The sequence below is a fragment of the Bufo gargarizans genome, chromosome 6, assembly GCF_014858855.1.
Source record: "Bufo gargarizans isolate SCDJY-AF-19 chromosome 6, ASM1485885v1, whole genome shotgun sequence".
Classification (NCBI taxonomy): Eukaryota; Metazoa; Chordata; class Amphibia; order Anura; family Bufonidae; genus Bufo; species Bufo gargarizans.
The window spans coordinates 319,631,175-319,775,353 of record NC_058085.1 but is presented as its reverse complement, the minus strand read 5'-3'; the positions used below and the strand labels follow the sequence as shown (position 1 = coordinate 319,775,353).

At 44.0% G+C, this 144,179-nt stretch overlaps 1 protein-coding gene across 1 annotated transcript; it reads left to right on the top strand.

The window, feature by feature from the left end:
- Positions 1–46,466: 46,466 nt before the first annotated feature.
- Positions 46,467–92,911, top strand: PMEPA1 (prostate transmembrane protein, androgen induced 1). The gene is made up of 4 exons (XM_044296782.1): positions 46,467–46,877; positions 87,029–87,183; positions 90,871–90,924; positions 91,263–92,911. The coding sequence occupies exons 1-4, from the start codon at positions 46,775–46,777 to the stop codon at positions 91,800–91,802; spliced, it is 852 nt and encodes a 283-aa protein (XP_044152717.1). The 5' UTR covers positions 46,467–46,774; the 3' UTR covers positions 91,803–92,911.
- Positions 92,912–144,179: the final 51,268 nt, after the last annotated feature.

The following is a 144,179-nucleotide window of genomic DNA, read 5'->3' as shown; positions in this document are numbered from 1 at the left end:
TTCCTATGCACTGACAGCAAGCAGAGATCTCGAAAATGTGGAGGGACTGAAATAGAGTATGAGGGGAGGTCACAATAGTTATTGACTTCTGCCACGGGTGTGATGCTGTATAGGGCATAGTGGGGGCGCCAAAGCTCACACAGATGGAAAAACATGGCCCCTGATTTATCATGCCTTTATTCCAGAATTCTGGCTTCAGAAAGTCAAATTTTTTATGTTTTTAGACATTTAGCATTTTTAGACCACTCACTCCAGTTTTCAAACATGGGTGGGTAAGCGGTCATGGTTAGCTATGTTAATGAGCTTCACTCCAAATTTATCACTGAAACTTTTTTTAAACGTTGCAAAAAAAAAAAAAAAAAAGTCCTAATCTCACTCCAGTAGGCAGATGGAGTAGGAAAACTGGAGTAGCTTTTTTAGACCAAAGTGTTAGGTTTAAAGGGTTAATCCAAAAGTAATAAAGACCTTGCACGGTGGCCGACCCACGGTGGTGACCATACTTACCTGGTCTCCGCTAATGAGTCTGGCGTCTGTTGCTCCCAGGCCAGCTCTTCCTCTCCCTGCAGTGCTGAAAACAACATCCGACATCCAGTCGACAGGGGGGAATGGCACGTGACTGCTGCAGCCAATCAAAGGCTGCAACAGTGACCTGCTTCCCTTGCAACTGGTCACATAAGGCTGGTTTCACACGGCATTGCGGAAAAAGATGCGGGTGCGTTGCGGGAACATGCGCGATTTTTCAGCGCGAGTGCAAAACTCAATTTGTAATGCGTTTTGCACGCGCGTGAGAAAAATCGGCATGTTTGGTGCCCAGACCCGAACCCGGACTTCTTCACAGAAGTTCGAGTTTGGGTTAGGTGTTGTGTAGATTGTATTATTTTCCCTTATAACATGGTTATAAGGTAAAATAATAGCATTCTTAATACAGAATGCATAGTACAATAGGGCTGGAGGGGTTAAAAAAAATAAAAATAATTTAACTCACCTTAATCCACTTGTTCGCGCAGCCCGTCTTCTCTTCTGTCTTCATCTTTGCTGTGCACAGGAAAAGGACCTATGGTGATGTCACTGCGCTCATCACATGGTCCGTCACATGATCCGTCACCATGGTAAAATATCATGTGATGGACCATGTGATGAGTGCAGTGATGTCATCAAAGGTCCTATTCCTCAAAGAAGAAGACAGAAGAGAAGTCAGGCTGCGCGAACAAGTGGATTAAGGTGAGTTAATTTTTTTTTTCTTTTTTTTAACCCTTCCAGCCCTATTGTACTATGCATTCTGTATTAAGAATGCTATTATTTTCCCTTATAACCATGTTAAGGGAAAATAATAATGATCGGGTCTACATCCCGATCGTCTCCTAGCAACCGCACGTGAAAATCGCACCGCATCCGCAATTGCTTGCGGATGCTTGCAATTTTCACGCAGCCCCATTCACTTCTATGGGGCCTGTGTTGCGTGAAAAACGCACAAAATTGAGCATACTGCCATTTTCACGCAACGCACAAGTGATGCGTGAAGTGAATGGGTCCGGATTCAGTGCGAGTGCAATGCGGTCACCTCATAGAAGTAAAAAGGTGTGCATGAAAATCGCAAGCATCCGCAAGCAAGTGTGAATGCGGTGCGATTTTCACGCACGGTTGCTAGGAGACGATCGGGATGGAGTGCGGAACGGGCGGCCCATTGTAGAAATGCCTATTCTTGTCCGTAAAAAGGACAAGAATAGGACATGCTATATTTTTTTTTTGCAGGGCCACGGAGTGCTGTCCGCATCTTTTACGGCCCCATTGAAGTGAATGGGTCCGCACCTGAGCCGCAAACACTGTGGCTCGGATGCGGACCCGAAAAACGGTCGTGTGCATGAGGCCTAAGGGTGAGAAAATTTCACAGACCAGGTGTGACATTTGATAAATGTGGCGTTAAGTACGGCAAAACTGACTTCAAATATTTCCCTCATAAATTCCCCCCATATTGTTCACAACGTTCATCAAAACCGATTGTTCATACTTAGAAATTTGTAAACACTTCCTCCAATAAATGGATGTTTTCTGCATAGTATACATTCATTTGGCCTTTGCTCTTTTATTCAAGCGGTATGCAAATGGCATGGAAATTAACCTCTGCCCTTCCCCCGCGGTGCGCTCCGCACATCTTTTCTTGCCTCCATCTATAGGTGAAGGGATGTAAAGTCTACTGGACATATTCAGCCTTCAGACAAGATCGCAGAGGCTGCACAAAACTAGAAAACACCATGAACCCAGCCTTCATTTTGTTCCGACTTCGACAATGCTTTTACTTCTAAAATAACCGCAGAGTAGAAATGTACAACTTGTACTTTTGTTTAGTAGTTCGGTTTGTCAGCTGGTATTAAAAACGAAGACAACAGCGTGGGCGGGAATCCTAGGGTTTTTTTTTTTATGCACAAACATGTGCTGTGTGGAACCGAGTGATTGCTTTCCAAAAAAAAAAAAAAAAACCTGTGCAGCCTCCAGACGTATGAAATGAGCAGAGCTGCTACCTGTGGCTGCTGCAATCACTAAGGGAACAAGCGTACTCTATGAAGCTATTGTGCCAGCCATCGCTGCTGGGTCCCAACATCTGGGAGTAAATAACAGACACAGCAAAATGTTCTGTGTACAGACTACAACAAAATGGCGGCTGACCACCCACCACTAGGGACATGGCAGAAAGTGATTTTTTTTTCCCCTGTAGAATAGCTTTCCTTTAAACTGAGGTTTCCGTATGATGTACTATTAAAGCTCAACTCATATACAGTAAAGGCCTGTAGAAATGCCAATCAGGGAGCCTGAAGGAGTAAGTCCAGGGGACTTTTTAGTCAAGAAGGTCTTTCCATTTCTTAGACCTGGACTAGGTGGTGCAAAATTCACCAGAGATATGGGATACACAAAGGTGGCATATGTTTTGGTGTCAAAATGGAGAACACGGAAAGGTCATATGACAAGGGGTGTAGATATAGGGGAAGCAGCTGCTTTGGGGCACGAACTCAGAAGGGGCCTGTCCAGGAGGAGGACTAATAGATTTTATTGTCAGGGCCTCCTCAATACTATTATATAATGACGCATTGACAGGCCTCACCTGAGAGAGTGATCTTGATTAGCCGCAGGAGTGGGGGGTTGCACAGAAAGAGGGGGTTGTGAAAAAGTTATTGGGCGGGGGGCTCGTTCAAAAATGTTCTCAGGGGTCTAGTCACTTCTAGTTACGCCACTGCTCATAACATAATGTCAACATGTGACTCAACCAAAGGATGACACAGAAGTGTATAACATGACCCATGTAGGCCCTGCTGAATAGCTGAGAGTTAACGGGAGAGTTACAATTACATTCGAGAAATGGAGATTAAAATGGCCGCGGCCTACTTTATTAAATGTAAAATTTTACATGAGAAGAACCAAAAGCTATTAAAACCAAGGGCGTTGCTAGGTTAAAACATTCAGTGCCTGGGCCCCTGATGTTTTGTACCAGGCCCCAAATGTCCTGCCTGCCAGCTAGATAGAACTGTATTCCAGTCCTCAGGACGGCAATACAATTGAATCTAATGCACTGGAAGGGCTGAAGGACCTGATGACATCACAGGTTATGTGACCAGTAAAACAGGCAGTGGTTGAGAAGGACCTGCGATGATGTCACCATCATGTGACCAGTGCAGGAGAGGATGGCAGTGAAGAGAAGAATAAGCTGTGGGAATGTCTGCTACATGAGGAGAGGTAAGTGAAGGGAGAGGCAGAGCAATGCTGGGAGTAGTAGTTATTTAAAGGGGTTATCCAATGTCTCCAACAGCCCTCCATGTGCCGGGCCCCTCACAGTGAATATACTTACCCTGCTCCCTGCGCTGCTCCTGTTCCCCGCATCCCTGCACAGATGAAAACATCCGATGTCGGTGGGGGAGCCGCCAATGGCAGACAGGGACAAGCCTCCCCCCCTCCCCCCACTCCCGACACTGGATGTCTTCATCAGTGTACAGGGAAAAGCAGCAGCGGCGGTGCGGGGACCAGGAGCAGCGCAGGGAGCGGGGTAAGTATATTACCTGTGAGGGGCCCAGCACATGGGGGGGGGCTGTTGGAGACATTGGATAACCCTTTTAACTGGGACTATATGTTAGGGCTGAAGGGAGGGATGTTATTTACATGGAACTGTGTGTTGGACGTGGCTGGGGAGGGGATGATGTTATTTACATGGGACTGTATGTTGATGGTGGATGTAGGAGGGAGTGATGGTATTTACATGGGACTGTATGTTGGAGGGGGCTGGGGCAGGGTGATGTTATTCACATGGGACTGTATGTCTGAGGGGTGGAGTGATGTTATTTACATGGGACTAAATGTTGAGGGGGCAATGTTTTTTACATGGGACTGTATGTTGATGGGGCTGTAGGAGGAAGTGATGCTATTTACATGGAACTGTATGTTGGAGGGGGCTGGGGAGGGAGTGATGTTATTTACATGGGACTGTATCTTGGAGAGGGCTGTGGCAGGGTGATGTTATTTACATGGGACTGTATGTTGAAGGCAGCTGTGAGAGGGGATTATGTTATTTACATGGGACTGTATGTTGATGGTGGCTGTGGGAGGGAGGGATGTTATTTACATGGGACTGTATGTTGAAGGTGGCTGGTGGGTGGAATGAGGTTATTTACATGGGACTGAATGTTAAGAGGGTGATGTTTACATGGGATTGCATGTTGGAGACGGCTGGGGAGGAGGTGATATTATTTACTCTGGGCTGTATGTTGAAGGCGGCTGGGCAGGAGATTATGTTATTTACATGGGACTGTATTTTGGAGGGGGCTGTAGATAGAGAGGGATGTTATTTACATGGGACTGCATATTGGAGGGGGCTGGAGAGATGGTATGATGTTATTTACATGGGACTCTATAACGGAGGGAGGGAAATAGTGTTATTTACATGGGACTATATATTGGAGGGGAGTGATGTTATTTATATGGGACTGTATGTTATAGAAGAGTAAGGAAGAGATGTTATTTACATAGGACTGTATTTTGGAGGGGGCAGGAGAGATGGTGTGATGTTATTAACATAGGACTGTATGATGGAGAGAGGAATATAACTACAGGGGGCATAAATACTGCGGGCACTGTAGGGGTATTATGAATCCAGGGTACATTATATGCATTCTTATTACTACTGGGGGCTCTATAGGAGGGACTTATAGATCCATCTTATTTCTACTAAGAGCACTATGGGGCCTTATTACTACTGAGGGGTCGTGTCACTGTGGGGAGTGGGGGAAACTCCCCACCGTATAACTTGGGTAAACGGGAAAACAAATATGCCTGAACAGCAGGAAAGGGAGCAGGTCACCTCCTAATGCCACCCTAATCCTAGCCGTGACTCCTAACTGTATGAGCGAACCCAGAGGGCTCATACACAGAAACCTAGGACCCTGAGTCGCCCTGAAGATCTCTTAGAGACGACCTGTTAATCCAAGATACGGGTGAACAGGAGTCTCCACCGGCTTAGATGCAAGGAAAGGGGAAGACCGTGAACATCAACTGGATCAGCAGGTAAGACCCCAGTCATACAACACACCAGAACAACTAGCACTTACCTGCTGTAGCAACAGAATGGAACACCGACACCAATAATTACCTGGACCCCCATGTGGACAGGATGCATGAAGGCACCAGGCAGAGCTGCTCACTGACTTGTGGTCCCCCCCCCCCCCCCCTCCGGGGAATCCAGGAGCCCTCTCACCGAAGGCACAGACAGGGGAAATGTCTAGCAAACATGCTGAACTACAAACACCAACAGACCAGACATGTGACAACAACTAGACATACAACCAAACCCCCAACAAAACCCACACCATACAAAGAGACATGTAAGGAAGGGAAGAGGACATAACAACAACGGGAAGACATTGGAGAGACATTGATGTCAAACTAGGTGGCCCTCACACTGGACAGATGGAATCTCCAGCACAGGAGCATAACTGCAGAAGGAGTACAACTCAACTCCTGCTACCAGCCACAGGCAATATAAGCACCTAGTGACCACACCCAGCCAGGTAGTTAACCCCACACACACCAGACAGGGAAGGGAAACCAACCATAAAGGGGAAGAGTACACACATGCTGCAAACAACACGTTGCCCCTGGCAACCAGCATGCACGGCAGAGTGTCACAGCAAACAACAACATGACCAAGACACAGCCGTGACAGGTCGGTAGATAGCTTTATTACCACTGGGGGGACAATAGGGGGGCTTTATTGAGGGGATTATTAATACTGGAGGGCTCTTCTACTAATGGGGGCACTCTTGGGGATCGTTAGTTGGAGGCACTATAGGGGGCTGTGTTACTAATGGGAACATTCTAGGGGAGTATTATCACTGTTGGGGACACTGTAGGGGCAGTATTACTAATGGGACATTCTTATGGAGTATTATCACTGTTGGGGGCACTGTAGGGGACAGTATTACTAATGGGGCAATCTAGAAGGGAATTACTATTGGTGGGACTTGGAGGAGCGCTATTACTATGGGGGGCACTGATATTTCTTCAGGATAGTATTTGAGGGTATTGGGGAGCACAGCGAGCAGTAGGATAACACTGTGGGGACTCCAGGTTGGGAGATGATGATAGAAAAGTGGAGAAGCTAAGACGTCTGTGTGTCACACTCTGTAGAGATGAGGCGGTTGAAAGAAGTTGTCTGGACCAAATGGAGAAGATGATTACAGAGAAGATCTACATCAGAGGAGACATCACCTGGAGGCCCTAGATGTGACAGGTATGTGCTGCTGTATAGCAAGTACAGTAAAATGGGGTGTGTGGGTGGGTGTGGGTGGGGGGGGGGGCGACTTAGAGAACTAGGCCATAATCATTGGGGCTTGGGCCCCGGATCTTTTGATACCCTAGCAACGCCCCTTATTAAAACTATTAATAACATTGATAAATCCATCCCAACCTAGAATGAATAGACCGCACACAAAAAAAGACAACCAAATAAAACTGGGAGGGTGGGTGCAACAAAAACTGCCCCACAGACTGTTGAACAAAAAGGTAACCTAGCCTGTGGCGCTGCTCTAATATAGCCCCAACCGCCAACACATGTTAACCCTCACCACCAATGACCTCTTGTTACCGAGGTCAGTCATAATCTGCCTCAATTCCAAGGTCACCATTGGTCCTTAACATAACTAATCTGGCCATATTACCAGGCAGATAAAAAATCTGCCTAATGAAAAAGAAGCTAAGAGCGGGAACATTTCCCGCCAAAACCATGAATGTCAATAATACCATGAGGATCCCTCCCGAATATCCAATATCCCACATACTCTAGTCCGATGTTATAAGGCCATTTGCTCCATGTGTCACCCTGAAGACGACCTATGCTGTTGGCTGAGGCAACTTTTATAGGGAGATCTCCGTGTTTAACGTTACCAGTATAACCCCACTTTATAGAGTGGGTATGGCTAGGTAATATCTTCTTTTTGGAATCATATTATTAAATATATTTTGAAAGTCATGTGCATTTTTTATCAACTTTATTTATATAAAAAAATAATAATAGAGAACACCATGAAGGGCTGTATGTTGAGAATATGTGAACAAAATGGCAGCTGTCACTCAGAGCAGAAGCCTGCCTTATGTAACATAGGCTAAAAAAAAGCCTGTTGTCCTGCAAAGTTAATCCAGAGGAAGCAAAAAAACACTCATGAAGTAGAAGCCAATTTTCCTCATTTTAAGGGGAAAAACATCCTTCCCGACTCCAAATAGACAATCAGAATGAGGCTACATGCACACGAACTTATTTTGTTTCCGTGTCCGTTTCAGGTTTTCTTTGCGGCTAGGATGCGGACCCATTCATTTCAATGGGTCCGCAAAAAATGCGGGCAGCACACCGTGTGCTGTCCGCATCAATATGTCTGTTCCGTAGCCCCTCAAAATAAATAGAACAGGTCCTATTCTTGCCCATTTTGTGGACAAGGATAGGCATTGTTACAATCTAGTAACTATAATCTGTAATATTACTACACTCCAGAAATACATCTAGGCCCCTCTTGAACTCTTTTAGTAAATTCACCATCACCACCTCCTCAGGCAGAGAGTTCCATAGTCTCACTGCTCTTACTGCTCTTACCGTCAAGAATCATTTTCTGTTTGCGTAAAAACCTTCTTTCCCCTAGATGTGGAGGATGTCCCCTCATCACAAGTCCTAGGTATAAATAGATGATGGTAGAGATGGCAACTTTCACTGGCTAAAGGTTGAGATAAACGGTGACTTCTATAGTTCAGGCACAGATTGCGTCCCATCCGTCCCTTCCCTGGATAAACCTATGTCTAGTCACCTCTTTAGCATTAACCTCTGTACATAGGAGTCTCATACAGTACAGTTCACCTATCCCTTTTTTTTTTTTTTTTTACTTTCTTTATTAAATTTCCAATAATAACAGACAAATTATTTTTTAAACATATATAGAAGTGTGAATCTATATATGTAGATTCACACTGAAGGCATTAAAACTATGAATTAACACATATGAAATTATATACATAACAAAAAAGTGTGAAACAATTGAAAATATGTCATATTCTAGGTTCTTCAAAGTAGCCACCTTTTGCTTTGATTACTGCTTTGCACACTCTTGGCATTCTCTTGATGAGCTTCAAGAGGTAGTCACCTGAAATGGTTTTCACTTCACAGGTGTGCCCTGTCAGGTTTAATAAGTGGGATTTCTTGCCTTATAAATGGGGTTGGGACCATCAGTTGCGTTGTGGAGAAGTCAGGTGGATACACAGCTGATAGTCCTACTAAATAGACTGTTACAATTTGTATTATGGCAAGAAAAAAGCAGCTAAGTAAAGAAAAACGAGAGGCCATCATTACTTTAAGAAATAAAGGTCAGTCAGTCCGAATAATTGGGAAAACTTTGAAAGTGTCCCCAAGTGCAGTCACAAAAACCATCAAGCGCTACAAAGAAACTGGCTCACATGCGGATCTCTCCAGGAAAGGAAGACCAAGAGTCACCTCTGCTGCGGAGGATAAGTTCATCCGAGTCACCAGCCTCAGAAATCGCAGGTTAACAGCAGCTCAGATTAGAGACCAGGTCAATGCCACACAGAGTTCTAGCAGCAGACACATCTCTAGAACAACTGTTAAGAGGAGACTGTGTGAATCAGGCCTTCATAGTAGAATATCTGCTAGGAAACCACTGCTAAGTACAGGAAACGAGAAGAAGAGACTTGTTTGGGCTAAAGAACACAAGGAATGGACATTAGACCAGTGGAAATCTGTGCTTTGGTCTGATGAGTCCAAATTTGAGATCTTTGGTTCCAACCACCGTGTCTTTGTGCAACACAAAAAAGGTGAACGGATGGACTCTACATGCCTGGTTCCCACTGTGAAGCATGGAGGAGGAGGTGTGATGGTGTGGGGGAGCTTTGCTGGTGACACTGTTGGGGATTTATTCAAAATTGAAGGCATACTGAACCAGCCTGGCTACCACAGCATCTTGCAGCGGCATGCTATTCCATCCGGTTTGCGTTTAGTTGGACCATCATTTATTTTTCAACAGGACAATGACCCCAAACACACCTCCAGGCTGTGTAAGGGCTATTTGACCATGAAGGAGAGTGATGGGGTGCTGCGCCAGATGACCTGGCCTCCACAGTCACCGGACCTGAACCCAATCAAGATGGTTTGGGGTGAGCTGGATCGCAGAGTGAAGGCAAAAGGGCCAACAAGTACTAAGCATCTCTGGGAACTCCTTCAAGACTGTTGGAAGGCCATTTCAGGTGACTACCTCTTGAAGCTCATCAAGAGAATGCCAAGAAAGTGCAAAGCAGTAATCAAAGCAAAAGGTGGCTACTTTGAAGAACCTAGAATATGACATATTTTCTGTTGTTTCACACTTTTTTGTTATGTATATAATTCAACATGTGTTAATTCATAGTTTTGATGCCTTCAGTGTGAATCTACAATTTTCATAGTCATGAAAAAAAAGAAAACTCTTTGAATGAGAAGGTGTGTCCAAACTTTTGGTCTGTACTGTATATATATATATATATATATATAAAAAAGGAATGTGGGCAGCACCACTGTCTGTGTAGTATACTCGGAGTGCCAGCGGCTGAGTAGGCGATCCACCTCCAACGATATAAAATAAAAGAATTCCGCAGCACATCCACGTAGTAAAGAAAATGAAAAAAACTTTATTCACCAAGCATGCGACGTTTCAATCCTCTCAATGGGATTTTCCTCAAGTCACTGCTTGAGGAAAATCCCATTGAGAGGATTGAAACGTCGCATGCTTGGTGAATAAAGTTTTTTCATTTTCTTTACTACGTGGATGTGCTGCGGAATTCTTTTATTTTATATATATATATATATATATATATATATATATATATATTGTGACAAATAGGAATAAGGCGGCTCAACTGCTCATTAGAATGGTTGAGGTGCTGAGCTGCTGGTTTTGACTCACCCAGTCAAAAAGAAGAGAATTTAAAATGAGAAGATAGCAGGCACACTCATAGATGGGATATAATATGGTAGTTTTTATTTGATTAAAATACTAGATTGAATAAAATTGGGTGCCAGATAGGGGGTGGCTGGTACCAGGTATTTTTAGAGTGGATCCGTGGAGAATAAGAGGGAAATAATGGGTGGTGTTTAGTCCATTGAGGTAGGTGGTATATAGTGTGGTGGGAAAAAAAGTGGAGAGGTTGAGTCTTTTCTGATAGGCTCAAGTGAATGGGATATCCTTTCCCAGCAATTTGTGAATAAATATATAAATAACGTTAAAAAGAATGGATTGGGCTAAAAGGAAAAAAGAAAAAAGAAAAATGTGCAGTCCTATACAATAAAATTATGCATCAGATGATCCCATAGGTAGCGCTAAAATGAAAATTGCAAAAGATAGGAAAAAGGCACTATACAATAAAATTATGCATCATATGGTCCCATAGGTAGCGCTTAAAAAGAAAAATGCAGAAGATAGAAAAAGGCACTGTCCTGTGTATTGTAGGCCTTATACTTGTGGAAAAAATATATGACTCCTGTGGGGTAATTGGTGCTCTGAGCCTCGGTACGGTGTCCTGTACTGTCTTAGGTACAGAGATCACTTACCCGCCACGCAGTGATGTCTTCCGTCAGTGCTCCAACCAGTTGTTGCTTGCAGTTCTGTTCTCCGGCTGTCGGCGTCCCTCGTGGTATCTAGGCACGCTCGCTTGTTGTTAGGCATATCATGTACACGTGACCTGGTGTTGGTCACGTGATCGGGATCTGCCGGGCCGGTTTTTGGAGTAGCAATAAAGCTGGGGGAGCACTTCTACTTCTTCTACTTCTTTATCTGTTGCTCTGTTGGCAATGTTCCTCCGTAGGAAGGAACATTGCCAACAGAGCAATAGCAACAGATAAAGAAGTACTCCTTCCACTAGCCACGTGATTTTAATTAGCCTAGTATTCTGTAGTAGGGGTTAAATTAGCCTATCATGCTCTCAGTTGGAGTTCCTGTGAGCTTCAGAGCAGGTGAGCTTTGACAACCGTTCACATGGTGCGGTGCTGCATGTGGGCCACTGTGCTGTTTTTCTGGCTGGTTGGTGGGGCCCAGAGCTAGGTTTGGCATGGTCAGACAGCAGGGGTGCTGTTTGGCCACTGGGTCCTGCCGCCGGCCGGGATGGCGCCACAGCGCTGGTGGTCGCCGTGCAGCGCCGTGCCAATTTTAGGTTAGGACCCACTCATTGAGGCGACTTTGGCGTGGTGAGTGGGCTTATGCCTATTGATAAAAATGTACACTAATGCCTTATTTAGCAAGTAGCATGGAGGTGCTACACATGCGCTATTTAGTGCTGTCTCCTGCAGATATGCAGGGACAAGATCATAGCATTTGCAGTGGATGTGCGATTCATTTCTTCTTTTCTCCATTTGTTCATAAATAAACTTTTATACAGTTGAAAAATCTTCATCCTTTGCCCCAAATTCTCTATCAACTCATTAAATTGTGTAAAAGCGTGAATTTCAAGCCTATTTTTTTCTTTAATATTTAATAGTGCCGACCTTAACTGTTAAAGGTACCGGAACCGTGATAGTTTGTGTACATTTTGTCTTTGTGATAATACCGTGAATGAAACTATATCCCCATTTCCTACTACCTGTGTCAAATACTAAATATTACCCTTTTGCCAATATAAATCTCTATTTAATTCAGCTAAATTTTGAAAATGCTTATTATGCCAGAACGGAGTACATCCAATTGAGCCTTTCACTCCATACTAAAGTCTGATCGAATACCATGACTTCATAAAGAGGTTCCTGGCGGATTTAAATTCTCTATCGGAGTTGGTCAATTGACCAGATTCCAATAGTGTGAAAAAGTTGTCATAAGGAGATCTATTGACTAAATACTTAGAGTTGGCTATCAGTCCACTCACGAAAAAAACAGAACTGTGCAGCTAAAAAGTAACCCCTGAAGCAGGGGAGATTGACTCCTCCTCTCTCCAAGGGCTTATACCAATGCTCTAGTTTAAGTCTTACGCGTTTCCACCCCCAGAGTAGATCCCTAATCATTCTTTCTATTATTTTAAAAAATCTATCCCCAATCCAAACTGGAGAGTTCTTAAAGAGATATAATATTTAGGGGGGGACCACCATCTTAATTAAGGATACTCTGTCAGCCTTCGACAAAGGTAAGCGAAGCCAAGTTGTTATTTTAGATCTTAGCTTGTTGAGCGGGATAAAATCTTCCACCCTTGGAGAGATTATAATTCCTAAATACTCAAAGGAATCAGCAATTTTTTAAGTATTAATCGTGGCTTCAATTTGGAATAACGGGTTATCTAAAGGCATATTCCTATTGTCCAAGGGCATGAGAGTAGTTTTTTCCCAGTTTACATCCAGACCTGAAACCTCTCCAAACTGATGTATCGTTTGAATAATGCTCAACAGCGTGAATTGTGTCTGCTGCGCATAAAACAAAATATCATCTGTGTAGAGAGAAATTCGGTCTTCGATTCCCAATATCCTGAACCCCAAGATCCTAGGGTCCTGTCAATATAAATATCAAATAAAAGAGGAGAGAGCGGGCATCACTGGCGAGTGCCTCTAATTAAAGCAAAACTTCTTGTCAGATGACCATTTATATTCAATCTTGCAGTAGGAGATCTGTACAGAAGTTTTATCATATTAGTAAACCTAGGGCCAAAGCCCATCTTATGAAGTACTCTCCACAGGAACCTCCATTCCACTCTATTGAAAGCATTAGAGGCGTCAATAGAAAAAATGGATCGTGTATCCCCTCCGGACGTCTGCATATTAGTAAAGAGACGATGTAGATTATAATGGGTCCCTTTCCTAGGGATAAAACCTGTTTGGTCTGGGTGTATAATTGATGTCATAACAGTAGATAACCTCCTGGCCAAAATCTTAGAAAAAAGTTTAACATCTGTATTAAGAAGAGAAATAGGTCTATATAACCCCAAATCCTTAGGGTCTTTACCCTTCTTTAATGCCAGTATAACAGCCTCTGTCATTGTCTCTGGATGGGATTCCTCCACAGATAAGGAAGAACCGTCTCCCTATATTTACGATAAAACCCATACGGGAGTCCATCCGATCCAGAAGAGGAATTCCCTGAGCCGCCCATAATTACATCATCTATCTCTTGAAGGCTTAGGTCTATCTCAAGATGTTCTTTTTGACTCTCTGTAAGAACTGGAAGAAAAATTTAATCCAAGTACGAGTCAATCACATTATCTGGAAGAACACTCTCTGATTCATATAGTTCGGCAAAATACTTTATAAATGTTTTCATAATTCCCTCCTGATCTTCAATAATGGTCTCGTCCATGGCCCGAATGCTATGAATCTCTTTCTTTGGGTTCTGGCTAGCTATTACCCTGGCCAACATCTTTCCTGGATGCCCTGCCTCAGAAAAAAAATGTTGTCCTCTAAAGAACAACCTCTGTTGGGCTTTTTCCAAAAGAAAATCAGAGAAAGCCTGCTCCTTCCTCTAATTCTTTCTCCTTCCTAGCATATCGTTTAGTTACATTGGCAATTGTACTAATAAAGATCCCTCTCATAACCGCTTTAAACACATCCCAAAGAAATTGGGGTTTGGCTGAAGCAGTATTTTTTTCCCAAAAGGAAGTGATCTCATTTTCGATCTGGTTATGATCATCAATTATTAATAGCCAGTGGGGATCCAATCTAAATGGTGGTCTATAGCCAAGGTTATTCCTAAGCATACACAACTCAATTACAAAAGGAACATGGTCTGAGACGGATCTGGTCTTATATTTCATCCGTTTGATACAATTTAAATACCCTTTGTTTATCAAGGGTAGATCAATCCTAGACATAGATCTTCCAGATTTACTCATGCATGAGTAGGCCCTTTTTTCTTTGAATAGATATTCCCAAACATCCACAAGGCCAACCTCCTGGCAAAACCGCGCCAAGGGGGACCCCTGGGTCGGGGAATAAATATTCCCTCCCATGGTAATCCTATCCCTCTCTGGATTAAACACACAGTTAAAATCTCCCTTAACCATAACCAGACATTCCGGCCATTGGTCCACAAACGCCATCAGACAGGTCAGTATTTGTATGGAAAAAGGTGGAGGGATATAGATGAAGGACAGAATACATAACTTCCCATCTAGCCTACCATGGAGAAAAACATATCTCCCCTGTCTATCAATAGATGATGCCAAACATACAAAATGAATCAGATTATGAATTAAAACTGTGACTCCTCAAGAGTAAGTGGTATATGTAGAATTATACACCTGTGTAGCCCACCTCCCCCCAAGTCGAACAATCGTATCCTGTGAAAAATGGGTTTCTATCAGGCAAACAATAGCTGGTAAATGTCTTCATATCAAATCTAAGACCGCCTGCCTTTTTATCTTCTCCCCAAGGCCCCGAACATTCCACGTAAGTATTCTAGTCGCCATTATTTAACCCTAGAGTATCCAAATGATAAACTCCCCAGACTTCGCTCCACTTTCCTCCACAATAGAGACACATCATAACCCACCGCCCCGCTAAGCCCCCCAACCAAAAAAAAAACATCTCCCCCTTGCTCCATCACTAAGGTGACAGACCTCTTAACTAGGACCATCCCTCCCCCACCCCCTCAACCAGACCTCCAAAAAGAAGAAAAACTGATTTTAAACATTGCTCCGATCTAGCCAGTCAGTGGCCACTTCTGGAGTGTCAAAAAAAAAGGACATTATCATTAAATACAATCCTTAACTTGACAGGATATATAAAGGAGTACTTAATGTGTTTGCTCTGAAGGCGTTTTTTAACATCCAAAAATGTACGTCTCTTATCTTAAACCTCTTTTGAAAAATCAGGGAAAAGGGAAAGTTTACATCCATTATACATAATCGGGGGGAATCCCTTGCTCGCCTCAAAATCATATCTCTATCGAAAGCAGCTAGCATCTTAACTATTACCGTCCTTGGCCACCGTCCAGAAATCGGTTTACCACCAGGTATTCGATGGGCCCTTTCTATTAGAAACAGAGATGAAAAATGTTCCTTCCCGTAATTGTCAAAAATAATGGATTGTATTATTCCAGCTAGGTTTTTTTCATCAGAGGATTCTATTAAACCTATAATTCGGAAGTTACATCTTCTTCAGCGATCTTCTAGATTCACCGTTTTTTTTTTCTCCAGATAATTATAATCTGTTTTTACTATATTATTCTCTGCTTTTAATGCTTTCACTTCTTGCTCCAGGTTAGCCACTGTGTTTTCTAATTCTTTAGTTGTATCCCGGATCTTTGTCAAATCATCTCTTATAATAAGGAGATCCGTCTGTACTGACCCCTTTTGAACGGCAATATTTTGTATCGTTTTCCCATTGTTTTTAACAATGGATAACATTTCCTCTAATGGGGAGGAGTTGTCCATAGGTGTCTCCCCATCTCCAATATGATAGTCTCCTTCAAGTGCCTCCTCCGCCTTGACCTCTAAAGGATTTTTTCTTATATTAGTATCCAGCTTCCCCTTTAGTCCTGACCTGGTACTAAAATTTGGAGATCTCAAAAATTGATCAATTTTAGAGGACTCTGTTTGTTTCTGTCCCACCTTAACGGTGTTTAAATCCTTTGAGAGTCTGTTCTGTTTAGGGGCCATTTTATTTTATTTTTTTCCTTGTTCTCTTCTTCTTATCCTCTCCTCTCCTGTCCCGTCCCACCCCTTTTTTCTTTTTTCTTTTCCTTCTCCTCAAACTCTCCTCACCTCCCCCCCCCCCTTTTTTTTCCCCCTAACCTAATAAAGCTTTCGTTTCTCCTTTTTTTTTTTTTCTCGCCCCCACTTCAATATAGGAGGTTAACAAATAATTGAACAATACTGGGGGAATAAGGGTTAGCCTGGTATATTCTGAGACTTCAAGTTCCATACCATGTACATACAGTGCTGCCAATAATTATTCATACCCCTGGCAAATTTTGACTTAAAGTTACTTTTATTCAACTAGCAAGTCATTTTTTGATGGGAAATTACATAGGTGTCTCCCAAAAGATAATAAGACAATGTACAAGAGGCATTATTGTGGGAAAAAAACATTTCTCAGCTCTTATTTACATTTGAGCAAAAAGTGTCCAGTCCAAAATTATTCATACCCTTCTCAATAATCAATAGAAAAGCCTTTATTGGCTATTACAGCTATCAAACTCTTCCTATAATTGCAGACCAGCTTTTTCCATGTCTCCACAGGTATTTCTGCCCATTTATCTTTAGCAATGAGCTTCAAATCTTTCAGGTTGGAGGGTCTTCTTGCCATCACCCTGATCTTTAGCTCCCTCCACAGATTCTCAATTGGATTCAAGTCTGGACTCTGGCTGGACCACTCCGAAACGTTAATGTTGTCTGCTAACCATTTCTTCACCACTTTTGCTGTGTGTTTTGGGTCGTTGTCATGCTGAAATATCCACTGGTGCCCAAGGCCAAGTTTCTCTGCAGACTGCCTGATGTTGTCATTGAGAATCCTCATGTATTGCTCTTTTCTCATGGTGCCGTTTACTGTGATTAGGTTCCCTGGTCCATTGGCTGAAAAACACCTCCAAAGCATAGGTTCCCACCACCATGTTTGACAGTGGGGATGGTGTTCTTTGAGTTGAAGGCTTCTCCTTTTTTACACCAAATGAAGGAAACATCATTGTGACCAAACAATGCAATTTTTGTTTCATCTGACCATAACACAGAAGACCAGAAGTCTTGTTCTTTGTCCAGATGAGCTTTTGCAAAGGCCAAGCGAGCTTTTGTGTGCCTGGTCTGCATCCGTGGAACCCAGCAGTGTGCAGTGTCCGTTGGATTGTCAGCCTTGAGACATTGCCACCAGCAGAGCCCAGATTCACCAGGATGGCCTTGGTGGTGATCCTTGGATTCTTTTTCCCCTCTCTAACTATCCTCCTGGCCAGCACAGGTGTCACTTATGGCTTCTGACCACATCCTCTGAGATTTTTCACAGTGCGGAACATCTTGTATTTTTTGCTCAAATGTAAACAAAAGCTGAGAAATGGTTTTTTTTTTCCACAATAATGCCTCTTGTACATCGTCTTATTATCTTTTGGCAGACACCTATGTCATTTCCCGTCAGACAATTACTTGCTGGTTGAATAAAAGTAACTTTAAGTCAAAATTTGCCAGGGGTATGAATAATTATGGGCGGCACTGTACTGGTTATTCAACCGATAACTGGCACTCGTACCCATCTACGCTGATAAACCCATCATTTGTAACCAATAGAAATATGTCAGTTGTCCAAATAAATATAATTAATGGCGTCCAGCGCAACCCTGCACCACAGACACAATAAGGGGGTCCGAGGGCAGGAAGATGTCTCACAAGCCATGGTGGGAGTTGTGAGGAATATGGATTAATATTTACTGTCAGCCATGTACTCACACCCACCCTTTGCTGAAAGATGGCAGAGGAAATCAAGCTCCACAGGGGCCCTGCTTCAAAGCCGTAGCCAGATAGCAGAAAACTCCTAGCAGGCCACATGTAGTTACATTTCACATCTCCATTCAGACAGCACGGATCCTGCAGGAAAACCTCCCTGCAGGGGGTCTACGCCATTCCCCAGTTCAATCGAATCTAGCAGACAGCATGGAACTGGTGATTTATAAGGAATTATGAATCGCCCGGCCATCGCAGGCGCAAAACCACATTTGTGTCCCGATGGTGGGATGCCAGAGAAGGGAGATATAAATATCTCCCCATAGAAACCAACTAACGGTACCATATTTGGACTCTACTTGTATCCGGAACCCAGGCGGATCCGTTGGTCCCAGAACCATCTTCCTGTGACCTTCTGGCCTAGAGCTATGAACCCTAAAGGGTTTTGTGGCTCATTTGCAGCCAGTCCAGCAGAGGGGGGGTGAACCCCTCCCAAAGAATGGGAGGGTAGGGGCCGGCTACAGGTTAAAAGGCTTGTGCCAACAAGCAGGCGTGTCTTACTCTGAAGAAGGGTCACATCGTGTAATGTGTTTAGGGGGACCCAGGAACCAGCTGACCTCACTGCCCTTCATGTGACTACAGCAAAGAACACCTCACAACCCAAAGAATCTTTCATCTTACCCGGTAACTGACTCTTGCTCTGCTTAACCCTGTTATACCGATATCACCTGTATCTGTACCCTCAGACCACGGTATATACAGGTCCTTCTCAAAAAATTAGCATATTGTAATAAAGTTCATTATTTTCTGTAATGTACTGATAAACATTAGACTTTCATATATTTTAGATTCATTACACACAACTGAAGTAGTTCAAGCCTTTTATTGTTTTAATATTGATGATTTTGGCATACAGCTCATGAAAACCCAAAATTCCTATCTAAAAAAATTAGCATATCATGAAAAGGTTCTCTAAACGAGCTATTAACCTAATCATCTGAATCAACTAATTAACTCTAAACACCTGCAAAAGATTCCTGAGGCTTTTAAAAACTCCCAGCCTGGTTCATTACTCAAAACCGCAATCATGGGTAAGACTGCCGATCTGACTGCTGTCCAGAAGGCCATCATTGACACCCTCAAGCAAGAGGGTAAGACACAGAAAGAAATTTCTGAACGAATAGGCTGTTCCCAGAGTGCTGTATCAAGGCACCTCAGTGGGAAGTCTGTGGGAAGGAAAAAGTGTGGCAGAAAACGCTGCACAACGAGAAGAGGTGACCGGACCCTGAGGAAGATTGTGGAGAAGGACCGATTCCAGACCTTGGGGGACCTGCGGAAGCAGTGGACTGAGTCTGGAGTAGAAACATCCAGAGCCACCGTGTACAGGAGTGTGCAGGAAATGGGCTACAGGTGCCGCATTCTCCAGGTCAAGCCACTTTTGAACCAGAAACAGCGGCAGAAGCGCCTGACCTGGGCTACAGAGAAGCAGCACTGGACTGTTGCTCAGTGGTCCAAAGTACTTTTTTCGGATGAAAGCAAATTTTGCATGTCATTCGGAAATCAAGGAGCCAGAGTCTGGAGGAAGACTGGGGAGAGGGAAATGCCAAAATGCCTGAAGTCCAGTGTCAAGTACCCACAGTCAATGATGGTCTGGGGTGCCATGTCAGCTGCTGGTGTTGGTCCACTGTGTTTTATCAAGGGCAGGGTCAATGCAGCTAGCTATCAGGAGATTTTGGAGCACTTCATGCTTCCATCTGCTGAAAAGCTTTATGGAGATGAAGATTTCATTTTTCAGCACGACCTGTCACCTGTTCACAGTGCCAAAACCACTGGTAAATGGTTTACTGACCATGGTATTACTGTGCTCAATTGGCCTGCCAACTCTCCTGACCTGAACCCCATAGAGAATCTGTGGGATATTGGGAAGAGAAAGTTGAGAGACGCAAGACCCAACACTCTGGATGAGCTTAAGGCCGCTATCGAAGCATCCTGGGCCTCCATAACACCTCAGCAGTGCCACAGGCTGATTGCCTCCATGCCACGCCGCATTGAAGCAGTCATTTCTGCAAAAGGATTCCCGACCAAGTATTGAGTGCATAACTGAACATAATTATTTGAAGGTTGACTTTTTTTGTATTAAAAACACTTTTCTTTTATTGGTCGGATGAAATATGCTAATTTTTTGAGATAGGAAATTTGGGTTTTCATGAGCTGTATGCCAAAATCATCAATATTAAAACAATAAAAGGCTTGAACTACTTCAGTTGTGTGTAATGAATCTAAAATATATGAAAGTCTAATGTTTATCAGTACATTACAGAAAATAATGAACTTTATCACAATATGCAAATTTTTTTAGAAGGACCTGTATTCTCTGTGTATAGAGTTATATCTAGTGTGCCCTTAAGGCAATTAAATATATCATTTAATCTTGTGCTATCTTGTATCTCGATCACGAATCCCCACGTCCGTGTTTCGGCCTAGTTATAAGCTACTGCGGGTTGGTTTTTCACCCTATATAATCCCGTTAGCGGACCAGGCTTATATCAAACGAGTTACTCTGGCTGAGACAGCGCTGTTTTCACTGCGGCAGTAAAAAGGTTCTGTCAGCTTGTTGCCTCTCTGTGCCCACGTGGACAGGAGGTGTCTGTGTAAACTGTACAAAGCTGACCTTACCTGCTCCTCTGGAGGGCGTAATGTCACGCTTTGGTAACCCGTGACCATACCGCGTCTCATGAGCTCGATGTAGGTGATATCAAGAGGGCACGAGGTGTGGTATTTATCACAGGAGTTATTTCTTCAAGTGAACATGTTCATTCTAAGAACAGATCACAGGGTGACCTCAACCATACATAAGAGTACAGTTGTGTGACCCAAAATCAAGTCCTGCACCACACGAGGCCACCTCAATATTCATATTAGGGTCCATTCTCACGTCCGTAGTGTATTGTGGATCCGCAATACACCCAGCTGCAAGCCCCATAGAACTGCCTATTCTTGTCTGCATATGCGGACAAGAATCGGGGGCGTGCTCCGGAAATGCAGATCGGGGGCGTGCTCCGGAAATGCAGATGCGGACAGCACACTGTGTGCTGTCCGCATCCATTCCTGCCCCATAGAGAATGAATGGGTCCGCACCCATTCCTCAATTTGCGGAACTGATGCGGACCTATTCTGCGGACGTGTGAATGGACCCTATGGCCTCTTTCATACGACCGTATTTTTTGTTTTTCCATTTATGGGCCATTTTTTGCTTCAATGAGTCCGCAAAAAAATGGAACACATACGGAAATGCATCCGTATGTCTTCCGTATCCGTTCCATTTTTGCGGAACCATCTATTGAAAATTTTATGCCCAGCCCAATTTTATATATGTAATTACTGTATACTGTATATGCCATACGGAAAAACGGAATAGAAACGGAAACACAACAGAAACAAAAAACGGAACAATGGATCCATGAAAAACGGACCGCAAAACACTGAAAAAGCCAAAGAGGCCTTAGGCTCCATTCACACGTCCGCAATTTTCCTTCCGCATCTGTTCCGCAATTTTGCGGAACAGGTGCAGTTCCATTCATTTCAATGGGGGAGTAATTGCTGTCCGCATCAGCACTTCCGTGATGCGGTTCCGCCAAAAAAATGAAGCATGTCCTACTTTTGGCCGCAAATGCGGTCCGCGGACCCATTGTACTCAATGGGTCCGCAAAAAAAAGCGGATGACATGCGGAAAGACACCAAATGTCATCCGCTTATCATCCGCATTACCCTAGCAGCATGTATTTCTCCTTCCTTTTTTATTTCTGCGGAAACACGGAATGGATGTGGCTGCACTTTTGTAAAAAACTGAAGGTTTTTACGGAAACACGGATCTGCAAAATAACGGACCCTAAGGAATATTGCGGACGTGTGAATGGAGCCTTAGTCTTTCACACGACCGTACGGCTTTTTCAGTGTTTTGCGGTCCATTTTTCATGGATTCATTGTTCCGTTTTTTGTTTCTGTTGTGTTTCCGTTTCAGTTCCGTTCTTCCATATGGCATATACAGTATACAGTAATTACATTGGGCTGGGCATAACATTTTCAATAAATGGTTCCGCAAAAACGGAATGGATACGGAAGACATACGGATGCATTTCCGTAAGTGTTCTGTTTTTTTTGCGGACTCGTTGACTTGAATGGAACCACGGAATGTGCTTTGCGGGCAATAATAGGACATGTTCTATCTTTGAAGGGAATGTAAAAACTGAAATACGGAAACGGAATCAGTAAAGGCGTACATTCCGTTTTTTTGCGGAACCATTGAATGAATGGTTCCGTATACGGAACGCAAAAAACTGCCCATAAACAGAAAAAGAAAAAAAAGGTTGTGTGAAAGAGGCCTTACTGTGAGCCAAGGACAAAAAGTGAAACTGGCAGGAGCCATCTTATCATGTGTAAGCTGGAAGGAAGCTGCAGAGACCTGACATTCTCTAGATTTATTATTCAGTCGTTCAATTTAAAGGGGTTTTCCAACTTTTATAGGCCTCATGCACACGACCATGCCTGTATTGCAGCCTGCAAACAGCTGGTCCGCATTATATGGGCCCCTGGCTGTATGCACACTTGAATGGGTTCGCAATCTGGAAAGTGCTTCCATGGGGTTTCTCTCCGTACCTCCGTATCACAAAAAAAAATAGAACTTGTTCTATTTTTGTGGTGCAGACGGATCACATACCCATTCAAGTTGAGTGGGTCTGGATCCATCTGTGGCAGCCACACGGATGGTGCCTATGCATTGGGAACCGCAAATTGATCATCAGTATCTGATCCCCAGGACCCCTGCCGATCAGCTGTTCGAGTAGGCTGTGGTGCTCCTGTGAGTGCAGCGGCCTTCTCGCAGCTTACCCTAGGCCAGTACTAGTGTTGAGTGAATCAAGCTAAATATTGGGACATCGACACAATTCTAACATTTTTGGCTCTATACACCATCACAATGGATTTGAAAAAAAAAAGAGCAAGATGTGCTTTAACTGCAGACTGTCAGCTTTAATTTGAGGGTATTTACATCCAAATCAGGTGAACGGTGTAGGGATTACAACAGTTTGCATATGTGGCCCCCACTTGTTAAGGGACCAAAAGTATTGGGACAATTGGCTTCTCAGCTGTTCCATGGCCAGGTGTGTGTTGTTCCCTCATTATCCCAATTACAATGAGCAGATAAAAGGTCCAGAGTTTATTTCAAGTGTGCTATTTGCATTTGGAATCTGTTGCTGTCAACTCTCAAGATGAGATCCAAAGAGCTGTCACTATCAGTGAAGCAAGCCATCATTAGGCAGAAAAAACAAAACAAACCCATCAGAGAGATAGCAAAAACATTAGGCGTGGCCAAAACAACTGTTTGGAACATTCTTAAAAAAAAGGAACACACGGGTGAGCTCAGCAACACCAAAAGACCCGGAAGACTACGGAAAACAGCTGTGGTGAATGACCGAAGAATTGCTTCCCTGGTGAAGAAAAAACCCTTCACAAAAGGTTGGCCAGTTCAAGAACACTCTCCAGGAGGTAGGTGTATGTGGGTCAAAGTCAACAATCAAGAGAAGACTTCACCAGATTGAATACAAAGGGTTCACCACAAGAAGTAAACCATTGGTGAGCCTCAAAAACAGGAAGGCCAGATTAGAGTTTTCCAAACGACATCTAAGACAAGCCTTCACGGTTCTGGAACAACATCCTATTGTCACGGAAGGTGTACAGGAAACAAGACAACACAAAATGAACATACGACTCACTGGATCCAAAACTAAGGAACAAAAAGGGAGAGCCCTGCATCAGACCTGGCTCTCTCCCTTACTGCTCAGCCTATGCGAAAATCCCAATGGTAGATGATCGCATATCCTCGTACCTCGACTGTATAACACCTGAACACCCTATAATAGTGAGGGGACACGACCACCGGCTCCCTACACTAGATACGGAGGGAGTCAGGGTCACCTGGGATCCAGCAAACAGAAAATCACAAATGAATGCACAACACTTATCTTGTAGAAGACTGGGAAGTAGGATCAGCATGCACACACACTCCAGGAAGAACTATGGAATTTAAAGGGATGCAATCAGTACAACTACATGACAGCTGAGAGAGGCTAACGAGATGAGGAACTGAAAGCAAAACAAAGGAAGCTCAAGGAGGAGGTTCTGAAAGGCATCTGTCAGAGCTTATCAGATGTCTGGTGGTGACAGTACCCCTCCTTCTACGAGTGGACTCCGGACACTCAGGGCCCACCTTCTCAGGATGAGACCTATGGAAAGCCCTGATGAGACGAGTGGCCTTAATGTCCGTCACTGGGACCCACATCCTCTCCTCAGGACCATAACCCTCCCAATGAACGAAGTACTGGAGAGAACCGCGGACAACACGAGAATCCACAATCCTAGAGACCTGAAATTCAAGATTACCATCAACCATAATCGGAGGAGGAGGCAAAGACGAGGGTACAATGGGTTGGACATAAGGTTTTAATAAGGACTTATGAAAAACATTATGGATCTTCCAAGTCTAAGGAAGATCAAGACGGTAGGCAACCGGATTGATGACAGACAAGATTTTGTAAGGCCCAATAAACTTAGGACCCAACTTCCAGGAGGGAACCTTCAATTTGATATTCTTAGTAGACAACCACACCAGATCACCAACATTCAGGTCCGGACCAGGCACACGTCTCTTATCCGCCACACGCTTATATCTCTCACTCATGCTCTTTAGATTATCCTGAATCTTTTGCCAAATAGATGACAAAGACGAGGAGAATCTGTCCTCATCAGGTAAACCAGAAGACCCCTCTCCCAAGAATGTCCCAAACTGCAGATGAAACCCATATGCACCAAAAAATGGTGACTTATCAGAGGACTCCTGACGACGGTTATTTAAAGCAAACTCAGCAAGGGACAAAAAAGAACACCAATCCTCCTGATTCTCCGCCACAAAACAGCGCAGATATGTCTCCAGATTCTGATTGATGCGCTCTGTCTGGCCATTCGACTGCGGGTGGAAAGCAGAAGAGAATGACCACCGAACCCCCAAGTGAGAACAGAAAGGCTTCCAGAATCTGGAAACAAACTGCGTGCCCCTATCAGAGACTATGTCTGAAGGAATACCATGCAATTTGACAATGTGATCAATAAATGCCTGCGCCAGCGTCTTAGCATTGGGCAAGCCAGGAAAAGGGATGAAATGCACTATTTTGCTATAACGGTCCACCACCACCAGAATCACAGTCTTCCCCAAGGAACGAGGCAGGTCCGTTATGAAGTCCATGGACAGATGTGTCCAAGGACGGGAAGGAATGGGTAAGGGAAGGAGAGGACCTGATGGCCGTGAATGAGGGACTTTGGCACGAGCGCAGGTCTCGCAGGCTGCCACAAAACCCTCAACCGACTTACGAAGCGCAGGCCACCAGAATCTCCGAGCGATGAGATCCACTGTGGCTCTTGCCCCCGGGTGCCCAGCAAGGACCGTATCGTGGTGTTCCTTAAAAATCTTGTGTCTTAAAGCGAGAGGCACAAACAACCTCCCAGGAGGACAAAGATCAGGAGCCTCTGACTGGGCTACCTGCACCTCTGCCTCCAATTCAGGATAAAGAGCAGAGACCACCACACCTTCAGCCAAAATGGGACCCGGGTCTTCAAAATTCCCACCTCCCGGAAAACAACGTGACAGGGCATCTGCCTTCACATTCTTAACCCCAGGGCGGAACGTGACAACAAAATTAAACCTTGAAAAGAACAAAGACCATCTGGCCTGTCTCGGGTTCAGACGCTTGGCTGACTCCAAGTAGGCTAGATTTTTATGGTCAGTAAACACGGTAATAGGGTGTCTGGCTCCCTCTAACCAATGGCGCCATTCCTCAAAAGCCAACTTGATGGCCAACAACTCCCTATCTCCCACATCGTAATTTCTCTCTGCGGAGGAGAGTTTCTTCGAGAAAAAGGCACACGGTCGCCATTTGGCAGGAGAGGAACCCTGAGACAATACCGCACCCACACCCACCTCAGAAGCATCAACCTCAACTATGAAGGATAGAGAAATATCAGGTTGTACCAAGATGGGAGCGGAAGCAAAACTCTCCTTGATATTAGAAGAGGCCTTACGCGCCTCTACCGACCAGGAAGAAAAATCTACCCCCTTTCTGGTCATATCAGTGAGTGGTTTAACAACAGAGGAATAATTCAAAATAAACTTCCTGTAATAATTGGCAAAGCCCAAAAAACGCATCAGCGCCTTCTGATTCTCAGGAAGCTCCCATTCAAGCACAGCGCGGACCTTCTCGGGGTCCATGCGAAAACCAGAAGCAGAGAGAAGAAACCCCAGAAATTGAATTTCTGGAACCGCAAACACACATTTTTCCAGTTTCGCGTACAATTTATTCTCTCGCAGGATGAGCAAGACCTGACGTAAGTGTTCCTTATGAGTTTTGAAATCAGGAGAAAAAATCAAAATGTCATCCAAATACACTAATACAAATTTCCCCATTAAATGATAAAAAATGCTGTTCACAAAATGCTGAAAAACGGCTGGAGCATTCATCAAACCAAAAGGCTTAACCAAATTCTCAAAATGGCCCTCAGGGGTATTGAAGGCCGTCTTCCATTTGTCTCCTTCTCTGACCCTGACCAGGTTGTATGCCCCTCTTAGATCTCATTTGGAAAAAACTTTAGCCCCAACAATCTGGTTAAACAGGTCCGAGATCAGAGGAAGCGGATAAGGGTCACGAAATCCAGACAAGGTCTTAAAGAACCATCTTTTTTCTTAACAAAGAAAAAACCAGCGGCAACAGGTGACTTCGAGGGTCGTATGTGTCCTTTTCTCAGACTCTCAGAAATATAAGCACGCATAGCGACCCTTTCAGGTTGGGAGAGATTGTATAAACGAGATTTAGGCAGCTTCTCTCTGCAAAAGTCACTCCAACCATTTATTTGCCTCGCTTGCCAATCAAAGGTGGGGTTATGTTTAGTGAGCCAGGGTAGCCCCAACAGTAGAGGAGTAGGCAATCCGCTAAGGACGAAACATGACACATCCTCATCATGAGCATCACTCACAATTAAACGGATATTGTGAACTATGCCCTTTAGTGATTTCTGAGAAAGTGGAGCGGAATCAATAGCAAAAACAGGAATATCCTTTCTCAAAGTGCATACCTGGAAACCATGAGTTATCGCAAATTGATTATCAATGAGATTGACAGCTGCTCCACTATCTACAAAAATCTCACAAAAAATGTTCTTGCTCTCTAGCCCACCCTTGCAGGCAGGACAAAACAGGAACTACAAGCAAACGGTAAACCTTCAATTTCCGCCTCAACCCTGCCAATGGTAACAGATGGAACATTTTTAAAGGATTTTTTCCTTTTTGTTTCTTTATTACTCCCAAAAAACTGCCTGAATCTCCTAGAGGGTCAAACAATTGCCAAATGATTTATACCTCCACAACAAAAACAAACCTTCCCCTGCGGGCTAAATCTTCTATTGTCAGAGGCAATCAACCCCAGCTGCATGGGCTCCTGCTCAGAAGGGGTTGACAGCGACTGAGACCCCTGCGCACAGAAAGAGACCGCTGCACTGTCCTGGGATTGAGTATGACAGGAAGGAGTGATCTCTCCTCTCTCTCTAAGACGCCTGTCAATACGAACGGCCCGAGACATAGCCGCGTCCAAGGAAGTAGGCCTCTCATGAAAGGCAAATGCATCTTTCAATCCCTCTGAAAGACCATGGCAAAATTGACTTCGGAGTGCAGCATCATTCCAACCAGTATCAGCTGCCCATCTCCGAAATTCTGAGCAGTATATCTCTGCGGATTGTTTTCCCTGGCATAACAGACGTAGTCTAGACTCAGCCAAAGCAATACGATCCGGATCATCATATATCTGACCCAGGGCTAAAAAGAATTCATCCACTGAATGGAGGGGCCGTGCCCCCACCGGCAGCGAAAAGGCCCACGACTGAGCATTACCCCTAAGCAGCGATATAATGATCCCCACCCTCCGTTCCTCATCACCAGAGGAATGGGGAAGAAGGCGAAAATGGAGTTTGCAAGCCTCTCTAAAACGCACAAAATTCTCACTACCCCCGGAGAACGTATCCGGGAGCGAGATCTTAGGCTCAGAACAAACTCCATGAACGCAAGCTGAACCGGTCACTTGAAACTGAGAAAGAGTCTTACGGAGATCTGCTACCTCCAATGAAAGACCCTGGAAGCGTTCAGTCAAAAGTGAAACCGGATACATGCTTGAGACGGTTTTGGCGGTTTATAATGTCACGGAAGGTGTACAGGAAACAAGACAACACAAAATGAATATACGACTCACTGGATCCAAAACTAAGGAACAAAAAGGGAGAGCCCTGCATCAGACCTGGCTCTCTCCCTTACTGCTCAGCCTATGCGAAAATCCAAATGGTAGATGATCGCATATCCTCGTACCTTGACTGTATAACACCTGAACACCCTATAATAGTGAGGGGACACGACCACCGGCTCCCTACACTAGATACGGAGGGAGTCAGGGTCACCTGGGATCCAGCAAACAGAAAATCACAAATGAATGCACAACACTTATCTTGTAGAAGACTGGGAAGTAGGATCAGCATGCACACACACTCCAGGAAGAACTATAAGGCCCCTTTCACACGGGCGAGATTTCCGCGCGGGTGCGATGCGTGAGTTGAACGCATTGCACCCGCACTGAATCCTGACCCATTCATTTCTATGGGGCTGTTCACATGAGCGGTGATTTTCACGCATCACTTATGCGTTGCGTGAAAATCGCAGCATGTTCTATATTCAGCGTTTTTCACGTAACGCAGGCCCCATAGAAATGAATGGGGTTGCGTGAAAATCGCAAGCATCCGCAAGCAAGTGCGGATGCGGTGCGATTTCCACGCATGGGTTCTAGGTGACAGTCTATTCACTGTATTATTTTCCCTTATAACATGGTTATAAGGGAAAATAATAGCATTCTGACTACAGAATGCTTAGTATAATAGTGCTGGGAGGGTTAAAAAAAATTAAAAAAAATAAAAAAGTTAACTCACCTTATCCCCATGATCGCCTAGTTCCCGGTCGGTCTGTTCTTTAGCTGTGGCTAAAGGACCTGTGGTGACGTCAGATCACATGCTCCATCACCATGGTGATGGACCATGTGATTGGAGCATGTGATCTGACATCACCAAAGGTCATTCAGCCCACAGCTAAAGAACAGACCGGGATCTACACGATCATGGGGATAAGGTGAGTTAACTTTTTTATTTTTTTTAACCCTTCCAGCGCTATTATACTAAGCATTCTGTATTCAGAATGCTATTATTTTCCCTTATAACCATGTTATAAGGGAAAATAATACAATCTTCAGAACATCAATCCCAAGCCCGAACTTCTGTGAAGAAGTTTGGGTTTGGGTACCAAACATGCGCGATTTTTCTCACGCGAGTGCAAAACGCATTACAATGTTTTGCACTCGCGCGGAAAAATCGCGGGTGTTTCCGCAACGCACCCGCACATTTTTCCGCAACGCCCGTGTGAAACCAGCCTAAACCGCACACTGATGCACTATGGGGAGGAATTTAAAGGGATGCAATCAGTACAACTACATGACAGCTGAAAGGGGCTAACGAGATGAGGAACTGAAAGCAAAACAAAGGAAGCTCAAGGAGGAGGTTCTGTAAGGCATCTGTCAGAGCTTCTCAGATGTCTGGTGGTGACACCTATGGACAGATGAGACCAAGATCAACTTGTACCAGGGTGATGGGAAGAGAAGAGTATGGAGATGTAAAGGAACTGCTCATGATCCTAAGCATACCACCTCATCAGTGAAGCATAGTGGTGGTAGTGTCATGGCGTGGGCATGTATGGCTGCCAATGGAACTGGTTCTCTTGTATTTATTGATGATGTGACTGCTGACAAAAGTACCAGGATGAATTCTGAAGTGTTTCGGGCAATATTATCTGCTCATATTCAGACAAATGCTTCAGAACTCATTGGACGGTGCTTCACAGAGCAGACGGACAATGACGCAAAGCATACTGCAAAAGCAACCAAAGAGTTTTTTAAGGAAAAGAAGGGGAATGGCCAAGTCAATCACCTGACCTGAATCCGATTGAGTATGCATTTCAATTGCTGGAGACAAAACTGAAGGGAAAATGCCCCAAGAACAAGCAGGAACTAAAGGCAGTTGCAGTAGAGGCCTGGCAGAGCATCACTAGGGATGAAACCCAGCGTCTGGTAATGTCTATGCGTTCCAGACTTCAGGCTGTAATTGAGTGCAAAGGATTTGCAACCAAGTATTAAAAAGTGAAGGTTTGATTTATGATTATTATTCTGTCCCATTACTTTTGGTTCCTTAACAAGTGGGAGGCACATATGCAAACTGTTGTAATTCCTACACCGTTCACCTGATTTGGATGTAAATACCCTTGAATTAAAGCCGACAGTCTGCAGTTAAAGCAGATCTTGTTTGTTTCATTTCAAATCCATTGTGGTGGTGTATAGAGCCAAAAATGCTAGAATTGTGTCAACACCCGAGACCGCAGGGCTCAGGTGAGTGCCGCTGCCTCCTCACAGCTTACCAATCACAGCCCCATTCACTGAGATGCGCCTAGGCCATGTGACCGATGAACGTGACATCACTGGTAGGCTTGAGCGAATCGAGCTTCGGATCATAGATCTGAAGTCAATGTGTTCAAACGCTTCGTTTTAATGCTGTCCACAGACCTGTTTCCATACAGCATTAATATGTATTGCTTCCGCGAAAAATTCATTTTAGCGCAAGACTTTGTTGACTGAATTAGGCAATCACTTCTGCGTCTTTAAAAACAAGTTTGGGCACCGATGTACCAAGCCCAACTTCGGATTCCGGCACTTCATACGTTTCAAAGCCTTTTATCGACAATTACATAACATTTATGCAAAAAGTCAGTATTTGCAGTGCTGGCCCTCTGCAATTCGACGGGGCATGCTCTCAATCAACTTCTGGGCCAATTCCTGACTGATAGCAACCCATTCTTTCATAATCAGTTCTTGGAGTTTGTCAGAATTAGGCTACTTTCACGCTTGCGGCAGGACGGATCCGACAGGCTGTTCACCCTGTTGGATCTGTCATTCCGCTGTTTCGCCGTGCCGCCGCTCCGTCCCCATTGACTATAATGGGGACAGGGGCGGCTCTCCGGCGCAGTACGGCAGTGCACGACGAAAGGCCGCCAGACTAAAAGTCCTGCTTGTTCGACTTTTTAGTCCGGCGGCCTCTGACCGCAAACTGCCGTACTGCGTCGGAGCGCCGCCCCGTCCCCATTATAGTTAATGGGGACGGAGCGGCGGTCCGGCAGCATGGCGAAACAGCCGCAAGTGTGAAAGTACCCTTAGTGGGTTTTTGTTTGTCCACCTGCCTCTTTAGGATTGACCACAAGTTCTCAATGGGATTAAGACCTGGGGAGTTTCCAGGCCATGGACCCAAAATGTCAACGTTTTGATCCCCGAGCCACTTAGTTATCACTTTTGCCTTATGGCACGGAGCTCCATCATGCTGGAAAATGCATTGTTCTTCACCAAACTGTTGTTGGATTGTTGGAAGAAGTTGCTGTTGGAGGGTGTTTTGGTACCATTCTTTATTCATGGCTGTGTTTTTGGGCAAAATTGTGAGTGAGCCCACTCCCTTGGATGAGAAGCAACCCCACACATGAATGGTGTCAGGATGCTTTACTGTTGGCATGACACAGGACTGATGGTAGCGCTCACCTTTTCTTCTCCGGACAAGCCTTTTTCCTGATGCCCCAAACAATCGGAAAGAGGTATCATCAGAGAATATGACTTTTCCCCAGTCCTCAGCAGTCCATTCACCATATTTTCTGCAGAAGATCAATCTGTCCCTGATGTTTTTTTTGGAGAGAATTAGCTTCTTTGCTGCCCTTCTTGACACCAGGCCATCTTCCAAAAGTTATCACCTCACTGTGCGTGCAGATGCGCTCACACCTGCCTGCTGCCATTCCTGAGCAAGCTCTGCACTGGTGGCACTCCGATCCCGCAGCTGAATCCTCTTTAGGAGATGATCCTGTTGCTTGCTGGACTTTCTTGGACGCCCTGAAGCCTTCTTAACAAGAATTGAACCTCTTTCCTTGAAGTTCTTGATGATCCTATAAATTGTTAATTGAGGTGCAATCATAGTAGCCACAATATCCTTGCCTGTGAAGCCATTTTTATGCAACGCAATGATGGCTGCACGCGTTTCTTTGCAGGTCACCATGGTTAACAATGGAAGAACAATGATTTCAAGCATCACCCTCCTTTTAACAGGTTCAGCAGGTCCTTTAATGACAGCAATGAAATGCAGTGGAAAGGTTTTTTTGGGATTAAGTTAATTTTCATGGCAAAGAAGGACTATGCAATTCATCTGATCACTCTTCATAACATTCTGGAGTATATGCAAATTTCTATTATAAAAACTTAAGCAGCAACTTTTCCAATTTCCAATATTTATGTAATTCTCAAAACTTTTGGCCACGACTGTAGACTGACTCTAACTAGTCCCGAAGGGTTGCATTCTCTCTAAATGTAGATCTGCCATGCTTGCTGACACCTTCTGGTGAACCAGGTACATTACCTTATAACATAACAGTTGCAAAATAGGAAATGCACATTGTGAAGGACCTGCAATAAATACACAGATGACATGATTGTTCTGCCCAGCAGGGTTTGAATGTAATTTTATTTCACGTCAGCTAGGGTTTACTGTAGTTATCAGTTTGGTAATAGCACCATCTAGCGGTCTTAAAAATGTACTACACTTTGTTATTCTGTTAATAAAGATTATTGTATTGCGGGAGGTGCAAAGCATTGTGGCACTGTAATACATCCTGGGAAAGAGAAGCCCAGCCTTCAGTCTCCATGTTACAGGACATCAGCAGTGCTGTCTCCTGCATATCTCTCTTTCAAACCCCACAATCCTTGTACAAGCATATCTGGCAAGGCATCTACCTTTGTTTTAGGGACATTATGTATGCAGCGCTGTTTAGCTAGGTATAAGTGTTACTTAGGGAACGAGGTTGTAACTGTTAGATGCTAGACATGCAATCCATGTATAGGCAGCCATTTTGGACACATGCCCAGTGTTAAAAGGGTTCTGCACTTTGTTTAAACTGATGATCTATCCTCTGGACACCCGGGACCCCCGCTAATCAGCTGTTTAAGAAGGCAGCGGCGCTCCAGCAGCGCCGCGGCCTTCTCACTGTTTACCGCCGACCCAGTGACATCACGACTAGTATTAACTTGCCTGGGCGGGGCTAAACCCCATTCAAGTGAACAGAGCTTAGCCCCACCTAGGCCAGTTGATACTAGTCGTGACGTCATTGGGCCAGCGGTAAACAGTGAGAAGGCCGCGGCGCTGCTGGAGTGCCGCTGCCTTCTCAAACAGCTGATCGGCCGGGATCCCAGGTGTCCAGAGGATAGATCATCAGTTTAAACAAAGTGCAGAACCCCTTTAATGTAATGTTATAATACATGATGTTCTATGCTTTCTGCTGATACAAGTTCTTGTATTATCACACAAATGATCAATCACATCAAATACTCCTGTTTTGCCAATAAACAAGTTAGATCACAAAGAACAGTCCTCTTATTTGGCAGGGTGCAGTAGTGGTAATGCCACTCTGGGGCATTACACTGATCACATACTGATGACCTATCGTGAGGATCAGTGTAGTGGTGCTAGCATAGAATGAAGGGAGTCGCAGCGACAGCAACCCCAGAATCGCAAAAAAAAATAAAAAAATCCTGCAGTGTTTGATTTGCACACATGCGAGTCGTACCCAGGGCCGTTTCTTGGACCGGGCGGCAGCCCGGGGCGCTATCAGAAGGGGGGCGCCGGCAGGGCACAGCAGGAGATGAGCACTGCGCTTCCATTGTGGAAGCGCTCATCTCCAAAGTCATCTCATCTGTATTGCCATCCTCAGGACGGCGATACAAATGTCTGTGCTGCGGCAGGGCAGGGAGAGGTGTGTCCCTGTTCCTCTGATAGGCTGCCAGCACTAGGCCGGCAGCCTATCAGAAGCCGGTGCAAGCGGTTGACGTCATCGCGCCGCCTGAGCCAGCGAGGGACACAGGCCGGAAGAGGCCTGCATCGCATCCTGGAGGAGGTAAGTATAAGTTTATTTTTATTTTTTTATATGTAAAAATTACAATACTGGCACAGACAGAAGGGGGGCTGCTGGCACATAAGGGGGGCTACTGGCACATAAGGGGGGCTACTTGCACATAAGGGGGGCTGCTGGCACATAAGGGGGGCTGGTGGCACAGACATAAGGGGGGCTGGTGGCACATAAGGGGGGCTACTGGCACAAACATAAGGGGGGCTGCTGGCACAAACATAAGTGGGGCTGCTGGCACAGACATAAGGGGGGCTACTGGCACATAAGGGATAATGGGGCTACTGGCACAGACATAAGGGGGGCTGCTGTCACAGACATAAGGGGGGCTGGTGACACATAAGGTGGGCTACTGGCACATAAGGGGGGGCTACTGGCACATGATAGGGGGGCACTCTGGCTACTGGCACATGATGGTGGGGGGCTCTTATTACTGGCACATGATTGGGGGGCATCTATTGGGGCACTTATTACTGGCACATTATTGGGTGTCGGATCCGTCCTTCCGCTATTTCGCCGGACCGCCGTTCTGTCCCCATTGACTATAATGGGGACGGGGCCGGAGCTCCGGCGCAGCACGGCGAAAGGCCGCCGGACTAAAAGTCCTGCATGTCCGACTTTTTAGTCCGGCGGCTTTCGCCGTGCACTGCCGTGCTGCGTCGGAGCTCTGCCCCCATCCCCATTATAGTCAATGGGGACGGAGCGGCGGCATGGCGAAATAGCGGAAGGACAGATCCGACTGGGTGAACAGCCTGTCTTATCTGTCCTGCCGCAAGTGTGAGGTCCCTTTCACACGAGCGTGATTTCCGCGCGGGTGCAGTGCGTGACGTGAACGCATAGCACCCGCACTGAATCCTGACCCATTCATTTCAATGGGTCTGTGCACTTGAGTGTTGTTTTTCACGCATCAGTTCTGCGTTGCGTAAAAATTGCAGCATGTTCTATATTCTGCGTTTTTCACGCAGCCCTGGCCCCATAGAAGTGAATGGGGCTGCGTGAAAAACGCATTGCATCCGCAAGCAAGTGCGGGTACGATGCGTTTTTCACTGATGGTTGCTAAGAGATGTTGTTTGTAAACATTCTGTTTTTTATCACGCCCGTGAAAAACGCATCAAAACGCATTGCACCCGCGCGGAAAAAACTGAACAACTAAACGCAATCGCAGACAAAACTGACTGAACTTGCTTGCAAAATAATGCGAGTTTCACTGAACGCATCCGGAGCCAATCCGCAATGCCCGTGTGAAACCAGCCTGAAAGTAGCCTTAGTTATTAAAGGGAACCTGTCACCAGTTTTATGGTGTCCTAACTAAGGGCAACATAAATAAGTGACTGATTCTCTTAGCAAAATGCTGGGTCACTTTCTTTAATTGACCCGGTCAATCTGCCAACATCCTGTATTAAAAAGCTCCAGCTGATAATGATGAGTCCTGAATATTCATGAGCTCCTGACTCTCCCCGCCCACTTGCTGCTGAATGACAGTTTGTTTCCATAGGAATCAGCAGCAGGTGGGCAGGGGAGTGGCTATAGCTCTGAATTAAATATACACTGGACTCGATGACATCACGCTGGACTCCAATCAGCTCATTAGCATGCGGCATGCGGCATCTTTGTGTGTATATTATGAGGTAACCATCTGTCACACCAGTAAGTGAATACATCTAAGGCACTTTTTAGTAGTTAATGATTGTATATAATTAGTTAGATTATAATCAAATATCCACATGACAGGTTCCCTTTAAATGCTAACATGACAGTTTTTTGGTTTTGCACATTATTGATGATAGTATTACTACTCTTCTAAGGGTATTGCTTTCCTTTATACTGCAGTTCTCCTGTACCACTCTGCCTGCGACTTTTAGCAGTAATATATGATTTTCTTTTGCTCTCAATAAATCTTGTGTTAAAGGGAACCTGTCACTGGGATTTTGGGTATAGAGCTCAGGACATGGGTTGTTAGATGGCCGCTAGCACATCCGCAATACCCAGTCCCCATAGCTCTGTGTGCTTTTATTGTGTAAAATAAAACTATTTGATACATATGCAAATTAACCTGAGATGAGTCCTGTATGTGGGATGAGTCAGGAACAGGACTCATCTCAGGTAATTTGCATATGTATCAAATCGTGTTTTTTTACACAATAAAAGCACACAGAGCTATGGGGACTGGGTATTGCGGATGTGCTAGCGGCCATCTAGCAACCCATGTCCTCAGCTCTATACCCAAAATCCCGGTGACAGGTTCCCTTTAAGCATAAAAAAATTCAATAAAAATATATGGTGAGAAGGTTGCAAGTACTCTTCTGATATCATTTCATCGAGCAGTTTTGACGGGGAGGGGGGAGTTTTTTTGACACTCGCCCTGAGAGAAATTTTACCTAGAAACTGCACTGGTCGTACCGTGACCCCACTCACTGCTACACGGCAGTCTTTGGACACGACTAAGAAGTTCTAACCCTCAGACTCCCCACTGTGACATATCAAAAGTTTTTCGAAGTGTTGTTAACCTTTAAGGTCAGAAGTATAAAAAAACTAAATGTGGAAATACATAATGCATAAAAAAAATCTTAAAATCACAAAACCGTAGGTAAAAACCTAAAATGTCTTCTGAACAGGAAAAAACCAAATCACCAGCACAGGCAGATGCAGCGTTGGTTGCACATTTTTCAATAGAAATAAAAATAGGGGATTGTGAGCCTGTCTCTTTAAGGGCAAAATTAGCCATGTCCTTAGGGGGTTAAACGCAAAGGGTCAGTACTGTGACATGTAGCTCCACTGCCCGTGACAGGCACAGAGCGCGCTCTGCCCTCGGCATGGACGGCTGGATGTTATCCTGACGCACAAAGGGTTACAGCTGACTGACGGACACAGAGGTCGCAGTCATGTCACACAGCTCCGACATTCCACTGCGCGCCCGGCCCAGCCAACCACGTGTATTTATCCCGGCATGTGTCCACTGGCCACGCCCGCCGCCTCTCATTCGTCAGGTTTGCACTTTGGTCCGGCCCCTTTACCGGCTTTACTTTTCATTGGCCGGAAGGGCTGTCCATCACTTTCCAGACGGCTTGGTGACGTCACTGTCTGGAAACGCCTCTCCTTGTCCTAAGGGAACATTTAAAGAGACAGAAGGCATTTAATTATCCCTGGCTGGGATGTGAGGTTGTAGACTGCGTTTTTGACCTGCCGGCTGTGCTCTGTCACAGGGCGATCCCCGAGCTGCAGGAGGGAGACAGGTCCCTCATAATGACAACAACCATCATCATTACCATCATCTTTAGTAGTAGTAGTAAGGTGTATATTTCCTTGGTAACTTTAAAGGGGAATTCTCATCTCAGGCAATGGAGGCACGTTTTAATACGTTTCATCTGTAAATAAATACAATTCCAGTAAAATGCCAGTATTTTTTATGTGTTTTTAAAAAGTGACATGTAAACCCTGCCTGAAGGTCAAATTGTGCTTCTCCTCTCCTGAATCCACACCTGGTTTTGCATCCTCTAAAAACTTAAAACCAGGGCAGCCTTAGGCCCAGTTCACATGGAGTCTGTTGCCGGTTGAATTTGGCACAAATAATGAGTCAAAAAGACGGAATCTGCAGTTTTTAGCCGTGACAACGCCAAGAAAGGCGTCCTGGCGCGGTGTCTGGAGAAACGCCACTGGAAAACCCGGTTTAGCTGTATTCAGTGGGGTTACACCACAAGTAGGACCATGGCGTTGCCACTAATAAACCGTATACGTGGAGGGGTTTGCAAAATGTGTTTCACCTCTGCAGGGATTTTTGTCAGGGGGTATGTCTGAATACTGGAAGGAAAAAAAACTTGCAGCACAACGAGTACATTCACTGTAATTGGGCTAATGGAGTTTTTTTTTTTTTTTTGCTGAACAGGATAGCTATCCTCAGGAGGCTTCTGTACAGGTCTCATCAAGGCAGCGGAACCACAAGTCCCAGCAAGTCCTGCCTGCAGAACAAATGACAGACATTGTCATTTTATTGTCCATCATAGAGTCTGTAGAGTCGTGTGATGCCCTCCATGCTGGGATGTGTAGTTCTCAGACAGCGCAGCTACTCTTTGTGTGGATCTCCTGGCATCAGTGTCTGTGGGCGCAGTAGGTGCAGAAGAGCTGGGCACAGGATAACACTGCAGCACTGGCTCCTGCTGCCTCTGTCTGCTACATGATTTGTATTTGGGAGAATATGACTTATGAATACGAAATGATAATAAAAATAACCCAGATAGAATGTAAGATATTATTCTGTCACTGGTGAGGGAGAGAATCTGCAAACTCAGGTCTGCAGTGCTGATGCCACCTGAGAGACGATGGATGGATAGATAGATAGATAGATAGAGAGAGAGAGATATAAAAGATATAAGATACATATACCAATATATACATAGAGATAGATAAATAGAAAGATAATGACATAGAAGCAGTGAAAGTACCCAGTCTATCCTATCTATCTATTATCTATCATCAATTTTCTAACTATCTATCTATCTATCTTTCTTATATCTAGCTATCTAATCTGATCTATATATATATATATATATATATATATATATATATATCTATCACAAATGGCATAGATAGATATACAGATACATAAATATAGATAAATTGATAATATACGGTATATTAGGTAGACAGATATGAGATAGAGTCCTAGCCGCAGCAGTATATATATATATATATATAAAAGTGTGTAAATTAGCATAGAGTTAAATCCATAAAACTGGATGAGACAATTACCGTATTCTCTCCCAAATACAGATATAGTACAGTTGAGTTTGTCATCCGGCATGATGAACCATAATATCACAATCTGTGGTTTAAAGCGTTTTTCCGGGTTCAGAGCTGAACCTAGACATACCCATATTTTCACCCAGCTTGCCCCCCTGAGGCTAGCATCGGAGCATTTCATGCTCCGATGCGCTCCCTTACCTTGCGCTGGATAGCGCAGGGCACGGGCTCTTTTGTTTACAATAACACACTGCCAGGCAAAAGCTTCCGCCCGGCAGTGTGTTCGGTGACGTCACCGGCTCTGATGGGCAGGCTTTAGCGCTGCCCTAGCCGTTTTACTGGCTAGGGCAGCGCTAAAGCCCGCCCATCATCGCCGGTGACGTCATCAGGCTTCCTGGCAGCCCCGTGGAGAGCCCGGTCCGTCACTGGATCTCCTGAAAATGCCTTTGCCCGATTTAGCGCAGGACAAAGGAGAGCATCGGAATATGAACTGCTCTGCTGCTCATATCAGGGGGGCTGCTGGGGTGAAAATGGAGGTATGTCCGGGTTCAGCTCTGAACCCAGCGAACCCCCTTTAACCATAAGAACCCCCCCCCCCCCCCAGCTTCCTACCTTCCCATAATGTTCACAGTTACCACAATGCCATGATCAGTTCAGCTCTGCTACATATATAGGTAAATTCCGTATAATCCATCCTGCAGGGCTACATTTGCCCAGGCCGTGCCATCATCATAGATAATAACAGCAGCCTTAAAGGGAAGGTCTGTCCCCAGCAGCGATTGGCACCAGCTCTTTGCCGCAGTTCCAGAAAGAAAAAAAAAATATCAAAAAGTTGAGAAGTGAAGTCGCCTTTTATCTGCATTGAATCCTTTGTGTCCTTGCAGTCATCCCAGTCTGGGTGCAGGGTCCTTTGATGGAGCTGCCAGGCAGTGAAGGTGTTAAGTGATGCAGGGGGAGGGGGGACGTCTAGCATTGAAATCCTAATAGATATGTCTAGACAGGCTCTTGGAAATTCCTGTGACTGCGGGATGGGAACAGATCTACCAAAATAGACATTCTACCCACCTAGGCACACGCTCCTCAGTGCCATCTTCTGCAGGAAAGGGGCAGCCAGTCTGCATTGCCATAACTTTATTTCTAGTTGTAGCTACCTGCCTCCCCCTCCCGCAGACTGATCTGCAGATGCCCACCCCCGTGATGCCACCATGCCCTGGCATCTCTCACCTGATCTAATCCCCTCCAAGGATGCCGCATTCCTTGCCCTGATATAAAGTCTCGTCTAACCTGGCTAATTTTAACACTATCCCCTCTCTTGCACAGTTGTAGAAGTATTGAGAACCGTAGTGCCGATCATCCAGCTTTCCCAGACTCCAGAATGACAAGTCTGTCTGGACGCGCCGCCTAGTGTAGGAGGTAACCCCACATCGCTGGCCATCTTGTCAGAAATGTAGAAAAGTTGGGTTAAAGAAATATGTGAGAATTGTACTTGTGGGCATATCTGGTTGTGCTCCAGCTTTCCCAGTATTCAGCATGGCACATCTAGTAAGTATGTAGTGTATGGCATAAAATGTGCCATCCAGGACCCTGGGAAAGTTGGCTATTTTGTCCCCCAGCCTTGGCAGACTCCTGAAAGGCACGTCTGTCCATCTGATAATACTAGGTAGATTATCCTTTCAGGATTCGGGGACAGCTGGGTTTGTCGCAATATTGGTTCTCCGGAACTGCAAATCTGCTTAGTCACACAGTGATATGGAAGCCATTTGCCATTCAGGACTCTGGGAAAGCTGGGTTAGTAGAAATTACGTGTGACGTTTTCCCAGACCTGGGTAATCTAAGCATTAGGGTGCATTCACACGAACGCGTGATGGCTGCGCCCGGGTTGTGGACTGCAAATGTGATTTATGGCCGTGTGCACCCCGCATCAGCTGACCTCAATGGGTCTGCAATCCTCAAGATGCGGAGAAATGCAGGACATGTTCTATCTTTTTCGGCATTGAGGCACGGACCCGAAAGCACATGGAAACCCTTGTTATGTCCCCTCTTTCGCCACATCTTGCGGATCGCAGACCCATTGAAGTCAGTGGGTCCGCACCGCGATGCGGGGTGCACGCAGTCGATGGCCTTGAATGGCAGATCCACAGTTTGCGGCCTGCAACACGGGCACGGTCGTCTGAATGCATCCTTATTCAGACTCCTGGTCAAGCCCAGGATGATGTTGAGACTACCTGGATGGTGGGAGTTAGACTGGACGAGGTCATGCACGTATAACGCTAGCCATACGCGTTAGTCTTTTGTTGGGTTCGGCTGACGGTGTATGGGGAGCTCCCGACTCTCTCGGGAGACAAGGATCAGATTAAACGAATATTTTTCGCCCAACCCTTTTGTCTGGCAGCGGCTTTCTCCGCTCTCCTTATAGAATCCACGTTCGGCCGAGGGACTCGGGAGAGAGAGCTGTCGGCCTAACAGTCCATCAGCCGACAGCTCTTGAATGGGCAGCTTAACACTTTCCTGGGTATACAGAGAGCTGGTGTACACAGACGCCAAGATGGCAGCAGGGGGCACCCAGGGCTTGACAGTGCAGCCTCCTGTGTCCTAATTAGCTCCCACTGGAGACAGACAGCGCCGATTACCTAGTTATTTTATCATAAAGGGTAAGCAGTGACTGACAAAACAGGGGGAATCTACATGTCTCTGTCACCCAGCTTTCCCAGGCTCCTGCATTCAGACAGCCGTATGCTGTCCGCAAAAATGCTGATCCGTTTTTTTGCGGATTAGATGCTGTCCTATTCACTTCTATGGGGCCCTTTTGTTCCATTGCACGGCTCAGTAAGGCTCCATTCACACATCCGCAATTCCGTTCCGCATTTTGCGGAATGGAATTGCGGACTCATTCATTTCTATGGGGCTGCACAATGGGCGGCTCGGATCCGGAAATGCGGACCCGCACTTCCGGGTCCGCAGTTCCGATCCCGAAAAAAAAAGAACATGTCCTATTCTTGTCCGCAATTGCGGGCCAAGAATAGGCATTTTCTGTCAAGTGCCGGCGATGTGCGGTCCGCAAAATGCGGAACGCACATTGCCGGTGTCCGTGTTTTGTGGATCCGTGGAGCCGCAAAACACACACGGATGTGTGAATGGACCCTAAAACAAATGAAACATGTCCTATACTTGTTAGTGAAAATCAGGACATGGCCTCATTGAAGTCTATGGGTCAGCCAAAAAACGGAATGCAATCCCTTTTATTGCTGAACTGTCCGCAAAAAAACGGATCCACATTTTTGTGGACAGCAAACGGCCGTGTGAATGAGCCCTTATGCAGTAATGTGAGAGTATACTGGGAATACTGGGAAACCGTGCTGGAGTCGTTACTTGGTGGTCACACAGCTTTCCCGAAGGTCTGCCTCTATTTAGTTATAAAGCAATATATCAGCGAAGGCTATAACACTGCAAAAACGAGTCTGGAGTCTGGGAAAGCTGAGTTCTAACCTCCAGTGGAGCGGTAATGGCGGCCATATTAGTTGTCACTGAGGGATTTTTAACAACTTGACAACAGAAAGCGACTTCGTGCTGCTCGCCGCGCATCGGCTACAACTGTTACCACCCTGGACGGGAAGAAGTCACCGGGGGCTAATTATAAAGCATTATTTTGGGTGCAGATTCCCTGTTAGTCTATGGGCGAGTGATTCAGTAGTATAAATCAAGGTGCTTTATCCAAGGATTAAAAGGGGGCATTTATCGTGGCCTTTACACCTATTTTTGGTATAAAAAATTCACACGTCTCCGTTGTGCAACCTAAAAAAAAAAAAGGGTTGTCCCAAGAAAAATATTTAACATTTTTCAGACCAGCACCTGGATCTGGATACTTTTGTAATATAGCATGTGATTCAAAATTTTGCATAGCATTGAGTTCTTCAATGAAATCTATCTGTACAGCGCCACCTGCTGTTTGCTCTTTTTCTAACTTCTCTGTCCTGCTCACTGAGACGGAAGCACATGTTCAGTTCCATCCTCCAACTGTTACCAGCTGCAGCAGAAAGGACATGCCCCCCCCCCCCCCCCCCCCCCCCGCTTCTTGAGAAAGTGCACACTCCCCTAAGCTGCCAGCTGGAAATAAATCTAGCAGAGCCATTGGAGCAATGAATGGAGAGACCTCTGGATCCATGTGAGGTACAGGACATGTACTGTATGATACTGGTTTTTAATTTTGCACAATGTTTTTAATCTGTCCTCTCCACTAGGGGATGGTGGGGTGGGATGGCAGTGTAGTGGGGGGCAAAGCTCATCAACATTTATGCCTGGCGTAATTGAGATTGAAATCTACGCCAGTCTGGGACTGTAATTGATTTCATTCAAGGCGCATAGACTGCCGAAGGATGCGCCTAATTTATGACGAGGTGTATGCCTCATCGTAGATTACCGCTCTTCCTCCAGCAGGGCAGAGGGTGTCAAAAACAGGCGTAAAACGGTACAACACCCGGGACCCCCACCAACCAGCTGTTTGAGAAGGCAGCGGCACTCCAGGAGCGCCGCGGCCTTCTCACTGTTTACCGCAGGCCGAATGACGTCACAACTTGTATCAACTGGCCTGGGAGGGGCTAAGCTCCATTCAAGGGAACAGAGCTTAGCTGCGCCCAGGCCAGTGATACTAGTCGTGACGTCACTGGGCCTGCGGTAAACAGTGAGAAGGACTGGTGCGCCGCTATCTTCTCAAACAGCCAATCGGACGCCCGCCGATCAGATGCTGATGATCTATCCAGAGGATAGATCATCAGTTTAAACAAAGTGCAGAACCCCTTTAACTAGGATTAGCAGTCCTTGTTTTTCAAGGTACCGAACAATGAGAAGCTTACAGTGATTAAACATGTGACAACATTTTCGGAATGGCTTACAGGCAACTTTCTGGCATTGAGGGCTGTGTGGGCTTTAGTGTATAAATTATATATATGTTAAATAACTCTTTTCTAAATGTCATGAAAGATCATAAAATGAGCATAAAAGGAGTCAGGGCCCTGTAGTAAAATCATAATAGTGTGTTCTCCCAATTGGTGATATTGCAAAAACCAGCATAGGTTTGATGTCCCCTACCCTGCTCCACCATTCATGGTCACGGCATGACTTTTTACAAGTATACCTTGGAATATATATTGATTACAAAATGTTCTTGGGATTGTGAATCACTCATGGGTGGATCTACTGACCTTAGGTTGCACAGTTCAATGGAGAATAATGTTTTTTTTTTTTTTTTTATATGAGCAGGGCTGTTGGGGTACAGGCATCTGGAGGACCCATTCTAGTGCCCATGGCAGTGCCAACTATATGTACACAAATGCCGTAGTGCTGTTGCTCCCTGTGCTAAACCACTATCATCAGCCATATCCCTTACCATTATAGTTATTTGAATCATAATGTGGACAAGTATATTATTTTGAAAATTAAAAAACTCCCACAAGAGAGGTGTTGAGATATAAGTAGGATGGGGGCCAATTGTGGTACCCATGGCAGTGCCAACTGTATACCTACAAAGACCTTAGTGTGGTTGCTTTTTTTTTTTTTTGCCCCATCTATACTGATTTGAGTTATAATAAGGACAAGTGCAGAATTTTGAGGGTTAAAATTCTTCCATGAGAGAGATGTTGGGGTATAAGCATGATAGTGGCCCGTTGTAGTGTCCGTGGCAGTGCCAACTATATATGCAGTAGGGCTTAGTGCTGTTGGTTTCTTTGTAGCCCCATTATGATCAGCCATGTCACTTGCCATCTGTAGTGATTTGGATCGTATGTGGACACACGCAGGATTGGGTGGGTTAAAGGTTTTCACACGAGCAGAGTCTCACCCTGAACCCCCTGACGTTATATGGATAACATCACATACCTGCCACCTCCGCTGCTCCTCCCAGTGCTTTATAACTGCCATAGACTGGTCTGACCAGTCATGACCTGAGGATGCATCAAATTTATTTAGGTCTCAGTTTGGTCCAACTCCATGGACCCTTGCCCTCTAGCTACCTCAGCCTCTTCTACTATACCAGCCACAGTGCCCTCATGGCAATGATTGAAACATTATACCCCAAAGTGCCTTCTTACAGTGCTCCAGTAATGCCGCTCTACATGGTAACACAGGTCACATAATTCCTCAATAAGACCACACACTTCATTATTGATAAAAATAGGCCGTGTTGCTTTATTCGAGGTTACCTATATTATATAAATAAATATTTCATAAATAATCAGTAAATAACCATCAATAAATAATTGAACCAATAACCAATAAAATATCGACCAATAAGTCCACGCAGCATAGCTGGGCGACAAATATCCCCCTAATAAGAGCAACACGACTGTATGAAGGGAGGGAGGGCAGGGCGCTGGTCCAGGTCTTCTTACAACTGCAGGTAGCTAATGGCGATGTCCTTTCTTTTAAACCCACAGGTTTCCCGCCGCAGAAGGCTTCATCCAATCAGATGATGAACATCTTCCTGCTGCTGAACAACTGGACCAATGGACAGCTGACCTAAGAGAAGCTGTCACCAGGCAGAAACAGAAACTGGACCAGCTGAAACCGGATTTACCTCAGGTAAGCCCTGTAGAAAAACATGAGGGGGGAACACTACCACACAGCACCACATACAACCAAAACAATAAAACCACCCATAAAGGATAATCCTAACCAAGTTACCGTGTCACCATGCGTCCCCCAAGCTATACGCTCTCGGGGGCCCTCTCATTACACTCCCCGGTGTCCCTAACAATGCTTGACACAGTACTCACCACCATGCCAGCCATAATGCCTTCAAACAATGCCCCAGTAATTGCGCCTTACAGTACCAGCCACAGTGCCCCCCCCCCCCAGCATAGGTCATCAATATCAGATTGGCGGGGGTACGACTACTGGCAGCCCTGCCAATCAGCTGTTTAAAGGGCTAGTGGCGCTGCTTCCGCCTATTCTCCCTTGTAGAGTCCGCGCAGTGAAATGACAACTACCCCGTCCCCTTAAAGTGAATGGGACGACCTGTTGAAATGACACTGTGTCGCCGCTGCAAAGACCGTGCACAGGTAATATAGTAGCGGAAGCAGCGCTCGCACGAGCGTCAATACCCCTTCAAACAGCGGATCAGTGGGGAGTCGCAACCCCTTCAATCTGATATTGATGACCTATCCTGAGGATACCCCTGGTCCAGGAAGATACCACTGGAAACCATGGAAGGTGTCAGGTTCAGTTCCATTCAGTGGGGCTGAACTGTGAGCAAAAGAGCACTGCGTTATCAGCGGTGGAAAACCCTGCGCATTTCCCTCCTTCATATTCCCCCCTTCTCTTTGGATCCACTTCTGGTTTTTGCCACAAAAACTACAGCTTTTATTTTCCCCCAAAAAAGCCATGTGTGAAACCTCCTTTCAAGTTCCACATTTGAGGAGGATTTCAGGATAAATTCAACAAAAAATACTGCACCGGCAAATGACTTTTCATAGTCTAGCTTTACTTTACAACAAGCCTCCCTCTGTTGGGCAGTCTACTTTTTTTTTCTGACAGGCAGCTGCGCCTTTAAGAGCTGCACCCGCCCACTTGCTGCTGCGGATTGGCCGCCGCTCCTGCCAATCACTCGACCCCCCCCCTCCCTCTCCCCTTGCAGTGGAAGGGCAGTCCCAGTCTGGCGCTGACGTCACGGCCCGTCTGGCTGCCTGGGGTTGGATCCGGCTGCAAGGCAATCTCCTTGGACTTGAGGAGGGGGAAGGAAGGACTGGAAGTCACTGAGTGCAGACCCAGGCTGGGAGTGGAGCTGTGGACTTGTCCTCTGAGGCTGGGGCTCACACTCTCCTCCAGTCCCAGTGTAGATGACAGAACCTGGGACTGCTACAAAGTAACTCTGCTACCCCCCCCATCCCAGCCCTGACTGCAATGTTCCAGCAAGAGCAGCACCCTGAGCCCTGTGGCACCCAGTGACCCTGTGCCTCTTCTTCAAGGAGTTGCTCTCCTTTAATGTATGACTTGATGGGTTTGAACAGCACCAGCTCTGCCATCCAGTCCAATGTCTCCTGCTCCTGCAACTGCAAGAGGTCCTTGTTCCAAAGCATGGAGATCAGTGAGTACCCCTGTCTGTGGGTGTGCGGGCGGGTCTGTGGAGGCAGTTGGCAGCTTCTTGGCACTTGTGCTGGCTCTACAGAAACTTTTCCTGGAGTTGGCTGTACATTGTGTAGTATAGGAGGAAGGGGAGGGGGAGTCTGCTCCATTCTGCAGGCTCAGCTCTCCTCTGCCTCTCTAGTACTACTAGTAGTGTTACTTTTTAGGGTTTTCTTGATACATTGTTGCTCCTATATTGTGATTGTTAGGAGCAGTAATGGCTAGAGAAGGACCCCCATCTTTCTCTCGCCCAGAAGCGATCCTTCTCGGCAGATTCGAGTCCAGACGCGTCCCTTTAAGCCGCCACCTTTTATTTCTGTGTATTTGGATGTAAATGCCCTGATTGTTCCCAGTGTACTTGGCACTTTCCAGTTTGACTATTTCAGGGAGGGGACGTGTCAATGTCATCCTTGTTGAGTTTTGACCCTGGTTGGGGGCTTATTAACTCTTTCTTGCCTGGGTCTGATGCATTTATCTGGTTTGGAGGTTTATTACCCCCCTTATGTGATTAAACTCCTCCTTTTTTTTGTTTTGTTTTTTTGTTTAAAGAGTTGTGTACATCGCTGTATAAGTGCCCCCCCCCCCCCCCCCCCCTCAGAGCCCTACTCCTTTTCAGAACATCCTCACGTCACCCGGTCTCTTTTCAGAACCCCCCCCCCTTCGTTTTGCCACCGTCTTGTAGACCCCAATCACATCCCTGTGGACCCTATCTTCAGCCCTGTAGACCTCATTTTCTGCCCCTCCGGAGCCCCCCCTCATCTTCATAGATCCCTGTTTGCAGTGCTGTAGACCACCCTCCAGACCCCTGAATCTTTGTAGACCTCCTCCATGTCGTTGTACACCCCCCGTTTAAAGTCCTCTACATGCTTTGCAGACCCCTGCAAAGCCCTTGAACCCATCGGACCCCCATCACACCCCTGTAGACCCCCCTCCGGAGCACTGCAGCGTTATAGACCCCACCGCAGCCCCATAAGACCCTCTTTATAAACTTCAAAAGGTCCCACTCCTTCCCGCTTGCTGGCCCTTTTTGTCCATATTGCTGTATCTCCCCCAGATTTTTTTATTTCCACCCCTTCCCAGTGACCTCAGCCGCCAGAGTCTGCGACACTGAGACAACGTCTCCAAAACTTTTTTTTTTCTTTCTTTCTTTCTTTTTTTTTTTTTTTTTTGCGCACAGAAACTCTTACATAAAGCAGGATTAATCACCTTTTCCATAGTCTGGAATGCAGTGGAAGGATTGCTGCACCCCAGGGGTGACTCTCACTGACTCTGCTGCACTAGCCTCCGTTGCATAGGAAAACTTCAAATAAAATGGGGGCTCGCAAAATATTTTTGTTAGTTCTCCCAGGAAGCAGAGAATTGACTGCGTAAGTTTTAATAGCGTGGGGCGAGACGTTTCCTATAGCTGCAGCCTGGGTTTAATGTCCCTGCACTGAAGTCTAAGAGGGATTATGGTGACTGCACCAAAATATTTGGGAGATGGGAGGAAGCGGGGGCACCCTGTGGCTCGCGGTGTCTACCGCAACAATGCTTTGTCCTCCACAGCAGCACAGTGTATTTAAGGAGGCAGGATAGAATCCCATTATTCTCACTCTTTAGGGGGATTAGTTTGATTCTGTGTCGACCACAACACTTTTGACTCTTTGTTGCACTTTCCGTTATCAGCATCGGGCTGGAAATCCGTTATTTTAACTAGTTAAATACCCGAGTGTTGCTGGACTAATGGATGAGACCTATGAAAGCGAGACAGAGCTGAGGATTTTTGGGGTCATCAGGGGGTTATGGCAGGTGGAGGCTGGAGCACCTCGATATGCAGTGATTATTGACCTGCGGTTATGAATATTGACTTGTTGTTCCACTATGTAGTGGATGATAGGGGTTGACGTCTTTATAGATGTTGGAATCCTGAAGACGTAGCGGAAAGAGTAAAAATCTAATGCTGAAAGAATCAGTGGGTTAGTGCCAGCTCATTGGCTTTACTCATGTCATACAATATCTACAAGCACACCTGTACCAGTATACGAATATGTGTGCGTGTTATAGATGTGTGTATGTCTGTGAAAACGTATATATGTACATGTATGTAGATGGATGTATATGTGTCCTTGTCTATCTGTATATGTAGGTATGTGTATATAGGAGGATGTATCTGTATAGATGGATGTGTATATGTGTTTATCTGTGTGTGTATGTATATGTGTCCTTGTCTGTCTATATATGTATGTAGATATACATATGCATACATAGGAGTGTATATATATATATCTGTAGATGGATGTGTATATGCGTCTGTTTGTGTAGATGGATGTGTATATGCGTCTGTATATGGATGTGTGTGTATATGTGTGTACATGTGTCTGTCTGTGTAGATGGATGTGTGTACATGTGTCTGTCTGTGTAGATGGATGTGTGTACATGCGTCTGTCTGTGTAGATGGATGTGTGTACATGCGTCTGTCTGTGTAGATGGATGTGTGTACATGCGTCTGTCTGTGTAGATGGATGTGTGTACATGCGTCTGTCTGTGTAGATGGATGTGTGTACATGCGTCTGTCTGTGTAGATGGATGTGTGTACATGCGTCTGTCTGTGTAGGTGGATGTGTGTACATGCGTCTGTCTGTGTAGGTGGATGTGTGTACATGCGTCTGTCTGTGTAGATGGATGTGTGTACATGCGTCTGTGTAGATGGATGTGTGTACATGCGTCTGTCTGTGTAGATGGATGTGTGTACATGCGTCTGTCTGTGTAGATGGATGTGTGTACATGCGTCTGTCTGTGTAGATGGATGTGTGTACATGCGTCTGTCTGTGTAGATGGATGTGTGTACATGCGTCTGTCTGTGTAGATGGATGTGTGTATATGTGTCTGTGTAGATGGATGTGTGTATATGTGTCTGTGTAGATGGATGTGTGTATATGTGTCTGTGTAGATGGATGTGTGTATATGTGTCTGTGTAGATGGATGTGTGTATATGTGTCTGTGTAGATGGATGTGTGTATATGTGTCTGTAGATGGATGTGTGTATATGCGTCTGTAGATGGATGTGTGTATATGCGTCTGTAGATGGATGTGTGTATATGCGTCTGTAGATGGATGTGTGTATATGCGTCTGTAGATGGATGTGTGTATATGCGTCTGTAGATGGATGTGTGTATATGCGTCTGTAGATGGATGTGTGTATATGCGTCTGTAGATGGATGTGTGTATATGCGTCTGTAGATGGATGTGTGTATATGCGTCTGTAGATGGATGTGTGTATATGCGTCTGTAGATGGATGTGTGTATATGCGTCTGTCTGCGTAGATGGATGTGTGTATATGCGTCTGTCTGCGTAGATGGATGTGTGTATATGCGCCTGTCTGCGTAGATGGGTGTGTATATGCGCCTGTCTGCGTAGATGGATGTGTATATGCGCCTGTCTGCGTAGATGGATGTGTATATGCGCCTGTCTGCGTAGATGGATGTGTATATGCGCCTGTCTGCGTAGATGGATGTGTATATGCGCCTGTCTGCGTAGATGGATGTGTATATGCGCCTGTCTGCGTAGATGGATGTGTATATGCGCCTGTCTGCGTAGATGGATGTGTATATGCGCCTGTCTGCGTAGATGGATGTGTATATGCGCCTGTCTGCGTAGATGGATGTGTATATGCGCCTGTCTGCGTAGATGGATGTGTATATGCGCCTGTCTGCGTAGATGGATGTGTATATGCGCCTGTCTGCGTAGATGGATGTGTATATGCGCCTGTCTGCGTAGATGGATGTGTATATGCGCCTGTCTGTCCGTGTCCTTGTGTGTGTGCAGATCTCTGTATATAACATTCCAGTTGGGTTTTTCATTGGCGGATCATGCAGCGCGCCGTCCCTGTCATGGTCTGATGTCCGTTGACTCAGAGATGACTGGAGGACAGAGCCCAGGAATATATGAGTCAGTATACGGAGGGCAATTACTTGCGGCAGACGCTCTGTAAGCAGAAGATGCCATTGGTTTTCCCCCAGGTGAAGTGCTAGAGTCCTCAGCGCCCGCAGTCCCAGCTTTATGGCGTCTTTCAGGGACAGATTTCGCTTTGGAGTGTATTTCCTAGTGTTTTTTTAGGATATGGGTATTAATGTCGCTGCGCTGCATCCTCAGTGGTTCTGTCACTGTGTGTGACTAGTCTGTATGATGGTCACACATACCTGTATCACATTGTCTATAACGATGTAGCAGAGCGGAGTTTGTCCTTGGATACCAGTCACTTTGATAGCATAACACGTTGTTTGGGGTTTTACATAGGACTTCACAAAAGGACAAGATTAGTCACAAATGCAGCTCTGCTGGATCTGTATATTGAACAATACCACGTATACCAATTTATCATTTCCGCCATCAAAGTATAATGTCACTATAACATCCGGCGTTTATTTCATAAGCGGACCACTTTCAAGGATAATATACGCTATGAAATATGTTGACTTATACCATGCAGTGTCATTGGGAAAACAACGGTAAATTATCAGCCTCAGACCAAGATCCCAGTTTTTCTGGCTCTCCTTGTAAGATCGGTTCCAGGACTGCTGTGTCGATTTACAATACTGACGCAGCTGGGCTGAGTTTGTCCTCTGGCACAACTCCCTCTAACACCATGCTGTGTCATCTGCAATGTTCCATACCACTGTAGCTAAACCTGCTGCATTATAGAGGTAATGCAATGTCCAGAGACTAAAATGACAAACTCAGCTCTGCTACATCTATGCCTTAACAGTGCTGTAAGGGGTTAACCTTCATCTGCTGTTTGCTTAGGCATTCATTCCTATTCAATTTGTCACCCATGCTGCTGTATTAGGGCATTGCATAAGTTCTCCACCCCCTCTCCATCCCTGCGAAGGTCATTAAGACAAGAAAATTGTCAAAAGTCATCAACTCTAGCCATCAGAGAATCGTGGCGTCGTCAGCTTGTATATAGAAAGCCGCGTACGCGATCCTAGCACAGCCGTACCGGTATCCCCAGCCACCTGTCAGTCTGATACCTGCACCAGAGACGTGGTTACCGTGTCCTAAAGCCATGGAAGACGCTTCCTAAGAAGTTACATTCAGTGTCAGTGACCCCCTGGGCAATTATAGGATTCAGTTTGAGTCTTGGCAAAAAAACATCTTTAGAGGAATTTCTCCTTCCCTAATCTTCCTTTCAGCCTCTGCTCTCAAGAACGAGCGTGAAATCGCGGTTTGCGGTGAATTTATTTCACGGACGTTTAATAAATACATGCGTGGGATTGAAGACCCGTCGCTGGCCATGGCCCTGGACAGTAGATTAAGCTATGAGGATACATAAGGGACGGTAGGGCTTTTCGGTCCACATGTATGTAACTACAGTCATGGCGCAAAAGTGGACAGATCCGATATCATAAGACATTATGATGTATGATAATTGGCTGAGCAAGGTTGCGCAAAACATGATTGATCTAAAGGGATGTGCACTGGGGGGGGCGGGCTAAATTTTGTTTTATTATGGCAGCCTAATATGCCAGGCAGGTTAGGCTCTTCTCTAAAACCTGTCCGTTGTTTTTTTTAAAGGGAGAAAACATATTTATAAGGAAAAACAATGGAAAACTTTTTTTTTATATTTTGTTTTTCTTTAGATATAAAAGAATAAACTGAATAATAAACAGGAAAATATAGCAAGTGCAATGCCCGGATGAGGTGCAGTGCCAATGCCAGTCTGTGGTACAGATAAGTTTGCTCCAGACGCTACCCTTCGCTGTCACAATGCATGTAGGTTATGCGTTAGCTCATCGCGACGTCTCGATCTCACAGGACAGCAGCATCTTGCAGACGTCTGTCTTTTTTTTTTTTTTTTTTTTTCTCCCGTCTGGGGGCAAATAACCAGACATTGCGTGAGCTCGTTTATAAACAGTCTGCAAAACCGCCGGGCTGAGCTGCCAATGAGCGCCCTGTCTGCAGCTGCTGCAGAACCTCTTGGATAACAGAAAGATGCACTGTTGCAAAGCAGAACAACAGGGTAATGTTATTGGCAAATTATAAATTTCTTTTTTCTGTCCGGCCCTTCACCAGTCTTTCCCATAGATTCACCAATCCTAGACCAATGGTGAACGATGGATAATGGAGGCTTCTATAGCAAAAAAAACATCATTTCAGGCCAGTGGTGCTAGGTTGTTGGGTGAAGATTTACACCCCATGTGCACAACCGTATCCGTCTTGCGGTCCGCAAATCGTGGATCTGCAAAATACAAATGTGGTGTGTGTGTGTGTGCACTGTCCACATTTAAATAAAAAATTTTTTGCAGACCCATTGACTTACGGAACTATCTTTTGGCAGATGATCCGTGTGCTTTCCACATGCGTATGTCTGTTCCACAAAATGCGGACCCATTGAAGTCAACGAGTATGCAAAAAATGCGGATGCAACACGGACAGTACCCGTACTTTGCGTGTGCATGAGTCTTTTTTTTTTTTTTTTGAGGTTTTTTGTGTGCCCACTATGTATCTGTATCTGACCCCATGTGCTGAGTAGTGTGTAATGTAACCCGTTGCTCCCTGTTATCTGCCATTTCAGGCCAGGAGAGGTGACCACAATCTGTTGATCCCTTCTATCAGCAATTTCAGGCTGGGGAGAGGCTGACTAGTGTTCTTCAATGGGATGAGTAGATGTGGTAGGGCCTGCCCACCATGATCTCCAGTCCTGAAAAGCTCTAGAGACTTTTTGTGTCCATATGTATTGTGATTAGCTGCAGGTTTAAGTGCACTGTATGGCACTACTACCTTCCTGCGCGGCTGATACGTTGATTGTGCTCTATGTAAGAGCTCAGGCTGCAGATTAAGGCGACTTTCACACTCGCGTTTTAGCTTTCCGTTTGTGAGATCCGTTCAGGGCTCTCACAAGCGGTCCAAAACGGATCAGTTTGCGTTCTAATCGATTCTGAATGGAAAAGGATCCGCTCAGAATGCATCAGTTCCGTCTCCATTCCGCTTTAGAGACGGACACCAGCGTTTTTGTGTCCGTCTGATGAAACTGAGCCAAACGGATGTGGCACAATAGAAAACTGATCCGTCCTCCATTGACTTTCAATGGGGTTGAAGACGGATCCGACTTGGCTATGTTAAAGATAATACAAACGGATCCGTTCTGAACGAATGCAGACGGTAGTATTATCTGAACGGATCCATCCATGACGGATCCGCACTAAACGCGATTGTGAAAGTAGCCTTAGCTGGGTTTGTTGCCTGGTTTCTTGCGCAAGCAGCGAGTCCTGGCAAGCCTCAACTCTCATCCTTGTGTCCTCTTGGATGCTGAGATCTGGTGTCTGTTCTGCAAATCTAATTTTAACAGGAAAAGAACAGAATTTGGAACATCATGAGAGAGAAGGGAAAAAAAAAAAACACTCACAGGCCCAGATCTGAGATCTGCACATATGTTCCCAAACCCACGGCAGCTTGTGGTGTTATGTCACCTGTAGTTACCACATCCTGCTAACCTGCTCCTTGCTGGACGCTGCCAGGAAGGAAACAGACGTGCCATCCACACCCGCCTTCCGTGACCTCGCTTAGAGCTGCGGCACTATGAGCCAGGTGTAAAGGGACATTGGGGGGGATTTATCAAAAGTGGTGAGAAGGAAAACTGGCCTAGTTGCCCATAGCAACCAGTCAGATTCAACCTTTCATTTTTGGAAAATTAAAGTGGAAATCTGATTGGTTGCTATGGGAAACTAAGCCACTTTTTTTTTCTTTTCAGCTCTTTTGATAAACCTTCCCTATGCTCTGCAGAAAAGCTTTCCCCTAAAAAATGTGATCTCAGTCCCTCCAAGGTTTGCTGTGTGTCCAGAGAGGTCCCTGCCAGTCATGGCGCTCTCTACAGCCATACCTGTATTATTGGCTTTCTATTCACACAGCAGAAAGGAGGATTTGCCAAACTGCCACAGTAAAGGCTGGAATTGGCAACCAATAACCCTCGTCTACGTAAAATGGGGTATTTAAGGCTTGTAGCCATTGCCAGACCCCCATTTTGACATCATATGTCTATGAATGCCTTTCTACATAGAAGTCTGGGCTCCATGTCAGACCATTCATGAAGTTCTGCCAGTTCAGGCTGTGGAGCACTGCAGTATTTTACAAAAGGGTAGTGCGGGAACCTCCCTGCGCCGCCCTGGCGTCCATGCGTTTGACTGATGTCCACTGCTCCTCTTAAAATGCTCTGGCACAAGCTATCAGTCCTTCAAATCATTTGTTTTATACGTGAAGATATATTTTGTGGTCACCTCATAGTCTGCTGTGGTTTATTGACTGTATTTAAAATGCTATAGATCTGAGCTCCGGTTATGGTCAAAATGTGTCCGCAAGGTTTTCCTTTAAATACATTTTTTAAATACAGTTTTAACTTATGTTGCAAAAACAGCGATGTAGTCCTTTTGTAATAGGTGCATTCCCTGTGTTGTATGTTGTAGCGATTTACATTGTAAGCTCTGTTGTCCAATGAGATATGCATGGAAGATCTGTGTAGCAGAATAGGATAGTGCCATAATATATATTTACAAACCAATACAAGATGATCACCGTAATGACAGAAACATGCATAAATAGCAATCTTAAAAACTATTCCTGTAAACATCACATCATAAGGCTACTTTCACACTTGCTCTTGATCGGATCCGTTCTGAACGGATCCGATCATATTAATGCAGACGGAGGCTCCGTTCAGTACGGATCCGTCTGCATTAATAACTTGTAGCCTGAGCGGATCCGTTCAGACTTTCAATGTAAAGTCAATGGGGGACGGATCCGCTTGAAGATTAAGCCATATGGTGTCATCTTCAAGCGGATCCGTTCCCATTGACTTACATTGTAAGTCTGCACGGATCCGCTCGCCTCCGCACGGCCAGGCGGACAGCTGAACGCTGCAAGCAGCGTTCAGCTGTCCGCCTGGCCGTGCGGAGGCGAGCGGAGCGGAGGCTGAACGCCGCCAGACTGATGCAGTCTGAGCGGATCCGCTCCATTCAGACTGCATCAGGGCTGGACGAAGGCGTTCGGGTCCGCTCGTGAGCTCCTTCAAACGGAGCTCACGAGCGGACCGACGAACGCTAGTGTGAAAGTAGCCTTAAATGGATAAAATATTGTCCCCTATGTACAACAATATAACTACTATAATACTGCCTCCTGTGTACAAAACATAGGTACTATAATACTGTCCCTATGTACAAGAATATGACTACTATAATACTGTCCCTATGTACAAGAATATGACTACTATAATACTGCCTCCTGTGTACAGTATTATAACGGCTATAATACTCCTATCTATGTTCATGAATATAACTACTATAGTACTGCTCCCTGCGTAAAGGAATATAACTAGTATCCCCATAATACTGCCCACTATGTACAAGAATATAACTACTATAATACTGCCTCCTATGTATAAGAATATAACTACTATAATACTGCCTCCTATGTACAAGAATATAACTACTATAATACTGCCTCCTATGTACAAGAATATAACTACTATAATACTGACCCTATGTACAAGAGTATAACTACTATAATCCTGCCCCATGTATAAGAATATAACTGCTATAATACTGTACCCTATGTACAATATTATAGCACCCTGTGCACTACCATTGTACATATAAGTATTTAGCTTTTACATTAGCTATATGGATAGTTATTTAACCACTGGTTTCTCAAGGACAGATAAACACATAGAAACACTGGAATAATTCATAGGAGTAACAGAATTCACGTTGATCTTGTAAATGCCGCAATCTATCGAACAGTTAGTATTCTATTCTTTGTCTAATTGTCTTAAATGCAGCACAGGAAAAAGGAGAATCATCACTGGTTTAATTTTGTGGGTTTTAGCTCCGTTCGGAAAGGCGCTTTCCACAGCGGCAAGCTGAGCTAACATTACAGTCGTATAGTTAACGAAAAAACAACATAATCATTTCTCGGCCATGAAATGAACCATTTATTATTCCCTTGATCACAGCTGGAACAATATCGCTACCTGGCAATCGCTTTGTGTAACAATACCTGAATAGTGGCAATGGAAAGGTGAACTGAATTGGCATCCTCTAATCCCCATCATTCCTATATACTGATGTTGTAGACTGGCAGAGAATAACTTATTTCTAATCCAAAAAGTTGTAGAGTGCTTTGGGAATGTTAGGTGTGAGGTCTTACTGTTAGGAACCCCCTTGGTCTCCTGGCTCAAATTGCAGTCCATCTGGACTAATAATTGTACTGAATGTGGAGCAGTGCCAAACAGGGACGGAAATGCCCCAAAAGAAAAATATACCTTAGTAGACTATTTGAAACGGATGGGGGTACTTGAAGTCTCTTGTGGATGTGGACTTTATCCACTACTACATACTACTCTACAACTATGGTGGTATGATTGCATCACTAGAAGTTGCCTCTGTGTAATCTTTATTTTCAGTTAAAAAAATTTTTTTGAATTTTTGATGCTTCTTCGAACTTTAGTTTCCAAAAAACATAACCCCCCCCACCCCCCATGGTGCCAGATGGACTTGTGTGTGATTTAGCTCAATGTCCTACTAAAAAAAAGATCAAAGTCCGGTCACATGTGAAGGTTAGGGGCAATGTGCTACCCTTTATAGAACAGGTCACCCACCCGAAAAAACCCAAACAAAGTATCTCCAGCTTTCCATTCTCTGATTCAATAGGATATGTTATGGAAGAGGTTGCCCCTGTCAATGCTCACTGGGTTTGGGGGCTTCTTAAACTTGGCTTGACCCTCTGAGGAACTAGATACGGTTCCCAAGGGAGGAATTATCTGGCAATCACTGCTAAAGGATTCCAATATTTCTTTCCACCATCAAAGGAAATGTAGTATCTTATCCAGGATCATCTCTAGAGTTATATAGGACATTTTTTAACATTTTTGGTAAATTGTTTTGTTTTCAGTAACTTAGCTGGTGGTCTTTTTGAAGTTTTTGGCCTTGAAATGCTTCTTTTTGTAGAGTCCCCCTCTAAAAATGATCTGAGGTCAATCCTGTGTCTTGTTTTATTAGGGAATTTTTGTATCTGGTCTTTATGGTGTCTCCTGCCAAACTAGTGAAAGCCCCAGCTGTTAACATCCATGTCGCCTCCACATACCGTGACTCTAAGGACAAGGATCAGATCTGTGGGAAAGGTCTTTGTGAAGGTTATTAGTGAAGTTTAAAGGTCACTTATCTTATAAACATCACAAAGGAACTGAGGATCGAGTCTTGTCCTCCAAGTATAATTGCTGGAAATCCTCAAAGGCAGCTTGACCCTCCCCTTTTTTAATTGTGTTTTTATATTGTTTTTGATGCTCTGGCAAATAAGTATTTTTCCAAAACTCTTAACAACCAAATATAATAAGTAGCAACAACTCAGTACTGGGGGATGTAACTAGAGAATTTTTCACTTCCAATGATCTAGTTCTACAAAGGGTCTTAGTGACCTCCATATTTGATAAAATCGTAACCTTTATCTTCCCCTTTCAGTACAAAATAATGTGGTCCATCACATCTGCTCTTTCATTTTGAGATTATGTATGCCAAAGGGTTCTGGTGTCTTTGGGTAAAGGGAGAGACAGAGAGAGCCTACCCTTTAAGGCGTGACCAGGATCCAGAATTGTTTGAAAAGATTACCATTGGTATCACCACGATGAAGCTAAATCTGAAGCAGGATGTAAAGTTGTTTTTTCAGTCGGCCCCATCATTTCTTCCTTTTGAGGTTTTGTATATTATAGCTTCCAGCCAGGTACTCATTTAATGGTGGACATATTAGGAAGCTCAACTTGAAACCCCTGGACCACCCTACAACAGTGCCCCCCCCCCCCCCAATAACCTCTTTTATGAAAACAGTACTACACCTGACCATGTGTTGTATGTGGTCTTGCAGTTCAGTCCAATTGGCTTTAGTAGACAGTTAAACCCATGGACAGGTGTGGCATATTATTTTTTTTTCTAATCCTGAACTACCCCTTTAAGCCTGTAATAGTTACCCAGCTATCTCATACACGAATTGACAGAAAATAGCATTTTTAGGATATTATTTTTATTTTTTATTATGTGGATAAATTTGAAGGATCTGGAAGACTACAAGTTGCAGACTGGTCCTCAGCCCTCTGTCTGCATCATGCCCTCCCGCCACTGGCTGGATATAAGACTGGATAGTGTCGTGCTCATATTAATTTTGCATCCTGATGAATCCATTTTTACATGAATTTGTACAAACATGTCTGGCGCTCTTTGTTCCTTCAGCTTCGCTCTCTAATTGATGTCTGTAAAAGCCCAAAGGTTTATTCTTGCGGAAAGCATGATTCATTTATCGGTGTCTACACCAGTCGCGCAGATCTTACTTATATTCCAAACCAGTCATACAAGCCAAAAGTGATTCACAGGCAGCAACTTGCACAAGATGGATGGTCAGCTCTGCAGCCTGGATCCCTCTGTTGGTGACTTGGTGGGTGCAGAAAAAGATTAGATGAAATGAAACAGTTAAAGGGGTTTTCTCATCTCAGACAATAGGGGCATATCACTAGGATATGCCCCCATTGTCTTATAGGTGAGAACAGAGCCCCGAAAGTGAAGGCGAGCGCACTGCGCTGCCGGCCGCCAAACTGGCTCGGCTATTGCCGTCTGCCCCATAGAAGTGAATGGGAGCATGGGCCGCGCATGCGCGGAACGCTCCCAATCACTTCTATGGGAGACGCAGGGATTAGCGCTTTGTGGTGGACTGACCCCGGGAAATCTGGGATCCTCCAGCCACAGCGCTCCCCACTCCTTTCTCAATATAGGTGCAGGTCCCACCTGCACCTATAATCAGACAATGGGGGCATATCCTAGCGATATGCCCCCATTGTCCAAGATGGGAATACCCCTTTTCGTTGGCCATGCACATTAGATGGTTGGCAGGCTAGGGTATCATTCATCTGATGTGTGGGGATGACCTGACTCTCCACCAGCAGTGTATGTTGGAAAAAAGAGATGTTGAATTCCGACATGGTAGATGAGACCTCTTCAGCAGTGGTCCGTTTCCTATTGACAACACATGTACACTTGGCTTGAATGTGAATGAGATGTTCAGAAGGAATGGCTGCCAGCCAAATAAGAGTTTGACATCATGGCCACCACTAGAAAAATATGGTTGCTTTCTTTCCAAAACAGTGGCTGCAGAGCTCCCGTGAGCACAGAGGCTTCCTCGCAGCTTGCCAAGCACAGCTCCGTACATTGTATAGTGGCTGTGCTTGGTGTTGCAGCTCAGACCTATTCAGACTTGTGACAGATGACTGTGATATCGCATGGTCTAGGAAGAGGCCTAGGTGCTCACAGAGAGCAGGGACCTCCTTGTACAGCTGATCGGCGGTGGTCCTGGAAGTCGTTCACCAGACGATCTCATATTGATTACCTATTCCGAGGATAGGTAATCAGTATATAAATCCTGGAGAACACCTTTAAAGTAAATCACCCCCCTAAGGTTAGAGGGGTAGGGGAACACTTGCTCCATATAGGCAGCTCCATACATGGCAACTTTTAGGAGAAAATGTTTGGGAGATGGAAGATTGTGGTGCAAATTTTTTTTATATAATTTTTTTTATATAATTTTTTTTGCATAGATGTGCCCCCATTTACGTACAGCACCGCCACATCTTCATTGTCTGTTTGGGCCACAAACAGGGACGTTTCTGCAGGCATCAGGGAGATTTGCCAACTCATCCAAGAGTCTGGAAGACGTTCCCTGGGGTCTCTTGCACTTTTTCAGGAGGGTCGCCAAGTATCTGTTCCTGGGAAAGTTGGCTGACAACCTGTATGGCCATCAATGCAACCTTCAATAGTAGTTTTCACCAGCTACCACAGAGCTGCATAATGGTGCCCTTCAGGAGCCTGGAAAAATATTGGTTCCCATGGAATTATAATGGAGGGCGTATTGGTTGTCACCTAGTGAACATGCCAATTATGAATTATGGTAGAAGGGAGTAGATGTCCTGCCAGGAGGCAAGCCTGTGGGTAGCAGCAGTAACCCAGCTTTCCCAGGAACAGATGATTGAAAAGAACTTGAGAGCTAATATTTATTTGGGAATTCTTTGGATTTTAATGCAGTCTGGCTGATCATCTTGGAAATTTTTGGAAACTTCCCCTACCTTGTCAGAATAATAGCTGCATGTGTTCAGAGCCAGACAAGATCTGAAGATAAATTTTTTGCCTTTTGTGATGAAAATGAATGTGAAGTTATGTTGCGGGATATCACAAAGCATGCATTGTCTGGAGAAGAGAGAGACTTTTTGACACTTTGTTGGGGAACAGATTTAAATTTTAATTCATTTAAAGGGAATTTCACTTTAAAAGAATAAGAATCGCCTTATAAGGGTTCATGCAGATGCCTGTATTATGTGCATTAGAGGATGTTTCATAATATCCATGGCCCGTACTGTACCGAAGTTCGTGTTTTATCAGATGGTGTAATACAGGGGGATTCTTGGTATTGTACAGTGGCAGTATATGGCACCACATAGTGGGAGTCATTTACTAATTCCAGCCTTTTACGCCGTCTTAGGCCTGTATAACACTTGCGTTGTTGTTTTCCGGTATTGAAATCCTTAAACGTTTCCACAAGCCCCACCCATTTTCAGCTCGAAACAGCCTAGATTATGCACAATCCCTGAAAATTCGGGACTGTTGCCAACTATTCTATCAGGAGTGTAGGTAAGCGGAGTAATCGCCGATGGGAGTGGCATTTTGATCACTATCTAGAATGCTTTATAAATTAGTTTTATTAGGCCTGCATCGGATGGGGAGGGGTTCCTTCGCAAAGGTAAAAATTAAGGTCCTTTTCACTACCGTACTTGCAGGAGAGAGGGTGCATTAAATCATAGGCACTATTCTGCTCATTGCTTGTCCCAGTGGACCATATGGGTCAGAACTTCTACCATTTGATCTTCCTGACATATATTGGGGGGCATGAGCTGTGGCTCTTCTTAGTACATTTGGGGCACTTGTAGTGCCTCTTGGCAAGTAAAGGGTGACCAGAGCTAAACGTATCCTTCCCTGGTGGATCATGGGGACCGTGTGGCTTTATTGGTTGATCCTACAGACCTTTTAAAGAGGTTATCCAATCCCTATAATGAACCCCAGAATGCCCGAGCCTCTCTTCTAGAGCATATTACCTGCTCCCTGCCTGTGTCCGCCCGGATCCTTGCACAGCGCTGTTGCATCACCCGCAATGATGCTAGGGAGGCTGGTCACCATTGCGACCTGCCATTGGCTGCAGCAGTGGCCGTGTAGGGATCCGGAGGGACGCGGGCGCCAGGGAGCAGGAAATGATGCTCTAGAGGAGAGGCCCGGGCATTATAGGGATTGGATAACTCCTTCAAAAGGGTTTTCCATCCCTGATATGATCGGTAGGGATCCGACACCCGGGACCCCCGGCGATCAGCTGTTTCAAAAGACACTGGCGCTCCTGTGGCCTTCGCGCCGCTTACTAAACATAGTGCCGTACATTCAGGGGTGCACCCTGAATTTCGCCGTTTTAGGCGAAAACTAAAACGTCTCCCCCCCCACGCCAATTTCTTAACTTAACCCCTTTGCCGCTGCCCCCCCCCCTCTTGCCTCACCTGGCCTCATTGGTGGTGCACCCCTGTGTGCATTGTTTAGCGGCTGTGCTTGGTATCACGCTCAACCCCATTCACTTCTATGCTGCTGAGCTGCTCCTAGGCCACGTGACTGGTGAACGTGACATCACTAGGCCTAGGAGAAGCTGAGAGAAGGCTGCGGGATTACTGCAAGCGCCGCTGCCTTCTCCAGTCTGATACTGACCTATCCAGACCTTTCCTACGGGTTTACGTACCCTATTGCACCCTCAAATCTATGTGTATAGCTCTCATACATATGCCACTCATTTTCCTTTGGTTGTGTCTGGGTTAAACAGTCTGCAGATTCCCGGTTTTTCAGTCCTCTGCTGTCTGTGCTTCAGAAAATATTCTAGCGCTTTGAAATACGTGAACATTTTAGAGGAACACAGAGCCATCTGTTTAACGCATCATCTCTCCAGAATCCTAAATTATAGCTGAGTCAAGAGCCAAAAATTCTGCCATCCTCTGTTCACCTCGCCTGGGCCGCACCCCCCTCCCCCGTCCTTCAGTCTGGATGTGTTTCCATGTCTGATGAGCACGACCGCATTCTACAGACTCGATGAATGTGTGGTCATTGAAGATTCAGCTTTTGTGGCATGCGCTCAAGAAACTTTGCTCAGTTCAAATGATGCCCGCTAGGGGCTTTTGTATGAGCCTTTCTTCCAACAGCAGGCCGGAAAGTCATCGTCTATTACTGGCCTATCCCTAGGGATCCGATTGGCCTTTGTGACCCTCATGGGTACAGTTGCCCATATAAATATTTGGGCAGCGGATTATGAGCCTGACGTAATATTGACCGTGGACGAGCGCGACAACCTGGCTGAGAGAACCAGATAAGAGGCGAATGGCATCATCCATTTTGTGTACCCGTCCACTATCTGTTCTAGTAAATACTTGTTTTCTGTATGACGCTATAGTTCCGGAATGTCTTTCCTTAGATGTTTGTTGTGGTGTCCCTCCGTTATTCCACTTGGAAATGTACGAGTAAATTGACAACTGGACGTTACCATTCCCCTTATTTTTGCACAATTTGACACAGTCCAATCAATGCTGGCCAAGTGGAAGACCACAAGCTGTTTACTGGGGCAATAGTAACACTCTGTTGCCAAATTATTTCCTGTAGGAATAATAGAGGAATGACATGTCAAATCTAAGAAAAGATGCAATGGAGTACTTATTCAAGTCTTTACTAAGGCTACTTTCACATCTCAAGTGAAAATATCTTCCAGAACATCCTGCTGGAGTTCACCGGATGCAGCATTACCGGCCTCCACAGTTTACGGCTAGATCCCCACTGACAATCATGGGATACGGCCACCAAACCAAGCCCAATTTTGTACCACTTTTCAGAAGTAGCGTAAAACAGCAAAAAAAAAAGGCTTACGAGGTTGATACGCGAACCCCCTGACCCCCCCCCCCTGTGTTTGTGCTGCAGCAGGATCAGATCTTGACTTAGGGGGGCAGTTTGCTGCATTTGTTGAAGGTTGTGACGTGGCCATTGTCTGTGGGCACTCTGGTGGAACTGGGGTAGCGTTGCCCCCTGTTCCTGAATTTCTCAGCTGAAAGTCCCACCACCTTGTCCCCCCTCACATCATGTCACTGCTGTCTCACCATGTGTTGGTCTTGATCCTCTAAAACTTGTGCGACACTCCTTTCTCTAAAGTGGGGCGTCATCCCCTTAAGATATCACATTTTCGTTGGGTCCCCCCTCCCCCACCCTGTTTACTTCTGACTCACGCAGTGTGGAGATCATGAGATCTTGAAGTGTTTTCACATTGTCTACTGCCGTTACTCTGGAGAGCAGCCGACCGCACATCTGAAGTCATGCAATACACATAGGACACTGCTGAATGCTGCGCCCTGCAGTTAGAGCAGCCTTCTGTGTAAAGCTACTTTCACACTAGCGTTAAAGTTTTCCGGTATTGAGTTCTGTCATAGGAGAAAAAAGATAAATATCTGATCCGTTTTTCCGGATGACATCGGAGAGACTGATCCAGAATTGCAATGCATTTGTCAGACGGATCCGGAAACAAATGATTTTCGTTTGCATACGGCAGGCAGTTTCGGCAACGGATTCTTCTAACGCTAGTGTGAAAGTACCCCAAGACTGATATCTTGAGAACTAATGCAGAACATGTCACTACTTCAACCAGGTCCTTACTTCATATTTCGGAGATTGGGGGCTATAGATAGTGTACCGTAATAGCTGATTTAGAATTGTCGCTCCCTCACACTTCTGCTTGAGTTCCAGGTTTGTGGCATGGATTGGCCTTCAAGCAGCAGAGCCTAACGCCCACCAAGACTGACGGCTATCACTCCCGATCCCTCCATATACATGCATGCTCGGCTCCAAGTGTTCTAGGAAGAGGGGGAGGAAGCGGTCTATCTATTATGTATGGGGGCCTCCTCGCTCTCCCCTGCTATACACAGCAGGCTGTCTAATGTGTATAGCCAGCTTAATATAGTAGGTCTCCAGGTGCTTATCTCGGTGTCCTCCCTGATGTCTCTCTCATGTCACTACTTTGACGAGGGTCCTACTTTATATTCCAGGAAAGCCTCTATAGATTTTTAGACATTTATGTTACAGCTTCACTTTTTATGCACGACAAAACTTCCCTGTCAAGAGCAGTAGCCAAAGATCTGCTTATGCTGATGTTTTTGCTTCATAAATAGAATACGGGAACTATAGTGAAGACTGACACATGGACAATCGGAACTGCAAAAGAGAGGAAATGTTCTTGTTGTGACACGTCTGCTCTCGCCTGATCCTTTGTCACCCCAATTCTTGTGTTTCCTCAGCTTGTTTATTTTTTTCTGTACAGCGTTTTCATGGGACGGTGTCTTCTTTCAGTGCCCGGTTCCTCCTGCGGTTTTGTTTTTACAAGGTCTATATTGTTCCTAAAGGAGGAAGCGGTCTGCTAATCTCTTCCAAGTCCATGACGTTACAAAGAGCTTCAAGGAACCTAGCCCCAGACGATTGGAAGGAGGAGATAAGACCGTTTATAGATCAGAGTCTTTGATGTCTGGGCTCCACGTTACACAGCGGCAAAGCACGAGTGCTCACACAGCAGGTGTTATCCTGCTCTGGCACAGGCTTTGGGCCTAAGAGTTGAGACCCTGTGGACTCCCTAATGGACATTTACCTCATTGCAACCCAAAGACACCTCAGTACAAGCCCTTAATTGAACTGGCTTTGATCTCATGAGGGTTATTTGTTTTTGTTTTTCGCCTTCTTCTGGATCAGCTTTGCAGGATAACAGGCGGAACTGGATCGACAGTATTTTTTTTTTCCAGTCATAAACTATGTTACTATGAGTTGTCCTCTTCTGTCAGGATATTGCAAATTCATAATTTGGCCATTTCCTAGTTATAGTTGTCTCTGCTGGAGTGGAGGGGACACCAATATAGCCTCCGTTACAGTTTCCTGTCATGTAATGAGGTGGATGCAAGTTTTAGGAACAAGTCCTTCATCCCTTTATGTGACTAAAGGTCCGTTTACAAGGGACATTTTAGAAGGCGAGCTCCTCCACAGTATGGGGAGGAGTGATCACTAATGCCATTTCTTATCCCCACACAGACTCGTTGGTTTCCGGCAGCAGAGGCTGTTTAGACGCCATGATTTGTTGCCGGCAAACGATGATTTAGGTGCCTGCACAAACAGGCATATTACCCGGTTGATCAGGTAATGGGTGGCACCTTTACACCGCCAGATAATAGCTAAGGAGCCTTTCTATGATTGCTCGTTAGCCGTTAACTGGTGTATTTTTGGCCTATGTTTAAAAAAAACTCCACCAAGACTTTATCTTCTGACTCATGAGCTAAGACCTTCATCTGCTTTAGGTTTAGACCTACCTCTCGAAAGCTCCGAAGGAGCAGAACTTAATTGAATGTACACAAAATGGGCGCTTCTGTGCGCCTTTCTTATGGAGCAGGGTTTAATCTGTTCCACAATTTGGGATTGACACGCTGGGAGTTGTAGTTTAGGTATCCCACAGCACCGTTGGCTACTTGCTTATTGGAATGGGCATGGACCCAGCCTCACAACCGCAGTGTTATCAGTAGCATCCATCAACCATAAGATCCCATGTTAAAGAACAGTATACCACGTGGTTCTGTTTGGGGTATACTGCCATGTACAAGTCTGGCGGAGTTCTCCGTCAAAGATACTAGCGATCGATATACTTAGCTAGCATGCTGGAGGTTTCTCTCTGCATGCACACTTAGGTAATGTGAATACAGCCTAAAAATGCCCATGTATCTTCAATAGCTGTGGGCCAAACACTCAGCCAACAGCTACGCCTCCTTACCTCTCCATACACATACATGGGGGAGAGGAGAAGCGCTCAGCTAGACACCTCTGGCAGGGACTTATCTCCCTGGAGAACAAAAGTATTCAACACCAGAGGAAAGCCGGAAGGTCCCCAAACACAACAGATTGTCAGTTTGCACCACTAAAAACTACTGTTTCGGCCCCCATTTCCACTTCCTGTTTTGTAATTCTGTATGTGGTTACTTTTTGTGTTTCTAGCCACATTCTTTTAGCAACAACTAGAGAGCCGCAGGTTACGGAACCAGTTACTCCTTGTTCTCGTCCGGTGCCATGCAAGTCCATAGTGCTGTTGGCCCTTTTGACATGCACATACCCCAACTATAGATTCCAGAATTCGTCCTACAGGGAGTCCTGGGACTTGTAGTTCTCCAAGAGGCTACCTCCCTATAGGCTGCGTGTATGGATTCTTTTTTTTTTTTTTTTTTGTGTGCAAACTCCATGAATTGTTTGTTCCCTCGGGTGTCGTGGGGAGTGTATGAGAATCTGTACATAATGGTTCATGTGTCTCAATAAAGGGGTTCATTTCCATCTGGGAGACTGAACCAGGCTTTTGTCCAGACGCTGGGACATATTGATTGCACGCTGCACTATTTTGCAGATCCCGGCCGTGCTGCTTAATGCATTCCTCCCAATGTTCTTGGATACAAAAGAAGAGGTATTAAAAATAACTGTGTTATTACTCACCGCCTCAGAGACTCTGTAATAACCCGCAGAAGCCGCTTCACTCACACTCAACCCACCTCTGAATTTTGTTGTTCTTCTCTGGGAATGCGTCAGTGATTTTGAAAAGCTTCCCCGCTGTCTGTCGGCCCCATCCTCTGTCCCCCGCTCCGCAGTCTCCTCTACTCTCAGAGTAACTCCTTCATGGCAGCCACTCGCCTCCTATGGAAATCGTATACCTGCAGCTTTGAGAAAGCTGGGTGACAGCTCAACTGGCCATAGAGGAGGTCATGTTCTCCAGAGGCCCGAGTGGTAAATCTGCCTTCTAACTGCAGACACAGGCGCAGGGGATGTATAAACCAGGCTGATGCTCAGAACACTGGGTTAAAAACTGGTAGGGCCTTCCCCACAGGAGTGGTCAACCAGTTTGCCCAGAATCTTGAGTGGTAAATCTTCTTTGTAATGTGGTGATACCAGAGTAAGGGATGCTCAGGCTGAGGTAATGCTCGGGATTCTAGGAAAGCTGGGAGACTGATATGGCTTCAGACAACCATCCTTTACGAAGGTGGTCCACCTGTTGGGAAAGGCAGGTGTCACCCAGCTTCTCTATGCTCTTGAGCTGCAGGAGTGATGGTGAACCAGCTTCTCCAGAGTCCTGAATGGTAAAGTTGCTTAGTAATGCAGCCATGTACTCGGGAATCTGGGAAGCTGAATGATTAATGTAATGGCAACCATGTTTTGGACCCAGTTTAAAAAAAATGGATATATACCCAATATTTGTAATGACGTCATAGAAGAGGACTTTATATTTATTGGGGCTCCGAGTCCTGAGTCTTCCCCTCATCCTATTCTATTTAGGTCACTGCAGTTCTGTGACAGAGGGGCATCTGCCCACCAAAGCCCTGGTGCCCCTCTAGTTAAACTACTGTATGGAATAGCTTGGGCCATATTGGGGAAATGCCAACCCGACCTGTGTGACTGATATCTGCCACTCTTCTGCTGCATTGTTATAAGTGACGTTCTATGGGATGACTGGACATTTCAGAATGTTCATGGTTCGATTGCCCAACTCTATGGTGACCTGTGATGGTTCCTATATGCAACCCCCTGAGTTCTTTGCCGTTCGTTGTGAGATGTGGTGCTATGAGTGGGCAGCCCTTGTTGTGTTGAGGTAATGGTATCCGATGATCATTATGATGGTGGCGGTGGTGGCTTTTCCAGACTGTGACAGGGCACTGAACACATCCTTTGATGCTTCTTAAAAGTGATTAATTAGAAATTGCCTCATCTGTCTGGTCAGTCAGGAGCTGAAATCTGAGCGCTGAGAACACTGAGGGCCTGTGTGTGGATGTGGGCCCCTTGTCAGACGACTCGTCAAACCCTTCCTCCATCCTGAAATGACTTGACTTCTGTTCATAAGCTTTCTTGTGGGAACATGCGCCTGATCCTAGATTTATAGGTTTTGTAGCATTTATTTTTTTCCTATTTACAACGAACGTTAGGACAAAGAGAGAAAAAAAAAATGTAAAAATCCAAGCGTGGGAGCTAAAAAATTTCTGACCAGATTTCCATCGAGGGAGTCTGTCAGCTTGTTGCAGCATAATAAGTTAAGCAGAGTGCCATGTAAGGCTTGCTGAGACAATTACAGTAAAACATTACTTCTGCTTTTGAAATCCGTAGCTGCATTTAGCAAAAAGCAAAAGCACTTTTTAGAAAAAATAAATAAATACAAATAAGATGTTCGGAGCACCGTGGGCGGCCCTAGCCCCTGGGTGCACCAGAGTTCCATCTCTGCTCTCACTTGGCCCCAAGATTTCTGCCCGTTCTGCTCAGTGTATGCTTAATATAGCATTTGAACTACTTGTACTGTGCATACGCCTAAAATCTGTTGCAGGGGCAAGATTACTGGGCCAGGGAACAATGTACAGATATCTAGCTCTGTCCATAAAAAAAAAAAAAAAAAGCTTACTGAGAAGAGGGATGGAACTTTGGTGCACTGAGGGGCTAGGGCCTCAGTGCACCGAACATCTAATTTGCATATTTCGAAAGTTATTTTTCTGCTACTGTAAATGCAGCTACAGATTCAGAAGCAAAGGTAGTGTTTTAACTGTCTATGCAAGCCCTACATGGCACTCTGCTTAGTTCAATATGCTACAAGAAGTGGACACGCTCTCTTCAACAATAGCTTAAGTGTGCCAGTCATTACGGTAGTAGCATGTTACTGGCCATATTATATTTCTAAAGGAATAAAGAGCATCCCCTAATTTCCTTCCTCTGTATCAGTATCTGATAGGTGGGGGTCCGAGACCCAGCACCCCCGCCGATCAGCTGTTGGAGGAGACATCAGCGCTCTGAAGAGCGGCGCTGCCTACTCACAGCTCGCCAAGCACAGCTCTGTACACTGTATAGTGGCTGTGTTTGGTATTGCAACTCAGCCCCAATCACTTGAATGCAACTGAGCTGCTCCTAGGCAACGTGAACGATGAACGTGACGTCACTGGCCTAGGAAAAGCTGAAAAGCCCAGGAAAGCCGCTGCCTTCTCAAACAGCTGTTCAGCTGGTGTCTGACCGCCACCGATCAGATACTGGTGACCTATCCCAAGGAAAGGTCATCTGTATCAAAATCTCGGAAAACCTCTTTAAATTTGTGAGAATGTAATGATAGATGTAAGTGATTATAGTATTAGAGCGAAAGGATAGGGGAAAGTTGTATAATTGAAAGGAGGCTCTAGTACCCTGTTGGGCAGCCTCTAGCTTGGATACCAGATGAGATATAGTTGGGCATTGAGGCACAGGTTCTGTATAATCTCATGTAGTATATTTGTTTTCAGATGTTACAGCTGGGCCTATAGATCCTGGACACTTGTAGGTTGGTGTCCCAGCTGGTCCCATAAAAGAATAATTGGCGATAAATCTGTAGACCGGGCAGGCCAAGTAAGTGTTGTTATCTGGAGAAGAAATTCCTGGGAAACCCATACTGTGTGTGGAGGAGCATTACCGTATTGAAAAATACCAGCTGGAAGCCCTGCCATGAGAGGCTACACGCATGGCCACCGGATGTCCTGCATATATCTCTGAGCTGTTAGTGTCCCTCATATCACTTCTATGGGTGACCTAGCTCCCCAGATCACCCCCCCCCCCCCCTCCTGGTTGAGGCAGTGTGTCGCTCCACAGACGGGATTGAAGCCCTCACCACTAGGCCTCCATGCTGGAACCCCACTGTCATCGGATCCCAAACAGAACCTTGATAAGTCACCAAAGACTGTACGGTTCCAGTGCGTAGTCCAGGTTTCTCATTCATAACACAACTGAAAATGAAGGTGACAGTAGCTGGCTGTCAATGGCAGGCCATGTAAAAACCCCTTCTGCTAAGCTCCGGAAAATGGTCCTGGCAGATACAAGGGTATGTAATGAAGGTGCTAACTGTGTCTGTATGGTGGACAACAAAACTGTGGGAGCTGTTCATGCTTACTGGTGGTCTGTGTGGGCCATCTGGAGCCTGTTCGCTGTGTTTGCGTGCCCTCATGTGACCCCTGCTCCCAACACCTCCTAACAACTAGGTCAGAACGGCCTAGATGGCGGGCATTTTATTGAAATGACCATCCTGCTTCATTCAGTCCAGTGATGCACCCCCTTTCAAAGTCTGTTAACTAGGCAAAATGTCTTCAAGTGTGGTGTATAGCGGCATGTCTAACAGTCAATGATATCTCACCAAGAGGTATGCCACCCAAAAGTAGCCTCTGAGAGACTTTATAGGCGCAGCGGGGGGAAGCATTTTACACCCTCTTGTGACAAGACCCTGTGTCTACTCAGACCATCCTGTAATCCTTTACGTATCTTCTTGAGGCATGCTGAGTTTTGCAGCAATTTTTTTTGTCAATGAGTGTATTTGTAGTCTAATGCCATTTCGAACTCTAAATAGAATGAAAAACTTCCAGAATGTGCTTTTAGTATACCATCAGGACCGGCAAAGTGCCAACATGGACGCCAGATGTTGTCACAGCTGGTATTAGAATGCTTTCTGTCACTGTACAATATTATAGTGAATATGAAGGAGACATTTCTGAGAAATGTATCCAAGTTGGAAAAAAAAATTCCTTCAGCATAAACTGCTTGAAGAAAGGAGAAATGATTTTATTGAAATATGTAATTTGATTTAATTTTTTTTTTGTGTGTATTTTATACGTTCACTTTGTGCAGCATTTTCTTTTTCATTTTTTTTTTTTTTTTTTTTCTCTTAACACCGTGACACAAAGTGATAGCTAAAATCATTTTCATTTTAACTTCGTCTGACAAACCGATCCGGAGAGACCGAGCTCTAGCCGCATCCTTAAATGACTACTATCGCTCTATGTCTCCTGCGCAGCCTCAAATGGCCTTTGTTATCTGGTGTCTAGACACAGCGCAGCCAGAATATTTGGGTTGATGGGAGAACAGGGAGATTTATTTTATTTATTTATTTATTTGGTGTGGATTTTTTTTTTTTTTCTTCTTCGGTTATTCTTAAATCCTTTTAAAAATAGAATTTCATATTTCCTAATAAACTGGTATCTCTTTGTACATTGTCTTTAAGCTTCTTATGTGAACAGTAAAAAGGAGGTTTATGGAGAGGCAGTGGGCTGTTCATTCAGTTGTATGATCGTTGTGTCTAGACAGCGTGCAGATGTGATTGTAGCAAGGGAATAGTCTCTTTTTTTTTTTTTGCCCATGTGATCTTTTAAATGCTTCTTAGATGTACTTATGAATGAGATCTGGAGTGAGGATTGAAATGTACAAATCTGAGATGTGGTTCATGAGAAATTTTTTTTAAATTATATATTATATTTTTTTTTACTTCGTATCCGTATTTATTTTTACAATAATCCTGTTCACATGCCTTTTAAAAGATAAATATTATTTCCATTTTTGAATAGATTTTTCAACTTTTTTATTTTGTGTGTGTGTGTGTGTGTGTGTGTATGTATATATATATATATATATATATATATATATATATATATATATATATATATATATAATACAGTCTCCTATTGCCATTGGTGGTTCGTTAACCCTCCCCCCACCCTTCACTGACCTCCCAGTCAACATGATGCATCCATAAGACATGACCTGTGTGGGACGATATGAATAATTGACCGCAAAATTTAAACATCACACTATTTATTTGGTTATGCAGATTCTCTTTGCCAGTTACCATGGTAAGGCTTGTTACTAAGCGGACTTTCATGATGCGACTCCCACACCAGGCCAGAGGACATCTATATGATCTGTCACGGATGACAAATGATGAGGGCGTCCTGCCCAGTTTACCATTACAACATTAATTACTGGTGAAATGAAAACCTATATGGAAAATGTTGCCAAAATGAAATTTAGAGTTTTTTTGGAAAAAATCTCTTGGACAATTTAAAAAACACAGCTTAAGGGCTCTTTCACACTTGCGTTGTCCGGATCCGGTGTGTACTCCATTTCCCAGAATTACACGCCGGATCCGGAAAAACGCAAGTGAACTGAAAGCATTTGAAGACGGATCTTCAAAATGCGTTCAGTGTTACTATGGCACCCAGGAGGCTATTAAAGTCCTGGTTGCCATAGTAGTAGTGGGGAGCGGCATACTTACAGTCTGTGCGGCTCCCGGGGCGCTCCAGAATGACGTCAGAGCGCCCCATGCGCATGGATGACGTGCCATGCGATCACGTCATCCATGTGCGTGGGGCGCCCTGACGTCACTCTGGAGCGCCCCAGGAGCCGCACGGACGGTAAGTATACTGCTCCCCCGCTCCCCACTACACTTTACCATGGCTGCCAGGACTTTAGCGTCCCGGCAGCCATGGTAACCATTCAGAAAAATCTAAACGTCGGATCCGGCAATGCGCCGAAATGACGTTTAGCTTAAGGCCGGATCCGGATTAATGCCTTTCAATGGGCATTAATTCCGGATCCGGCCTTGCGGCAAGTGTTCTGGATTTCTGGCCGGAGCAAAAAGCGCAGCATGCTGCTGTATTTTCTCCGGCCAAAAAAACGTTCCGGTCCGGAACTGAAGACATCCTGATGCATCCTGAACGGATTTCTCTCCATTCAGAATGCATTGGGATAATCCTGATCAGGATTCTTCCGGCATAGAGCCCCGACGACGGAACTCTATGCCGGAACAAAAGAACGCAAGTGTGAAAGAGCCTTAAGCTGGGTTGACATCCATTGTTTGTTTTACATTTAACGCCGCACAGTATAGAGTTCAAACGTAAGAAGAAAAAAAAAGTATACATTTTTTTTGCTGGACTCTGGAGGATGGAAAAATGGAAGTTACTCCATGTGCATTCTGTTTCTGTATGTCCGTTCCACAAAAAAAAATAGAACTTGACCTATTATTGTCCTCATTACAGACAAGGATAGGACTGTTGTATTAGGGGCCAGCTGTTCTGTTCAACAAAATACGGAATGCACACTGACGTCAATCGTATTTTTTGCGGATCCGTCTTTTGCAGACCACAAAATACATACGATAGTGTGCATGAGCCCTTATCCAATGATTTCATTTTCGTTACCAGGGAAAATCTTGGACCATGGTTTGATACTATAGGGTTTTTTAACATATATTTTTATTTTAATTTTTTTACATTTTTATCATTGTAATATATTATTTGGTTCATGATATTGTGTGTGCATGTTGTATCAGTATGGCGGTGGTAACTCCGGTTACTATTGATGTTTTTGAGCGTTACATCTGCGATAGAAGCCATGATGTCAGTAGTACGGCACAAGACTGCCATGGTCACTGATTGGCTGTAGCGGCCATGTTCAGGGTGCTTGTAAACAAAGACAGGGGGACCACCACTGGTTTGACGGGGAAATTAGTATATCCTATATTTATTTTATTGCATTTGCTACTTTTTTTTTTTTTTTTTTTAAAAGGTCCGACAACCGCTTTAATTTTTATAGGGGCCTTGTAATTATCATTCCTGACATGCAGCTCTGAACTGTAGCGTCCATTCCGAGCAATGTGTGATGTTAATGGGGGTTTGGACATCCCAACAATGTTGGTGTTTGGTTTCTTTTCAGGTGTTAAAATTTCTCTCCCACAGTCAGCAGACATTCTATACTGGGAGGTCAATGGCTGCTGCCGACTTATACTGGTATAATGATTCTGGTGCAGGAAATAAGTTTGTAAAATTACCATTAATAAAATTGAACAGTCTGACAGATTTTTATTTTTGGAAACATACATAGAATTTTGCTTGGGCTCGAGGACATGCGGGTTGACTTTTTTTTCTTGTATTTGTCAGTAAAGCTACATCTGTTTTGCCTCATCTTCTAGACAATAATTTCTTCATGGTTACCTAGTCACTAGGTGGCAGCATTATATTGCAGAATGCACAATTTAGAAATATTTTTTGGACAGCACTCCAAGTCGGGGCACGGCCGTTGTTATAGTCTGCATCCAATCCGCATTTTTTGCGGGTTGGATGCGGACTCCTTCACTTTAATGGGGCTACAAAAGATGCAGACAGCCCACCGTGTGCTGGACCGCAAAAACTGCTACGGTCATGTGAAAATGCACTAATACTGTTGGATGGGTTGAAAAAGGCTTTGCAAGCCGAAACATTGCATCTGGAATATAACGGTACAGTTGTTTATCACATGCACTGAAGTGCTGCCTCCATATTCTTTTGGTTATGTCTCCTACAAGGCCATGGAGAGGTCAGAGGGTATAGTGTGGTCAAGCTGGGGGATGAGGGGGCAACAATAGTCAGCTTGATGTGCATGACTCTAACTCACTGACCATTGTCTAGAGTGAAAGACGTCAATCCATCATTATTTTATGTGAGGAGTAAAAAGAGCGACAGATGTGGGTCATTAAGCCAAAGTCATTCCCAACACCATGGTTTTTTGTTTTTTTATAATTTTTATTGTTTTACCATTTTGAAGACTTTTACTCAGAGTTGACATAGTCCAGCACTTTGTCGATTCTAAGTTTGTAACACTATATAATATATACCACGTGGCCTTTGGATATTAGTACAAGTAAAGACTGTAGGTAGCCAGGTAAATATCGGACTAAATCTGAAAATTGGTGATAAATATAACTTGTACAAATTTAAATACCAAATCACTAATAAATCCCTAAGTTTGGTTATACAATGTACCGTCACTGACAAAGAATGACAAAACGTGGAGGCAGCCATTCATGTGTGAGAAAAATTCACTATTCAAAATAACGTGGCCTTCATTAAAGGGTTTATCCATCCCCTATAATGACCCCCCTCATGCCCGGGCCCCTCAAATAGGTTATACTTACCCCGCTCTCTGGCACCCGCGTCGATTCTGATCCTCGCACAGCTGCCGCTGCATGGGTGATGCTAGGGAGGCTCGTCCCCATTGCGGCCTGCTTTTGGCGCTCTCCTGTCGCCGGATGTTTTGATCCTTGTGACAGGGAGATGCAGCGGCGGCCGTGCGGGGATCAGAAGCGACGCGGGTGCTGGGAAGCGGGGTAAGTATAACCTATATGGCATTATGGGGGTCATTATAGGGGTTGGATAATGGCAGCCATTTTGTTTGCAGAGTTAAAGCTTGCTTTCTGGTAATGTCACCAGTTACTCTTCAGTGGATCAGCTGCTTTCTTATGCCTTTAACACTCGCATAAAAAAAAAAAATCAGTCTAACAGGCTCGTGTCATCTAAAATGGTGGCTTTTAACCCCTGTCGGGGAGCAGCTCTGTAGATATTTTGCAGTGTCATGAACTGAATGGTGATGGAGCAGGTCAAAGAGGGTGAGTGACACAGTGCAGAACCTACTCTAGCCTCATCTTCTTCCTAGACTGTTAATCAACATCAGATGTCTGGCAGGACGGAACATATGACCTGTCAGTCCGTTGTGCAGCCTCCCCCTCTATAGCAGAGATACAAAGGATTTGTTTGTTGTCCTCTTCCCCTCCTCCACCGATTTTTTTTTTTTTCATTTTTTATTTTTTTTACACTTTTTCCCTTTTAAAAAAAAAAAAAAAGTTCTACTTTTTTTTCCGGTTCCAGACGGATAGATGAAATACTTGCATATTTGCATTTTGTCTGGAATTTAAAATCTAGTCTGTCTGATAGCGAAGTCTCCGAATGTTCTGTCCTTTCGGAGAAGAATAACAGTGTTACAGCAGAAAACAATGCTCGCTATCTCTGTGTGCTGCAAAATACAGGACACTTAAAGGGAACGGGGTCAATTTCAAAGGTTTGTTTTTTTAAATTTTTGGTTGATTTGCATGTTGGTATTCCAGATATAACCATTTATAACATTCAGTGCATGCATTGACAGTGGCAAAATCATCATAAGAAATGAGAAACTTTCTCTTTAATTTTTTTTTGGGTCGCTGGTAGAGATGAGCGAATTTCATATTTTGAAATTCGTTCACACTTCGTTTACTGGTAAAAGGTGAATTGCGTTATAGATTCCGTTACCATGGATCATAACGCAATTCTACCACTGAATGCCTTTAGAGGAATTCTGTTATTCATTCCGTCATAATAGAAGTCTATGGGCTGCAAAACAGATCCGTCCTGCATAATGCTGTTATGCATTCCGTCATAGAATTGCGTTATGGTCCGTGGTAACCATTATTTTTTTTCTCTTCTTCTGACGGATCAGAAGAACGGAAATCTAAACTGTGATGTGAACTCAGCCTTGTAGAGCTTTTCATATCTAGCAGATTCTAACAAATTATTATAATTTTTTTTTTGCACTTTTAAAATTTTGTTCATATTTTTTTAAGGCTAAACTTTGCTACAAAAAGTACTTTTTTTTTTTAAAATCGCCTCTTCAGTTTTGCACTGCTACAGTTTTAATATGATGACTTCCTCAATAAACTTTTTGTGGAGCCAAAAAGAGAATTTGGGGGGAAAAAATGTCTGGCTGTAAATTTACCATAAAAGGGATTGTCCCATTAAAACAATTTATGAATGGAGTATTCAACTCCTTGGGTCTGCTGGAGATGGCAGAGTACAAACTCCCTGCTATCTTCAGCACCCCTGCAGAGCCGACCACTGTGGCAGTGTCTGCTGCTCCCTTCAAACAGGGACCCCAGCGGGTGGATCCCCACAGACACTTATGGGATAAGTTGGTGTAATGGGACAACCCCTTTTGAATGTACCATATTTTAAAACTTCGTATGTAAGACCTCGTCATGGATCTTGCATAGATCAAGCAGATACATGTTGAACTCTAAAAAAAAAAAATATATATATTTTTCCTGTCACAATTTAAATTGACTGAAATTCCGTGTGTTGAACTGATTTCAAATTCCCTTTAGGCTCTGGACCAGCTCTATATCCTCTAATTGGGGTCACGGAGCTTTCATGTATGGCCAGAAATCTGCAGTCACTTCAGATATCGAGGTTCATTACCGACAGACCTGCTGGACAGGAACCTTTATTAATGAGTGACCTAGATAGGATTTTTTTTTTTTTTTAAAGGGACAGTAAACAAAATAAAATGGGATGCTTCTATGGTAGAAAATCCACAATTTAGTTTAATATATATATATATATATATATATATATATATATATATATATATATATATATATATATATATATATATATATTCATTAAAGAACAGTTCCCTTAAAATAGGTAAATCTAAGTCCTCTTCTGCCTAGTCGCTAAAAAGTCTCTACCTCGAGCCATTCACAGAGAGTTAAAAAAAAAAGCACCATGATGCCAGCCATTTTATTTGCAGAATCTTGATTATGTCTGGTTCAGGTAAAGCTCTGCGACAGCAACCAACATGGCCGCCGTTACTGGTATCACCAGTGTCTCTTATTTTTTTTGCTTAGGAACGGAGTATTTTTTATGCTGTACGGTATTTCCTTGTTCCATCTTTCTGTATAACTAGACTTTATTTTCTGCAGTGCCATGTGGGAGTTGTAATGGCAGCCATATACTGGATGCCACTCAGTCTGGCATTGGCTGATGAGGACCAGGGTAAAAATTGTATGCATTGTGTTTAGTTTTTTTTTGTTTGTTTTTTTTAGCGTGGAAATGGATCTTTGATAGATAGATATAGATATATCTCTATCTATGTACAGTTTCCCATTCTATCTTTGGGGATTTTCGGCAGCCGTATAATTAGACGTGAGCTTTTGGCTGCCCCCGTTACTGATCTCATCCTCTTTCTGTTTCCCTTTGTTGAGCATTAATCATATATTGTCTGGTGAAAGCGGAGAGCCCGCCACGCAGGAATCTTGTATGGCAGCATTATAAGCTGGCACCTCCTGCGTGGTGGCAGGTTCTCTGAACGAGGACAGGTGAAGGGCAGTGTCACCGCCGTCTAGCTGGATATTCCTCTTCTGTGGTATTAGACTGTAGGAATCCGCAAGGTCAGCGCAGGTCAATTGCTTTGTGTCAAGGAAATGCGGAAAGCGCTGCCTACATACATGTCTGTGTGTTGTCTGGGAGGGTGTCCTTATAGAAACCTATGAGTCAGGCCGTCTATGTCATTATTCATAATTAAAACCTGTTGCGACAATAGGGCAATGGATATATCTGTGGTAGCCTTCCAGGTAGCTGCAAAAAATAAAATGTTAAAAAATTTTGAGAAATAAAAATTGTAAAAAGTAAGGTTTTAGGTTTCATGCACACGGGTGTGTCCATATTTTGAGCCGCAAAATACGGATACCTTCCGTGTGCACTTTTATCAATGAAAAGAGCTATTCTCATGCGCAATACACACCAGAATAGGACATGTTCTAGAATTTCCGAAATGGTCACATGGATCTGCCATAAAATACGGATGTGTGCATGGCTCCATAGAACTCTAGACTTAAATGGGTCAGTATGCTTTCTTAAAAGAACAAAAAAAATGTTGATAGCACACTGATAAAAAAAAAAAAAACTTTATGTCCATGAGGCCTTATAATAGTCTGTTATTCAACTAGATGCATTATTTTTATTTTTATTTTTTAAGCATCCAGATCCATTCATGGCGATAACCTGAGTATTGCAGCTCTACCGCATTTGCCTAAGGACTCTTCCCATTGATGAGAGTACTGGGGCCCTTTTATTGCATAGCCCGATGGAAGCCAAATTATCTGCCCAGAGAGTACTTAGGGGGTAGTACACTAACAGCACGAGAATAAAATACTTTACTTGGTTTGGAAATTCTGGTGGCACATAATTTGTGTTGCAAACCCTTCTAGAACGTGATAGATACGTACAGGTGAGTAGAATTCCACTGGTTTAGCCGATTGGCAGTGGGCCCTTTTGCTTAAAATAAAAAAAAATGTATAAATGGCCAAACTAGCTAATCAGGAACATAGTTAAAAACAAATAATTCTAGTGTAAAGTGGCATTGAATCAGCAGTTTTATTTTGTAATCTCTGTTTTTACGCCGCATTCAACACATAGGAGTGGCGGGGGCTGCGACTCCGCCCCCGACAAATGTACTAATTTTACGCCAGAGAAAAGGGGTGAAAGTTGCCAAAAACCGGGACTGGTATAGATTTTCTGGCATGCACACAGACTACCAGAGATGCACCTAATTTATGACGAGGCACGCATAGGCGCATCTTCCGGCAGCAACGCGGGCTTAAAAGAAACTAAAAAGACCGTCCAAAAAAATGGCGGTCTTAATAAACGACCCCCTAAACAATCATTTTTAGGGGTTTCCCACGTTCAGCCATTTTAGAAGTTAGAATCTTGTATTTGGAATTTTTCATTTTTCTTTCTGTTGTATGTTGTAACAGATGATTCCATTGTCTCATTTCTGACCTGGAAATTTTGTTGCTTTCCGAATAAATTGTTCTGCTTCTCCCACCTCCCTTCTTTTCTCTCCCTTTAGGACTCGTGCTGTGCGTTTTGAACAAATGAATACATTAAAAAATTAGATAAAATGTATGACATGGTCATGACTTTGTCCTTGAGGTCGTTCATATTTTTTTTTCTTGGCAACGTGAAAAGCTTTTGTTTAATGTTTTTGCTGCCCGCATCGTTCTCACCTGGCGGGCAGCATCTACAGGTGCCTGGGAGATGTGTGTTGAAACTGGTTTTCTCCAGGCAGCAGCTGTTACGCTGGTCTAGACATTATGCAAATAACTGCTCTCCCGTTTGTCTGGAAGTGGCTGGGGCCTGCCCCGTGCTTGGCTGCTGGAGTCACACTTCAACTTGTGTTACCGGGGAATATAAATATAGCTGTGACTCTGCACACCCTGAACTTGCCCCTCTTACAGCCGGGCAAAGGGGGAGCTTGTATGCTTCTGGTTGCTTTTGCAATTATTCTTAACAACATTTATCCCCCCCCCCCCCCCCCAAGTTTAACCATTCCTGTTCAAATTTTTGAATTAAAAAAATGGACAAAAAACTGCGCCATTGATTCCATAGCACTGTACATATGAAAAGGGGTATACATACATAATACAGACAATTGCATGAAGCATGAACCAGTTTGTAACTCGTCTTGTACAGGAGGGGAGAGGGCCCTGCCCGTGAGGGCTTACAATCTACATGGTAACTGTATGATGTATACATTTTTTTTAATTCAGCATTTTGATATATTTGTTAAATCTTTGCGCATACGATTTTTCAATTTTAGCTTAAAACAAGTACCAAAAATTGCAAAGAAAGGTAAATAAAAAAAAATGGGTATGGGTCTAAATATACTGATTATTCATACATAATGCTAATCTTTTTGTGCTCAGATCTTGTTCTGGTGTGGGGCGGAATTTTGGAAAGAGGCGAGAGAGGGAGTCTAAATCTTTTAGAGGCAGAGATAAGTAGTATGACAGGAGTTGAAAGTCAGTGGCAGAGCGCTGGCGGACCAGAATCCCAATGAATTCCAAGCGTCTCCCTTCACAGACAGCCGCAACTAACGAGATTAGATTTTTATACATTTCAGACTCTCTGATCCCCATGCTTGAGTGAGTGCCGAAATTCCAGTGTTTACACTTTGCTGCCGCAGGGCTGCGGGGCGGCATGAGATGGCATATTTTATGAAGCATCTTTCTATCCATCTGACCGTCTGTCTGTTTATCATTAATAGGAGGCTGTTTGTAATTCCGTTCGCCTTAGGCGGCGCAGCATCCGAGAAGATGTCTGTGAAGTGGTGTTGGGATCCACTGTAGCATCTTGATGGTTGTATCTGCCCCGTTAAAGCGACCCTGCGAAATGGTAAAAAAATGACACGGTGCATGTACTCTGACCCTGCACGGCACTTGCGGCTATGTCTGAGTAGGAAATCTTTGTACCGGATGAGGCCTCAGCAAAGCAAGAGCAACATCTAATCTTTACATCTAGGTTTCCTCGGAATCAAATGGTTGTTAAAGGGAGTCTGGTTCCAGGAAATTCACTGTTACGCCATGCCCAATGCCTTGTAGGGCTGGCTCAACTTAATGTCATGATGCCTTTCAGTTAGCAATTTGTTGCATCATTCTGGAGAAAAGTACTTTTAATCACTATGTAAATGAGCAGTAAAGTGCACCCTTGCTTCCACTGACAACCCCTCTGTCTGCTTGATTTGACAAGGCCATGTTCCTGTATAATCAAGAAAGATGGAGGGGTTGGCCAAAGAAGTAGATAAAGCAAGGGTGCAAAGTGTGGCTCAGGCCCGCCCTCAGTGCACTTAAGTGCTGATTTGCATATGGATTAACTGTACCTTTTCTCCAGAAAGAAACAACAGATCGCTAAAGGTCCCTTTAGGCTAGTTTCACACTAGCGGCAGGGGAGTCCGGCAAGCTTTTCCGGTGGGTGAACAGCCTGTCGGATCCATCCTGCCGCTAGTGAACATGTGCCCCCGGACTGCTGCTCCGTCCCCATTGACTATAATAGGGGCAGGAGCAGAATTCTGACGGCAGCTGACTAAAACTACGACATGCAGTACCTTTAATCTAGCTGCCTCTCGCCGTGCGCTGCCGCCAGAACTCTGCTTCCGCTCCCATTATAGTCAATGGGGCGGCGCAGCAGTCCGGGGGCACACATAAACTAGCGGCAGAACGGATCCGACAGGCTGTTCACCCGCCAGAAGAGCCTGCCGGACTCCCCTGCCGCTAATGTGAAAGTACCCTTACACGGGACGATGTACAAGCAGATTCTCGGGACGGAAGCGTCCCTTTCCGACAGTCTGCTGATCACTAGTGTGCACCGATCTCCTTCAGAGTATGGGGAGGATCGCTAATGGATGGTTGGATGGGGTTTTACTCCACCCTACAGTCTACTTCAATGGAACAAGCAATTATTAGTAGCTCTATATGGCACCATTTGGGTCAGGATTAGTTTTCAGTATTAAAGGGGTTGTCCCACGTGAGCAAATTGCATTTATCACATAGACAAAGTCAATCCAAGGCACTTACTTATGTATTGTGAGTGTCCAATTTTCTGTATTGCCTATAAGTCTCCTCACGCCGATTTTATGGCGCTGTCTTTCCAAGGAGATATAGTATCCCCAAAATCCTGACTTGGGCCTCTCACACAGTTAAGCCAGTTCTCTCTGCTCTGCATTGATGAGGGACAATCACCCCAAAACAGCTGTCTGCAGATAAGGTGCTGGCTTAGTTATTATCCAAGTCATGTCTCAGGGCCTGTTTAAAGGGTCGAAAATTGACTTATAGTTTAGCTGCCAGATCTTGTGGCATTAGAGGCAGAGCTTGTTAAGGGCTCACTTGCATCCCTTTCTTTCCATCACCTTATACACAGCTCGTTTCCAGGAGTTAAGACCACCCTGCAATCCATCAGCAGTGGTTGTGCTTACAAACTATAGGAAAATGTGCCGGCCTCTCTGGTGGCCTGGACTGTTAGGAGCGCACATAAGCATGCATGCCGTCTTGGCCACCTCGTATCTGCGCTGCAGTGGTGGCTGTAACCCCTGGAAATGAGCAGTGTATAATGTGATGGAAAAATGAATCAAGCCAGCAAAGGAGGCAATATGGATAATCACAATACATTAGTAAGTGCCTTGTATTAATTTTCCGTACATGATAAATGCTATTTGCTGAAGTGAGACAACCCATTTAACTAATGGCTTCTTGATTTCATAGTCCATGCACTCAGTTCAGAACAACTAATCTTATGAAACTGGTAAATACCATTGATATAGGAATTCAAAAATATTGCCCCCCTTTATTTTATTAGTATATAATCGTTTAAAAAAATAATAAAATTGAGCAAAAGTGAGGAGTTGTCCAGTAGTGTAAAAGGATTAAACTATTAAATGACGAGCGATAATTGTTTAATTTTTTTGTTTATTTGATCGCTAATGTAGACAGGTATCCATTACATGATTGCACTCACAAATTTTTACACGATACTCCGTGCCTCTAAAGGGTTAATGTTCCAACATTAAAGACTCTAATAACTCATTTGTCGGTCGATTGAATTAATTATCTGCTTGTGTAAGGGTGCGTTCACATCTCCGTTTAGCTTTCCTTCCTTCTGTAGTGGCCGGATCTCTGCCGATTCTCTTTATAGTCAATGAGGCTGGCGGACACTGCGGTAACCTCTGGCTATGCCTGATCCAGAGAGCTCCAGTAGAGAACAGTCTGCCGGAGAGCAGGCCAAGTGTGAAACTAGCCTTACCTGATAACAGGAGAACCACACCTACTCGTGCTGGATAGAATAGTTCTTGAGCTATAAAAAGAAATAACAGCTCCATGATCCTTTACTAAGCCAAACACTTACCTTATGTGACCTCAGCCAAGCTGGCAGATACTGTGTTCTAAAAACTGACTTTGTTGGATTTTTCTTTGTAAAACAAAAAATGATGTGTGCCTTTACGGTAAGAATGTACAGTCTTGTGATAAATGGGCATCTTAACTGCTTGGTAACGCCATACATTGTAATGTTTTGGTTTTATATTTGGTAAGGACCTAGATAAGAGATTCATAAGGTGACTCCTTCATGGGTTGCATTACAGTATGTGGGATTCCCCAGACTATGATTGATTAGAATGGTTCTCTTTTGGACATTGTGGCACACCAATTTGCAGGGTGCCCCCATAGCCTCTGCTCTGGTTAATTATGTGAAAAAACAGTATAAAGTTCCAGAAAAATCCAATACCACCAAGCAACCATCCAAGCTCGAGTGGCCTGATGGTGCCATAGATATCAGCACAGTTCCCTATTCCTGCTAGATGATTTGACAATCTTCTCATGACTGTGGGTGTCTGGTTTAAGAATTGGCCAAGACTTGTAGTCCAAAATGTGCCTAACCTTGTAGTAAAGGTGCTGCCAATTATAGGTAGAGCCATGGTTAGATAATTGCCACTATTGCCTTACATCATGGTTTTTATTTTTTTATTCCAAAAGGGTTCAATTTGTGGCCCATGTTGCAGTACTGTGAATTATTTAAGAAATTCTTACAGCTGGTTAGATTGTTCAGAGAGCGTTGTGAGAGTTCAGCGGTGATTACCATCATGGTATCCTCGATAGTGGTTTGTGTGATGATTGCAGGGCTTGCTCTGCACAGAACTTGTCATGTCTGCTGGTTTCAGAGTCAGGGTTCCTCCCAGGGAGCCTGTACAAGAAACTCGCTTATAGCAGGGGAGGGGCCGCTTCTCCAGAGCGCTGCATGTTGCTTTAAAGAAGTCTTTATTTTGCTGCCAGCTTGGAGTCTGTGAATCACTGGTCATCTTGACAAGGGCAGGGCAATTACATCTGGAATATACTCCCCGAGAGCAGAAGAGCAGAGATGCCAAGATAAGGCCACAGAGGCAAACCTTAATCACTTTAGGGCACACTGAGGCTCTGCCACTTTTGAAGGGTGGTGTAGGCGGGAACGGTGCTGCCTAAAAATGACAAGCAACGCTCTTATATAGGAAAGTTAAGTGACAGGCAACATTCTCATATGGAAAAGTTCAGCAGAGATATAGGGGAGGATGACTGTACCTAAAATACATTTCTTAGGTTTTGGGTTTTTGAGGGATGATGTCTTAATTTTTTTTTATTTTTTTTTAAAGGAAAGTGCAGTCCAGCATCTTTTAAAATGTATCAAACCTGCAATACTCTTATTTTGTTTCTCTTAATGAGAGCACTAAACTAAGCATCTTTTAAGACATATTTTTTTTCCTGAACATAAAGTATGAATTTTTTTTGGCATATCCACCTCGATTTCACAGCACGTCTCCTTAACTTTTATAACAAAGAAATGTCATAACAGAATTTACAACTTGAGGACAATTCACCAGCCAGTGCACCGAACCAGTCAACTTCCCATGCTTGATTTTTGCTTTTAGCAAACAAAAAGCTCCTATTATATTATATGCACTGGTGGAATTATTTGCTTATTTCTACTGTAGAAGATGACTCAAAGATCTATTTTTCCTGAAATTTTTTGCATTGGGGAGCACTTGTTAATAGGAATATTTCTGCAGGAAATTGTGCACTGTAGTACTACATTTTTTTGTCCTTTGCCTAGTCTTCAAAGTTGAACGTTACAGAAAGGTTCAGAGTTTTAAAAGGAACAGTATTGGTCAGACAGACGCTTTAAAACATCCCTGTCTTCTCATGGGTTTCATGACATTACAGAGGCATGACGAGATAAAGATTTCTTTTGATTAGGACTCGGGAGTCATTTACGTCACTGCGGTTCTGGTGCCTAACAGGGGCAAAGGTGGGATGGAGCACATGGCATGGCCTGGTTGTCTTCTGCCCATCTCTAGCCAGTAAGCTAGAGACATTGGCCCAGATTTACTAATGTGTCTGTGCCAAAAATCTGTCTAAAAAGTGGAGCACTTTGGCACACCTAAGGTTTCAATTTTTTTTTCTGAACAGGGTAGACCTTAATGGGAAAGAGGTTAGGGCCTAAGTCGCGGCAAAAAAGTAAGCCAACCTATAGTTGGTATGCAGTCAGAACAGTGTCTATCCCTGCACCAGATTTATCATACAGCCAGTGATAAATCTGGTGCAGGTCTGGACAGCCTGTCTGAGTTTACTTCGTCTATAGGATTGGTAAATCTTGGCTATTGAGCGTCACCCTGTGACTCATGCCTCAGTGCGTTCATCAATTTTAGTGGCTTTGTGCGAATAGAGTAACTTCAAAAAGCACCGCAGCCACATTGAATGGCTGTTTTAAACATTCATCGGTTAATCATTATGCGTGTCATCATACTCGAGTATCAATATGGTGTTTGGAGAGACTTCTATGTCTGGAAGGCAATGAAAGATCACCCTAATCATTTAAGTTACAAACTGGAGTTAGATTATGTCTAGCCAGATATACCCAGGTTGTGAAGGGTATCGCCATTCTCAGTAGCATGCCATTGAACTCTACAAGCAGGAGCAAAGTCATTCACATGATTTTGAGAATTGTTGAGTTCCCATGTAAACATACCTAGAATAACAAGGTTAGAATTGTTTTGTTACCATGGACGCACCGATAATAACGTTGGTTATCAAATGCATAGATCTTAATGTCCTTAGCCAATGTTGAATAATTTCCAGATCTAAGGTTGCACCATTTTGGGTCTTTTTTTTTTCTTTTTTCAGTGACCAGATTTTTTAATATGGTAATACTAACTCATTGTTTCTTCTTTTACTTGCAGCGGAACTGGAATTCGTTCAGATAATCATCATTGTCGTGGTGATGATGGTAATGGTCGTAGTGATCACGTGTCTCCTAAACCACTACAAGCTTTCTGCACGATCTTTTATCCATCGGCACAGCCAAGGCAGAAGGCGGGAGGAGAATCTGTCTTCAGTAAGTGTGGCCATATTTGATTTCCATTCTGTTGGTCATTTGAGGGCTGTAGTTTTGGTTGCCTTTGGATGAGATTTTGTCCTTGGCCTTTACAGAATAATTGCTTCAGACACTTAAGTTCTTCAGTACATTGTTTGAGGAGTTCCATGGACAGGAGCCTGTATCCCTTCCCAAAAAAAAACTTGTCCAGGGTCCTTGGTAATGCCTTTGGTTAATGGTAAAAAAAAAAAAAGTTCAATCACAAATGGTCAGTTTTCTACTCAAATAGAGCAACCCATTTGTTCTTTGAATTGATGGTTTGGGGGAGGGGAGGGTCAGAATTCACAGTTCATGACCTCCCAAACATATACATAAAAAAAAAAATGCTTAATACAATTTTTTTAAATTGAAAAATATATTTTCGTATAAAACACAACCCATTTACCACTTTAAAAAAAATCTAAACAATTTGTCTGTTTTTAAATATTTTTTGAAAGTAGTAAACAGAACAAAAAGCTACCGTATTTTTCGCCCCATAAGACGCACTTTTTCCCCCCAAAAATCGGGGGGAAATGCCCCTGCGTCTTATGGGGCGAATGCGGACAATTTAACATCGCTGGATGCGATGTAGCGTACGCTGGGGCCGGGGGAGGGACTTGAGGAGGAGCTGGGGGCCGGGAATAGCGGCGGGGCGGTGCAATCAATGTACTATAGCCCCGCCCCGCCGCTCCGATATACTAATATTAAATGTCTTATTCGATTAAAATGTATTAGATATGCCCCCTCACTCCTATATTGCTAATTGTACCTTAAATCCTATTCCTAGCTTCTGTAATGCAGGACGGGCGGCAGCGTGACTCCCTGATGTCACGTGCCTGCGCCGCCTACTTTATGAATGAAGCAGGCGGCGCAGGCAAGTGACGTCAGCGAGTGACGCGCCGGCCGCCCGGCCTGCATTACAGAAGCTAGGAATAGGATGTAAGGTACAATTAGCAATATAGGAGTGAGGGGGCATATCTAATACATTTTAATCGAATAAGACATGTAATATTAGCACTGGGGGCGGCGGGGGCGGCGGCGGGTGGGTGAGCTGATCTGTAGATGGCACAGTTAAGGGGGGGGGTGTCTGTGGATGCCACTGTTATGGGCTGGGGGGCTGTGGATGGCACATATATAACAGTGCCATCCACAGATCCCCCCTGTAACAGTGCCATCCACAGATCCCCCTGTAACAGTGCCATCCACAGATCCCCAGCCTGTAACAGTGCCATCCACAGATCCCCCACCCCCTGTAACAGTGCCATCCACAGATCCCCCCCCCCTGTAACAGTGCCATCCACAGATCCCCCCCCCGTAACAATCGCCATCCACAGATCCCCCCCTATAACAGTGCCATCCACAGATCCCCCCCCCTGTAACAGTGTGTCAGTCATCCACAGACCCCCCCCCCCTGTACAGTGTGTCAGTCATCCACAGACCCCCCCCTGTAACAGTGTGTCAGTCATCCACAGACCCCCCCCCCTGTAACAGTGTGTCAGTCATCCACAGATCCCCCCCCTGTAACAGTGTGTCAGTCATCCACAGATCCCCCCCCCCCCCATAACAGTGTCAGTCATCAACAGATCCCCCCCCATAACAGTGTCCGTCTCCACAGATCCCCCCATAACAGTGTCCGTCATCCCAGATCCACCCCATAACAGTGTCCGTCATCCACAGATCCCCACCATAACAGTGTCCGTCATCCACAGATCCCCCCATACCAGTGTCCGTCATCCACAGATCCCCCCATAACAGTGTCCGTCATCCACAGATCCCCCCATAACAGTGTCCGTCATCCACAGATCCCCCCATAACAGTGTCCGTCATCCACAGATCCCCCATAACAGTGTCCGTCATCCACAGATCCCCCCATAACAGTGTCCGTCATCCACAGATCCCCCCATAACAGTGTCCGTCATCCACAGATCCCCCCATAACAGTGTCCGTCATCCACAGATCCCCCCATAACAGTGTCCGTCATCCACAGATCCCCCCATAACAGTGTCCGTCATCCACAGATCCCCCCATAACAGTGTCCGTCATCCACAGATCCCCCCATAACAGTGTCCGTCATCCACAGATCCCCCCATAACAGTGTCCGTCATCCACAGATCCCCCCATAACAGTGTCCGTCATCCACAGATCCCCCCATAACAGTGTCCGTCATCCACAGATCCCCCCATAACAGTGTCCGTCATCCACAGATCCTCCCCATAACAGTGTCCGTCATCCACAGATCCTCCCCATAACAGTGTCCGTCATCCACAGATCCTCCCCATAACAGTGTCCGTCATCCACAGATCCTCCCCATAACAGTGTCCGTCATCCACAGATCCTCCCCATAACAGTGTCCGTCATCCACAGATCCTCCCCATAACAGTGTCCGTCATCCACAGATCCTCCCCATAACAGTGTCCGTCATCCACAGATCCTCCCCATAACAGTGTCCGTCATCCACAGATCCTCCCCATAACAGTGTCCGTCATCCACAGATCCTCCCCATAACAGTGTCCGTCATCCACAGATCCTCCCCATAACAGTGTCCGTCATCCACAGATCCTCCCCATAACAGTGTCCGTCATCCACAGATCCTCCCCATAACAGTGTCCGTCATCCACAGATCCTCCCCATAACAGTGTCCGTCATCCACAGATCCTCCCCATAACAGTGTCCGTCATCCACAGATCCTCCCCATAACAGTGTCCGTCATCCACAGATCCTCCCCATAACAGTGTCCGTCATCCACAGATCCTCCCCATAACAGTGTCCGTCATCCACAGATCCTCCCCATAACAGTGTCCGTCATCCACAGATCCTCCCCATAACAGTGTCCGTCATCCACAGATCCTCCCCATAACAGTGTCCGTCATCCACAGATCCTCCCCATAACAGTGTCCGTCATCCACAGATCCTCCCCATAACAGTGTCCGTCATCCACAGATCCCCCCATAACAGTGTCCGTCATCCACAGATCCCCCCCATAACGGTGTCCTTCACAGATCCCCAGTAATAGTGCCACCCACAGACCACCATTAGTTCCAAACCCACCAAAAGCTAAAAATAATTTTTTTCTTATTTTCCTCCCCAAAAACCTAGGTGCGTCTTATGGGCCGGTGCGTCTTATAGGGTGAAAAATACGGTATAAATCTGGTATCACTGTGATCGGACTGATCCACAAAATAAAGTTAACATAATTTTTTACCATACAGTGAACTCTGTAAAAGCAAAAGCCAACAGAGGGAAATGGCTTTTTCCCATCTCAATATATGAAATACTTTATATGGAATATTAAATGGTACCTAAAAAAAATACAACCCATCCAAAAAAATAAGCCCAAATGTGGCTATGTGGATAAAAAAATGTAAACGGTATGCTCTTGGAAGGCATGGAGGACAAAAATGAGAGCACAACCCAACAACTGACTATGTTTTGGTTTATGGTTGAGCTTTGGAAATCTCTTGGCACCATTGACATTTCAAGATGATCAGTGGAGGGGAACACAATCATTAATGATAATTAGCATATCTTGTTGGTTATTTGATCAGTATAATCAAATCTGTTTGTAGAATCAAGAGACCCCCACACCCTCAAAAATGACAAAATGGATTTTTATTGATCAAAAGTCTTCACAAGACCTATACTCACTGTGTTTATTTTTGTCTGAAATAGGAAGGGAGCCTGTGGCCTTCGGAGAGCACAGTGTCAGGAAATGGAGTGGCAGAGGTAAGATGGCAAAGCAGGGATTGTCATCATACTTGTTGGATTAGTGGTTTGGGGCATTAGGCTACTTGTGGGCCTGAGAAAGCTTTAAGAGTGCCAGGCATAGTATGTTCCCAAATTTTGGATTGTGGTACACTGAGTAAGGTTGAGTTATGACATCATCAGTGACTACAAGTCATAGGTTGTATTTGGAATTCAAAAAAAGCATTTTTAAATCTTTATAAATATCAGTTCATATTTTATCAGTTTACAAGTACTTTAAATCCATATGAATAATTTAGAAGCAGCATGGTAATGTGTCGCTCCCTATTTACATTGTGTCTTTTGCTGCTACCCTACAGCACATTTACACACCAAGACCCTCGGACAGACTGAGCATCCCACCGTTTCTTCAGAGAGATCGCTTCAACCGCTTCCAGCCCACCTATCCCTACATTCAGCACGAAATCGACCTCCCACCCACCATATCGTTATCGGATGGAGAGGAACCACCACCATACCAAGGACCCTGCACGTTGCAGCTGCGTGACCCTGAACAGCAAATGGAACTGAATCGAGAGAGTGTGAGGGCACCTCCCAACCGAACTATCTTTGACAGCGACTTAATTGATAGTTCAGTCTACGGAGGACCTTGCCCGCCAAGCAGCAACTCTGGAGTGAGCGCCACCTCTTACAGCAGCAACGGGAGGATGGAAGGGCCACCTCCAACCTATAGCGAGGTCATAGGTCATTACCCTGGGTCCTCATTTTACCAGCATCAGCATAATACGGGCACTCCCTCAATATTAGAAAGCAGCAGACTTCACTTGCAAAGCAATGTTCTCGATAGCACAGTTGCACGGAGCAAAGACAAAGACAAACAAAAAGGACAGCCGTATTAGGATCAAAAAGCAGCGAACTGAATGACAAAAAGTTGAAATCTTTAAACACTGCACTTCTAAGCTGGCCCATTCGTTGTCAGCCAGGGTCGCAATACCAAGACTGTTGCGTGCCTTGTGATGACCAACAGATTGCGGGGGCAAAAAAAACTTTTAAAGAAGTCAAAGAAGAGGAGGGAAAACAAAAATGTTAAGCAAGAAAACCCTCCCGGCCTCTTCACCTTCTTCCTGTATAAATATTTAGTTGTTTTGTCTGGTTTGAATGCACAAGCCGAGGAAGCTTGCTATCCTGTTTATATGTTTAGCTGTGTCTTGGATTCCTTTACACAGTTGCCCTTTAAGAAGTTGACTAGCCTGCGTGAGTGCTTACCTATATACCCCATCACCTTATATCTATATATCTATATATATAAATATGTCATTTTTTTTTTTTTTATATATATATTTCACTTAACGTTAAGGAAACAAAATCCTGAAAATATTTGCACAAAACTTTATTTGTTAAAAGAAGACTTGCAATATATAATTATATATGAGAACTAAGAGAAAAAGAGTATGAGTGAGGGGAAGTATTTTTGTATTACAAAAGGGCCTATACATTTTGGGATGCTTGTTCATCAGAAAATGGACGTGAAAACAGAAAAAAAAAAAAGTTTTTTTTTTTGCGGGGGAAGGGTGGATTTGTTTGAGTGCCAACTCAGAAAGAGTGCTGTTTAGAGTAAAAAAAAAAGAAAAAAAAGGAAAAAGCAGGGGACTAGAGTTATTTATATAAATGTTAAAAAGAAAATTTGCACTATTTTTGATATGACTATACCAGTCCTTGTGTTTAAAAAAAAAACAACAATGTATCATGTCTACCACAAAAAATACAAAACTAAGAAAGATAAAGTTATGTGCTTCATTAATCAACTATGTTCGAATACCCAAATGAAGAAGAAATTACAGCATTTTATTAATTTTTTTTTTTTATTGTTGGGATCTTTGATCGGGGTGATAATGCATTATTTCTTTAGAATCTGGTTTCATAGTGTGAAATTTTTCAAGCTCAGATTAGTAGTAGATGTAACACATTGCACAATTAAAGAAAGAGCTCCCCCCCCCCCCCCCCCCCCCCCCCAGTAACGAATCCACACCGATGGATCTGTGTAACACTTAAACCGGGGCCAGGACCTTCTAATTTCTAGGCCGTCACCAATAGGACATTTATGACCGGTCATCCAGACTCCTCATCAAAAGTCACGTAATTGGTACAGCTTCTTTATATTAGGCCCCAGTCCCCTAAGGTCAACATATGCAGCCATATTGCGCAAAAAGCATTTTTAGGCCTATTTGGTCGAGCTATTTAGAAAGTGGGGATCTGATTTGTTGTAGTGTCTGCTCCTCTTTGTATTATTATTTTTTTTTTTTTTGTTTTTTTTTAAGGGACGGTACCCAATGTGCAATTTCTTTCATACTGAGTTATTTAAAATGTTTAAGAATGGTGGGAAAAAAATGTAATGCATTAAACCAAACATCACCTTAAAGGGGTTCTGCACTTTCATTTCACTGATGATCTATCCTCTGGATAGATCATCAGCTTCTGATCGGCGGGGGTCCGACACACGGGACCCCCGCCGATCAGCTGTTTGAGAAGGCAGCGGCGCTCCAGGAGCGCCGCTGCCTTCTCACTGTTTACCGCCGGGCCGCCCGCCCACTGACGTCACGACTTGTATCAACTAGAGTGGGCGCGGCTAAACTCCATTCAAGTGAACAGAGCTTAGCCGCGCCCACTCTAGTTGATACAAGTCGTGACGTCAGAGGGCGGGCGGCCCGGCGGTAAACAGTGAGAAGGCAGCGGCGCTCCTGGAGCGCCGCTGCCTTCTCAAACAGCTGATCGGCGGGGGTCCCGGGTGTCGGACCCCTGCCGATCAGAAGCTGATGATCTATCCAAAGGATAGATCATCAGTGAAATGAAAGTGCAGAACCCCTTTAAGATCCAACTTATCCTGTACTACTTACACATTCCCTATTAGACCAGAAACAGTATTTGGGCCAATTTACTAATCTTAATTGGAGAAAATAAATTTTTATTAAAGAGCTTCTGTTGCGCAATTCTGTTGTTTTTCTTTCCCTTAAAGGTCTTAACAGATTGACAGGAAGCATATCGTTCCTGCACGATGCCAATGGCTCAGCTTGTCAGCATCTTCTTGGCATTGTGTTAAAGGGGTTGCACAGGTTAGAATTATGTGGCTGCTTGCTTTTAAAATTTGTGCCACACCTGGTCAGGGGTTGTGTCTAGTACCGCAGCTAAGCTCTTTTGAAGTCAGTAGTGTGGAGCAGCAGTGCCACCATGGACAGGTGTGACCCAATTTTTTTTTTCGAAGGAGGCAGCCCTATTTTCTATTCTTGGACAACACTTTTAATGTCTACCATTTTGCTTTGTGACAGAACAATGCAAAACTGTACAGGTTTCTGCAAAAAGTTTGCTAAGCAGGATGAGAATTATATTGATTTCTTTTTTTCTTATTTTAGCTTCCATTATAAATTTCACTTGTAAGTCTATAACCCCTAATGACTGGCATAATGAAAACATCGGGCAATTTGATGGTATAGTTGGGCCTCCTAGTGATTTTAGCTCCACTATAAAATTTCCTAGATCGGTAGAGGACATAGTACAGTTGACCCTCTTAATTTTTCAAGTTATTAATTAAAATTTTACATAGTGACACCAAGTGAATTATGGCAACATTTGAGGAGTTAATGCAACGTCATTAGTAACCTAAGGTGGACAATGACAAGCAACCATGCGTTTTTCAACACACGGGGGTTGCTGTGTAGCTGTTTTGTCTTATTTTTGGACTTAAAAAATTATTTGTCATAATCAAATCACAAAATCAAGTTTTAATTTACACATTTTAAACAAAAAAATTTGATTTTATCCTAAAATTAGCCGTTTCAGCCTCTGCTTCTGAGTCTTCATCTGCAGATAGCAGACAATGACCTCCGTTTTTTAAAAACTTTCTCTGAAAGTAAGATTCCAAGCATTATTATACTTTCAAATAAATGATAGTTTACAGATTTGCTATAATCCAGTGAAGTGATACCAGCTATAGATGGTTTGTTCTGTTGCTCTGGCCAGATTTGGGCAGTGTGGGTCGAATTCTGTTAAAACAAGGAAAAATTTTTGTCGTCTTGGAAATTTTCTTTGTGTTCATGTGCCAATTGTGACTTCTTCCCAATGACGCATATTGATGGGCAGGAATTTTTTACTGTCCAACTCCCAGCATCTCCTAATAGTATAGAAGTGTAGTCAAACACCTGTTAGTTTGCAATAGCGCTATAACTGCCTAAAAATTATTATGTATTGCTAGGACACTGCTTAAGATTTTCACACCAGATTGGAGTCACTGGGTCAAGCACGGCATAAATTAGCTTGTCTAACTGCTAATTATAGTGATTAACAGACCTTCCAAGTGAACTGGATCGAGATTTCATCCGAAATCTATATCTCAGTGAGCTCAAAATGACAAGATATTTTTCTTCTCTTTAGCGGAATTGCACTTCAGCCAGAAATGTTAATTAAGACATTAAAAAGCAAAAATCAACAAACAAGACCCTCACATGGCCAACGACACTTTACAACAGTGTATTAAGCAGAATATTTAACACAGGTCCATATTACCTCTGTCTCCTGAAATTGTAATATATAGACAGATGTTTTTAATAGAATTTATAGTAATATTTGCTGAACTTTCTGCTTGATTGTTAACACAAATTAACATTTATAAGCAATGAATATTTACCACATGTGTAAAGAAATATTCCCAATTTTTTCTAATGGTAATTAGAGAAAGAAAAAAAAATCCATTTTAGAACTTTGCAAATTTAATGTTCTGTCCATTTTTGCATTGAAGCCTAATTATAAAAAAAAAATTGGGGCAAATTCAATTTTTCTATTTTGCTTGCCCGTTGCAGGATTACATGCTATACCTGTGTATGTCCCCCACAAGTTTCCCCCCAGAAAAGGGTTGGACCTTGTAAAATCTTGTTATTTTATAACTTTTTTTTTTAAACGTGGGAATAAGAAAAAACTGAAATTGTTTACAAAGTGGGGCTGGGTTGGCATTTTCATGCAAACACGCCTTTCATTTTCTGATGTTTTTGGAAGACGGTTAAGGAATATCCGAAAGCATTCTTCCTGTAGGGGTTTCTTAATTTGCACAAGAAAAGAAAAAGAAATTCCTTACAAAGTAAACTCAAACCAGCAGTGACCTCTTAGTGGACTGAAAATATATAACAAAAAGAATACGGCAATAAAGTTGTTGTTTTTTGTTTTTTTTTCAAGGTGTTTCCAACTTTTTATTTGTAAGTTGTTTTACTAGTCCACAAATCTATAATCATAAAAATAAAAAAAAATGGATTTTTTTCCCCCTCCAAAGGTTTTAGAAAATCCCATGTTTACAAAGGAAAAAAAGATACTAGAAACTTTTGGCTGCCTGATGAAAAGCTCATCGCCTCTTTGTATGATACAAGCATCTGTAGGTGTTCATTAGGATTTATTTTGGTGTCAAGTCAATTTAGTGCCTTACAAACGCCTTCAGTGATGAGGGGTGGTGGCCGGGTTAAACCAAGCTTAGCTGTTTCTGAAGGGGGTTCAAGAATCTGTTACCCTCCCTTACATGCAGAGACCCAGGCCAGTGGGGTATTATACTTTTAATATGTCCCCCCCCATCCTTCTCTCTAAATCCTATATATAATGTGCCTCGTTCTGTATGGTGCTTGTTACGCAGAGCATTGGACTGTTCCCAAGGTTCTTTAGAAGCCTTGTTTATAATGCACATATCCTATTGCCAGATCGGCTGAAAACTGTGGTAGATTTTGTATGACGCAAATTGGAGGTGCCCCTGCTAAGCCAAAAAAAAAGTGCACACCAATATTCTGTCCGATTATTTTGTTATACTTTGCTACTGGAGATCATAGAAACTATACCTCTGTGTATTGAACAATATGAAATGCTGAGATTGGGAGAAAAAACCCGTTGCTGAATTGTGTAGGAATGATACAGTAGCAGTAAAACATGCATATATTTTAATAAAGCCTCAAATATCTAAATTCACATTGTATTCCATTTTATATTAAAAACATTTTTTTTGTAGTTTAGGTTTTGTCACAAATGTGAGTTTTGTTATTTTCCTAAAACCTCTTATTTTTTTTTTTTTTGTCACAGTTTTTTGGTTGGGGCCATAAAAATATGTAATGTTTTTGAATAAGGTCTGTTCCAGTATCATTCCTTCCAGATTCAGTTATCTGTAATCCACCCCTTGTATTGTAAAGCAATTTTAAAGGGACCCCATAAGTTAAAAATAATACATTGCTGTAATTTATTTTATACCAAATTCAGATTATTATTATTTTTATTTTTTTTCCCATTTTTGTGATGATGTGTCTGCAACACCACCTTCAGTGGTAGTTGCCCAACAAAAATGTATTAAGGTTGTATTTTTGGACTTGCCAAAAACAGATACCGTCATAAAACTTATGTTACATGTGAGAACTGTCCCAAAAATGGGATAGTCAGAGAATGCAGGAAAACCATTCCACTTTTATTTATTTTTTTAGGTTCTTGTGACCCGTTTTCCTGCATTCCCATAGTGTCCCTTTAAGAAAAGTTTAGACCAAATATTAAGGGTCTCATTACAGTAGCCAATCAGATATTCTCTTCCGACAGTCATACTTGCACTAGACCGATCAAAACAAAATACCTGGTTGGCTATCTTCAGATTGCACAATTTTTGGAAGGTGGCAATTTAAGACTGAAGTTGTGTTTGGGGCTTTACCTTTTGTGTGTGTGCAAATCTTTTTAATTTTTGTTTTCATTCCAATGTGTCTTGACTCCCCCCTGCCCCCTAAATCACAGAAGTACTCCTGAATAGTTTGATTTCTGAACAGATCAAAAACAAAATGGTCTTTTTATAGAACAAATATTTTATCTGTTCTGTATTACACATCATGACTGTCATTTTGTAGGCTCAGTATAGACCCCATATACTCAATATAGTAGTAGGTCAGGCTTCTGGATCTAAACAGACCTAGCTCCTAGCGCATTTATTTGATGTGTAAATTCCCTATGATTTTATTTTTGGAGGGTGGTGGGAGGCATAAGGGGATTTTTTTTTACCCCATACCCCCAAATGAATATAGACTACAAAATGGCAGCATGGTGGACCAAAAAGCCAATTTTTTTCCTAAAGTAATGTAAAATTTTAAGGGATTTTCCAGGTGTTTAATATTTATGAATTATCATCAGAATAGGTCGTCAATATCTGATCGGTGGGTGTCTAACAGCCAACACTCCAGCTGATAAGCTGTCGGAAGAGGTCACTTTGGCCTCTTCTTAGGCCAGAGATGTCGTGTTCATTGGTCACATGGCCTGGGTGCAACTCGGTCCCATTCAAGTAAATGGGATTGGGCTGCAAAACCCAAGCACAGGCGCTATGCAGTGGATGCCGCTGTGCTTGGTAAACTGCAAGGAAGCCAAAGCTCTCACCGGTACATGCTAGAAAACCACAGCACACATGAAAAAGCTCTTACATTATCAGCGACCTCTTCAAACGGCTTATTAACAGGGGTTCGACACCCGAATTATAGGTAGTCGGTGTTAAACAATGGGAAAATCCCTTTAAAATACCATTCATTAGAGAAAAAATATATATTAACCTCCACTCTTTAAATTTGGTATAAATTTGTGGCTGATGTCCATTAGTGTTCAGCCAGTGGCTAGAATTTTTCTGTTTAAAGGAGAGCAAAATGAAAATAATATCCAATCATTTGAAAGTTTTTTTTATTTGTATTTATTTTTAGTATTTATATGCGTTTTTTTTATTTTTTTTTAAACAATGCACAATGAACACCGATGTTAAAGGCATATTTACTAACCTTACGCTTTTTGTGAGAAGAGGTAAACTTGTTTCTTGAATTTTGTGGAAAAAATGATGTTTGTATAAAAATTTAAAGTTATTGCACTAAACTCTGTGAAAAAGGACGAAACGGACATTTGAAGAAAGATCCCAAGTTACAGGCCCGATTATGAAGCATTTTGTGTGAAAAACTGGGCAATTTTTTTACATATTTTAATATATATATCTCTATAAATATAAATGTTGAAATGTCCCGAAACCTACACTACAAAATACAAATATTGCTGTATAATATTATTCGGCTCTATTAGGAGCTATATTGTGTGCTTGTTACTTTTCGGATACTTCCGTGGCATATATGTATGGCGTTCGTATTTTAGGCAGTTTTTATCACAAGTTCTGTTCCAGTCTACTTATGTAAACTACAGCACATTCAATGCAGTACTTGATAAATATTCTAAAAAAAATCTAATTATTATGTTCTATTTGCTGCAGTTTATGGTATATACAGATGTACTTTGATGCCAATTTCCAAACTGTTTTTGCTTACTGTGTATTAGTAGAAATGTCATACAGATGGCTGCAATACTTACTATACAATAAAATTTCCTTATATGTTGCCTCCAAATGCCGTGTGGTGGTGTTTTTTTATTTTTGTATTTTGTTACATAGTGTGAGAAATTCAGCACTTTTGGTTTAGTACAGACATTTGCATGGCTAAAAAAGAAAAAAAAAATGACCCATATAGATTTTTTTTTTAAGTAAAGTTAAAGTTCAGGAAAAAATACTCTATACCCATAAAAAAATTTATGTTTACATTTTAATAAAGAAAAAATTAAAATATTAGTTATAAAAAAAAATCTCTCACGCAGGAATTGTCATAAAATAATAAAAGTGCATTCGGAAAGTCTTCAGATCCTTTCACATTTTCTTATTTTTTGGCCTTGTGCTAAAATAATCTGCACTCAATACCCCCAAGTGAGAAAGCGACACCAGAATTTTTGGAAAATTTATTAAAAAGGAAAAACTAAAACTTTGCCTGGATATAAGTATTCAGACCATTAAAATTTAGCTCTGGTGGCCTCCCATTTCTGTTGGTCATCTTTAAGATGTTTCTACATATTGATTGGATCCACTTGTGTTAAATTCATTTGATTGGACATGATTTGGAAATGCACATAGGGACAACTTTCTGTTCTTGAGTAGCCCAGCCAGAGCTCTGACTTGAAACCATAGGACATCTCTGCAGACACCTGAAAATGGCTGTCCACTGACGGTCCCCATCCAACCTAACAGAGCTTGTGTGGATCTGCAGAGAATGGCAAATCCAGGTGTGCAAACCTTGCGGGATCATAACCAAGTATACTGTAGGCTGTAATGGTTGCCAAAAGTGCTTCAACTAAGTCGATTAATGGATGTGAATTAGAGATGAGCGAATCCCTTCTAAAATTAATTGAATTAGTTATATAAATTCATCTGTCAATTAAATCCAAAGTTTTGATGATTTGCTTTGGACAGATCTCATAAGAAACCAGTGCCCAGTGTAATTTTATTGTGAAAATTGGTAGGGAAAACGACAGGAAGAAAGAATATGGTAGATCACATGAGCCAGGAGGGGAAGGGTCTACCCTAATTGTCTCAGAGGCTGATAGCCTGATTAGCTAATCAGGAGCAGAATTCTTGCAGGGATGGAGCACATGGCGGTCTCCATCCTTGTACAATGAGTGTGCAAAATGCACTCCTGTGAGACTTCAGGTCCTGGTAGGAATATGTTTTAACTGCTTGGCCTGTCTGTCTTAGCAGTGGGGGTGCAGCAAAACTGGCAGAGAGAAGAGCCTCTGGGTGCAATTGCACCGTCCTTGTTGCACCCAGGGGTTCATTTACATATTATAAAAGTTTATTTTTCTACACATTGAAACCACATAAAGAAATGGGACTAAAAGCATTACATTCAGCTGACAGGTGCACATCTTGCATGTCAGGTGGATTAATGCTCATAAATCTGGTGACAGATGCCCTTTTACTTGACTTAAGATATGACAATGGAAAATAGCCAAGCCTAATGTGTAGATAGCTGCTTTGGGGTGCTTGCCCGTCTTCAGTTCAGAGTAGGACTCTGGCTGGCCGAGTGTGATGCCTTGAATGCAGCTTGGGCAGGGTGCTGTCTCTCCTTAAAGGGACACTGACAGGCCTTCTGAGCATAATTAGCTCTTTATATGCCCCCCTAGGTCTTATAATAAGTTTCCAATTCATATAAGTATTATCCCTGTGCGCATTGTAAAACGTTAAAAATAATCTTTATAATCACCTGTCATTTCTGCCCAAGGGGCGTTCTTTTGCCGCGTTTGTGCCCAGCCGCGTCCCAACTGCCGGATCCTTAGACACGCCCATCTCATTAGTATTCACTTGGCGCAATGTGATCCCGGCGAGCGAGAGTGCCGGGCGCATGCGCAGGATCTCCGAATGTCGGGGACAGGAAAATACCGCCCAGCGAAGTGAATACTAATGAGATGGGCGTGTCTAAGGATCCGGCAGTTGGGACGCGGCTGGGCACAAATGCGGCACAAAGAACGCCCCTTGGGCAGAAAGGACAGGTGATTATAAAGATTATTTTTAACGTTTTGCAATGCGCACAGGGATAATACTTATATGAATTGGAAACTTATTATAAGACCTAGGGGGGCATATAAAGAGCTAATTATGCTCAGAAGGCCTGTCAGTGTCCCTTTAAAGGGTTTATCCAATATCATAAACCAGTGGTCCTCAACGCCAGTCCTCAGGGCCCACCTGCCGGTCATGTTTTCAGGATTTCCTTAGTATTGGGCAGCTGATATAATTAGTGTCCATCCATCAGGATTTACCACAGGTATTCATTCTGTGGGATACCCCTAAATCCTGACCGGCAAGTGGGCCTTGAGGACTGGAGTTGGGGAACCCTGTCATAAACTCCCCCCCCCCCCCCACTCCCATGTGCAGGGCACCCCACACAGAATATACTTACCCTTCTCCCTGTGCCCCTCCTGGTTCCTGCACCGCCGCCGCTGCTGCTGCCTCTCCCCATGCGCCGATGAAAACGCCTGGTATCAGCGGGGGAGCCGCCATTGGCAGGCGGCGATGGGGATGAGTCTCCCAGTGTCAGCTCCCCCAGACACTGGATTTTTTTTATCCGTGTACAGGGAGAAGCAGCTGTGGCAGTGCGGGAAGCAGGGTAATTATATTCCCGGTGAGGGGCCTGGCTGTTTGATATTAGATAACCCCTTCAAAGATGTAAAGAGACTTATTGGCAATGCTCCATTCAAAAAATATATGCAAATAGGTACCTCCCGGGGAAAGAGAACCATCTTCCTAGCACCATATTCTGGAAGTAGCTCCATATGTGTCAAAGTCCAACTTTTTAAGCAGCCTTGGGATATGACAGGAAAATAGTCATGCCAAATATCCATGTGCTTACCCTTCATCAGTATGGAGTAGTAGTCTGGTTGGCTGTTACCAGTCTTAGTGAATGTGTTTACTGTAAAAACTGCATTAGTTTACACATTTCACTAAATATGTTGTTACTTTAACATACTGCTCAGTTAGCACAAAAACATTGTACTGCAAAAACGACATTGCTATAACCATGTTAGTGAACGTATTGTATTAATACACACTGTATTACTCATACAGCCAATGCATTCCAATACAGAAGTATTGGAATGCATTGTAAAGGGGATTAGACCCCCAAAAGTTGAAGTCCCAAAGTGGAAAAAAAAAAGAAAGTGAAAAAATAAAGTGGCCCCCCCCAAATTACTAAACAAAAACGTAATTTTCCCCAAATAAAGTTTTAAAAAATTGGTAAAAAAAAGGAAAAAGTAGACATATTAGGTATCGCCGCATCCATATCGACCGGCTCTATAAACATGACCTAACCCCTCAGATGAACATCATAACAAATAAAAACTGTGCTAAATAAACAATTTTTTTGGTCACCTTACATCACAAAAAGTACAACAGCAAGTGATGAAAAAGGCATATGCCCACCAAAATAGTACTAATCTAACCGTTGCCTTATCCCGCAAAAAATGAGCCCCTACCTGAGACAATCGCCCAAAAAATAAAAAAAACTGTGGCTCAGAATATTTAGAAACTAAGACATCATCAAGTAAATTAAAAAAAAAGTATACATATTAGGTATCGCTGCATCCGTCATAACCTGCTCTATAAAAATATCACATGACCTAACCCCTCAGATGAACACCGTGAAAAATAAAAACAAAAAAGGTGTAAAAATAGCCTTTTTTTGTCACCTTACATCACAAAAAGTGTAATAGCAGGCGATCAAAAAGTCATATGCACCCCAAAATAGTGCCAATCAAACCGTCATCTCATCCAGCAAAAAATGAAACCCTACCTAAGATAATCGCCCAAAAACTGAAAAAACTATGGCTCTCAGACTATGGAAACACTAAAACATGATTTATTTTGTTTCAAAAATGAAATCATTGTGTAAAACTTACATAAATAAAAAAATAGTATACATATTTGGTATCGCCGCATCCGTGACAACCTGGTCTTTAAAAATACCACATGCCAGGGGCTAATGAATGTTGTAAATAACAAAAAATAAAAACACAGCCAAAACAGCTATTTCTTGTTACCTTGCCTCATAAAAAGTATAATAAAGAGCAACCAAAAATCATGTGTACCCTAAAATAGTACTAACAAAACTGCCATCCTATCCTATAGTTTCTAAAATGGGGTACTTTTTTGGAGTTTCTACACTAGGGGTGCATCAGGGGGGCTTCAAATGGGAAATGGTGTAAAAAAAACAGTCCAGCAAAATCTGCCTTCCAAAAACCATATGGCATTCCTTTCCTTCTGCGCCCTGCCGTGTGCCCATACAGCAGTTTACAACCACATATGGGGTGTTTCTGTAACTACAGCATCAGAGCCATAAATATTGAGTTTTGTTTGGCTGTTAACCCTTGCTTTGTAACTGGGAAAAAATTATTAAATTGGAAAATCTGCCAAAAAAGTGAAATTTTGAAATTGAATCTCTATTTATGCAAGAGTACAAGGCTGATGATGTTCTGTAAATCTGTAAATATTTTTTATTGAACATTAAAGTATAAAAACTTTTATTGAACATGTACATCCAGCATACTGGCATAAATGAGAAGCATGACATATGAGAGAGGAGTATTTAAATAAAGTACAATAACATAAAATATGAATAATTAAATATTTAAGGATAAATAAATGGTTAAATAAACCAATAGATGAGTAAAATTTCTTTCCAATACTCCTGGATAACTGGACACAGCCAGAATATGTGGTTTATAGTCTCTTCCTCCAGTCCACATCTCCAGCATAGACTACAATCCCTCAAACCTCTACTGTATAGCTGACTCAGGGTTTTATACCACTGGGTGAGAGTCTTATAAGAGTGTTCTCGTATTCTAACACATCTTAAGAATCCATGTGACCTAAGGTGTATAGTTGCTATATCCTTTTCAGATAAAAGATCTATTAAGTTCTCTTTCCCATGTGCTGATGTAGGCCGGTACCTGCCGCCTTTCAGTTGTTAACAAGGCATTGTATAACAGGGAAACCAGCTTCTGAGGAGGCGATTGAATCTGAAGCGGTTTCTCCATCCATGGCAGGGATGGGTATTTTGACATTAGGAAAGAAACATAAGGACAGATCCAAAGACCCCAGAAAGTTACACAGGACCAAATCCCAGCACAAAATCCAACCACCCAATCCCCACCTCTAAATATCTGCAAAATAGACTCCAATGAATGGTCACTCAGCTTATTCCATATCTCAGAACAGTTTCCTGATTTGGGCCAAAGTAGAAATGGGATCATGGGAGCTGGTAACATAGGTGATGGCTTGGAGAGCAAGGACAGGTCGGAGTTGAGGGTCTGAATACATACAGCCGTTCCCCTGGTAAGGCAGTCTGAGATGCTTTTTACTGGTGTCAATCCCCACAAACTGGCTATATGTGTATTGTGTCTTTCGTGAGTTGCATACCTAGATATGTCAGTTGTGAGGCAGACCATTTAAATGGGAAATTTTTCTTTAAAGAAGTAACCACACTATCTGGGACTGAAATATTAAGTGCTTCTGACTTGCTGTAGTTCACTTTGAAATTCAAGACTTTCCCAAAAGTCTTGAATAGAGTGAGAATATGGGGAAAAGCCTGGGAGGGGTTGGTGATTAGTAGCAATAAGTTGTCTGCAAAGGCTGCTGTAGTATGCACCCGATCACCAATTCTCAGGCCCTCAATACCTGAGTGGTTCCTAATGGCTCTCAAAAGGGTTTCCATCACCAAAATAAAAAAGGGAAGGGGCCAAAAGGCAGCTCTGTCTAGTTTCATTATGTATGTCTAGTGGATCAGACGGAATGCCATTTACCCTAATTCTGGCGCTAGGGCAGGTATATAAGGACATAATAGCCTATGATCTAAGACAGTTTACATAAATGACCAGTTCATTCTATCAAAATACTTCTCGGCATCTGTGCCAAGAAGAACTAGGGGAATTCTGTTATCTCGGGCATAGTGGATAGCGTGTATTACTCTGCAAGAATTGTGGTTTCCCTCCCTTCCTGGTGCAAAGCCTGCTTGCTCTGAATGGATCAACTTGGGAAGGAGTGGGGTCATTCTTTTAGCTGGTAGCTTAGCCCATAGCTTCAAGTCTACATTCAGTAATGAGATGGGACGGCAGCTCCCACACTGCTCCAGATCCTTACCCTCCTTAGGCAGAATGGTAATAATAGCCTCCAGTGCTTGTTTGGGCAGAGGTGTACCCTGGAACAATGCCATGCCCCATCTTGTAAGATGCAGAATCAGAGTCGGCATAAACTTTTTATAGTAACATGCTGGGAGGCCATCAGGCCCAGGGCTCTTGCCCATTGGAAGGAACTTAATGAGGCCTATAATTTCCTCTGAGGTAATCCTGCATAACAAGGTATTGTAGTTTGCACTAGATAGCCTAGTTGGGTTGAGTGATTTCAGAAATTACACCGCATCTCTATGTGTCTCTTGAGTCTCTTTATTGTTGCTTCTATCTACATTATAGAGTGAAGAGTAAAAGTTCTTAAAGGCTCTAGCAATATCCTTAGCTACGGAGACCTTACCTTTCCCCCCTACTGAGATGGAATTTACATATGTCAATTCCCTCCTCTTATGTAGGACATCATACGATTACCTTTGTCCCCATGTGCATAATGTCGAAATTTGGCATACTGGTATGTTTTGGCATACTGGTATGTTTTGGCATGAATATTAAAATGGTCCTTAAGCTGTTGACGTAGCTTAACTAAGTCTTCCTGTGTCAAACTTGCTTTCGATCTCTTATGAAGCCTTTCCATGGCAGCTATTTGTGAGATTAGGGACTGAGTGTGTTTCTGCCTCTCTCTCTTAATTCTACTACCTAAAGCCATAAACTCCCCCCTCTCAACTGCCTTACGAGTTTCCCAGATTATAGTACACGACACATCAGGGGTATTATTTTACTTAAAGAAGAGGGACAGTTTATTATGAATGGCTATTAAGTCTGATTCCCTATCCAACTGTCACAGATCAGTGGGTGTGAACCCACTGTGCCACTGACTGGCTATACTTTGGATGGGCGTCTCTAAGCAACTACCTGGTTTTCACTAGAACCTCAGATGGTGAGGATAGACTTGAGCCGTTAGGGTAGTTGCCAGGGGCTACTCCAGAGCAATCCCCGAGTCAGTGGCAGCTGGTCCAGGCGGACCAGGAGATACCTGGGTAGGTACTAGAAGTACATGCGTAGTCAGGCAGGCAGGTTCGTTACCAGGAGCAACAGTTCAGTAACGAAGGATGAGGCAGAGGCATAGTCAGACAGGCAAAACATCAGGGAAGGTGGCACAGGTACAGGTCAGGCAATCTGGATCAGCAACAGGAGAGACAAGGCAAGCAGTCAGGGATCAGACGATAAGCAGAGTCCAGGAACGAAGTATAAATCAGGAGCACACAAGAGTATCAGGAACCAGAAAACTCAAGGACCCTGACACTGAGGCATCTTGGAAGAGCGCTGAGCCCCTAAAATACCTGCAGGAGAGCCAGGGTTGGTCAGCGAGGTCACCTGGCCTAACCTACACAGCCCAGGGAGTGATGTGCTTCGCTCTTAGAGCAGTGTAACATGAAACCAGCCGACCTCAGGCTGTGTCCAGGGCTGAGTGGAAGCTGTGGAGCAGAATCCTTAAAAACAATACCACCTACAGACACAGAGCCCAGGACCGCAGCGGTGAACTGGGAAGTACCGACCACAGATCACCACTGAGTGCGGTGCACGGGACCGTGGCGATAAGCGGGGAAACAGCTGCGTACAGCAGCCGCTGTTACAGTACCACCCACCCTTACGTCCCCTTTTCTTGAGTCCACGACAGGACAAGAACCTTTTTATCAGGTCCGGAGCATGAATATTCTCCTCTGACTCCCAAAACCTCTCTTCCAGACCAAAGCCCTTCCAATCTTACTACGTCTCCTGAAGTCCAAGATGTCCTTGACCTTGAATGTCTCTTCTGAGTCTTCAGATACTGGAGTTGCCGTAAACGGAACTGTAAAGAAGCGGTTAAGGACTACCAGTTTGAGCAAGGATACATGGAAGGCATTGGGGACACGAAGAGAGAGAGATAGATGTAACTTCTAGGTCACTTCATTGATCTTCTTAACAACTACGAAGGGTCCCAGGAACCTAGGGGCAAACTTGAAACTAGGAATCCTTAAACTGATGTTCCTGAAGGAGAGCCATAACTTATCTCCCGGCAAGAACTGAGGCGGTATTCTTTTTCTCCTCGCATTCGTCTTCATGCGGGTCACTGCTTTATCGATGTATCCTGCCAGATCTATATCCTGCCAGATCTTCAAAAAATCACAAAAAGAGAAATCCGCTGCTGGTACCCCAGAAGATATAGGAACAGGGAGAGGAATACGAGGATGCTGTCTAAAAATGACAAAGAACGGAGATGACCCCGTAGACTAGTATGGTTATTGTAGAAGAACTCTGCCCAAGGTAACAATTGTACCCAGTTGTCGTGTTGAGCTGAAACCAAATGCCAAATGTAATTCTCCAATATCTGATTGACCCGTTCTACTTGTCCGTTGGTTTGGGGGTGATAACCAGGGGAGAAGCCCAGGTCTAGCAGTTGGCAAAGAGCTCTCAAGAGCTTGAAAGTAAACTGGACTCCCCAATCAGAAACAATATGCCCCGGTAAACCATGCAGATGGAATATATGTTTCACAAACAGTTTAGCAAGTTCCGCAGCTGAAGGCAATCCAGTCAAAGGAATGAAGTGCGCCATCTTGGAGAAGCGGTCCACGACCACCCAAATCACGGTACATCCGGCCGAAGAGGGCAGATCTGTAATAAAGTCCATGGCAATGTGTTGCCATGGAGCATCAGGAACAGGTAGTGGTAACAACAACAGACCAGGCGGTTTGCTCTTGGAGATTTTATTCTGAGTACAGACGGTGCAGGCAGAGACATAATCACGCACATCCCTGGATAATGTGGGCCACCAGTTCTGTGGTCTTGCGAATACCTGGGTGACCGGCCAGTTTGGAGTTGTGGCCCCACATTAGGATACATTTCCTTTTGGCGGATGGCACAAATGTTTTGGAACTTCTGGAATACCGCGGGAGCATTGCACAGACCAAAGGGCATGACGAGATACTCGTAGTATCCGTCACGAGTGTTAAAAGCAGCCTTCCACTCATCGCCCTTTCGAATGTGGATAAGATTATATGCGCCGGGCAGGTCGAATTAAGTAAAGACCATAGCTCCCAGGATCCTGTCGAAGAGTTCTGAGATTAGCAGTAGAAGGTATTGGTTCTTGATTGTGACCTTATACAGGACCGTAAAGCTCCATCTTTTTTTTGCACAAAGATGAACCCGGCACCAGCTGGTGAGTAGATTTCCGGATAAACCCCCTCTCGAGATTTTCCTTAATGTACTCAGACATTGGATGGGTCTCGGAAAGTGAGAGGGGGTAGACTAGACCATAAGGAGGAGTGGCACCAGGCAGAAGGTCGATTGTACAATCATACGGACAATGAGGGGGCAGGGTCTCCGCCTCTTTCTTGCTGAAAACATCTGCAAAACTGGCGTACTGCTGCGGGAGTCCAGGCAGGTCTACTGGTACAGTAGGCGAGGAAGCAGGTCGGACCTCTGATAGACAGGTGGAATGACAGGATGATCCCCAGTATAGAATCTGGCCGGAGTTCCAGTCCAGAACTGGAGAGTGCTGATGCAGCCAGGGAAGACGAGGGTAACCGGATTCACGGATGCTGGCAGCACATAGAGAGAAATCATCTCAGAATGCAGAACCCCAATTTGCAGCTTGAGTGGCATCGTCACGGAGGTCACTGGTTCAGGAAGTGGCAGTCCATTAATGGAGACCACTGACAGAGGCCTTTCGAGACAGATGGTAGAAAGCTGGAACTGATGGACCAAACCTTGCTGAATAAAATGACTGGCCGACCCAGAGTCCAGGAATGCAGGCACAGACAGCGTGACTCCCTTGTGCGAGAGAGTCACCAGAACAGAAAGTTTTGGAGAGTACTTCTCTTTGTCTAGGACCACCTCTTCAACAGATCCTAGACATTGGTGTCTTCCCGGCTTCAGGGGACAATTACACACGAAGTGGGCCTTGCCTCCACAATACAGACACAGGTTCTCTGCTCTGCGGCGTAAATGTTCCTGGTCAGACAATCGCAGGCGCTCTATTTGCATGGGCTCATCAAGTGGGGTGGACACTAGATGAAGGACCGGCCTCTGGAAGGATGGAGCCAAACGAAGTGGCCTTCTGGTGCATGCGAACCTCCTTAGAGCGTTCCCTAAAGCGCATATCTATCCTTTTAGCCAAGGTGATCAGGTCATTCAGAGTAGATGGACGGTCACGACCAGCTAATTCATCCTTAATCCAGTCAGAAAGACCCTCCCAGAACACTGACAGTTGAGCCTCATTGTTCCATGCTAGTTCGGCAGCCAGAGTATGAAACTGGATGGCGTACTGACTCACAGATGAGGAACCTTGTTGTAGACGCAGCAGAGCTGATGCAGTGGAGGATGTGCGGCCGGGCTCCTCAAAGACCAGCCGGAAGGTAGCCAGGAAAGACTGCAGATTAGTCTTCTTTGGACCTCCATGTTCCCAAATAGGATTTGCCCACACAAGTGCCTCATGAGACAGCAGGGACACAATGAAGGCAACCTTGGACCGCTCAGGAAACTTATGCCCATGCAACTCAAAGTGGATCAGGCACTGGTTCAGGAATCCACAACAGGTCTTTGTATCTCCACACAGTGCTCTAAAAAATAACTGCGCCCAGACACTAATTGTATAAAGATAATTTCCCCCAAAAATAATTGTGCTAAGCTGATACTGTGCTGGGTGCCCCCCGAAGTAACAGTCCTCTCCAAAATCCCACCAATAGAAATAATTCTCCTCCAGAGCACACTTGGTAGTCCCCCAGTAGTAGAAAAGCTCTCCATAATACCCCCTAGTAGTAATACATCTCCTTGTAATATGACAGTACATGAAATACCCCCCGCTTAGTGCCCACAGTTGAGCTAATGTCCCCATGTTTGCCAGTATAAAATACCCCTATATAGTGCCCCAGTAAATGCCCTCATAGTGCTCCTCTCCCCCTTCCCCATAGTGTCCCCATAATATGCCAGTAATAAAATGCCCCTTCTTAGTGCCCCCAGCAGATGCCCCTATAGTGCTCCTCTCCCCCATAATGTGCCAGTAAAAAAATGACCCTTCTTAGTGCCACCAGATGCCCCAATAGTGCTCCACTCCCCAATAGTTCCCCCAAATAATGCTCCATAGTGCCACTCTCCCCTATAGTGACTCCCATAATGTGCCAGTAAAAAATGCCCCCTTAGGGCCACCAGATGCCATAGTGCCCCCCATAATGTGCAAATTAAAAAAGGCCCCTTTAGAGCCCCCACTTCCTCATAGTGCTCCTATAGTGCCAGATGCCCCATAGTGCTACTCTCCCCTATAGTTCCCCTCATAATGTACCAATAAACAAAAAGCCCCTTTAGAGCCCCCATAGTGCTCCTCTCCGCCATGGTGCACCCCCCATAATGTGCCAGTAAGAAATGCCCCCATAGTGCACCCCCCAAAATGGGCAAGAAATAAATGCCCCCAGAGTGCCACTCCCAAAAAACTGAGGCTGTAAAAATGCCCCCATAGTGCCAGCTCCCCCCCCCCCCAAAAAAAAATAACAAAAACAAAACACTAATATTTACCTTCATCAGCAGTGATGCGATGCAGGCCTTGTGGAGACGACCCAGGGATCTTTGTGTGTGTGTATAGAAAGACCAGTGGAGGAGTCCAGCACTGGATCTAGGGCTACATTAATGTCACCACCAAAAACACGGATCCCCTCTGCAAATGCATTAAATGTTTGCAGAGTATTAATCGTTCAGGGAATTTTCATTTTATTCGGCGCATATATGTTTGCTAGTGATATTTTCACTGAGCCGATTAGCCATTAAACAAAAATAAAGCGTCCCTCTGAGTCGACTCCAGGTGTGTAAATGGGACTGACTTTTCAATGGCAATGCTGACACCTCTAGAGGCACTGCTATGCGTGCTATGATACCAGTTACTGAAAAGGGAGCGTGGCAGTCTTGGAACACGTGTCTTTTGTGGGGTGTTCATACCCCTCACATTAAATGACGTTACCTTAATTCTGGCCATAGCTTAAAACTAAACATGTACCAAGTCCAGCATTTATCTTCACCCCTACCTTTCGCCGGCAGATAATGGAAAGCAAAACATAACAAATAAAACAATAGAGAATAAAAAGTTAAAGGAATTATCCTCTCAAGAAAAACATAAATTGAAGTGGGAGACTGACTGGGGACTGTATGCCACTTCTCTTGTTCCGACAGGACTGGCCACTTATCTCCAGAGCTGGGCAGCGCGAGCCACGATGGGATGTTCATAGGTTCCACATTTAAGAGGCTCCATACTGGCAGTAGATCAGCTGGGGTCTTGATCACTCTTCTTTGGCCCTCCACCAAAAATGTGATCCCGAATGGGAATAGCCATTTGTACATGATCTTATGTTGTTTCAGTAGCTCCATAAGTGGGCGCAGCAGGCGCCTTTTAGCGAGTGTGGAGGGCACCAGATCTTGGAAGAAGAGGACTTGTGCCCCAAAGTTCCAGATCTTTCCGCTCTCTCGCAGCAGTGAGTATGTCGGCTGTATCCACATAGCTGAGTAAGCAACAAATTACATCTCTGGGGGGTTCTCCTTGCTTGAGTGGTGGTCTGAGTGCTCTGTAGACCTTCTCAATTGTTATGACTTCTTCCCGGTCTTGGCCCAGTAGCAGGAATAGGAGAGTTTTGGCGACAGCCTGTAGATCTTCTTCTGGCCCCTTAGCTAGGCTATTTTTCCTAGGACTTCTGTTTTCTTGGTCCTCTATTAACATGTGCGCCAAGTTCAGGGACTCACTTTGTGAAGCGATTTTCTGTTTCACCGCGGCACCGAATGAGACAAGGGAGGCCTAGTTTGATTCAAGTGCCTCAACCCTGTTCCCAATGTGTCGCATTTCGTGCTTTATGTTCGCAAGTTCTTTTAGAACTACAGTTAGAGCTTGTTCTAATGTCCTTTTTAGGATGCTCTGAGACAGTGGGGCCCTGTCTGTGTCATGTACGGCTGCCCCCAGTTTAGTTGAGTCTACATCCGAGTCTTTAATAACGTCTGACACTAGCACGGGATCCGGTGCCATCTTAGATTTTCTCGATCGATGCAACAAGTGTCTTCTCCTCCAGATTTTGTCTATTTCCGACTGACCTCATTTCTTTTTGGGGGTCTCCATCTGTTCAGCAGGTCTGTCTTTGCCTATTTTCACCATATCAGCAAAGTTATAGCAAGTTAGCAGTGGAACACGTTTTTGTGGAGCAGGAGCTCGAGCTCAAGTGTCCGACATGCAGGCAGTCAGGCTCTGAGGCTGATGATGTTGATGCTGGCCCAAATGACCAATCATTTCAGTGGGGGGGAGGGAGGGGAGACAGATCTTTGGGCACGATGGCGAGCATGGCAAACTTGGAAAACTGTATGCTTGCTTGCTTACGTACTGATTTGGGTATCGTTTTCATGAAGCAATCTGATGATTACTGGATTTCCATGCTTTTAGACCCTCGCTATCAAAGCAAAATGGGGGGATGTTTTATTGTTGCTGAAAGGAAGGCTACATTTCTTTAATACCAGGATATACTGTGTATGCATCTTGCTGAAGTTTCAGCAAGCAGATGCCTGCCACCCGGGTGTTTGATCATGAGGTCTCTCTTCATCCCATGCCGAGTCACCCACCTCCATCCGTCCCAGCTGTCACAATACATACACATATTCTCCCCTAGTCCCAGTATCCTCACTTTATGTACCACATATTGTGAAGTGTCTAGATATACATAATAACCACAGCCTTACCAGGGACCATCCTGACCACCTGATCAGACTACTTTCACAAGACTGATCCCTCATGTAACCATACTGATGCGATTATCTTTACTAAGATGCCCCAGGATATAATTGCTAATAAAGCCTTCAAATATTTTACCCACAATAGACATTAAACTTATAATTTCCAGGCTCACTTTTTGACCCCTTTTTGAATATTGGTACTAAATTCGTTATGTGCCAGTCTGATGGAAGAGGCTCTTTTATTATAGAATCCTTAAATATTAGAAATAAGGGTCAGTCTATAATTGGTAGTTAATGTCTTGAGAACTCAGGGGTGAATGCCATTATAATACAACGAGTAATAATAGTCTTTATTTATATAGCGCCAACATATTCCGCAGCCCTTTACAATCAGAGGTTCATGTCGAAACAAAATCATAGATTATATAGCAACAAAAAAAGTTAAATAATAAAACAATAAGAATGAGGGCCCGGCTCACAAGAGCTAACAGTCTATTAGGAGATAGGGGGACACACAAAAGGTTAAGGCCCCATTCACACAACCGTTTTTCTAGTCAGCATCTGATCTGCAAAAAAGACTGAACATGTCCTATTCTTGTCTGTTTGCACCCCTTCACACTACATATGCCCACATTGTACCCCCCTTACGGTAGTTATGCCCACATTGTGCCCCCTCACAATAATTATCCCTTCATTTTCCCCCCTCACAGTAGTTATGCCCACATTGTGCCCCCTCACAGTAGTTATGCCCACATTGAGCCCAATCACAGCAGTTATGCCATCATTGTGCCCCCTCACAGTAATTATCCCTTTATTTTGCCCCCTTCACAGTGGCTATGCCCACATCATGCCCCCTCACGGTAGTTATGTCCTTATCGGACCCCTTCACAGTAGTTATGCTCACATTGTGCCCCCTCACAGTAGTTATGCCCACATTGTGCCTGATCACAGCAGTGGCGTTTCTAGCTTTCAAATTTTGGGGGAGCACACTGGGGGCCAGGACAAAAGTAGGGGGGGCAGCTATAACAACGATACATTTACACAAGTACGCTTAGAAATGCTGCAATACTTTACCCAATACCTAAAACCGCAACAGGGAAGAAAAGTCCAGCTGTCTGTGGATGACACTTTTATAGAGAGGGGGATCTGTGAATGACACTGCTATGGGGGGGATCTGTGAATGCCACATACCGTATATAGCATCTTATGCTATATGTGTCATCCACAGATCCACCCCATGACAGTGTCATCCTCATTTCCCCCTCCATAACAGTGTCATCCACAGATCTCCCTCCCTATAACAGTGTCATCCACAGATCTCCCTCTCCGCCTCTCACAGGAGTGTACATATATAACATAAACATATTTCACATGAACACTTACAGTTACTTGGCTTGGCCCTTGGGGATCTCGGACACCACTTCAACACTTGGCCGGGGGCTCGGTGGAGCTGATGTTGTGTTTTATCCTAATGAGAAAGATTTCATAATAAGGATTTGGAGAAGGGGCAGAGGGATAGCAGAGCAGGGAGAGGCTGGTGCTGCTACTAGGGGGTCATACCATGGGGGAGTAATAAAGCCCACCATAATGCCCCCCAGTAGAAATAATTCTCCTTATAATGTGACAGTGCAAATAATACTCCCTTATGCCCCCAGTTGAGCTAAGGTCCCCCATAATGTGCCAGTATAAAATACCCCAATATAGTGCCCCCAGGGAATGCCTCCATAGTGCTCCTCTCCCGCTTCCTGCTAATGCCCCCCCATAATGTACCAGTATAAAATGCCCCATATATCGTGCCCCAGTAGATGCCCTCAGTGTCCCCCATAATTTGCTAGTATAAAATACCCCTTCTTAGTGCCCCCGTAGATGACTCCATAGTACTCCTCTCCCCCCTTCCCCATAGTACCCACCATAATGTGTCTCAGTATAAAATGCTACTGTACAGAGCCCCCCATATAAAACACCCCTTCTTTGTGGCCTCAGTAGATGCCCCTATAGTGCCCACCAATAATGTGCCAATAATAAGTGCCCTCAATAACGTGCCACTGCCAGTAACAAGAGCCCCCATCACGTGCCAGTAACAAGAGCCCCCCAATGTGCCAGTAATAAGCCCCCCACTACATGCCAGTAATAAGCCCCCCATTGCGTGCCAGTAATAAGCCCCCCCTTACGTGCCAGTAATAAGCCCCCCATTGCGTGCCAGTATTAAGCCCCCCCATCATGTGCCAATATTAAGCCCCCCCATGTTCCAATATTAGGCCCCCCCATCATGTGCCAGTATTAAGCCCCCCATCATCATGTGCCAGTATTAAGTCCCCCATCATCATGTGCCAGTATTAAGTCCCCCCATCATCATGTGCCAGTATTAAGCCCCCCCATCATCATGTGCCAGCATTAAGTCACCCCCCCATCATCTTCATGTGCCAGTATTAAGTCGCCCCCCCTCATCATCATGTGCCAGTATTAAGTCACCCCCCATCATCATCATGTGCCAGTATTAAGTCACCCCCCATCATCATCATGTGCCAGTATTAAGTCATCCCCCCCTCATAATCATCATGTGCCAGTATTAAGTCGTCCCCCCCCTCATCATCATCATGTGCCAGTATTAAGTCACCCCCCCATCATCATCATGTGCCAGTATTAAGTCACCCCCCCATCATCATCATGTGCCAGTATTAAGTCGTCCCCCCCCTCATCATCATCATGTGCCAGTATTAAGTCGTCGTCCCCCTCATCATCATCATCATGTGCCAGTATTGTAATAAAAAAATAAAAACACATACTTACCTCAGTGTCAGCGATGCGATGCAGGCCTCTTCTGGCCTGTGTCCCTCGCTGTAAGGCTTAGGGGGCGTGATGACGTCATCGCGCCGCCTGCGCTGGCCTCTGATAGGCTGCTGGCCTAGTGCGCCGGCAGCCTATCAGAGGAAGGGGAAGGGACACACTTCTCCCTCCCCTGCACCGCCGCAGCACAGGCAGATTACAATGGAGATGAGCGCAATGGAAGCGCTCATCACCCTGTGCCCGGCGGCGGCGGCTCACTTGGGGGACGGGGGCATTTTAGTTGGGGGGGCACAGCATGATGTAGGGGGGCAGTGGCCCCCTCTGGCCTCCCTGGCGACGCCACTGGATCACAGTAGTTATGCCCACGTTGTGCCCCTCAAAGTAGTTATGCCCACATTGTGCCCCCTTACAGCAGTTATGCCAACATTGTGGCCCCTCACGGTAGTTATGCCCACATTGTGCCCCCTCACAGTAATTATCCCTTCATTTTTCCCCATCACAGTAGTTATGCCCACATTGTGCCCCCTCACAGTAGTTATGCCCACATTGAGCCCAATCACAGTAGTTATGCCAACATTGTGCCCCCTCACAGTAATTATCCCTTTATTTTGCCCCATTCACAGGGCTATGCCCACATCGTGCCCCCTCACGGTAGTTATGCCCTTATTGCACCCCTTTCACAGTAGTTATGCCCACATTGTGCGCCCTCACAGTAGTTATGCCCACATTGTGCCTGATCACAGTAGTTATGCCCACATTGTGCCCCTTACCGCAGTTATGCCAACATTGTGGCCTCCTCACAGTAGTTATGCCCACATTGTGCCCCCTCACAGTAATTATCCCTTCATTTTTCCCCATCACAGTAGTTATGCCCACATTGAGCCCAATCACAGTAGTTATGCCAACATTGTGCCCCCTCACAGTAATTATCCCTTTATTTTGCCCCATTCACAGTGGCTATGCCCACATCATGTCCCCTCACGGTAGTTATGCCCACATTGTGCCCCCTCATAGTAGTTATGCCCACATTGTGCCTGATCCCAGTAGTTATGCCCACATTGTGCCCCCTCACAGCAGTTATGCTAACATTGTGGCCCATCACAGTAATTGTCCCTTAATTTTGCCCCTTCATAGTGTTTATGCCCACACTGTGCCCCCTCACATTAGTTATGCTTCATTGCACCCCTTCACAGTAGTTATGCCCACATTGTGCCCCCTCACAGCAGTTATACCCTCTCTGTTCCCCCTTCAGAGTAGTTAGGCCCTCATTGTGCCCCCTCACAGTAGTTATCTGTTCCCCCCTCACAGTAGTTATCTGTTCCCCCGCAGGGGATGCTCAACCTGCGTCGCTCTAGCTGCTGCAAAACTACAACTTCCAGCATGCCCGGACAGCTTACAGCTATCTACCTACAGCAGGGCATGGTTGGAGTTTTAGTTTGACAACAGCTGGAGGGCCACAGGTTGAGCATCCCTGCCTTATACAATGCATTACAATACATCAGCTTTTATATTGACAGAGTTTCTATGAGACCCAACCAGGGGGTTTCATAGGATTCCCTAGCTGGCAGGCTCCGATGCCTGTGGAAGGGTCGGAGAGAAGGAGCCCACTCCCTCCGCAAACCCCATGCATGCCACGGTCACCATTGACTGTGGCATATGAGGGGTTAGTGCTCCAGCATTAGTGTTTTCACGGATGACGGCAGATGCAGCAAGGGCTTGGCTGTCAGTAATAACTGGGCCTCTGCTACTGATCGAGCGGGCGCACCTCCTGCACCTGCCTGATCAGGGTGCCGTACATGCTGTGGCGTGCCAAGGGGGGTGTGGTCCGCCCCGGGTGCCAGCTGTGAAGGGAGCACCACAGCACATGTTGCAGACAGCAGGCTGTCAGGTAAGAGATGAACAGCTATAGATTCCTTCTCCCTGACAGCCTGCTTTCTGTGTTGCTGTGCTGCTTATAATCCTCCCTCGGGACACCTATTCTCCATATCCAGCAAGAGCCCAATCCTTCTTCTGTTCACCTTCCCCCAGCTATCTAGCAGCGAGCAGAGGACTGGTGAGTGGGCAGGGCTACAAGCCTTATATTCTAGGCTCACCATATAGCAGAAGCAGAAGTTGCAGGACCTTGCCACTGGCTTATCCCCAGAAAGCCGACCTCACCGGCCATGCCCACAAACCAATAAACCATGCCAACCTCTTTCAATCTATGCCTCAGTGAAGCCACGTCCCCATCGCCAGCTGGGAAAAAAACGGTGGGAGGAGAGGGAAGAACTTTCTGAACGGAAGGTGAGCTGGGGCAGCCCTGGGCGCTTCTCTCCCCCTCAGCTAGTCACAGGGAGCCATGTCTGCTGGCTCTAGTGACTGACTGGGGCTAAGAGAAGCCTCAGTCAGTTCCTGCAGCTCACGCTCAGACAGCGCAGTGCTGCTGTCTGAGCGTGAGCTACTGAAGGGGAGCCAGAAAACCAGACTGTCCACCCTAAAACCAGTTGCCTGGCCACCCTAACCTTCCATAATATCACAGTCACATGGTCAAGGTTCTTCAGCCAAGCACTGCACAGGAGGAGGACTAAACTGTGTAAATAGGGTAAGTGTCATATGGTGTGTGTCAATAGAGTGTCATCTATGTGGTGTGTGAATAGGGTGCCATGTGTATAATGTGTGCTGTGTGCGAATAGTGTGTCATCTATACAGTGTGGTGTGTGTGTGTTGGGTTGGTATTACTACTGCGAGGGGACATAATAACTGTTAAAGGGGCACAGAGAGGAATCCCCTATAACCACCAACTGTCTCGCCCTACCTGCGCTACCTTCTCCCCAACTATTAGCTAGGCTAGTCTCCCGGGTGTTAGGGACAACAGATTTCTGAAACTGACTAGAAGAAATTACCAGCCTATGTAAGCTTCCACTGTCCCGGCAACTGCTGCTGGATTGCATTGTGGTCATAACCTTGGAAATGAGCAGTGTATAATGTGATAGAAAAAAGAATCAAGCCAGCAAAGGGGGCAATGTGGATAATCACAATACATTAGTAAGGGCCTTGTATTCACTTTATCTACATGATAAATACCACTTGCTGAAGTGACACAACCCCTGTTACTGGCTGACTGTAGATATGGTCCTTAATATGCTAAAAAAAAAAGTGAACAAGGCCCCGGGTCCAGATGGATTATACCCTAGAGTTTTTAAGGAGCTCAGTTCAGTTATTGCTCTGCCGCTGTTCATAATATTGACATATTCTTTAATGACAAGCATTGTACCAAGGAACTGGAGCAAGGCAGCACACGTGTGCAAACGTTAGTATGGATTCGACAGGCTGTTCCGGCAGAAAAGACTAAAGTGAGTGTGAAAGAAGCCTTACTGTTTGGCCCTCCACTTGTTAAATGAGGTTCAATTTAGATAAATGGAAAGTTATGCACATGGGGGCTAATAATCTGTATGCAGCATACTGTATGTCCTAGGGGGAGTAAAACTGGGAGAGTCACTTGCCTAGAAGGATCTGGTTATATTGGTAGATCATAGACTAAATAAGGCTACTTTCACACTAGCGTTCGTCGGTCCGCTCGTGAGCTCCGTTTGAAGGGGCTCACGAGCGGACCAGAACGCAGCCGTCCAGCCCTGATGCAGTCTGAATGGAGCGGATCCGCTCAGACTGCATCAGTCTGGCGGCGTTCAGCCTCCGCTCCGCTCGCCTCCGCACGGACAGGCGGACAGCCGAACGCTGCTTGAAGCGTTCGGGTGTCCGCCTGGCCGTGCGGAGGCGTGCGGATCCGTGCGGATCCGTCCAGACTTACAATGTAAGTCAATGGGGACGGATCCGTTTGAAGATGCCACAATGTGGCTCAATCTTCAAGCGGATCCGTCCCCCATTGACTTTACATTGAAAGTCTGGACGGATCCGTCCGAGGCTATTTTCACACTTAGCTTTTTTTTTGCCATTTTAATGCAGACGGATCCGTTCTGAACGGAGCCTCCGTCTGCATTATTATGAGCGGATCCGTTCAGAACGGATCCGCCCGAACGCTAGTGTGAAAGTAGCCTTACAGCATGCAATACCTCTAAGGCCAACAGAATTTCGTCTTGTATTAAAAGAGGTATTGGCTCGCGGGACAGGTATCTAATATTGCCACTATACAAAGCATTGGTACAGCCTCACCTGGAATACGTGGTTCAGTTCTGGGCACCAAAAGGATGCCCTGGAGATGCCTGGAAGATCTTAGCTATGAGCAAAGATGAAACAAACTGAATTTGTTTAGTGTTGAAAAAAGACTTAGGCTACTTTCACACTAGCGTTTCTCTTTTCCGGCATAGAGTTCCGTCACAGGGGCTCTATACCGGAAAAGAACTGATCCGTCATATCTCAATGCATTCTGAATGGAGAGTAATCCGTTCAGGATGTCTTCAGTTTTGTCATTTTCCCCATAGGAATGTATTAGTGCCGGATCCGGTATTAAAAATACATGCGCAGACCGGTAAAAATGTGAAAAAAGATACAAGACGGATCCGTCTGTCCGCATGACAAGCGGAGAGACGGATCCGTTCTTGCAATGCATTTGTGAGGGATGAGTCTTACAAATGCTTTCAGTCACATCCAGATTGGCGTATCTGGCAGGCAGTTCCGACGACGGAACTGCCCGCTGGATCACACTGCTGCAAGTGTGAAAATAGCCTAAGGGGGGGACATGATTAACCTGTACAAATATATAAACGGACCATACAAAAAATATCAAGAAAAGCTATTCTGTGTTAAACCCCCTCAAAAAACAAGGGGCCACTCACTACACTTGGAGAAAAAAAATATTCGGTCATAAGAGGCGACAAGTATTCTCTACAGTAAGGGCTATGCATCTCTGGAATAGCCTGCCACAGGAGCTGGTCACAGCAAATACAGTAGATTGCTTCAAAAAAAGGTTTAGATGACTTCCAAATAATTTTGAGGCTTATGAGAATGTATATACATTCAATTAGATATATTACATTGGTCGAATTGCATGTCAGACCCTCTTTAATGTCCATTGAGAATGAGTTCTGGGTTGAGAGTGCCTTTAGAGTTTTTTTAGGAAATGTAGTAATTCTGCAATTGGAGCAATGCTCACATCTGTGAAAACTATTAAAAGGTAACCAGTTCTGTTTATTTTGTGTAGTCTGATTTATTTTTTTATTTTTTTTCACAGAGGGGGCAACTTTGAGACCTAAATTGGGGACCCTAGTATATGTGATCTGGGGCAGAGTTGTAAGCATTGATCCAATTACTTTGTCCCCAAGCAAATGATGCCAATATTTCTTAATAATTTGTTCCATATTTCTGTAATGTGTATTGAATGGTAGGATCATTCTCAATGTGTCCTAGTGATCCTTCCAAAAAGATGAATGGGATATTGTTTATCAAGAAACTGCTGTTTCAATGCCCCGGCCTCTATTTCGAATTGTTGCTCTTGAGTGCAGTTACGCTTTAGCCTTCTAAATTGACTTTTCGGCACATTAATCAACCATCTGGGCAAGTGGCAGCTTGTATATAGTATGTAGCTGTTTTTGGTCGCTGGTTTATGATAAGTTCTACATAATTATTTATTCTTCTCTACTCTAAAGTCGAGATCTAAAAATTGTACATTTACATCACTAATGGTAGAAGTGAATTTAAGGGTCCGGTCGTTTAGGTTAATTTTTTCCAGAAAGGTCAGAAGGGCTATCATCGTATCCTGCCATAGAAACACTACGTCGTCTATGTAGCGCCACCACAGTACCAGACCCGCCCCCAGCATTGGCTGGATGACAGCGGACTCCCATTTGGCCATAAATAGATTGGCATAGCTGGGAGTGAATCTGGTACCCATGGCGGTGCCCTTGCACTGTACATAGAAATCCCCATCAAAGGTAAAATAATTATGTGTCAATATGTACTCAACCCCCTCTATTATAAACAATATTTGTTCCTCCTTCATGGTGTTATGTAGGGTTAGTTGTTGATGCAGAGCCTCCAAGCCCTGCTTATGGTCAATTATTGTGTAGAGGGAGTTTATCCCTGATAGTATGGGCCTTCCCGGAGGTTTTTGTAGGTCCTTGTGGATCTTGGGAATACAATATAGTACCGGTAATCTTTTTTCAGTGTTCATAATATATTTTGCTTCCTGTTCTAACAGGATTCCAGACGCAGTGCCCTTTTTACAGTATTGTACTAACCGTTTAAAATATTCCTCTGTGGGATCATGTCTGAGTTTTGTATATGTAGTTTCATCATTTAACTGTCTCAGACATTCCTGATTATATTCATCTGTATTCAGGATCACGATGCCCCCCCTCCTTATCTACTGGCCTTATTGTTATCTCATCGGTCGACTGTAACTGTTTTATCGCTTCTATCTCTTTTTTAGTGAGATTATATTTCATATTGTGTCCTTTTAGTTTCCTCAAGTCGTTCTCCGCGCATTTCTTAAAAGTTGCTATTTGGTGACTAATCTCCAGCTTAGGATAATTTTTCGAAGTCATCCTCAACCCTGTGTGTACATAATTAGCATTATTAAAATCTCCATTGATCTCTTTCATCACTGGATTTTTAATATAAATTTAATTAAAATATTTTTTCAGGCAAAGTTTTCTGATAAACTTTCCCACTCCTATGTAGGTGGAAAACGTATCTAACTTAGCAGTTGGGGCATATTTTAAGCCTTTGTTTAATAGGGTCACCTGTGCATCTGTAAGTTGGGTATTACTCAGATTTACTATGTTCGATACGGTTTCTGTTTGTCATGTCTGTTTCTTCTTAGAGTGTCTCCCTCTATCTAACAATAACTATGTAACTATATATTCTCAGCCATACTTCTATATTGCTCTAAATAGCTATTTTTCTGGCATTTTATTACACCCAACCAAAGAAACTGTTACAGCTGTGGCCCAGGGCCATCACTGCTCCGCTTACCAGTCCTGGGTTGGTTTGTCCTGATGGCCCAGACCTGCTTCCTGCTTTCCTTTTCTCGGCAGGCCCAGCTGCCCAAGTTGCTTGGCCTCTCTTCCTCTCCCCATAGGGCACATGTGTGCTCCCTCTCTGGCGCTTAAAGGGCCAGCACACACCCTAATCTGTTCCAGCCTATGGCTGGTTACCTTGGGAAACTTGAAGGGGTTAAGCCATGAATACAAACTGAAAAGAATGGCATGGTATTAAACAAGCAGGAAGTGCTCAAACCGCAGTTGTGCATATATATAGGGGAGCAAATCCTGCACTTGTGGCCCGTTGCTAATGACGATCCCCAGCAAAAATGCATACAGTGGAGGATGTCCACAGCAAACCAGAAGTACCACAATAGACATCCTACACAAGATAGCAATTATGTGGATCTGATAATCAATATAGCAATATAACAAAATAATAGCAAAGACAGGTGCACTCTAAGCCATGAATAATGTAAAAAAATGAAAATCAGACATCATACAGTACATGACAAACTCTTTCACATAAAGCTAGAACCAGTCCTGTACCTCGTATGGATCTAGAGAGCTACACATTCATTGCTCTGCTAGATTTATATCAAGCTGGCAGCTCAAAGTGTCTTCTGTGCTGTAGCGCAGGAGGGGTGTCCATGCCCTCCCTATCACAGCTCAGGAGACTGTTGAAGGATGAAACTGAGCATGTGCGGCCATCTCTATGAGAAGGACAAAGAGATAAGAAAAGAAACAAACAGCAGGTGGTGCTATACACATTGATTTTATTGAATAACTCAGTGGCTATACAAAATTTTTAATTACATGCAATTACAAAAGTATTCACATCCAGGAGCTGGTTTAAAAACTTTAAAATATTTTTCATGGGACAACCCCTTTAACCCCTTAGGGACACAGCATTATTTCACCTTAAAGAGGACCTTTCACCAGAATAAAACTTCTAAACTAACTATACAGACATGTAGAGCGGCACCCAGGGATCCCCCTGCACTTACTGTTATACCTGGGCGCCGATCCGTTCTCCCGTTATAGCCTCCGGTATCTTCATAGTTAGGCTCCACCCAGGGGAACCTGCCGGCGTCTCATTCTCCCATGCTGTAGCGCTGGCCAATCGCAGCACTCAGCTCATAGCCTGAGACGCGTTTTTCTCCCAGGTATAACAGTGATGCACCCCTAGAGTAGAAACTCCATAAAAGTGACCCATCTAAGAAACTACACCCCTCAAGGTATTCAAAACTGATTTTACTAACTTTGGTAACCCTTTAGGTGTTGCGTAAGAGTTATTGGCAAATGGAGATTAAATTTGAGAATTTAAATTTTTGGGCAAATTTTCCATTTTAATCCATTTTTACAGTAACAAAGCAAGGGTTAACAGCCAAACAAAATGCTATATTTATTGCCCTGATTCTGTAGTTTGCAGAAACACCCCATATGTGGCTGTAAACTACTGTACGGGCACACAGTAGGGCATAGAGGGAAAGGTGTGCCGTATGGTTTTTGGAAGGCAGATTTTGCTGGACTGTTTCTTTTTTACACCATGTCCCATTTGAAGCCCCCCTGATGCACCCCTAGAGTAGAAACTCCATAAAAGTAACCCCATCTAAGAAACTAAACCCCTCAAGGTATTCAAAACTGATTTTACAAACTTTGTTAACCCTTTCGGTGTTCCACAAGATTTATTGGAAAATAGAGATACAATTTCAAAATGTCACTTTTTTTTTCAGATTTTCCATTTTAATAATTTTAATATTAGTCACAAAGCAAGGGTTAACAGCCAAACAAAACTCAATATTTATGGCTTTGATTTTGTAGTTTACAGAAACACCCCATATGTGGTCGTAAACCGCTGTACGGGCACACGGCAGGGTGCAGAATGAAAGGAATGCCATACGGTTTTGGAAGGCAGATTTTGCTGGACCGTTTTTTTTTACACAATGTCCCATTTGAAGCCCCCCTAATGCACCCTTAGAGTAGAAACTCCAGAAAAGTGACCCCATTTTAGAAACTACAGGACAGGATGGCAGTATTGTTAGTACTAGTTTAGGGTACATATGATTTTTGGTTGCTCTATATTACACTTTTTGTGAGGCAAGGTAACAAGAAATAGCTGTTTTGGCACCGTTTTTATTTTCTGTTATTTTCAACATTAATCTGACAGGTTAGATCATGTTATATTTTTATAGAGCAGGTTGTCACAGACACGGCGATACCTAATATGTATACAAATTTTTTATTTATGTACGTTTTACACAATGATTTCATTTTTGAAACAAAAAAATCATGTTTTAGTGTCTCCATAGTCTGAGAGCCATAATTTTTTTCAGTTTTTGGGCAAATATCTTGGGTAGGGTATGATTTTTGCGGGATGAGATGACGGTTTGATTGGCACTATTTTGGGGTGCATATGACTTTTTGATCGCTTGCTATTACACTTTTTGTGATGTAAGGTGACAAAAAATAGCTTTTTTTTACGGTATTCACCTGAGGGGTTAGGTCATGTGATATTTTTATAGAGCAGGTTATTACAGACGCGGCGATACCTAATATGTATACTTTTTTTTATTTATGTAAGTTTTACACAATTATTTCATTTTTGAAACAAAAACAAAAAAAATCAAGTTTTAGTGTCTCCATATTCTGAGAGCAATAGTTTTTTAAGTTTTGGGGTAATTATCTTAGGTAGGGTCTCATTTTTTTGCGGGATGAGGTGACGGTTTGATTGGTACTATTTTGGCATACATACGACTTTTTTGATCACTTTTATTACCTTTTTTTGGGAAGTAAGGTGGGCAAAATTTCATCATAGTTTTTCATTTTTTATTTTTATGGCGTTCACCGTTTGGGTAAAGTAACATGACCGTTTTATAGATCAGGTCGTTACAGCTGCGGCGATATCTAACATGTGTAGGGAATTTTTTTTTTTTTCATTTTTAATCAGTGATAAATGTGTTTTTTGATTTTTACTTTTTTTTTTACCCAGACCCACTTGGTTCTTGAAGATCCAGTGGGTCTGATGTCTGTATAATACAGTACAGTACACTATATAGTGTATTGTCCTGTATTTTACTTACACTTTGTCTGAACAGATCTATGCCTTTAGCACAGATCTGTTCAGCACCATGGACAGCAGGATGCCTGAGAAGGCGTCCTGTTGCCATGGGAACCTTCCCCGTCTGCCACAACTGAGCAGACGGGGAAGGGGAAGGAGGGGAGCTGTCTGGGAGCTTCCTCCCTCTGTGACCCCATCCTGTCTGGGGGCAGCTCCCTGACTGTTATTAACCTTTTCCATACTGCGGTCCGTACGGAACGCGGTATGGAAAGGGTTAAATGGCTGACATCGCAGCACAGATGTCAGCCGTTTATACCAGAGTGTCAGCAATGTGCTGACACTCTGGTATAACCACTGCACACTAATGAATAGTCAAGAGGAGGCCCCTCCTGCACCACCCGCCGGCATAATAATCATTCAGGGGTGCAGGGGGGGTGAAAAATCAATATTTTCGGCATTTTAAAGTTTCTGATCCCAAACTGCAGAAAGCACAGCAAACCGCAGGTCTGAATTGACCTGCGGTTTGCGGCGATCGCCGACATGGGGGGGGGGGGGTCACAGGACCCCCCGGCGCATCTAGCCAAGGTGCCTGCTCAGTGATTTGAGCAGGCACCGGGTTACGATCACCCCCTTAAGTACCAGGACAACATGACATACCGATACGTCATGTGTCCTGAAGAGGTTAAGGAACCTTCCCCTGTGGGGGGGTGCCTGAGAAATAAGGTTCCTAGTGCACTAGTTCCTGCTAAGGTGTACTATATTTCATTGTATGTCCATGTACTGGCTTCCATCTGTTTCCTGGATTCTGACCCTTCGCTGCCTGATCTGACTTGTGCCTGATTACCATATTGACGCTTTGCTGCTTGCCCTGACCTCGGACTGTTTTCTGGATTTCATGAACGCTGCCTGCCCTGACATCAGCCTGTCTCTGACTATGATTCTGACTGACCCCTCGCTGATATGCACCAGTGTGATGACCCCAATAGGTGAGTTGTCAAGTAAAAAGATACTACTCCAACAGGTAGCAGCCTGGAGGTCCTGTGCAGCAAAGTACAGAACCCTGTATTGGGGTTAAAGGGTGAAAACCTCTTCAGCTGACAAAGTGTTTCAACACCCATTGCCGTAATAGGCACCCTGGCAGTGGTAACATAGTAGGTCATAGCAATCTATTGGCACACCACAATTATGCCACAGGGGTGTAGATAGGGGGGCAATGTACCACAGGGGTTTAACAGCCAAGATCAGAGTTATCTCCAATCCCGGCTGAAGCAGGTGAGTTTCAGCTCTGTAACGTAGTCAACACCTGAATGAATGGAGCAGCTTGTGTGTCTGGTCCATACATTCCTTAGCAGCTAATGACATATATGTACAGTACAGACCAAAAGTTTGGACACACCTTCTCATTCAAAGAGTTTTCTTTATTTTCATGACTATGAAAATTGTAGATTCACACTGAAGGCATCAAAACTATGAATTAACACATGTGGAATTATATACATAACAAAAAAGTGTGAAACAACTGAAAATATGTCATATTCTAGGTTCTTCAAAGTAGCCACCTTCTGCTTTGATTACTGCTTTGCACACTCTTGGCATTCTCTTGATGAGCTTCAAGAGGTAGTCACCTGAAATGGTCTTCCAACAGTCTTGAAGGAGTTCCCAGAGATGCTTAGCACTTGTTGGCCCGTTTGCCTTCATTCTGCGGTCCAGCTCACCCCAAACCATCTCGATTGGGTTCAGGTCCGGTGACTGTGGAGGCCAGGTCATCTGGCGCAGCACCCCATCACTCTCCTTGATTGTCAAATAGCCCTTACACAGCCTGGAGGTGTGTTTGGGGTCATTGTCCTGTTGAAAAATAAATGATGGTCCAACTAAACGCAAACCGGATGGAATAGCATGCCGCTGCAAGATGCTGTGGTAGCCATGCTGGTTCAGTATGCCTTCAATTTTGAATAAATCCCCAACAGTGTCACCAGCAAAGCACCCCCACACCATCACACCTCCTCCTCCAAGCACAGATTTTCACTGGTCTAATGTCCATTCCTTGTGTTCTTTAGCCCAAACAAGTCTCTTCTGCTTGTTGCCTGTCCTTAGCAGTGGTTTCCTAGCAGATATTCTACCATGAAGGCCTGATTCACACAGTCTCCTCTTAACAGTTGTTCTAGAGATGTGTCTGCTGCTAGAACTCTGTGTGGCATTGACCTGGTCTCTAATCTGAGCTGCTGTTAACCTGCGATTTCTGAGGCTGGTGACTCGGATGAACTTATCCTCCGCAGCAGAGGTAACTCTTGGTCTTCCTTTCCTGGGGCGGTCCGCATGTGAGCCAGTTTCTTTGTAGCGCTTGATGGTTTTTGCGACTGCACTTGGGGACACTTTCAAAGTTTTCACAATTTTTCGGACTGACTGACCTTCATTTCTTAAATTAATGATGGCCACTCGTTTTTCTTTACTTAGCTGCTTTTTTCTTGCCATAATACAAATTCTAACATTCTATTCAGTAGGACTATCAGCTGTGTATCCACCTGACTTCTCCTCAACCCAACTGATGGTCCCAACCCCATTTATAAGGCAAGAAATCCCACTTATTAAATTAGGTGACTACCTCTTGAAGCTCATCAAGAGAATGCCAAGAGTGTGCAAAGCAGTAATCAAAGCAAAAGGTGGCTACTTTGAAGAACCTAGAATATGACATATTTTCAGTTGTTTCACACTTTTTTGTTATGTATATAATTCCACATGTGTTAATTCATAGTTTTGTTGCCTTCAGTGTGAATCTACAATTTTCATAGTCATGAAAATAAAGAAAACTCTTTGAATGAGAAGGTGTGTCCAAACTTTTGGTCTGTACTGTATATTCATTGGTCGCTAAAAGGTAAAAAAAATCCCATTTAGCCTGTGTACTTTTATTTTTGAGGACAAAATCCCATTTGATTTCATTAAGGTCTTCTCTTAGCTGATAAAAATTGGCCTCCTTAAAGAAGGTGTTTTTGAAGCTCCTCTATTAAATTTCTTAATAAAGGACACATGGAAATTTATAATGTTTTGGTTGTTGCACATGAAACCGGAAGTCCTTTTATTGAAACATGTTCTGCAATGACAAGCATGACCTTCAGTCAGGTAGGCAGAAGAGCAACTGTATATTCTATCCACACATATTAATACACATCTATCTATTTAATAATAACATTCTCATATCCAGGTATAACGTCCTTATATAAAATGATAAACGATTGACCATGTGCAGATCTATTATTACTCAATCTGCTTCACAGTAGGCAGTATAATATCATATATTAACATACGATCCTATAACAATCACATTCACCATACACTGGCACCATGTGACACGTCAATGTACTCCACCAACATTTGTGCAGTATGTTATTCACTCACACAGCATCACCAGCAGCCTATGCTGATTACAGGGATGTGGATTAAATCACTTTTGCCCTGTTTATTGCCCTAAATATGTGTTCTCTTACCTGCAATGACAAGCATGACCTTCAGTCAGGTAGGCAGAAGAGCAACTGCATATTCTGTCCCCCCAGGAACAAAAGGTCTGTCTTTTAGTTCCACCTGTATTTAGCAGTGTTATATGAAACTGTGCTCGTCATTCAGGCTTTAAACACTCCATCTACTTGTGATTTAAGAGAAATGCCAAGAGTTAGATTTTTATATTACCACAGCTATACTCCTGGATTGCTGAAGCTGGGAATGTAATATGCATTAGTTTATTTTTTATGGGGTACCTGATTTTGACATACCTTACATGGTCACATTTACCCAGGTGGTGAAATAGTATTGTATTTTCACAATGTTGCCCCAAAAACATTATTAAAAATTATGCATTAGATGTACCACAAAATGATGGAATATATATATAATGTATAATATAAAAATACAACTGGTTCCGCATAAAACCAGTCCTCATATGGCAGGAAAAGTAAAAAAAAAATCATGGTTTTTGCCCTTGTTGTCAGTTGACTTGTGTTCATTTAGGAGGAACAAGTCCCACATTCCAGTGGTCAGAGCACCACATATCAGATACGTTTCCCCTTTCCTGTGGATTGGGGATATGTTTGCATTGTGGAAAAAAAAATAAAAATTGATGTGTCTCACGTAAAGGAGAGTAAAGATCAGTTATACCAGTCATGTTCTTATATGGGATATCCTGCAATTCCTGTACTCACATTTTTATCAATCAGTAAAAAAGAGAACCTCATCTAACATTAGCTGATTGTTTGTTACCCACATGAGGGTCCTCTGGCCCTGGGTGACAGACTTTCCATTACTGCAGTTCGTCGTCCTTCACGCTATTTAAGCACATACTTGCTACTCTTCATATTGTACTGATAACGCAGTCAAAACATTTACGAGCAGTCGGCAGTTCACAAAGCAGATGCACAAAGAGGAGGCATGGCAGCTTCCTCGTCTGGAAGTTGTTTTCTTTGGCACATAACCCTCATATATATAGCATCCTGTATATAGCTTCCACTATACGGATCACACATAGACAGGGAAAGACATGGCTGCTTTATTCCAGTAACAGTGCCACACGTGTCCAAGGGTTGCCGCTCAACATTGGTGAAGGGCACGGAACTGGTGGGCCGGTGCACAGGGGGCCGCCGGGGCCCTCCTCAAGGCTGGCCAAAGGAAGTTTTTGGGGATGCATTTTGTGCTGCTGATGGCAGTATTTTGTGATGGACTGTGGTATTTGGCTATGTTGGGGTGGTATAATGTGCCACAATATGGTATTGCTGGCTTTGACTTCCATCAGTTTGGACCAATACTACCTTTTAGTATTTTTTCCAGGGCCACGTTAAGTTTCCAGCCCGCCCCTGGCCACACCACCACAAAAAAAAACGTACACTGGTGTGGCGCTGTTTTTGGATGAAAGCACAAATGTTTTCCTAATCCTAAGTAACCCCTTTACAGACGTGGACAAAATTGTTGGTACCCTTTGGTCAATGAAAGAAAAAGTCACAATGGTCACAGAAATAACTTTAATCTGACAAAAGTAATAATAAATTAAAATTCTATAAATGTTAACCAATGAAAGTCAGACATTGTTTTTCAACCATGCTTCAACAGAATTATGTAAAAAAATAAACTCATGAAACAGGCATGGACAAAAATGATGGTACCCCTAGAAAACACAGAACATAATGTGACCAAAGGGACATGTTAATTCAAGGTGTGTCCACTAATTAGCATCACAGGTGTCTACAACCTTGTAATCAGCCATTGGGCCTATATATATGGCTCCAGGTAATCACTGTGTTGTTTGGTGATATGGTGTGTACCACACTCGACATGGACCAGAGGAAGCAAAGGAAAGAGCTGTCTCAAGAGATCAGAAAGAAAATTATAGACAAGCATGTTAAAGGTAAAGGCTATAAGACCATCTCCAAGCAACTAGATGTTCCTGTGAGTACAGTTGCACATATTATTCATAAGTTTAAGATCCATGGGACTGTAGCCAACCTCCCTGGACGTGGCCGCAGGAGGAAAATTGATGACAAATCTAAGAGACGGATAATCCGAATGGTAACAAAAGAGCCTAGAAAGACTTCTAAAGAGATTCAAGGTGAACTTCATGCTCAAGGAACATCAGTGTCAGATCGCACCATCCGTCGTTGTTTGAGCCAAAGTGGACTACATGGGAGACGACCAAGGAGGACACCATTGTTGAAAACGAATCATAAAAAAGCAAGACTGGAATATGCCAAACTACATGTTGACAAGCCACAAAGCTTCTGGGAGAATGTCCTGTGGACAGATGAGACAAAAATCGAAGTTTTTGCCAAGGCACATCAGCTGTATGTTCACAGACGAAAAAATGAAGCATATCAAGAAAAGAACACTGTCCCTACTGTGAAACATGGAGGAGGCTCTGTTATGTTCTGGGGCTGCTTTGCTGCGTCTGGCACAGGGTGTCTTGAATCTGTGCAGGGTACAATGAAATCTCAAGACTATCAAGGAATTCTAGAGAGAAATGTACTAGCCAGTGTCAGAAAGCTTGGTCTCAGTCGCAGGTCATGGGTCTTGCAACAGGACAATGACCCAAAACACACCGCTAAAAACACCCAAGAATGGCTAAGAGGAAAAAATTGGACTATTCTAAAGTGGCCTTCTATGAGCCCTGACCTCAATCCTATTGAGCATCTTTGGAAGGAGCTGAAACATGCAGTCTGGAAAAGGCACCCTTCAAACCGGACACAACTGGAGCAGTTTGCTCATGAGGAGTGGGCCAAAATACCTGCTGAGAGGTGCAGATGTCTCATTGACAGTTACAGGAAGCGTTTGATTGCAGTGATTGCCTCAAAAGGTTGCGCAACAAAATATTAAGTTAGGGGTACCATCATTTTTGTCCATGCCTGTTTCATGAGTTTATTTTTTTACATAATTCTGTTGAAGCATGGTTGAAAAACAATGTCTGACTTTCATTGGTTAACATTTATAGAATTTTAATTTATTATTACTTTTGTCAGATTAAAGTTATTTCTGTGACCATTGTGACTTTTTCTTTCATTGACCAAAGGGTACCAACAATTTTGTCCACGTCTGTATATGCTGTAAGTCTCTAGTAAACTTAGCACCGCAGAGCTGTACGAGGATGAACATGTGTTGACCACTGCAAGATACCATAAATGAGAGAGTCTATGGATGATACAATAATAATAATGGTTGAAAACTTTTGATTGTGGAGAGTCTTAGGTTGCAGACCACACGAGGGGCATAGATGCCCTTGAGGACCCAGTGTTCTTATATGTACATAGTGACTCCAACAGCAGAATAATGAGTGCAGCTATGGGTTATAATACAGGATATAATTCAGGATCAGTACAGGATCAGTGACATAATGCATCTACACAGTGACTCCAGCAGCAGAATTGTGAGTGCAGCGCCAGCTCTACAGTATAATACAAGATGTAACTCAGGATCAGTACAAGATAAGTAATGTATAAACACAGTGAATCCACCAGCAGAATACCTAGCGCAGCTCTGGAGTATAATACAGGATATGACTCAGGATCAGTACAGGATAAGTAATGTAACATATATGTACACAGTGAATCCACCAGCAGAGTACTGAGGGCAGCTCATTATGTAACTCAGGAACACTACAGAATACATAAATGTATGTACTCAGCAAGTAAGGATGTACCTTAGGATCAGTACAGACAGTAATATAATGTATGTACAGGTGCAAGAAAAAGTATGTGAACCCTTTGGAATTATATGGATTTCTGCACAAATTGGTCAAAAAAATGTGATCTGATCTTCATCTAAGTCACAACAATAGATAATCACAGTCTGCTTAAACTAATAACACACAAAGAATTAAATGTTACCATGTTTTTATTGAACACACCATGTAAACATTCACAGTGCAGGTGGAAAAAGTATGTGAACCCTTGGATCTAATAACTGGTTGAACCTCCTTTGGCAGCAATAACTTCAACAAAACATTTCCTGTAGTTGCAGATCAGACGTGCACAACGGTCAGGAGTAATTCTTGACCATTCCTCTTTACAGAACTGTTTTAGTTCAGCAATATTCTTGGGATGTCTGGTGTGAATCGCTTTCTTGAGGTCATGCCACAGCATCTCAATCGGGTTGAGGTCAGGACTCTGACTGGGCCACTCCAGAAGGCGTATTTTCTTCTGTTTAAGCCATTCTGTTGTTGATTTACTTCTATGCTTTGGGTCATTGTCCTGTTGCAACACCCATCTTCTGTTGAGCTTCAGCTGGTGGACAGATGGCCTTAAGTTCTCCTGCAAAATCTCTTGATAAACTTAGGAATACATTTTTCCTTGGATGATAGCAATCCGCCCACGCCTTGACGCAGCAAAGCAGCCCCAAACCATGATGCCCCCACCACCATACTTCACAGTTGGGATGAGGTTTTGATGTTGGTGTGATGTGCCTCTTTTTCTCCACACATAGTGTTGTGTGTTTCTTCCAAACAACTCAACTTTGGTTTCATCTGTCCACAGAATATTTTGCCAGTACTGCTGTGGAACATCCAGGTGCTCTTGTGCAAACTGTAAACATGCAGCAATTTTTTTGGACAGCAGTGGCTTTTTCTGTGGTATCCTCCCATGAAATCCATTCTTGTTCAGTGTTTTACGCATCGTAGATTCGCCAACAGGGATGTTAGCATATGCCAGAGACTTTTGTAAATCTTTAGCTTACACTCTAGGATTCTTCTTCACCTCATTGAGCAGTCTGCACTGTGCTCTTGCAGTCATCTTTACAGGACAGCCACTCCTAGGGAGAGTAGCAGCAGTGCTGAACTTTCTCCATTTATAGACAATTTGTCTTACCATGGACTGATGAACAGCAAGGTTTGGAGATACTTTTATAACCCTTTCCAGCTTTATGCAAGTCAACAATTCTTAATCGTAGGTCTTCTGAGAGTTCTTTTGTGCGAGGCATCATTCACATCAGGCAATGCTTCTTGTGAAAAGCAAACCCAGAACTGGTGTGTGTTTTATAGGGCAGGGCAGCTGTAACCAACACCTCCAATCTCATCTCATTGATTGGACTCCAGTTGGCTGACACCTCACTCCAATTAGCTCTTGGAGATGTCATTAGTCACATACTTTTTCCACCTGCACTGTGAATGTTTACATGGTGTGTTCAATAAAAACATGGTAACATTTAATTCTTTGTGTGTTATTCGTTTAAGCAGACTGTGATTGTCTATTGTTGTAACTTAGATCAAGATCAGATCACATTTTATGACCGATTTGTGCAGAAATCCATATAATTCCAAAGGGTTCACATACTTTTTCTTGCAACTGTGCATAGCGACTGCACCAGCAGAATAGTGAGTTCAGTTCTGCAGTATATAATATAGGATGTAACTCAGGATCAGTACAGGATAAATAATGTAAACATATGTACACAGTGACTCAGCCAGCAGAATAGTGAGTGCAGCTCTGGAGTATAATAAAGGATGTAATTCAGGATCAGTGCAGGATAAGTAATGTAACATATTTGTACACAGTGAATCCACCAGCAGAACAGCTCTGGAGTATAATACATTATGTAACCCAGGATCACTGCAAAATACATAAATGTATGTACACAGCAACTCAGATGTCCGAGTTGGGGACCAATAGGGCATTCATTAATATAACAGTTTATAATGACTGGAGGGAAAAATGTTAGCAGTAAATACATGTAACTTGTGGGTCCTTTAAGAAGAAAGTTTGGGTTAATTTGATTATATATTTGGTGTTACCTAATTAAAATTGTTAAATGTTTAACAATAAAAAACAAATGTTGCAGTTCATTTGTCTGCTTGAAACAAAATGTCTAAAAGATGGAAGCAAAAGTATAAGATCACTCACAGGTCATATAAGGAGACGGTGAAGAGAGAGACATTTTCTTTTTTGTACTTGATAAAAATCTGGCATAAAAAAAGGTGAAAAGTTTCAGTGTAGTAAAGAGAGAGGTCTTACTGAATAATTTAACAGCAAGATCCCAAAAGACTGTGTAGAGATATGTGAGATCTGGAATTACTGCCAAAAATAAATAGTGCAAAAAAAAAAAAAAATGAAAAAGATTTTTTTTTATATATAATACTGCCCCTATGTACAGGAATATAACTACTATAATACTGCCCCTATGTACAGGAATATAACTACTATACAACTGCAGCTATGCACAAGAATATAACTACTATAATACTGACCCCTATGTGCAAGAATATGACTACTATAATATTGACTCTATGTACATGAATATAACTACTATAACACTACCTTCTATCTTCAAGAATATATATACTATAATACTGCCCCCTATGTGCAAGAATATAACTACTATTATACTGACCTATGTACAAGAAGATAACTATTATAATACTGCCCCTGTATACAAGAAAATAACTATTATAATACTGCCTCCTATGTACAGTACAAGAATATAACTAATATAATACTGCCTCCTATTTACAAGAATATACCTACTATAATACTTTCCCTATGTACAGGAATATAACTACTATAATACTGCCTCCTATGTACCAGAATATAATTACTATAATACTGACCCTATGTACAAGAATATAACTATTATAACACTATGTCCTATGTTAAAGAATATAACTATTATAATACTAACTCTATTTACAGGGAAATAACTATTATAATAATGGTTCTCATGTAAAATAATATAACTAGTATAATACTCCATCCTATGTACTCGAATATAGCTACTATAATACTGCCTCCTATGTACAAGAATATAACTACTATAATACTGCCCATATGTACAGGAATATAACTGCTATAATACTGCCCATATGTACAGGAATATAACTACTATAATAACTATTTTGCAGAACAGGTGCGGACCCATTCATTTTCAATGGGGCCGGAATGTGCTGTCCGCATCCGCATTTACGGATCTGCACTTTCGGATCTGCACTTCCGGATCCGCGGACAGGAAAAGGCATTTTCGGCGATGCGAGGTCCGCAAAATGCGGAACGCACATTGCCGTTGTCCATGTTTTGCGGATCCGCAAAACACATACGAACGTGTGAATGCACCTTTAGCACACTGCTAGTCAATTGCACAAAAATATAAGCAAATACTGAATAAAAATAGCTGCTTGGTGGTCATACTGCAAGGGTAGTTAGAAGCTCTTTGCGCACATAATTGATCAAAAATATGTCGGGCCCATCTACAGGATGACAAGGTGGCTTCCAATCAGATTCATATGGGGCCTACTCTAACATGCCTCTCCCCGGAACTGCCCGCCGGATCACACTGCCGCAAGTGTGAAAGTAGCCTTAGTTTGTCCTTTTGTTTTTTTGTTTTTGTGTTTTTTTAATTCAGTTTTTCTTTTTGTTTATTTAGTTAGGATTGGGTGTATTTGTTTATTTGTCACTGTATTTTATATGTAGTGAAGTCTGTTAACCGGGCACCCGTTGCCTCTCTTCCATGTGCGTTGGCGTCCTTTGGCTGTGTAAATTCACAGTGGATCATACTGCATTCTGACTGGGCACCCACGGCTCTCCCCTTACTTGGACTGGCGTCAGCTGGGGACTGCCGGCGATATAAGGAAGTTGCAAACAGCTGATTGATTCTGCTGTCCTCCTCACTTTTTGTTAGTGCCAATACGGAAAATAGCATACAACCATCAGGGACTCACTGGCAGACAGTCCCATTACATATTTAATAGGTACTAGACGCATTTTCGAACCATCTCACAACTTACTTTTTTTTGTGTGCACATAGCACCCTTAGTCATACGATAGCGGCAGAAACCAAGGCCCATGAATACATTCATATTGCTTAAAGGGGTTGTCCGTTTTTTTATATTGATGACCTATCCTTAGGATTGGCCATCAATAGTGTTGAGCAAATCGAAACATGCGTAAATCAGTGATGATGTCACTGCACGCGGTCAGCGTGATCACATGGTGAGGTCATCACGCTCACCGCAGGTAATTTGGCAGGTTTTCTTCAATCAAGATGAGAGCGAACGGCCTCTCCGCGAATTAGTCGATGAGCTGGAGAATAGAATTTTTAAAACCTTCGCTCATCAGTATCAAATCAGCGTGGGGTCCACCTTACATCACCCCTCCCCCCAGATCATTTGTTTAAGGAGAAGGCAGTGCTCGTACAAGCACTGCCTTCTCTTTATTGTTCACCTGTTAGCTGTCGCAACTGCGGTGGTGAGCCGGTGTAATTACAGCTCAGCCATCCCATTTGCTTCTTTGGGATAGCTGCATCTTATTCAAGTGAATACAACAGAGTCGTCCCATTGAAGTGAATGGGACGGTGCTCACCGCTGTGATGTCGACGGTGAACAGGTAAACAGTAAAGAGAAGGCAGTGCTCGTATAAGCGCTGTCTTCTCTTCAAACAGCTGATTGGCAGTGGTGCCGGGAGTCGGACCCCCGCTGATTTGATATTGATGACCTATCCTGAGGATAGGTCATCAGTATTCAAAACAAGCAGCCAACCCCACTAATTGGATAAGGTGTAGTCACCTAGATGTACACAATTTTACATATGAATATATTTATATATAAAAAAAATTTCATATGCTATGACTAAGGGTGATATGTGCATCTAAGTATGCCCTTGCACGGCGAGTCTGGGCGCACTATGGCGATGCTGCTGGAGTTGCTCTGGTACTATGGCGATGCTACGGCATCCAGCTCTGCTGACAGTGGGGCTGGTTAACCTATCATGGAGCTGGGCAACTGAACCAATCAGGCTCGGCACCAGCATCAAATGCTTCCTGAGTTTGGGCTATTTAAATAAGCAGCTGCTGGCCACAGTGGCCTGTGATTGGTGTTACTGCCTCACTAGCTACTTTTCTGTTTGTGACTTTGTTTTTCTGACATTGCTACTGATTTTGCCTCTGACGTGACTTCCTGATATTTTACTTTAGTTACTACTTTCACACTAGCGTTCGATCGGATCCGTTCTGAACGGATCCGATCATAATAATGCAGACGGAGGCTCCGTTCAGAACGGATCCGTCTGCATTATTTTAGCATATAACAGCTAAGTGTGAAAATAGCCTCGTACGGATCCGTCCAGACTTTCAATGTAAAGTCAATGGGGGACGGATCCGCCTGAAGATTGAGCCATATTGTGGCATCTTCAAACGGATCCGTCCCCATTGACTTACATTGTAAGTCTGGACGGATCCGCACGCCTCCGCACGGCCAGGCGGACACCCGAACGCTGCAAGCAGCGTTCAGCTGTCCGCCTGTCCGTGCGGAGGCGAGCGGAGCGGAGGCTGAACGCCGCCAGACTGATGCAGTCTGAGCGGATCCGCTCCATTCAGACTGCATCAGGGCTGGACGGCTGCGTTCGGGTCCGCTCGTGAGCCCCTTCAAACGGAGCTCACGAGCGGACCGACGAACGCTAGTGTGAAAGTAGCCTTATTTGACCTTGCATGATTTTGGACTCTGTTTGGTATTAGACCCTGCCTGCTGACTTTTTTTTTTTTTTTTTTTTACTAATTCTCTTTTTATTTAAAGAAATAATCAAACATATCACAGACATATGATCATACACTGGTGACAACAAAAGTACAAAAAGAAAATTACAATTGGAGAGGTACAGACTTTCCGTGTGCTCTTTTCCAAGTGTTATTCTAGCCCTCCAGGCAAGTTCGAGGTTCAGAGGGGGGAGGGTATCACAAAGGGCATCAGATCAGCCCATCTCTGTCGAAGGAGTGTATACCATCAAGTCTGAGAGGTAAGTGGTCTGGAGAAATGTTAGAGCAGAAGCGAGGAGGGGGGAATGTGGGGTATGTGGGGGGGAACCATTGGAGATATTGTCTTGCAGGAATGACCTTCTACTGTGGATGGTGGTATATGTTGGTAAAGATGTTGGTTTAATCCGTGTTTGAGGTTGGTGGTCTTGGAGGTCAAGAGTGATGAGAACTTACTGGATATTGGTTCCAGAGACAAGTATGGAAACCAGAGGTCGCTATAGGGATACATTTATCATTGAGCCGATACGTGGCCACATCAATTGAGGGAGAAAGAAAACTGTTAATGGATTTTCCGATGAACTTTCCAAGGGCCCCAGATATTCAGGAATTTTGCACGTGAATGGGTTTCCAAGTGGGCTAATTCCTCAAAGCGGTAAATCTGGTCAACTTTTTCAATCCAAGCTGATGTAGTTGGGGCAGAGCTACTCCTCCATAAGTATGGGATGAGTAAGCGGGCTGCTGTAATAAGCATGGTGGGGCGGTTATACTTTGATGGAGTGATGGTCTTGTTTGGGAACCATAATAGTATCAATTTGGGGTTCAATGTGATGTTTGTAGAGCAAATTTTATTTATCATTGAGCTCAGTTCTACCTAGAAAGGTTTTATATTTGGGCAGTGCCACCAAATATGAGAGAGGGAGCCCATCTCCATCCCACACCTCCAACAGAGATTGGAGATGTCCGAGTTGGTCATGTATAAATATTCCGGGGTTTTGTACCATCTAGTTAACAATTTGTATGAATTTTCTTGTATTTTAATACATCTATTAAATTCATGTGAATTGGTTAGTATAAAAGCTTTTTCTGGGTCTGTGAGTTTGGCCAAGAGCTCCCTCTCCCAAGCTTCTAAGAAGTATAGTTTCGGCGGTGAGAAGGATAGGAGTGACTTTTATGTTAGGTATAGTAGCCTTCTTGGGGGCTGAGTTACGTCTAGTAGTTTTTCAATCCAGGATGTTTCTCCACGGGGGGCAGGAGGTATGATGCGACGCCTGATGTCTCTCAGAAAATCTAGTAGATGTAAGAATGGGGATTTCTGTACTCTAGGGGGAGTGAGAATCCCTCCGGCAGAGAAACCTAACAAAATGTAAGGTTAGCCAGGAGAGACCATACATCAGAGGGCTCTGTCATATTAGAATGAATATAGGGCTGCAATAGATTCAGAGGTAGATTAGGGTGAGGGATGTCTTAAAGATCTTTGACCACTCAACCAACACGCTCTCCAAAAAGAGTGGTGAGGATAAGTCATTATGTGAATGGTTTCGGATCCCCCATAGTATTAGCCTCTCCTTATTGGTTAGGAGATGTCTCTCTAATCGCAAGCAAAGGTTCGGTGGATGCGGGGAGAGTAAGGTTATGCTTCTACTCCGTTGCACCGCTTTATAATATAGATGGACATCTGGGAGCCCAAATCCACAAAATCTTCTCTCTCTCGTCAGAAGGGAATACGCAATTCTGGGAGGCCTCCCACCCCCAAGGAAGAAAGAGAACATCTTGCGTATGTCAGAAAAGAAAGTATGAGGGAGCCAAATGGGGAGGGCCTGAAGTAAATATATAAATTTAGGGACTATGTATGTTTTAAGGTAATTTTTCCTACCTATCCAGGATATGAACGGGATTTTTAGGAACTTAAGGTGTGATCGTGTCGATTGTAGAAGCAGGGTATAATTAAGCGCGAATATGTCTTTAGGGTTTGCCGATATATGAATTCCCAGATATTGAACGCTTTTCGATGCCCAAGTGAATGGGGTGGATTGTTTCAGTTATTTAATAGTGAAAGTGGGACAGGAAATGTTAAGAGCAACTGATTTACTGTAATTTATTTTAAAATTGGATATGAAGCCGAATTAATTAAAAATGGATAAAAGCCTAGGGAAGGATGTTTGTGGGTTAGAAGTCATGATAAGGAGATGATCTGCGAAGGCAGCTGTTAAATGGTTGTGTCATCCAGCAGCAAGTCCTCGAATCAGTGGGTCTTGTCTGATTTTACAGAGCAGGGTTTCCATTACTATGATGAATAATGCCGGTGATAGTGGGCACCCTTGCCTCGTCTTATTAAGTATGTGGAAGGGGGAGATAAGGTGCCGTTGATCTTGACTCTGGCAGAGGGGGCTGAGTATAGTGTAAGAATTGCTCGTATGAACTGATCCGGTATGCCAAATTTTGACAATGCTGCTGACATAAATTGCCAGCTAACCCAGTCAAATGCTTTTTCAGCGTCAGTGCAGAGAAGTGCGAGAGGTTTTGAGATTCTTGCGCTCAGGTTATCAGATGTAGTAGTCCTATTGTGTTCTCTTTGCCCTTTCTACCAAAGTCAAAGCCAACCTGCTCCTTGTCAATTATGTTGGGTAGAATCATTTGAAGGCGTTGTGCCAGTATCTTTGCCCACCATTTAACATCTGTGTTCAGTAGGGAAATTGGGCGGTAACTGCCACAATCTAATGGGTCTTTTTTATCTTTATATATTACTGAGATGTGAGTTTCTAATGCCTGGAGCAGGAGGGAGCCCCCTTTAAGAAGGTGGTTGCAGAGAGTTTTAAAATGGGGGATTAGGGTGTCCTTGAAAGTCTTATAGTATTAAATAGAGAAACCATCGGGCCCTGGTCTTTTCCCTGAAGGGATAGAGGCTAGTACTTGCCGAACATCTAGTTCTGAGATGGGTGAAAGTAATTGCTCGGATTGGGGGATGGAGAAGGGTGGTAAATCAAGAGAAGAAAGAAATGCTTTAGTGGCCTCCGGGATGTTATTCGTAGGTGGGTGAACAGGAGGTGTTAAGTTATATAACTCAGCGTAGAGGTTTTGTGCAAAGATTCCTTTAATGGAATGTATAAAGGTGTCAGATTGCTGTCGTTTAAGCAGAGCCGACATCAATTTGTTACCTCTGCCCCCATGCTCATATGCTTTAAACTTGGGGCGAAGAAGGGTCTTGGCTGAGGCCACATTGAGGAGGTTCTTTAGCTATGTGTGTAGCTTCGGAAGTTCCTGCGATACAATTTTGGCTTTGGTTTGTTTATGTGAGATTTCAAGTTTGGAAATCTGGGACAGGAGGGTGTCTAGAGCCATTAAGCGTTTCTTTTTTTATTAGGGATCATAGGGCAATAAGCTCACCCCTAGCTACCGTTTTATGCGCTTCCCACACTATGGAAGCCAAAGTCTGGTCGGCGTTGTTAAATTTGAAGTATTTTTCTAAGCAGGTTTTAAGCTTCGAAATATTTAAGGGGTCTGCTATCAGCGTGTCATTTAGGCGCCAATTCCACTCCCTCTGGGGTAGTTTCTTTAAGAAAATATGGAGAAAGATTGGGGCATGGTCCGAAAGAGTGATGTTGTCAATGCTGGCTTTTGTGACAAGTGAAATATGGGTAGTGGACAAGAAGAGATAGTCTAGTCTGTAGTAGGAAGATCTCCCATGGGAGTAAAATGTGTAGTCATAGCATGAAGGATTGAGAGTTCGCCAAACATCTGTTACTCCCAGGTTTTTCAAAGTTCCCCGCAGTCGTCCTAGGAGTTTATGGGAGATACATGAGCGTTTGGTGGAGGAATCTAGTTCTGGCTCTAGTGGGACGTTAAAATCACCCCCCAGAACAACCACACCCTCCTTCAAGGTATGAAGTAGTTTGAGATTCTGAACGAGCCACTGTGTTTGACCCTTATTAGGGGCATATAAATTCGCCAGTGTGACCCGTGTACACGCAATTAAGCCCTTCACCAATAGATAACCATCTGGGTCAGCAATGGTGGCAGAATGCCTGAACGGTAGTTGTTTATGGATGGCAATGCTGTGTTGTGAAACCATTGGGAGAATTGTCTGGAAGGTAGTTTAGGGATCTTACCCGTTTTGAAATGAAATTCTTGGAAAAAAGCGATGGAGCCTTTGTCTTTGTGGAGAAGTGATAATACCTGAGATCTTTTCCGTGGCTCGTTCAGACCTTGAGCGTTGAAGGGTGACACTACAACAGATACCATGATATCAGCAAAGAGTACAATAGCATAATAAGTGAAATCTCCAAAGTATAGGGTTCAGTAGTGGGAAATGGAGAAGGAAAGTGCAGATGTGAAAGGGAAAAAATTAGAAAGGAGAAACAGAGGCTTTGGAATAGGAAAGTATCGCATAACTTAACAATCGTGGCTATCAGCCACATAACTGGGGAAGGTAAATGCTCTACTAAGCACCTGAGAGCATGTAGAACTTCCACATGTCTGTGAAACACGCATAGGAGGATGCTCAGGTGGGGGGTCCTGTAGAGCGTCTAATAGTCACTTATGGACCAACAGGATAAAGATGGGACCAGAACAGGTGGGATACTGGCTATACCCCCGCAACTAAGAGATATCACATAAAGCCATATAAGGCGTTATTATAACAATTAATAATTGGGCAATGAGTAAATGAAGAATAAGCTTAAGTAAGAAAAAAAAAAAAGGAAAAGACGAGATAGAGAAAATAATGTGTCCATCCGGATGTCACTTAGCGATGGTGGCCTTGTGAATTGTCGCAGTAACTCTGTAGTTCTGCGTACAGGAAGACCGGGAAGTTTCCCAGAGTTTGCTCCAGGTAGAAACTGCAAAGTCCCAGCAAGCTACTGGTGCTGCCATTCACCATGTGCATATGGAAACATCTTTGAGGTGAGGCAGGAAGGTCTGACTACAGGAACAGCGCGTCTTTCATATAGAAGTAGATGTTCAATCCAAGGAGTCGAGACATAGGAGAGAGAATTAACTATGGCATGTCGAAAAGGACTTACTCAGGTCAGGAGCCTGGACATGCGACCCCTTTTGGCTTCATCTATCTTCCCTGGTGACGCCAGTTTCAATGGGTCTGGGCAAGGTGGGCTTGACAGCGGTTCACCCTGGTCCGTGGGCATCCAAGATGGAATTTCTATGGGAGTAATGGGAGTGTCCCACGCTGCTTTAAGGTCTTCCGGACATCTGATAGTAATTTGATTGCCGTTCTTAGTGATGGCCAGGCCAAACAGGTAGAGCCAGCAGAACGGTGTCGCCAAAGCTTTCAGTGC

Coding starts and splice junctions, on each gene's coding strand:
- PMEPA1 (XM_044296782.1), top strand. CDS start 46,775: ATGTATGACTTGATGGGTTTGAACAGCACCAGCTCTGCCATCCAGTCC. Junction 46,878..87,028: donor GTTCCAAAGCATGGAGATCA/GTGAGTACCCCT, acceptor TTTTACTTGCAG/CGGAACTGGAATTCGTTCAG. Junction 90,925..91,262: donor CAGGAAATGGAGTGGCAGAG/GTAAGATGGCAA, acceptor GCTACCCTACAG/CACATTTACACACCAAGACC.